At 40.6% G+C, this 142,099-nt stretch overlaps 14 protein-coding genes, 3 long non-coding RNA genes and 1 pseudogene across 23 annotated transcripts in view; 7 read left to right on the forward strand and 11 right to left on the reverse strand.

Moving 5' to 3' along the window:
* Positions 1-493: 493 nt before the first annotated feature.
* Edg84A (Ecdysone-dependent gene 84A) lies at positions 494-1,334 on the forward strand. Its single transcript, XM_036819211.3, has 2 exons — positions 494-718; positions 783-1,334. Exons 1-2 carry the CDS (start codon positions 707-709, stop codon positions 1,332-1,334), a joined length of 564 nt encoding a protein of 187 aa, XP_036675106.3. The 5' UTR covers positions 494-706.
* Positions 1,335-2,474: 1,140 nt separating this feature from the next.
* Positions 2,475-3,416, forward strand: Ccp84Ag. The gene is made up of 2 exons (XM_036819055.3): positions 2,475-2,600; positions 2,774-3,416. The coding sequence occupies exons 1-2, from the start codon at positions 2,589-2,591 to the stop codon at positions 3,335-3,337; spliced, it is 576 nt and encodes a 191-aa protein (XP_036674950.1). The 5' UTR covers positions 2,475-2,588; the 3' UTR covers positions 3,338-3,416.
* A 2,113-nt stretch (positions 3,417-5,529) lies between these two features.
* Ccp84Af lies at positions 5,530-6,199 on the reverse strand. Its single transcript, XM_036819152.3, has 2 exons — positions 6,093-6,199; positions 5,530-6,027 (listed from the first exon to the last, which is right to left on the reverse strand). Exons 1-2 carry the CDS (start codon positions 6,102-6,104, stop codon positions 5,590-5,592), a joined length of 450 nt encoding a protein of 149 aa, XP_036675047.3. The 5' UTR covers positions 6,105-6,199; the 3' UTR covers positions 5,530-5,589.
* A 2,098-nt stretch (positions 6,200-8,297) lies between these two features.
* Positions 8,298-9,235, reverse strand: Ccp84Ae. The gene is made up of 2 exons (XM_017080272.4): positions 9,094-9,235; positions 8,298-8,945 (listed from the first exon to the last, which is right to left on the reverse strand). Exons 1-2 carry the CDS (start codon positions 9,103-9,105, stop codon positions 8,340-8,342), a joined length of 618 nt encoding a protein of 205 aa, XP_016935761.3. The 5' UTR covers positions 9,106-9,235; the 3' UTR covers positions 8,298-8,339.
* A 1,628-nt stretch (positions 9,236-10,863) lies between these two features.
* Positions 10,864-11,816, forward strand: Ccp84Ad. The gene is made up of 2 exons (XM_017080282.4): positions 10,864-11,016; positions 11,082-11,816. Exons 1-2 carry the CDS (start codon positions 11,005-11,007, stop codon positions 11,739-11,741), a joined length of 672 nt encoding a protein of 223 aa, XP_016935771.4. The 5' UTR covers positions 10,864-11,004; the 3' UTR covers positions 11,742-11,816.
* A 2,155-nt stretch (positions 11,817-13,971) lies between these two features.
* On the reverse strand, positions 13,972-23,621 carry LOC108014242 (uncharacterized). Its single transcript, XM_070995517.1, has 4 exons — positions 23,463-23,621; positions 22,710-23,396; positions 14,797-14,910; positions 13,972-14,730 (listed from the first exon to the last, which is right to left on the reverse strand). The coding sequence occupies exons 1-4, from the start codon at positions 23,472-23,474 to the stop codon at positions 14,068-14,070; spliced, it is 1,476 nt and encodes a 491-aa protein (XP_070851618.1). The 5' UTR covers positions 23,475-23,621; the 3' UTR covers positions 13,972-14,067.
* Positions 20,750-21,644, reverse strand: LOC108014247 (uncharacterized). The gene is made up of 2 exons (XR_001767648.4): positions 21,375-21,644; positions 20,750-21,115 (listed from the first exon to the last, which is right to left on the reverse strand). It is a non-coding gene; the product is annotated as an uncharacterized lncRNA (long non-coding RNA).
* Positions 23,622-24,924: 1,303 nt separating the features above from the next.
* On the forward strand, positions 24,925-25,804 carry LOC108014243 (larval cuticle protein A2B). The gene is made up of 2 exons (XM_036819213.3): positions 24,925-25,027; positions 25,084-25,804. The coding sequence occupies exons 1-2, from the start codon at positions 25,016-25,018 to the stop codon at positions 25,717-25,719; spliced, it is 648 nt and encodes a 215-aa protein (XP_036675108.1). The 5' UTR covers positions 24,925-25,015; the 3' UTR covers positions 25,720-25,804.
* A 1,724-nt stretch (positions 25,805-27,528) lies between these two features.
* Positions 27,529-66,418, reverse strand: pb (homeobox proposcipedia). Of its 3 annotated transcripts, none has more exons than XM_065865531.2 (9): positions 65,497-66,418; positions 63,163-63,783; positions 51,950-51,964; positions 31,791-31,948; positions 31,517-31,607; positions 30,737-30,868; positions 30,510-30,682; positions 29,246-30,000; positions 27,529-28,620 (listed from the first exon to the last, which is right to left on the reverse strand). In XM_065865531.2, the coding sequence occupies exons 2-9, from the start codon at positions 63,701-63,703 to the stop codon at positions 28,152-28,154; spliced, it is 2,334 nt and encodes a 777-aa protein (XP_065721603.2). In that variant the 5' UTR covers positions 63,704-63,783; positions 65,497-66,418; the 3' UTR covers positions 27,529-28,151. The 3 variants fall into 3 exon arrangements, with proteins under 3 accessions (XP_065721603.2, XP_036675139.3, XP_036675140.3); XM_036819244.3 differs by having other exon boundaries at positions 27,530-28,620; positions 31,493-31,607; XM_036819245.3 differs by having other exon boundaries at positions 27,530-28,620; positions 31,493-31,607; positions 31,791-31,933; positions 65,497-66,417.
* LOC139353233 (uncharacterized) lies at positions 34,657-35,551 on the reverse strand. The gene is made up of 2 exons (XR_011604402.1): positions 35,070-35,551; positions 34,657-34,773 (listed from the first exon to the last, which is right to left on the reverse strand). It is a non-coding gene; the product is annotated as an uncharacterized lncRNA (long non-coding RNA).
* LOC118877163 (uncharacterized) lies at positions 42,356-43,190 on the forward strand. The gene is made up of 2 exons (XR_011604508.1): positions 42,356-42,777; positions 43,074-43,190. It is a non-coding gene; the product is annotated as an uncharacterized lncRNA (long non-coding RNA).
* Positions 66,419-67,479: 1,061 nt separating the features above from the next.
* zen2 (zerknullt-related) lies at positions 67,480-68,259 on the reverse strand. The gene has a single exon (XM_017076130.4). The coding sequence runs from the start codon at positions 68,257-68,259 to the stop codon at positions 67,537-67,539; it is 723 nt and encodes a 240-aa protein (XP_016931619.3). The 3' UTR covers positions 67,480-67,536.
* A 2,856-nt stretch (positions 68,260-71,115) lies between these two features.
* Positions 71,116-72,678, reverse strand: LOC108014248 (tetratricopeptide repeat protein 12). Its single transcript, XM_017080285.4, has 4 exons — positions 72,475-72,678; positions 72,138-72,410; positions 71,966-72,088; positions 71,116-71,900 (listed from the first exon to the last, which is right to left on the reverse strand). The coding sequence occupies exons 1-4, from the start codon at positions 72,576-72,578 to the stop codon at positions 71,693-71,695; spliced, it is 708 nt and encodes a 235-aa protein (XP_016935774.4). The 5' UTR covers positions 72,579-72,678; the 3' UTR covers positions 71,116-71,692.
* Positions 72,679-78,039: 5,361 nt separating this feature from the next.
* Positions 78,040-80,217, reverse strand: zen (zerknullt). Its single transcript, XM_017080284.4, has 2 exons — positions 79,282-80,217; positions 78,040-79,218 (listed from the first exon to the last, which is right to left on the reverse strand). The coding sequence occupies exons 1-2, from the start codon at positions 79,366-79,368 to the stop codon at positions 78,232-78,234; spliced, it is 1,074 nt and encodes a 357-aa protein (XP_016935773.4). The 5' UTR covers positions 79,369-80,217; the 3' UTR covers positions 78,040-78,231.
* Positions 80,218-81,372: 1,155 nt separating this feature from the next.
* Positions 81,373-85,211, reverse strand: bcd (bicoid). Of its 4 annotated transcripts, none has more exons than XM_017076140.4 (4): positions 84,865-85,211; positions 84,135-84,210; positions 83,142-84,079; positions 81,373-82,467 (listed from the first exon to the last, which is right to left on the reverse strand). In XM_017076140.4, exons 1-4 carry the CDS (start codon positions 85,015-85,017, stop codon positions 82,180-82,182), a joined length of 1,455 nt encoding a protein of 484 aa, XP_016931629.3. In that variant the 5' UTR covers positions 85,018-85,211; the 3' UTR covers positions 81,373-82,179. The 4 variants fall into 4 exon arrangements, with proteins under 4 accessions (XP_016931629.3, XP_016931628.3, XP_036675072.3 ...); XM_017076139.4 differs by having other exon boundaries at positions 83,142-84,094; XM_036819177.3 differs by having other exon boundaries at positions 83,142-84,094; positions 84,135-84,232; positions 84,865-85,006.
* A 917-nt stretch (positions 85,212-86,128) lies between these two features.
* On the reverse strand, positions 86,129-88,922 carry LOC108011068 (uncharacterized; annotated as a pseudogene).
* A 4,691-nt stretch (positions 88,923-93,613) lies between these two features.
* On the forward strand, positions 93,614-95,567 carry Ama (Amalgam). 2 transcript variants are annotated; one of them, XM_017080281.4, is made up of 2 exons: positions 93,614-93,769; positions 94,285-95,567. In XM_017080281.4, exon 2 carries the CDS (start codon positions 94,292-94,294, stop codon positions 95,291-95,293), a length of 1,002 nt encoding a protein of 333 aa, XP_016935770.1. In that variant the 5' UTR covers positions 93,614-93,769; positions 94,285-94,291; the 3' UTR covers positions 95,294-95,567. The 2 variants fall into 2 exon arrangements, with proteins under 2 accessions (XP_016935770.1, XP_065721607.1); XM_065865535.2 differs by lacking the exon at positions 93,614-93,769 and adding an exon at positions 93,835-93,851.
* A 34,963-nt stretch (positions 95,568-130,530) lies between these two features.
* Positions 130,531-142,099, forward strand: part of Dfd (homeotic protein deformed) — a 14,695-nt gene continuing 3,126 nt past the window's right edge. Inside the window, exons 1-3 of the mRNA XM_036818984.3 lie at positions 130,531-131,842; positions 132,919-133,019; positions 133,085-133,262. Coding sequence (XP_036674879.3) covers positions 131,053-131,842; positions 132,919-133,019; positions 133,085-133,262 — 1,069 coding nt within the window. The 5' untranslated portion in view covers positions 130,531-131,052. The remainder of the gene's footprint in view (positions 131,843-132,918; positions 133,020-133,084; positions 133,263-142,099) is intronic.

Genomic DNA, 142,099 nt, shown 5'->3' on the forward strand with positions numbered 1-142,099 from the left:
TATCATTTTGTTTTTTTTAAACAGAGAGTATCGTCCATTTGAAATTTTAAAAATGTTCGACATCCCTACTATAAAGCATGTAATGCGAATTGACTGTATAAAAGAGGTTTGGGGTGACATCAATAAAATTATCATCTTCACTGATAGAGCTGCTCTGCGTTGTTATTACTCATTTATTTTATTTAAAATTACTTTTGATGTGTACACTTTAAAACCTCATATTGATATTGCATTGCAACTGCTTTCTATTTTTTTAAATAAAAAAAAACTCCCAATTTTTTTTAGGTCTAAAAATAATCCTTTTATTAAAATTAAAGGCAAAGTGATTTTTTTATTGGGAAATAAATTACAAACTCAATGTATTTTAGTTCGAAAGACAGCGCAACATTAAGGAAGGAGCCAATACCCCAAATGTAAGTAAAAAACGTTTTGAAAACCTGTCGATTGCCTGATAAACTTGTTGGGGCATCGGCATCTCAGCGCCAATTAGGCGGTCTAGAAAGAGACTGGACTGGAGGTCCCCGCGATGACCTTGTCAACATCCAGATGCAGAAGGAGAAGCAGATGCAGGGCACTGTGGCATTGGGTCAACGAGCAGTCAGTCGCCTATAAAAGCCGATGGCCAGGCCGAAGTAAACTTGTGTAAAATCAGCTACCGACAGGAGCAAACCTCAACCTTCTACCGGATTCTGAAACTTCAATCATCATGTTCAATCAAGTAAGCTTCAATGTGCTCTACCTCTTGAGATAAATCTGATCGTATACCCTTCGACCACCCGCAGATTGTGATATTTGTGGCTCTTATAAGCCTGGCTCAAGCTGGTTTACTGCCCGTAAAATCGTCCGGAAGCGACGCCACCTTTGATCCCCATCCGCACTACTCCTTCAACTATGATGTTCAGGATGCAGAGACCGGAGATGTAAAGTCCCAATCGGAGTCTCGGGATGGAGACGTGGTCCATGGGCATTACTCCGTTAATGATGCCGATGGCTACAGACGCACTGTGGAATACACCGCCGATGATGTCCGTGGTTTCAATGCGGTGGTGCGCCGTGAACCACTTTCGAGTGCCGCGGTGGTTCTGAAGCCAAAGGTGCCAGTTGTGGCTCCCAAAGTTCAGTACCAGCCTCTGAAAAAGTTACCACCACTTAAGCCTCTTTCTCAGGCATCGGCCGTGGTGCACCGATCCTATGCACCAGTGATCCACCATGCGCCAGTGACCCATGTGGTGCACCACGCAGCTCCTGCTCATTCATACGTTTCCCACGTCCCCCTGCTGAAGACCTCCCTGCATCACGCTCATCACCCCCATGCCATTTCCTATGTGTTCTAGGTTGGATCTTTTCATTACGTTAAACTATGCCTGATTAAAACACTTTTAGATAAATGTCGTATCTATTCTTTTTTTCAAAAGTCAGGAAGACGCCAAAACCTAATAACATTGAAAAGGAAATTATTTTGAATATATATCATTAATAGAAACATACATTGAAGTCAAGTTTAGAACGTTAAAAAAGGTGTCCAGACAGGTGTTTATGTAATCGATAAAATTTTAAATGTCTAATCTTAAAAAAACCATGGTTAGTTTTAATTACTTTTAAAATCGATTTCAACTGTTATATTTTCTGTTCGTAATTTCAATTCAACAACTTATTTGTTTCACAACAAATAATGTCTTGCATTTCAAAAACACAGCACAACAAATGCTGTCTTTCTATTAGCAATAAGCAAAGTAATCCCAGGAAAACATGAACATAAGAACATAAGTTGTGTCATGCCCATTCCACCGATCCATTTTCAATAAGAATACCTTCAAAACGTCCGCAATCACAGCTCGTTTTTTGGGTGGCATTCGGAAGTGAGGTGTCGCACTAAAGTTAAGCTTGAAATCCAATTAGCGTTCAACTGGAGCGACAGCCACCGAAAATAACCGTTTAAGGTCGTCGGTGGGGGTGGGGTTACCCACTGGCCAAACTCAAAGTTTCTGGCCAGGAGGGGATTGGAATGGGAATCGGAAATCAGAAATCGGTATGGGTGAGCTTGCAAGTGCAGAGTCAATTTGAAAAACCGTTGTTATGCATTTGCGCATGCGCTGCATACGATATGGCTGCCATTAGCGAGCGAGTATTTTTCGAAAGCGCAAACAAATGCCAGCCGATCATCATTATTGCTGGATCGATTTGGGGATGGGGGTTTTCTGGGGCAGGGGTACCCGAAGTGCACGTATTCGGGTATGCGACTTCTGAGGCCAATATTAATTCGGCCGGGCTGCCCGCTCAAGTCCAATTCAATCAAGAAGGCATTATGCTCGCCGAGGCTTTGTCACCGCTCAGCCTTGGCAGCGTGCCGCCCACCGCCGTCCTACCTCAAGTCCCGCCCCCTGCCGCCCCAGCAACGACCGCTTCTAGTCTTGAGCGTCTCGCATTTTGATATGGTCGACGTTGCCTTGTGACGCAAGTGCACGCCGCTGACATCGAAGCCGGGCAGAGTGCCATCGAGGCGGTATAAAAGCCCCAGTTGGACGCTGTTCAAATCAGTTCATCACCAATTTCGGTATCTAGAGCAACCCAACCCAACCCAAGCAAAAATGGCATTCAAAGTAAGGACCAAGTTCTAAAGTGTGGAGAAAGTGATACATGAGTGATAATAAGCAGAGAAAAATGAGCACAGTGGTTTCTCTTTTCCTAAAATGTAGTAAAAGTGCACTGTAAACTTAAGACATCGGACTAAAATTGTTAAACTAATCACACAAACTCTTCTGGACAATTGCAGTTCACCATTCTTTTCGCCGCCTGCATCGCCGTGGCCAGCGCTGGCATCATTCCCGCCGCCGCTCCCCTGGCCGCCGTGGCCCAGGTGGAGGAGTACGACCCCCATCCCCAGTACACATACGGCTACGACGTCAAGGACGCCATCTCCGGGGACTCGAAGACCCAGGTGGAGACCCGCGAGGGCGACGTTGTCCAGGGCCAGTACTCGCTGAACGACGCCGACGGCTACCGCCGCATTGTGGACTACACCGCCGACCCCATCAACGGATTCAACGCCGTTGTCCGCCGTGAGCCCCTGGTGGCCGCCGTCGCCGCCGCTCCCGCCGCCGTCGTGGCTGCCCCGGCACCAGTTGTCCGTGCCGCCGTCGCCGCCCCAGTGGTCCGTGCCGCTCCCCTGACCGCCGCCTACGCCGCAGCCCCCGCACACCTGGCCTACGCCGCCGCCCCCGCTCCCCTCGCCTACGCCGCCCCTGCGCCCATCGTCAAGGCCGCTCCCCTGGTCGCCGCTGGACCCGCCATCGTCAAGACCCAGTTCGCTTCGCCTCTTATCTCGTACGCCTATTAAAGAGCTGAATAGGCCACCACGACCCGATAATTGCCGTTAGTTGTTATTGAATAAAAGGATGTGATCTAATTGAATGGAACTCAAGTTGGTTTCTATGGTTTGGCGGGGTCTTAACTGTATTAAGTGTTGGGAAACAGATATATTCCAGAATAGAGTGTTAATAATACTTGTATCAGACGAAAAATATTTTAGGGTGATATATTAATTATATCTATAGAAGATCTCAATTCAATACTTAAATGGATATTTCAAAAAATATTTATCAATAAATATTTTATGCCCCTTGGCTTTAGGTCATAGTGTGCTTTCAAACCCCGATACAAGCTAAGTCATCTTAGCAAGAAATACGAATAGTTTTCTTACCCGCATGTTAAACTCAATTTTTTTATAAATTTGTAAAGCTGTACCTTTTTTGAAAGTGCAGAAGAACATTTTGATTTGATTTGACCGCAGCTAAGGTATTTAACAGTTTTAATGGAATAACAATTATATCGTACTATACAGAAACACTTTAGCTATAAATTCGGGTTGAATTAATATGTTCTAGATTTAGGACTAAACAATTGATGGCGCAACACTAATGTGGGCAAAAATTAAGGTTAAATTGTTTGTAAAATGAGAAATATTTATTTATTCTTCTAACTTAGTTTCATCCCCTTTAACGTAATACCCGACCGTAATCCAGTCCTCGAAACATGCCAAATGCCAAACGACGCATAATGGTCAAGTAATATTCCTTTTTAAAATACTGGCCGGGTGGAAGAAATTCAAAGTGCACATCACCACGAATATCTAAAAAAACCCAATTACAAAAATAACTTGTTTCCCAAGGTAGTATGTTTTTCAATCCTGTAAGTAATATATTACTTCTTTCTTTCATATAAACACCCAACCCTTGTAATTGTGTTTCTTAAATTTATATTCAGGCTGCCATTCCAGGAAGCATTTTAGATACACTTTTAAAAAATTATAAGCTGATCAAAATCCTCGTTTACTAACTTCTGGTTGGTTGAAACCGAAAGTGCCGGTCACTTTCACTCTCCCACGACCGTGTTCAAGGCCGGCTCAAAAGAAAGAACGCATGTTAAAGCGACTGCTACTGACAAAGTAGCACTTACTGTCACAAAAAGCCAACAATGAAGTAATGTCGCATAATTGGACAGCGAAACCGCAGTCCAACACGTCCAAGAACGCACAAAATGCGCGACAAAAGAGCGAAGGCAATGCCAGAAGCGTTTACACCGGGCCAATGTAAGGTCCATAAAACAGTTCCAGCGAATATAAATTTAAAGAGGGAAGCCCCAAAGCCAAAAGCCGTTTACTCATTCATGGAGCCGGTGTAAACTGGGCCTTAAGTCTGGTCTGGTTTTCAATGCGACACGAGCATGGTTGTAATTCGCCTGGTTAACTTTATGGGCCTCGCCGCGAGTTGCGCATGCGCATTGGCATTAAAATCTGAACTGCTGGCGTGGATCTCTTAGCCGGTGTACTTACATGCTAAACATGGGAATGGAAATGGAAATGGGCAGCCAAGTCCGTTCGCTCCAACGGTAATTAACAATGCCAACTGACTTTGACCTTAACCCTCGCCGTCCGTTGTCCGCTGTCCGCTGTCCAATGTCCCCTTTAAAGTACCTTGGCATATTTGCACTTGTCCGCGTTGGAAAGGCGGTCGGTCAGATAAGGAAAAAGACGCGGGGCCCAATAATGTCGCGTAAATCATTCTCAAGCAGGCCCGAAAAAATCGAAAGACTTGGCGAAAGGTTTCTGGCCACGCCAAAGCTGCAACGTAAGTGACCTTAACTGGTTTCCAAGAGCGGACAGCATTACATGCATTAAATTCAATAAGCCTTCGACGCAGATGGTTTTATTGAAATGTTCCGATCGATGCGTTTTCGTTCCGATCGGATGTCTACCCCAATTTTCGTTGATTGGTGCAAAATGGGTCGGACGCGAACGCCTGATCAATTTGGGGCCCTTAATGACTTATTACCGCCAGAAAGTTGATTACAAAGTGCATATGGTTGAGAGGGCTTTGGGAAGAGCCAAGGTAATGCGAAATAGGCACTTCCATTGACGTTTATGGGGTGGGATTAGGGATACACCCCCTGTTGCTAATAACCTTTTAAAAACATTACTCTAAAACCCAACCCCTTAACGTTTAGAAAAATGCAATATGTTTTTCTTGAGCTTACAAATATTCAACAATTTATTGATCTACACCACGTTCCACAAACCAGTTAGATAGATCCTTAGTGGTGCTGGTGGTAGGCCACTGGGATTGGGGCAGCAGCAACGGGTGCCACGGTCTTCACCACGGTCTTCACGTGATCCAGGGGCACGCGGTTGACGACGGCGTTGAATCCGTTGACCGGGTCGGAGGTGTACTGCACAATGCGCTTGAAACCATCGGAATCGATCAGGGAGTACTCTCCGCGGACCACGTCGCCATCACGCTCCTCCACCTGGCTCTTGGAGTCGCCGGAGAGGGCGTCCTGCACATCGTACGCGAACTTGTACTGGGGATGGGGGTCGTACTCCTCGGCGGCCTTGGTCAGAACCGGCTGGGCGTGGGCCACGGCAACAGGGGAATGGGCGTAGGTGGCCACGGCGGGGGCGGCATGGTACACCTGCTGGACGGGAAGGACTCCGGCACTGACAGCCGAAACGAGGGCGAGAACAGCGAAGAACTGAAAACCGAGCAAAAAAGGGTTAGTTTCAAGAGGGATCAGATTGTCCTTTCAGGATCGCTCACCTTGAAGGCCATGGCTCTGAGTTTGAAAGTGGGCTTGGTGGCTATCCGTAACTGCTGCGAAGACAGAGAAGATGTGGAATGATTTACTGGACCACGAGCACTGCTTTTTATACCCACTGAAAAAGCGCAAAAAGCAAAATGCGAGTAACGAATTGAAATTGATTAATTCGCTGCTGGGCAAATCATTTTTGTCACTTTTCATTTTTTCTCATTCGTTTCTGTATTATTGCTATGCTATTTACCTCATTAATTTATCGACTGGAAAGGGCGCAATTACAACTGCCCACGCCGTGGGCCACAGATACATTTATGCAATCCGCAGAGACATGCAAATGTGGTGCGGCTTAGTGTCATAGGAGAGACCCTCGGACTGCTTTAGGTATTTGGAATAAGTCTGACCCTCTGCAGGCTATTCGCGAATCAGCCGCTTTCACTATTCTGCCTTGAGTGGTATATCATGTTACCAGCACTGGGAGACCAAAAAGCTTAAGATAACAGAGAGCGTGGAACTGACCTACACAGATGACTTGTTAGAAAAAGTAATATTATCTATTAAGAAGGAGAGTATAAATATAAGAGCGAATAATATTCTGCTTGGCACGGTCTTGGGCAAGAAAATACCTGAATATTTAGCAGAACACAGTTTTGAAAAAGACTCAAAGTTCAAGAATGCACTGACCTAGACAACACATTCCAACACACACTTATAATTTCGGGAATGCGCCAAGTTGTAAAGATTGTCTTGTTACAATATTAACAAGGTTGCCTATTCGTTTAGAAAATTATTTAGCAACATTTTTTTATAAGTTGCCTATATTAGAATAGTTTTATATATTTATATAGTTATATATTTATATATATATTTTGTATTCTTTACACATCCGTGTAAAGTACACTCAGGGAAAAACACCGTGCTAAAAACAAGTACAAACAGCCTTGATTTAAGAAAATTGCGTTCGTGCTCAAAAAATCCTCATATTGAGCACTTTTTGGAATTTTAATGTCTGCCAACTCTAATAATTCCCAACTGTTTATTCTGAAAGTACTCGGTATATAAGGCGCATAAATTAGACAGAGTTAATGTCCGTGAGCGGACATTATATTTATATATAAATATCTCGTTAATTTCGTTTCAGTTTCCAATACACCTATTCCTAGCGTTGCGTCGGGAATACGTTCCAAAAAAATACGACGCCAATTGAAACGACGCAAAGTGAATTAGGATTTTCTATAGCAAACCATGTAAAGTTCGAAGATGGGTTCCAGGGTTACAAAAATACTACTTTTTAAAAAGAAAATTGAGCAAAGTGATCATTAAAAAAATACCAAAACAACATTTTATTTTATTACATATACATATAAAAACAAAAAGAAACTAATTCATTTAAAACAAAATAAATTAGAAAAAAAAATTAGAATTAATCACCCTCTGACGAGTCTTTAGTACCTGTTGTCGTAGGCCGGCTTTCTTTAAAAAAAATTGGTCCAATGTTTGCTGAACATTTTTTTTTTTAATTATATTAACGCTTCATCCCAAAGCAACGCAACATCGAAAATCTAACGACGCACAATTAGTTCTAATTAAGAATCGACACAACTTCGAAAAAACGCAAAACGAAACGACGCAAAGCGAGGGATAGGTGTACCTATTTCTCTTACTAGCATAAAATAAAAACTCATTTTAATTTCATAATATTTATTTATTGATTTAAGAACTATTCGTCCTTAAATCATGCCTGCAACTTTCTTACTTTATATTAAATCCTTACTGTTTTTAGTCCAAATATGACTTGATTTAAGATTTATTCATACTTGATTGAATACCGAAAGGTTCTTAAATCTAGTATTTCGGTCTCGAAAATTCGTGCTTGAAAGTAGTATTTTGTTCTCGGGCTCTGTATTTTCCATGCTTGGAGAAGTTTCGACACCGAAAAGCTTGATTCAAACACGAAATACTGCATTTTTTTCTGAGTGTAGTTCATGCAAATTTAAAAATTTAGCTCATTGCTGATCAGTAAAAAAAAATTATTCCTCCTAAATATAAGAAATAAACAACAGATATAAAGGTAAGCCACATCTATTAAGGATTTTTAAGGGTTTGGTTAGCAAAGTGCCTTGTGCCGAACATAATTTAATTAGAATTCTAAGCCAAAACAAAAAACAGTTAAAATTAATATAACAAATCACATTTTATTATCATAGAAACAAATCAACAGACTGGATAAACAACGCTCGCATCGCGGGTAACTACAAGTTGGCGATGGTGTATGTGGGGGCGGTGTAGCGCAGGGGCGTGGCATAGGCAGCGGTACGCAGGACAGGGGCGGGAGCAGCCACCGCCAGGGGGGCAGAGCGGACGAAGGGCGTGGCAACTGCCAGAGGAGCGGACTTGATCAGGGGAGCAGAGACGGCCACAGGAGCGGATCGGACAATGGGAGCAGGTGCGGCCAGGGCGACGGGGGCGACAGCCTTAACCAGCGGAGCAGGAGCAGCGACATTCACCACCGGCTCGGCGGCCACGACGGCGGCGAGGGGTTCACGGCGGACGACGGCGTTGAATCCGTTGATGGAATCGGCGGTGTAGGTCACGGTGCGCTTGAAGCCGTCGGCGTCGATCAGGGAGTACTCTCCGCGGACAATGTCTCCGTCACGCTCCTCCACGTGGCCCTTGTTGTCGCCGGAAAGAGTGTCCTGCACGTCGTAACTGTAGGAGTACTGGGGATGAGGGTCCACCTCCTCCAGCTCGACGGTCTTGGCCAGAACGGGAACCGGAGCAGCAGCCACTGCCACAGGAGCAGCAGTCCTCAGGACGGCACCATGGGCCACGGCGAACAGGGCCAAAGCGATAACAATCTGTGGGATACATTTAAATCTTTTTATAGATCTATTCTATATTTTGTTCTATAAGGATACTATCATCCAGAATTTATGTTTTTTTTTAATTTTTAGTAATGCACTGGTAATCCTCTGGAACGTTTATCCTCCGACAAGTAATACGAACCTTAGCTGCCATTGTTGGTTGGTTGGTTTTGATTAACTTCTGCTGTCTTGGGCTAAAGCCGAACACTGAATGTCTGACCCAGTGTGGGCCATTGGATTTTATACGCCACTTTGTGACATTGATGACACCTAATTGGAATTCATTTTTGGCGCATCACCTCGAACGTCGATGGTGGCTTGAAAAAATTGTCACGCGCCTTCTTCAGTTCTGCCAATTTGAAAGTGTCCGATTGAAATAACCAGCTGCACTTAATTGATTACGCCAGGCTAATTATACCCGTTACTCGTAGAGTAAAAGGGTATACTATATTCGTCGGAAAGTATGTAACAGGCAGAAGGAAGCGTTTCCGACCCCATAAAGTATATATATTCTTGATCAGGATCACTAGCCGAGCCGATCTAGCCATGTCCGTCTGTCCGTCTGTCCGTCTGACCGTCTGTCCGTCTGACCGTCTGACCGTCTGTCCGTCTGTCCGTCTGTCTGTCCGGATGAACGCTGAGATCTCGGAAACTATGAGAGGCTATTAGAATTAAAATTTGGCGTACAGATTCCTGAGCTTCTTACGCAGCGCAAGTTTGTTTCAGTAGACTGCCACGCCCACTCTAACGCCCACAAACCGCCCAAAACTGTAACTCCTACAGTTTTGATGCTAGACAGAAAATTTTAACTGAAATGTATTGTTCTCATCAATACCTATCGATTGACCTAAAAAAAAGTTTGCCACGTCCACTTAAACGCCCACAAACCGCGAAAACCTGTGACGCCCACCATTTGCATGCTAGATAAAAAATTTTAACTGAAATGTATTGGTGTCGTCAATACCTATCGATTGATCCAAAAATAAATTTGCCACGCGCACTCTAACGCCCATAACGCTTAAATCTGTCTACCGCCGGTAGGTGGCGCATTTTAATCTCGCTTTGCTGCTTGCATATCTCCATTTCCCTTTGAGTAACGGGTATCTGATAGTCGAGGTACACGACTATAGCGTTCTTCCTTGTTTTAATTACAATTTTCCAAGACGTTTTAAATATTTAATGAAACGTATTTACTACAAGTATTAAGCTTCAGTTATTGTAATAACAAGAATTACAGGTACTATACCTCAAAATAATTTGTAAGATATCAAAAAAGAATGTAAAGGAAGCACAATATGATTATTTGAAAGGAGTACTGCATAATAAATATTTTGAGTGCCAAGGGCATAAATAGTCAAACACGACAACGATACAGTTGCTGCGATGGTTACCTAGTAATAATTAATAATAAATAAATTTAAACTGAAAACAAAATAGAATAAAACTATTTGAGGATTTAACTAATCTTAAATCCAAGTAAATTCTTTTGGATTGCAATTATAATTAGTCACTACCCACCAAGTAACTTTTAAAATTAAGACAATTTCATTATCTTAAAATCTTGGACTCGAAAAAATAAAAAATATTAGTATACAGCCTTTTTTGGAAATACTATAACCACATCTTAAAGTCATCTCGGTTTCTAAGCATCTTTAAATTAATTTCTTTTTAAATGTCTTATTTACTAGTTCATTAACTGCTCCGTGAATATAGTGGTTTTTGCCAATGGTAGTGTCAATGCGCACGCTTTTCGTATCTCTTGGATAAATTGACTTATTTTGATGACAAAACACAAAGATACAAAGATTGAGCACGGTTTCAATGCTACACTTTTCCCCTCTCCACACACGTTTAGCATAAATGAATTGCACTAATTACGCCAAGAGCGTGGTCAGCGGCCAAAGCAAATTCGGCGATTCAACGGCAGCAGCAGCAGCTCAAGAAATGGCTCAATCTTTGTATATAAGCGGAGTGCTGGCCCAGTAGCCCTCACAGTTCACTTCGCCTTCCAGCAACCAACAGCAGCAGCAGCTAGCCAACCAAACCTCTAAACATGGCATTCAAGGTTGGCCCCGAGGATATAGCCCCACCAAAGACCCCAGATCCTAATCTGTCCCATCCCTTTTGCAGTTCGTCGCCCTCTTCGCCCTGATCGCCGTCGCCAGCGCCGGAGTTCTTCCCGTCCAGCAGGTGTACCACGCCGCCCCCGCCGTGGCCACATACGCCCATGCCCCTGTTGCCGTGGCCCACGCCCAGCCCGTGCTGGCCAAGGCCGCCGAGGAGTACGACCCCCATCCCCAGTACAAGTACGCCTACGATGTCCAGGATTCCCTCTCCGGAGACTCCAAGAGCCAGGTGGAGGAGCGCGACGGTGACGTGGTCCGCGGAGAGTACTCCCTGATCGACGCCGATGGCTACAAGAGGACCGTCCAGTACACCGCCGACCCCATCAACGGATTCAACGCCGTCGTGAACCGTGAGCCCCTTGTCAAGTCCGTCGCCGTTGCCCCGGTCGTCAAGACCGTTGCCGCTCCCGTCGCCCACTACGCCGCCCCCGCTGCCTATGCCTCCTACGCCGCCCCCTCTGTGGCTCACTACGCCGCCCCTGCCGTTGTGAAGACTGTGGCCCCAGTTGCCCACTACGCCGCCCCTGCTGTGGTCAAGACCGTTGCCCCAGTGGCTCACTACGCTGCTCCTGCCGTGGTCAAGACCGTTGCCCCAGTGGCTCACTATGCCGCCCCCGCTACCTACACCTCCTACGCCGCCCCCGCTGTTGCCTACCACCACTAAGAACTGATCCCACTGCCAATTTTTATTATAGTTTTACGAACGCCTTCTACAAATACACACATATTATTCATTAAATTTATTTGTTTTTGGTTGTCTTCAAAACGGGATGGAGAGTCACAAAGTTAATTAGAACTTAAAGTCTTAATATGAAATCAAGTTAATTTATTTAATTTAAACCTCGACTTTTATAAGCAGACCTGCAAAACATAATTTTATCTATCTTGCAGTGGGTGTGTCAAATGACTCAGTCCAATTGAGAGATTAATTTGCTTGTAATGGAAACGTTCATCAGCGTGCTTGCCTAGTTGCCAAAAGCATTACAGATTATAACATTCTCCTCCTTTAATTGCTTTTAAATTACTTTTAAAATATACGTTTTTTAAAATAAATTTTTTTTGGGAAAATGAAATATAATTACAGCTGCACCAATGGCATCCTTTAAATATAATTAACTTATGAACCTTTGGGAATATATTATTTAATAACTTGTCAGAGAAGCGAATCAGTATACTTCTCATTTCGTTTTTGGCCATGATTGAGCACTTATTTGTGCAATAAAAATGTCTGTAAGGCTAAAGAGGAAATCGTCTACCGGCTAACAAAATTAGCTATTATGGTTTATATAACTTTATTGGATAAATTACCAAAAAAAATTACATGGTGTGGTTTAAACAGAAATTTAACGTATGTCAGGTCAAGAGTACCTGACTAAAACAAGTTGCTCGCTTAAGTCTTTCGTTTTTTTGCAACAATTTTCACTCAGCGTGTGATGAATAGATGTTTTTTTTATTTTTTTAGTTAACAAATTAAGTTTTATGAAAAAAATAATATCAAGTTTAATAGCGTAAAGGAAAAATATAATAAACAGATAAGCCGTATACGAATTTTCGGAAACAAGGATTTAACGAGCTCTGTTTAAAAATGTATTAAAAATAATCTTTAAAATTGTTGTAAAAGTTCTCCCTGCGATGCTTTCAAGTGTTATCGGCATGCACTTAATTAAGTTACAGTTTTCCATTGAATGTAGAAAGCAATTCTGCGGCATTTTTGAAAAGATATCAAATTTAGTGATTTCAATGTGATCCAAGGTGGGCATTGGCCAGTGCCGAGGCTGTCGATTATTATCCCCCCCAGTGCCAGCACTCAACCTCAACCGTTGCCAAAGCCAAGCCCCAGCCGAGCAACCCAGCTGGCCAACAAAGAGGAGCGAAAGGCCAAGAGGTCTGGCTAATGTGGTTGCGATAGACCTTTGTGTGGGAAATGTGGAGCAAATTATTTCTTGCCGGCAATTGGACACACATATTTCGGGCCCGAGTCAGCGCCAGAGCCTTTACATATATAGTTGCCGGACTTGATAGCAGCAGATATGTCCCAAGTAATTTGAGATTCAATTTGTGTGCGACATTAAAATTGCAAAAAGTGCGATTGTTGCTACCGGATATTTTGGCAAGCCCGAAAACCGGTCTCGATTTACCCCTCTCCACTGAAGTGCGAAAATCGAGCACGGGCAAGTATTCGCATTAAATTGCTCACGCTAATCATGACCAATCGGGAAATACTAGCCAATTGCTTAAATGTAAATCTCACACTTCATAAAATTAATGCCAATTGTTCTCTTTGCACGCACTTTTTATTCATTTTGGAATTGCGAAATAAGCTTGCTTAAGATGGATGTTGGAGAATGTAATCTCAAGAGAACACGAGGCGATATGAATACATTCCTAATCAGGTTAGCTTAGGGGCCTTTGATATGGAATAATGCGAATCATTAATTGGAGTATTTGAATCTTTTATAAGGCGTTGCCTTGGCCTTGGCATTCCACAGGCTAAGCCTCGAAGGCGGTTGGTAAAACTGTATTTCAATGCTGAAGGAAAATAAATTAATCCAGCTTTGTATTTTGAACTGAGGTTTAATTTAAAATTAAAAATAAATTTTACTCTCAAATATATTTATTTTCCCAAACTAAGAATGTAATTTGTTTATAGAAAAAACCTGGAGATATTTAATTTCAGTAAACAAAAAAATAACTTTCCAATACATTCCTTTTTTGTATTTTATGCAGATCCTTGCTTATATAGACTTTGTGGTTCCGTTTAAAATATTTTTTCAAGGAACTGATTCTGTATCTGAATTGAAAAGAAAATATCCGTTAAGGGGTCATTAAAATCTCATGTTTATATACATTTTTCAAAATTTTATTAAAAAATATTTACATTCGTACAAACTAAGCAACACAACTAGGTTAATGAGCTAAATGAGTTCTCCTAATGGGATGGGTGCGGGATAATACTTTTGCCTGTCGGGTGATCTGTGGTTGGAAGCCCCTTACTGGTGGTGGTAGTACTCATGACCTTCGTGGGCGGCCTGGGAGTGGGCGGGGGACTCGTAGCTGGCGTAGTGGTGCTGCTGGTGATCCTGCTCCTGGGGCTGCTCAGCCTGGTGGGCGGAGTAGGCGGGGGCGGTGTAAGCAGGGGCGGCGTAGGTGGGGGCGGCGTAAGTGGGGGCTACATAGGCTGGGGGAGGGGCGGAATAGCTCTTGATCACGGCAGCGGGGGCGGCAGGGGCGTGGTGATATTGGACGGGAGCAGCAGCAACCACCTTGTGCACATGGGCCAGGGGTTCGCGGTGCACCACAGCATTGAATCCGTTGACGGAGTCAGCGGTGTACTTCACCGTGCGGCGGAAGCCATCGGCGTCGTCCAGGGAGTACTCGCCCTGCACCACATCCCCGTCCCTGGACTCCACCTGGCTCTTCGAGTCCCCGGAGAGGGCATCCTGCACATCGTAGGCGAAGTTGTACTTGGGATGGGGGTCGTCGGGGTAAACCTCGTGGCCGTGGGGATGGATCTCGTGCTGCTTCTGGTAGATCACATGCTGCGGCTGGTGGGCCTGATGGGCCTGGTACAGCTGGGGCTGCTGTTCGTGCTGCTCCACCTGGATGAGTCCCGCGGATACGGCTGCCAGGCAGCAGGAGACCAGAGCAATCAGCTGGAATGGTAACGAAACATATTATAGCCTGTTGCCAAGGTGGGAATTACATCAGCCTCGGTTTACCTTGAAAGCCATTTGGCGAGCGTTTGAGGTTGATGGGCAAATTGCAGAGCGAAAGAAGCGAGACTTTGTCCTCCTTCTGTGGAGTGCGTGGCTTGAATAATAATCGAACCGCCGCTGCATTTGTATTTATAGACGAAATTTTCGTTGGCCCCACATCTTCGGCCCATTGTCTCTCCGCCGGCCTTTCTTTCACTTTTCAACTCGGTGGCTTACAGAAATCACTTCGATCGTAATTCATTTGCATGCCTTCCTCCCCGCCGATCGCTAGATTTACCCAAAAAGATTTGCACCCACGAGTCACACCCATTTCGCTATTGTTATGAATGGGAGACGGACGGCGAATAAGCGGACAAAGCAGCCAGAGCCGTTACAAACAAAAGACTTAAGCGAGCAACTCGCCACGGATCAGTCTTTTGGGGGACACTCAAGTCGTGTAAGTAACCCAATAAATCGCCGCTTGATCGATGAACAGCATTGCACTTGACACAAGCTCACACACTCAGTAAAAATAGAGAAATACGGATGGAGCCACACCTCCTCCCCCAACCCCCCCATTGGTAAATGACCCAAAAAAGATGCCTGATCACCGCACATGGAAAAATGGACAAGTAACGTTTGAGCTTTCAGGTCGAAGCTTTTTGCTCTCAGCCTTACAGCTATAATTGTGGCATTGGTAAGTGCTCAATCATGGCCGAAGTCGAAACGGGCAGGAAAGTGACTTAACCGGCGGCCAAGTGATGTAATAAAATATTGAGCGGGGGCTGGCACCGAAAGAATTTCATTTGAAGGTCGTCGTCAAAGAAGTGAAAGCAGTAAAATGATCTAAACAAATACTTAAAAGAGGGTGTGTTTCAGATCCAAATGTTTTAATTGGATCGTTCATTGATTTCTGATATGTATTATGACATGAGAATCAAAACATGAGTTAATAGCCGGTCAAGGTAAATTCAAAGTAACAATGCTAAGGTCTCAAGCTAATTAAATCAGGTAAATGTCAGTACCTTATATTGAAAAGTAAACAAAAGGGTTACATTAATTGGTCTAGAAACTTCTTAATCGCGATCGTAAAGTGGCCCTTATCTTGATATGTTATATCTTTAATAGAAGCTAACCCTAAGCTAAATTGAACAAATCTAATAGTGTGTTAAAAACACACAGGAATCAATGACCGCTTAAGGCCGATTTAATGCTCCACTCATTTTCAATTTCAATTCACATCAATTAATTTAGTTTATTTTCATTTCACTTTCAAGCCAACGTTTTAATTAACTAATTTGTTACCCCCATTGTTGTGCAAAAGATCCGAGATCATTACCCGACAATCAAACAATGAGACTAGAGATTATAAGAACGATTCATATCTCGTCTGAAGTACGTCTGGCCGCAAGTCAAACCAGTTCCTGTTCACTTCTATTTCACCCAGTCATCGTAGGAATACGAATCGAAATAGGTGCTGAAATTGGAAGGGGAAAAGCCGGTAACTTAGATCCGTTAGATACAAACTGAAACACCAACCGGAAGCCAATTGCCCACGCAACATACTTTTAACTAACCGCTACAATTTCCAATTGATCATTTTTTTATTAACAAAAAATCAATCATAAACAGCTCTTAACGAGGTAAGGGGTCGTGATGAACGCACCTTCAATATACAAAAGTTCTAATTTTAAGTTTAATGACGAAAAATGCTTGTAAATTCGATTAAATAAATACACTTTCTAAAATCTTTTTATTCTGCCCGCTTTAGCAAAATATTTTAACATCTCGCATACTAACATAAAATAAAGCGTGCTGAATAAGAACATTATAGAATTGGTTTTTATTTAGTCGAAGCTACATTTTTCTTCGCAAAATGTGAGTTCTATTAACTTTTGCTGTAACTCTCATATGAGATTTTATACCCTTATTGATAATAATATGAAACAAATTATAGCTTCGATGTTTTTTAACATATAACCTCATACGCTTGGAAATAACATTATTTAATTAGTTTTGAATTTCGAATTTAACTTTATTAAAATCGGACGACTATTTCACATAGCTGCCATAGGAACGATCGGAAAATTGGTGGGAAAATAATATAAAAAAACAAGGGAGAACGCTATAGTCGAGTACCTCGACTATCAGATACCCGGTACTCAGCTAAATGGAGATATGCAAGCAGCAAAGCGAGATTAAAATGCGCCACCTACCGGCGGTATACAGATTTAAGCGTTATGGGCGTTAGAGTGGGCGTGGCAAACTTTTTTTTGGGTCAATCGATAGGTATTGATGAGAACATTACATTTCAGTTAAAATTTTCTATCTAGCATCAAAACTGTAGGAGCCACAGTTTTGGGCGGTTTGTGGGCGTTAGAGTGGGCGTGGCAGTCTACTGAAACAAACTTGCGCTGCGTAGGAAGCTCAGGAATCTGCACGCCAAATCTCAATAGCCTAGCTCCCATAGTTTCCGAGATCTCAGCGTTCATCCGGACAGACGGACAGACGGACAGACGGACATGGCTAGATCGACTCGGCTAGTGATCCTGATCAAGAATATATATACTTTATGGGGTCGGAAACGCTTCCTTCTGCCTGTTACATACTTTCCGACGAATCTAGTATACCCTTTTACTCTACGAGTAACGGGTATAATTATAGCTTCGGTGTTTTTCGACATATTATCCTATACTATTGGAAATATCATTTTATTGTATTTTTAAATTTAAGAATTATAACTGCAAGGGTATACAAACTTCGGATGGCTTAAGTTAACTTTCTTTCTTGTTATAATAGCATTTAAATAAATATATATATATTTTCGTTGGCAAAGCCAATTTAACTTGGTTCTTGTATCCCGTTCTTAATTACGGAAACATTGTTCAATCATTGTTAGGAATCTGAAATTGAATCTTCAACTTTTTTAAGTTTTTGGAGTTTTTACATTAGTTGTATACAAAAAATGTTTAGGTTTAGTTATTAATAATAAGACTCTAATTGTTTTCCTTTTTTTTTTAAAAATATCTCTTAAAAATGATTTATCATTAAATTAATGTTGCCTAGTTTTCGGCAAATTAAGTAAGCATGACAGGTTTTTCGTACTTAACTTGCTCAATAACTTTCAAACGGTAATTTTTATAACAAAATCAAAAGTTGAGGGTTCTCAAGGGCTATATAGTTAAAATTTGAAACGAAATCGTTCGAACCAATGTTGAGAAAATAGAAACAAAATGAATTTAAATCAGCATTTTGAATTTCCTTTTCAGCGACATATAGTGCGTTATGTAGCTTTAGTTGTTTAGAAACTATAAGCCTTGAAAATCTGCGTTTTTTTTGGATGTCCCGCTAATATAGCGAGATTTTCCAAAAGCCTTAAATAAAAAGTTTTCTATCTCGGGATTCCTAATACACCAATAAAGTCCCGAAGACATAAAACGAAAGAGAGATTCAAACCAACTTTCAAAACAAAGGGGCAAACATTTTAATTTTAAAAAGTCCCCCGAAATCTTGGTTTTGGAATAACTTTTAAACGGTGCAGCGGATTTCAACAAATGAGGACAAAATAAGAACTAATAACCTCGGACATATATCACCACCAGACCCAACAGCTCCAATTCTTAAGTTATACTTTTTATCCCAAGTCAATTAAAATTATAAAGGTCTTGGTGTACAATCCTTTAAGTTTTAGCGATACCATTCGATTAAAGCATCTCTCCTTATGCTTGGACCATCACTGCATATTTCAATTCTGCGGCTGTATATAGAATTCGCACACTCTCCTGGTGCGCTTCACCACTACGTGAACTTCCGTTCACAGAGATAAAACTTATGATTTCTTTATTTTATTTTGCACTTTGTGCTGTGTAAAAACAGTTAGTCGGACGGCATTATCCTGTCCCTTTGGGGCGTTTATCATATGTTTTAATGTGTTGGCTTGACAAGATCCAACTTGTTCAATAGAAAAAGATAATTAAATATATATTCTTAAATAGGAAAAATAGTATAAGCCGGTAATATATAGATAGCCGGTAATATATATATAGATATAGATTAGTGAAAGCCGAATAATAATAGATCTAGGTAACAAAGATCCCAATTCGGATTGTTTTTAAATATCTAAATATTTATTAAACATTTTGATGAGGATTTTAAGGATCTTCGGAGAGTGATAAGGCTTGGTTCCGTATACAAATATGTTTATATGCATTGCAATGATTTAATTTATAGTTTAGAAAACCAGAAATACCAATTGTGTACTTTTGCGTTGGCGACAACCTATGCACGCATGATTACAATATTTTCGGGACCGCATAATACATCTAAAACTGGATTTCGCGGGCATAGTGTAATCAAATAAAACAAAACATCTTCGGTAATATTTAAATATATATATGTTATATAGAAAACTATACGAAAATTGAATAAAAGTATATTTGAAAACAAGAGGCACATCAGATCTTCACCATTAAAGTATTTTAATGTCAACCGAGAACATATTTTATTTTATTAGGAAAAGTGCCGCCATTCATGGTTCATTTGAGGAGTCTTTCGGGTGCAGGCAGACGGCATTTTCGCAGCTTTCCCCAGAGAAAACTCATTCGCCTCGGCCTCATTCGTCAACCAGCATTTTGGGTTTTGCCTGTCAACGTTTTAAGGTATTTGGGAGAGAGGTGCTGGACCAGGACAACTAAGCCACATGATGCCAATGTCGTCCCATGTCGTCGACTACGCACATTTCTGACAGAAGCGGTGAAAATTTAAGATTGATCACCGGGCCGAGTGTTTGCTGGAAATTGGTTGAGCTGTTTGGGTGTCCGGGTGTCGATGTCGAGTGCCGGCTAAAACCCAAATAATGTTGGAAAATGTCCGCCCGCAGCAGGATCCGTATCCCCCGAAGGATAGGCCAGACCGAGTGAAGGGGGAGTAGCCGTCAAGTTGGATTAATTTAATTAGCAGACACCACTCCACCTGGCGAAACACCCCTGATCAGGCACGACTGCAACTGTGAGGTCAATGCTGCGTTGGTTTAAAAATTAAAAAATTCCAACGGAACGAATTTGTATTGAAAATAATAAAAGTAATCACTTCAGTAGCCCGCTGACCGTCAACGGCCGGCTAACTCGAAGACATTGTCTCATTGGACAACTGTTGAAAAAACGTCTGTTAATTACAATTTAGTTTGCTTAATTTCTGAGGGGAACACTCGAGCACTCGAGCACCGACATTTGTTTGGCTTAATAATCGGCGAGCAATTTACCAAGGGTTAAGCTGGAAATAGTTTATGGGGATTACAGTGCGAAGTAAACGCTGTCCAGCCGGCGACTCGAATAATGCCAATTAAACTTGCACAGAAACCAGTTCACTTACCATTTTCTTTATGTCTCATTTTTGGCAGTAGCCACCGCACCATCAGCAGCAGCACCTGTGCGTCCACCTTTGAAATCTGCTGACTGTTTGCTGGATATCTGGTGGCAATCGGCTCACATATAGTTTATAGGCTTTGCTGTCGGGCCTGACCTTGATACACATAAATTATTGTTCGCACTGCGGCCTTTCTGGTAGGAGAACAATGAAATATTTGGGTACATTCGCTGTACTATTTTTTAGATCTCTCTGCAAAGTAAAAGTCAAGGGGGGTTACGAACGAACTATCAACTGAGGGATTGTCGAGGATTGGTTTTAAAATACCCAACAGTTATGATACTCACAGAATTCAATTATGGCATACAAGAAGCCACAAAATGGCGTTAAAGAATTATCAAAGTTACCAGGCAAGCACCTTATAGGTAGACAAAATACTTTGTAGTAACACAACTTCCAGAAGCTTTTACGATCTAATCCCCCAGTTCAATAAACTGTTGGCACTTGTACAAGCTTGTGGAAATGTTCTTGTCCATCGTCTCCACAATCGAACCAATTACGGATAAGTCGATATCAACCTGAAGATAGGAACCCAAGAAATATACACACTTGGTTGGATTTTTCGCTTTTTTTGGTAGCCTATTGTTGTTTTTCGTTTATTGTTTACACCTAAACTTAAACTCAAATGTAAATTTTGTCCAAAGGGCCGAGACGACGTTTGGTGGGTGATGGATGGATGGGTGGTGGATGGCTGATGGCGGTGTTGTGCGGCCTTCCAACGATTCAATGTTCCGTGATGAGTGCCAATAGGTGTTCTGGCCAGGTGCAAGCCCTGATTGAGCCCTAGTTGCGGTTTCTTGGACGGATCCGGGCTGTCATCATTAACAACTGGGTGTTGATTTGGAAGGTGGAAACAAAATCCTGATCATTTTTGGTTATTATTCAGAGCAGCGGCAAGGCCGATACAGAAAAGAAAAATCTGCAAGAAATGGTTAGTATTAGAGAAAATGTGGATTTAGTATAGAGATGTATGTTTAAAAAATTAATTATAATGATAATATTACAGAATTTATATACAAAAATATTTTACAATATTTTAAAAAATTATTCTAAAGAAATTAACAAATTGGTTTTGACATTCATTGTAAGAACAATAATTTTTTTTAAATATATTAAAATTTTTAACGTTTGATAAGAATATGAAAGCACGATTTTTCTCTTATATTCTACATAGTTACCTCTACATATCTGCCATTTGGGGGTCTGCAAGCAAGCTGAATCCTAAAGAAAAGTATCCAAAGGTGGGTATTTGATGGTTTTTTGGTCTGAATGACCCCAAGGCGCGATCGCAAGCTGCTCCTGGTCCCGAACCTCTCGGACTCAACACAAAACACTGAATGAGCCAGCCAGGAGCCCCTGCCCTCTATTTATACGAAAGCCCGGGATCGAAAGCCTGTTTACCCCTGTTGAGGTTCGACGATCCTTTAACTCACTTCATCGGGCTTGTTTCTGGATTTTTTCCCTGTTCCCTTTGTTTTCCCTGGGCTTGTGTTCTGTTTTTGTCCGGTTGCATTGTCAGTTTGCATTGTTGTTCGCTGCTCTCTGGATGATAATGACGATGGTGAAGTTGAGAAGGGTTTTGGCTGCGTATCGACGTCGAGGAGCACCCGAAATCAGAAATCTTCCACTTGATTAGTCGTACTTTGGCTTCGAAAAAGGGTGATGTCGAAGGAAGCAGTTGGCTAGCTGAGATTGCACTCAGAGTCTGACCTTGAAGGGCCCCTCCAGAACCCTCGGTTCAGAATCCAGAATTGTTCTTTAGAAAAAACAACAGGTGCGAGTGTCTAGCTCCCCCTAAAGATCCTATGAAAGCTGTGGGAAAATACAGCCCCGAACTAGAGACACACTGAAACAGCTCCCCCGATGAGTTGTAAGACCATTTATCACCCGGCAAGTAAAGTCATGACCCCATAATTTCCGTTTTATATTACAAACATCAACAACAAAGGGATTCTCTTCGCCTTGCGGTAGACAAGGACGAGTCCTTCCATTCAAATAGAAATGACCGACACAAAGCCCAGAAATTTGTCTGCCCCTTCAGACAGACAGAGGGGATCAGGATCCGTTTGGGTATCGGAATCATAATCATCAAGCAGGCCAACGCAGTTCGTTGCCCTCGCAGCCTCCTTAAAGGATCGCCGCACAAAAAACCAGACTGCACCACCAAAAGCACCGCATGAATTGCATTGCTCTAAGACTGCAGCAAGGACTCGGGCAAGGATTGCTCCTATGATGTCTGTGAACTTTTTCGCACATAAAAAAAGCCAGAACTCGTTGTGAAAACAAGCACATAAATAATGCGAGCTCGAACAGGACGATGTGAACGACCTCTGAGAGTCCTTTGCCAGGAATTCACATCTGATTAAGTTTCCCAAAACACTCTTCTTGTTGTTTTCGTGATATATGTCTACATACTTGTATGCATTTTTTATTGGTGCTGTCAATAAATAAATGTACAGTAATAATAAAGCCAACAATTCTATGTACAAAGTCGATTTCGGCCAGGATTCTTAGTGGTGGTAGGCGACCGAGGGAGCCGAGTACGAGGTGTAGGCGGCAGCAGGGGCGGCGTAGTGGGAGGGGGCAGCGTAGGTGGCATAGGCAGCTGGGGCGGCATAGTGGGCCACTGGAGCGGGAGCAGCATAGTGAGCCACTGGGGCAACGGTCTTGACCACAGCAGGGGCGGCGTAGTGAGCCACTGGAGCCACGGTCTTCACGACGGCAGGGGCGGAGTAGTGGGCCACAGAGGGAGCGGCGTAGGAGGCATAGGCAGCGGGGGCGGCGTAGTGGGCGACGGGAGCGGCAACGGTCTTGACGACTGGGGCAACGGCGACGGCCTTGACAAGGGGCTCACGGTTCACCACGGCGTTGAATCCGTTGATGGGGTCGGCGGTGTACTGAACGGTCCTCTTGTAGCCATCGGCGTCGATCAGGGAGTACTCTCCGCGGACCACGTCACCGTCGCGCTCCTCCACCTGGCCCTTGTTGTCGCCGGTCAGCTTGTCATCGACTCCGTAGGAGAAGCGGTACTGGGGATGGGGATCGTACTCCTCGGCGGCCTTGACCACGACCTTCTGGGCCACGGCAACGGGGGCATGGGCGTAGGTGGCAACCGCGGGGGCGGCATGGTACACCTGGGGAGCGGCAATGGGGGCGTAACCGGCGCTGGCCACGGCGACGAAAGCGAGGGCGAAGACGAACTGGGGGGTATAATCGTTAGATCTCCATCCAAAACTAATAATCCCGGATTCCCTCGGGTTACTCACCTTGAATGCCATTTTGCTGGGAGTGCTGATTGGTTGTTCTTTACAGAAGTGAACTGGATCTGCGAATGATACTTTTCTGGGACCGATCGACAACTTTTATAGTAAATCAAGCTGCCAGCTCTGCTCTGCTTTGGCCCAATCCGCCGACAGCGAGCGTTATTTTCGCGGTGACAGCGAAGCATATTTAATGTTTCTCGACTGCGATTGTTGTCGGGCAATAACTTGTACTTCCTGTTCGTGGCGCTAAGCTCTGTGGGTGTGCAAATGCTTTTGGCCACAGATTCTAAAACCGTCAGCACCAAAAGAGTGAAAGATCTCCGGCGAAAGGTTGGCTTGGAAACAGAGGGCTTGGCACGGCCTAATCTGTGGCTAATTACTTAACTAAATTACTAGGCATAAAATTGTATGAATGAGATTTACTGAATTTGTTCATCTTTTTTACAAAAATGTTTCATTCATATATTTTCATTCATATTTCTTTACCATTCCCTTGTTTCCATATTCTGATCGTAGGCTCTTTTTCTAAGCTTCTTAAGAAATAATACTCTTGAGATAAAATTATTGTTGAAACGGTTTCGTAATCTCTTATGAGTTATGTAACTTTGAAAAGGTGCCGGTTATTTGGATAGAAGGTTTAGTGACCTTTTGCTCAGCATTCTTTTTGACAAGTCAGCTAGATAAAAATGGAATCAGAAACAAGGACCAGCAAGCCTTAGTAAAGGTGCCATATTAGGATTATCTCTATTACATTTTATTTGACTTGTCATGAGAGATATTTAATCTTTAAAGGATGGGGTTTTTATTGAAAAAATAGTTGAAAACAATATAAAGATCCCTATTTATAACTTGTATCTTGCTCATTTTTTTTCCTGATAAATACTAAATCCATTTTCCAACTGCTATCGCGGCAGATACTAATTTCGAAGATGGTATATTATTTAGATGGTTTGTGCATTGATATGAACAACATTGTTTAAAATATGTTACGTAATACATTATCCCTGAAGGAGGCAACCGCAATCCAATTTTGTTAATTTCCCTTTTCGAGTCGAATATAGAGAATCGCTGCTTCATTCCCAAATTATCAGACACTTTTCGCCCCTTACGCAATCTGCAAGAATCAAGGCCACCCAGCATCAAGACACATCCCAAATCCCATCCTTTAAAGATCTGCGATTAATCGGAACGCTATTAGCAGATGCAATCATTTCACAACGACCACTTTGTACGTGGGCACCTGGCAGAAGGGAAATCCCGCCGAATCCGCCGAATCCTTTCTAAATAATTGGACTGCACTTCGCATTCGCCAATCTCCTCTCTTGGCCCTCTGCCGTCGACTCTGCCGACTGCGCCGTTGACTTCGCAGAGCGGTGACTTCGCGCTAATTTGGAGCATGATATTCAGAAGGCCAAGCGTAAGCAGTTCGCCTCACATGAGCAGAAAGTGCAAGCGCGGGCTATAAAACCACTGGCCGGGCCAGAAGCCACATCATTCAGCCCTCAGCACCGTTTCTGCAAAGAACCAGCCCTCAAATCCAAAACAAAACCTTTAAAATGGCATTCAAGGTGGGTCCTATTTAAGATATCCTCCTCCGATTATATATAACGTCTATACTCAACAGTTTGTCTTCGCCCTCGCCTTCGTCGCCGTCGCCAGCGCCGGCTACGCCCCCATTGCCGCCCCCCAGGTGTACCACGCCGCACCCCAGGTGTACCACGCCGCCCCCGCGGTTGCCACCTACGCCCATGCCCCCGTGGCTGTGGCCCAGAAGGTCGTGGTCAAGGCCGCCGAGGAGTACGACCCCCACCCCCAGTACCGCTTCTCCTACGGAGTCGATGACAAGCTGACCGGCGACAACAAGGGCCAGGTGGAGGAGCGCGATGGCGACGTTGTCCGTGGAGAGTACTCCCTGATCGACGCCGATGGCTACAAGAGGACCGTCCAGTACACCGCCGACCCCATCAACGGATTCAACGCCGTGGTGAACCGTGAGCCCCTTGTCAAGGCCGTCGCCGTTGCCCCGGTCGTCAAGACCGTTGCCGCTCCCGTCGCCCACTACGCCGCCCCCGCTGCCTATGCCTCCTACGCCGCCCCCTCTGTGGCCCACTACGCCGCCCCTGCTGTCGTGAAGACCGTGGCTCCAGTGGCTCACTACGCCGCCCCTGCTGTGGTCAAGACCGTGGCTCCAGTGGCTCACTATGCCGCCCCCGCTACCTACACCTCCTACGCCGCCCCTGCTGTCGCCTACCACCACTAAGAACTGCCATCCCACATTCCACATCCCTTTATTGTTATAGTTTTACAAACGACCACTAAAAATAAACCTATGTTTGTCACTTAAATCGCCAATTTCACTCTATAACTGTATCCGGCTCTAAGGATACGTTTGGCCTGGGGCTGAATTCAATTTAACATTCAAACACAATTTAATTATTTCTGCATCATTAGGGCTCAATTCGAATGGCTGTGTGGCCAATTAATTGAACTGGGCTGCGACATTGAAATTCCAAAGTTTGGGTTTTAAAGTTTAATTGGATTTTTTCTTTCAATCGTTCCATTCCATTCAGAGATCCATTTGCTACACCCGCTACGATTCGATTCAGCTCTGAAAATTGACCAACCCTATCAGCGAATAATAAATCATAATCTGATAGATGTAAAGTATGTATGCTTATATAAGTATGTCACGGATTTAACTATAACAACATGGGATTCTGTGGTGTAGCACGTGGTCATTTGGCTTCCGCAGGGTGTTTCGGTTATTCCCGTTTATGTGCAAAACGGACCTCAGTAGCCGGCTTTTTCCATTCCAATTATAGCAACTATTCTTATTCATATTCGTATCATGACGCGTATGACGTAGAAAAGAGGGCATTATAAACTATTTTGTTTTGGAGCCAGACAGACTTTTTTGTTCTTGTCCTAGACAATTTCCATTAAAGCCGACACTCTTTGGTCAAATAGACCAAATTAAGTTAAATGGGCCCATCAAACTGGTGATTTGACCCATGAAATAGTCTCTTAATATTTTAAGTTAAGTTAAGTTATAAATCATACTATGTAAGAATTCTAAATCTGAAATCATAAGTCTCTAGCTCCTAGTTTCCGAAATCCCTGCTTTTACACTGACAAACAGACGGACATGGCTAAATCGACTCGTCTAGTGAGCTTAATCAAGAACCAATATACTCTATAGTGTCAGAAACGCTCCCTTCTACCTGGTACATACTTTACCCTGAATACAATATACAATATACAAATAATTTATAAAAGGGGGTAAGCTATAGTCGAGGACCTTATATATCCCCCGACTATTAGCCACCCAGCCTAACTTATTAATTATTAGTCCGATTTAAACGATGGGGCGTGGTGGGCGTTAGATTGTGCATGGCACTCGGCTGAAGCAAACCTTGTTCCTTTGGACAGAACAATAAAATCGATTGTAATTCTTCTGAAGAATTTGCGATTTAATTATTGTTCATCCTTGATGTCATTCAATCAATTTTTATAAAAGGAGAAAGAGATCATCCACTTCTAAAGAATTCGCGGATCCTTTGTGCGAAAAATGATAGCAAATCTTCAAAAATATTTTAATAGACACAGTCCGCAGGTTAATCGTTGTATGTAAAATATTTTTAGTGGAGTTGTTTTTTTTCAATACCTATAAAGTGTATTGTTGTATTGAAAAAGATATGTTTTTGGTAGCAATACTTTTTTAATGATAACTGAAAATTAATGGTAATGCCTATAGGCACAACTCAACTTTTAATACTAAGTTCGTTAAGTGTTGAGTGTTTTTATACTTACATTTTGTACTGCCCTGCCCTGCCCTGTGTGTATTTAAGGCACAACGCTTATTAAATGTAAGCTTTCAGATCTGATTTTATGAAGCAAAAACATAAATAAATATTTTTGAAGACCCTCTTTTGTCGTTTCCGAGATCTGGACGTTCATAAGGACTAACGGACTTGTCGAGTTGGCTGTTTTTAAAAACCTAAATAACGTTCCTTATTTACTAGATAGTTTTAAGATATTTTTATTTTGAAAGTTTTGTATCTTAACTATTTTTTATTCTTTCGCCTTACAAAGATATCTATGTCGATATTTATAGTCATATTTATAATATATATTTGTTTACTATTATGGAAAATGTAGAGCAACATACAAACATTACAAACATTGAAATAATTGAGAGTGCTTTAAGATTCCAAATCAAAGTTTGTATCTTGAACCGGGAGCGATTCAAATAGTTACTTCTAGTTTTTAGATTCAATGACAGTTTGTCCTTAATTTTTGATTTAAGCTACTTCGGATATTTACAAAACACAGTAAATCAAAGATCATTAAGTAATTTATATTCATTGATTAAGACTTGTGTGAAAGTTTTTGAATTTTTCTAACTATATACAATTTCGATTCCTCTTTCATTTCTAAATGGAATTTTCAAGATAGAGATTCGTTTTGACTTGGAGCCAAAACGAAATCAAGACATTTTCGATTTGTTTAGCCTAAAAAGTGGAACAGCGCTCCTGTTTAGATCTATATCTTTTACTTAATATTTACAGATATGTGCTACGGACAAAGAGCTTAAGAGGCTACGACACTGAATAGAATTACAAGACTCACGCCCAGGCGGCGAATTAGGCTAAGACGTATTTACACTGGCTTCGGGCTCGCTTCCTACATGAACTAACTGAGTTGGTAGTACTCCGGCGCAAAGTCGTTGGCCAGGTTGCTGAGGAAGTTGAAGTCCGAGCTGTTTGAGTTCTCCAGTCCACTGATCGCAGCCGCCCCAGCCGCAGTGCTCCCGCTGTTTCCGAATCCCTGGCCCTGACCCGTTGGGCCCCCATTGAGGGCGAATCCGTGGATGTGCGATGGCGGTGGTCCAACTCCAACTCCGACTCCCACTCCCACTCCGCCGGGAATTGCCGCGGAATTGTGGTGGGCATGGATGTGGGCATGCGCCTGCGCCGGCACCTGCACGTGGTGATGGGGGTGGTGTCCGTGGCCGTGGGTGGCTGGACCTGGCGGCTGCTGACCCGCCTCGTAGTACCCACCACCACTCCCGGCGCTGCCAAAGTTGTTGTAGCCCTCGCAGTTCTCCATCTGCAATCCTAGAGCACTGTATGTCTCCCCAGGGCCCAGGTGATGCATGTGCCTGTGCGGGGACAAATAGTTTAAAGATGAGAGCTCGTATTCAGGTCAGCAGAGCTAAAGGTTACTTATCACATTTATTTCTTATGTGATTTAAAGTATAGGAATATTTTCTCTAACCATTCTGTCAGTTTTATGCTTTTGGTTTAAATAAGTCTATTGTTTATCCTAATTTGAATAAAAGTTTACCTTTCAGTTAATTTCTGTGTTTTTCAAAAATTATTTAAAACGGTATTATGTTTTTAGCCATATACCACCAATTAATGTATAAATAATGATTTTATAAAAGAGCCAGAGTAATGATTTGATAATTAAATAAAAAATTGTCATCGATACGTTATTTTGAAAAAAAAACGGCAGCACTTCTAAAGTGTTTGTTGCTCACTAATTTGAGCTAGCGCCACCTGTGCGGCCAGCTAATGTATTCATGATATGTAATGGATCGGGTATCGGATAAGTACCACCCAAGTCAAGAGCCAGCGGTGTTGGAAAGTGCTGGACCTTGTGGATAGCTAAGACAGAAACCATGTAAAATGCACGTAAATACTGTTTCCATTGTTAACTAATTTAACTATTCCAATACAAATACACTATTTATGCAATTTTATTGCACTTTCTTGGCTACTCACTGGTGATTGATCGCTGCTTGCTGGTGTGGCTGCTGCTGCTGTTGAAAGACCACAGATTGGTGTTGGTGGGCCTGCGCCTGTTGTTGAAAACTCATGTTGTCGTAATAGGCACCGTTGTTGAAGTTACTGGGGCCGTTGACGGGCGCCTCAAAGTCGGCTACGTGGCTTTGGTGGTGCTGCTGTTGTGGGTGGTGCTGCTGGTGGTGCTGCTGCTGGTGGTTCAAGTACGCGCTGCCGTTGGTGTCGTTGTAGTTGTAGTAGAACTGGTCGCCCTGCTGCTGCTGCTGACCACTTTGGTGGAAGTTGGCCGCGTTTGGTTTGGGACTCAGATACTCGCCGTGCAGCGCCTGCTGCTTGTTGTGGGGATTGTGGTGCGGCGAGGCGGCGAATTCGATGTCGTACTTGCCGTAGTAGTCCTGCGGCTGCTGCTGTTGTTGCGGGTGCATCTGCTGCTGCTGCATTTGCTGCTGCTGCTTGGGACTAGGATAATAGCCTGGAAAGTAGCCGCCAGCTGGGCCAGCGCCACCCCCGTTTCCGTTTCCACTTCCACTATTGCTGTCAGATAGAGGCGTGGGCGTGGCAATGGCATTGGCGGCACTCTGAAAGCGCTTCTTGCCGCCCGCCTTGCTGGCGGGTGCATTTCCGACGGCGGCGGCATCTGAGTCCCGTCGAAAACTGACCAGACTGGGTGTGGAGTTCTCGTAGCCAAAAGGCGAGGCCTTCGACGAGGTGGACACCGCCTCCTTTTTGATGACCTGCAGTGCAGCAATAAAAAGCATACAATATTGTTATCAAATTGCCCCATTTACTTCGTTTACTTATGAATGTAGTGTATGTTTCCCACGCCCTAATGTTTTTTAAGCCCTAAAAGGTTTTGTTTTAAAACAATCTGCGTTTTGCTCATTTTATAAGGCACGCCTATTGTAAATATGCATATGAAAGAAATCGTTAAGGACGTAGTCTTAATATAAAAGTTACATATTCAGCGAAAATAACATCAAGATGTTTAGTTTCTGAGTTTTATAAAATGAAAGATAACAATATTATTTGAATTTTTAAACTGAAACGTATAGTTCTTTGGTTATAGGTCAAATTGTTGGATATTAGTGGTTCGTTAATGCTTTGAAGGTCTCTCTCTCTATTTAATGGTTCTTCACACTATGCAAAATAATACAACGCTTAAACGCTTTGATTACATTTCGTATTATTTTACAGATCTAAGGAACATCTTATTTTTCCTCAATGGCCTAGGTAGCTTACTTACCTGTCCCTCGTCTTTCTTTTTCACCTTGATGGGGCTGCTCTCCTCGATGTCCTCGTCCAGGCTGACACTAGATGCCACACTGGAGTCGGCGCTGATCACATTCGAGGCGGATACGGTGGTGCTGCCCATCAGGTTCGAGGATATGCCCGTTTCCAGGGACGAGTTGGGTGTTACTAAAGATTTGGAAACGTTATAAACATGTTTCAAATTTCTCTTTTTAAGCTTACGGCTTCCAGCACTCGGGTTGTTGTTGGTGGCGCTCGGCGTGTTGTTGTTGTGACCCCGGGAATTGGACGTGGAATCGGGTATATCATCGGAGGGCAGTTCGCAGCCTTGACACGATTTCTTCGAATTGGAGTCTGCATTTCACGGGAAGGTAAGATAAAAGCAAATCAGTAGGTATATGGCCACGAATATTGATGATTTGTTTTCGTAAGTGGTGGACGGAGACGAGAACCAAAGTCGGAACTCTCACGCGAAAGGGGTTAGCACTTCGAGGGCCGCCCTGCCTAAAGTCGTTCCGTCCCATCCCAACCTCTGACAATGATTGATAAGCTACACCATCTCTTACTTCTGCGTAAAAGCCTCAAAAACGAAACCATGCAAGACCGAAAAAGTAAAAGTGGAACAACTTGTTGGTAAACTCTTGGTACAGTTTTCTTTGGTATCTCAATCCTTTTAGAGCACACGAAAAAATACATCATTATTTTAAGTCATTTGATGATACTAAATATTAATTGAAAGTTTGGAATTCTTATTGTTCAATGGGTTTTGACGGATAAAAAATACCTTAAGATTAATAGCAGTATTTGTGTGCAATATAACATAATGCTACTTTTTGTGAAAATAGTTCAATGTAATGCCAAAGAATGCTTGACTTTAGACTTTCGTTAATATTCCGGTTAATAAATGAGTCATTTTCGGCATTTCCCATCCACTTCTTAGCCTAATGGTACAATTAATGGAATTTGTGCTTTACTTACTACTATCGGACTGATCATCGTCACCTTTGAGGCTGTCCTTGTTGTCCTCGTCGTCCGTCTTCGAGAGCGTTTGCCTCTTGTGCTTCATGCGGCGGTTTTGGAACCAAACTTTTACCTGCAACCGAGATGCGATTAGTTCGACTTCCGTCAAGGTGTGTGCAATTAAAAGTGGGAAAATCGAGGGGAGATAACTGCGTTCGCCAAGAACTGCTGCCAGGGAGCAATTTGTCAGCGGCATAATGGAATCCTCCTGCCATGTGCGAATGCAGCGGAATAAATTGCATTGCGGAGCACTCACCTGTCGCTCCGTAAGGTCCAGGCTGGCTGCTATTTCGATCCTCCTTGGGCGGCATAAATATTTATTGAAATGGAATTCCTTCTCCAGCTCCAGCAGCTGGGTATTGGTGTACGCGGTGCGGAGGCGTCGGGGCAGGCCGTTTTCTGGAACGAATTCAGCTGCAATTGAGAAATTGCATTTTGTTCGTTTGAGAGACTTGCAGAGTGAATGTGAATTTTTTCGATTTTTCTGTATTTGTTCGTCAAGGGGGCTTCCCTGCAACATGTCCCCGTGTGGGCGTGGCCATGGTACATTCGTCAACATATTGCATTCGCAGTGAGAGCCGGGCTTCAAGGATTCTACCTTTCTATCTCCGCCCGTAATCAATCTATCAGCTCGTCAGGGGGCATAACTAATTCAGCGAAACTCGCCCAACTAGATAAGAAAACTTTCAGGATTCTCCAGCATATCTGCCAAAAAGTGCAGCTGATGCCGCGTGGTAAGTTCCTCGTCTCGAGCGTTTTTCCATCGCCGCTGAGACGCGACACTCGCAGCTCGAGCGTTAAGTAATTAACAAAAATCTAATCAATCAATCAGTGAGGGAAAGACGGGCCCACAGCAGGGCGCTCGAGTAGTTCGGTTTCCAAACAGAAGCCTCAGCCAGCAGCTTCGCTGGGAAATAGCTTCCAGGGGGAGCGGAAAAACTTAATTTGAATAACAAACAAAAATTATTTCAATTTTTGGACAAAAAAAGCTGTTAATTAAATGGGAAACGGGGTTTCTTCCTAATTTTGCTAAGGCGGGTATAATCTATATTAGAGTACTTGTAGCAGTAATAAAAAGTTCCAGTACCACTACTAAGAGTAGTAAGTAATAACACATTTTTAGATTCATAATTTTAGTACTAATATACTAATATTCAGTTCTAAAATTGTGTTCGTACAAATAAATATGTAGTTCCTTTTTTACACGAAAACCCATTGTCATTTCCGTACATAAGCCATAAGTCAAATTAATTCTTAAGAATTCTTATATTTAGCTAAAAAAACAAAAAATGCCTACTTTTTGAATTAAACAAATAGATTTAAGGAACATTATTGTTATAATTATTTTGACTTAAATATATCAAAATTCGTATAGAAAGAAACTTAGGTCAAATATTTGATGCTTCAAAAAATCAAGAGGTTGCAAACTTTGATTGAATAATATCCAACTATCAACCTCCAAATGATAACCTTGGAACGAACCACTCTGTTTTTAAATTTGGTGTCCGTAGAGTACAAAACTTAAGAAGTGGCATTATTTGATTAAATAAACTTGTTAACACCGTTGTTACGAATTTGTCTGTACTTTTTTATTTTTGTTCGTTATGTTCGTTCCAAAAACTAAAACTTAAATCACCTTTGATGATTTTGCCAAACCTGAATTCTAATGATAGAGATCAGAAAAGTTGTTTCTGCTCCAACGGCCTGGGACATAAACTCAACGAAAATAAATTTCCCCAAATAAAAATCGCATTGGGTAGTAAAGAAATGCGCATATCATTTTAGGAAACTGAACACTTCGCTACCTTTTTGCCCGCCGTCGAACTTCTGCCACCTTATTTGCATTGATGCGATTGCAAAATATTTTTGTATTTTTTCGCCACTTTGCCTTTTGGCAACAAGCACGGCATTTCCAGCTGAACGAGCTGCGTAAACAGAGTCTCAATAGCGGCAAATGGCGAAAGGAAGAGGATCCTGGCAGGAGCAGGAGCAGGAGGAGGACGAGGGCAGGACGAGGAGCCAGACATAGACACTGATTGAATTACAGATGCGAGCCCGAGCCCGAGTTCCTTCATCAATACTCGCAGAGCGGATGCCATAAACACCACCTGGTGGGGCACACACACCGCACAGAGAGAAAATTCCAGGAGGAGGGTCGTTTCCCATTCCCCATCTCCACTTTCCCAGACCCAAGTCGCATGTACTTGTGCGAAAAGTGCCCAGATACAGATACGGAATGAAAGCATAAATTTCGCACAAAAGTTGCACCCGAAAACTGTTTACGAGCAGCCAACGGCAGCCAACGAAAACTGAAAAGTAAAGTGCACAAAAGCAGAAAATATGATTTCCTTTTTGGCGACGACGAGCAAAAAGATAATTTTCTAAACCCGAATCGGAGGGCGGAGGCGGAGGCAGAGGGCGTGGCAGTGCCAGAGGGGCGGTGGGCGGAAGGCAGCCAAGTTGAGTGCAGTTTCTGCAGCCCGGTCAAAATGGAATCCAGCCATCCAACCATCCAGCCAACCAACCATCCGCCCAACTCCCCAAATGACAGCTGGCTGGTTTTGGCCCTTTCTAGGTGGCTTGGAAATTACAAAATGAATTTTGTTTTGTCACGGCCAGAGGGGAGACTGGGGAGACATTGGAAATGTCATCAGCATGGATGAAATGCCGGAAAAGTCAGAATGGAAACTTATCAGCAAACTACGGCCGAAGGATACTTTGCAGCTGCCTTTGGATTAGGTTGTACTACACAGAGAGAATTATTCAAGTAATTTGGACTCAAATTGAGTATTTTTGTACTCAAAAATTCAGCATGAACAAAAATTCTCACACTGAGTGCAAAATACTCACTTTCAGTACAAATTTCTCAAAAAATCTGTACTTAAATTGAGTACATTTGTGCTCTTTTTTGAACATTTTTCCTCAACATGAGTACAAACTGCACTCATTTTAAGAAATAATTTAGCTTGAATTTTAGAAACGAGTATCCCCTTTTCTCATACTGAGAAATTTCCAGCGCTCAAAATGAGAAACAAGTTCTTGATAGTGTTCTTCTAAATTCTCAAATTAAGAACTTTTGCACTTAAACCCGGGTCCACCCATTTCCAGAAAAAAAGGTAAAATATTTTTTTTATATTTTATTTTGTAATACAGTTACTTATATATGTATATACATGTTCCATGTTCTAGGCTATGGTATTTTTTCCCTTAGCTGTCTGGTCTAGCGAAGAGCAAAGAGGCTGAAAAAGAAAACTTTATTGTTAGCAAATATTGTAAATATATAGCATATATACATAAGCATGAAATATAAAAATTAGAATGTTATTAGATGTACATTTAAAAAGCATTTAACAAATTATATGTATGTATGTATGTACAATGTACGTAGAAACTAACAAAACTAGACTGCTTCACGCCACTTACAATCACACATACATACATATTAATGTACACGCTTTAACAATATTTTTGCAGTGTTTGTTTATTTTATCATTATTTAGAACATTATAAGTACAGTTTAAATTAAAAAACTTACCCTCGAGGTACGGAAGGGTCGCACATATGTCCAATTCACTGAAATAGTTTTTCACCTTTGTGTCTTGCGCACGTCTTCACTTTGCTAAATCACACGGCAAATGACAGTCACACAAATGCGGCGCGCACCACTTTACACACCCATTAGTGAGAGAGAGACAACCACATACGCAACGAACTTAAGGCCGCTCTTGTCTCGTCTCGTTCGCAGTACGGAATTCTCTAGAAATTCTTATGAGAATTCGCTACTCATTTTTGAGTTTATCGGTTACTCATAATGAGAATATTAATTCTCAAGTTGGAAATTGAAGAACACATTTCCTCAAACTTAGAATTTTGCGATCATTTCAAGTCCTTTTACTTAAAATGAGTGAAGCTTTTCTCAACATTAGTATTTTCCACAAATTTTGTACTTAAATTGAGTACATCCTCAAATTGAGAATACAAATACTCAATTTCAGAACGTCATAATTTTCTCTGTGTAGAAATGACATTCGACGTTGGGAGCAGGAGTGGGTGGGAAAGAAAGCCTTAAGTTTAATACACGCAATCATCACTTGGTTATTATTTGCTCGTAAATCTCCGCTTCGGTCTGCAAATAAAATTAATTTCTATGGCCATGCAGACGTAAAGGAAACGCTCCTGGTGATTTACAGCCCCTGGCATACACTTATTAACTGCTTCAACAGCATCATTTACATGTTAACACTTAAACGCACTCGTTGTCCACCAACAGGACCTTTCGCCACCTCTCCTGCTGAAGGACAGGATTTATGTTTATATTTGGGGCTGAACTTAGCCCACAAAAAACACAAGGAGCCAGGGCAGAAAAGAGTTTGGTCAGAAGCGGAACATTTAACGCATTTGCCGCTCCTTTGGGCTGAAATTAAAATGAGCGTACATTTTGCAACAATTGCACAAATGGTCAAAGGTGGCCAGGACTCTCTTGTTTTTTGCTTAAAACGCATATTATAATCAGTGCACGCAGAGAAATAAGTCATTGATATATCCAATTCAGCTATCAGATAAGAGCTTCCATATTTAATGTGAACAAAAATGCAAATTTCCTACTTTTCAAGTGCCAAGAATAAAGTTATTACGAATACCTATGTCTCAAAAAGATTCAAAATTAGTATTATTCCGTAGATTTTTATTTAAAACTTAAGGACATTACCAATTTTTAAGGTTACATTACAGGTTCTTAAGAAGAATTAAATATGATTACCTGATGTACCAAAGTTGGCCCCTTTAACTAATTATATTCGTAAGCAACTCCATTTATAACTGCTGTACTGAGTTTTACTGTTAAAGTCCGCCTTGTGGGTAATGTTTCCTTTCAGTGTACTCGTACCCACCTCACCATCTAAATCATCCGCTCCCCACTCACATGCCAGGGAATTTCCAGAATGAATTGTACACTCGTGGCTGTTTGCCTAGCGCTAACTACTCGTGAATACTTACGTAAGTAGTTGGGGATGGGCGGCATTTTTTGGGCTCGACCATCTCGACCACTTGCACATGACCGCAGTCCATAAGGATGCACATTAAGGACATTTGTGGCCGGTCAACAAGGTGGACCCGGACCAGAGCCCAAGCCCAAGCCCCAAAACAACCCGAACTCGAACCCGGACTGACCAAAGGTGGCCACTGGCAAAAAATGACCTCAATTTATCTTGTAGGTTTCGGTCGGTCTAGCCGGGTATGGGGAACTTTGCCTTGACTTGGCCTTAAATTACGTGAGCACTCTGCGGTTGAGCGACAACGAGTTGGCTGAAACTTTAAAGGCCAGGCGACGAGCTCAAGTATCTGCAAGTACCGAGGCGAATTCAATCGAAAATGGGGAGCCACAATAAAAACTGGGAGACAATGGCGAGGCGGCTCAGTAGCTGAAAACGCCAAATGCTGATGCGCGATGCAGTAGAAATTCTCATTCAGCGGCACAAAAAGATACAGATACGGTCGGAGCAACAAATGCTGGATGTGGATGTGGATGTCTTTTTGTTGCCCCTGGTGTGGGCCGACGAATGCGCAAAGAGCAGAACCATTAATCATTCCGGCCAAAGGAAGACAACAGCCAACAGACATCTGACGACGACGTCGTCTTTGGAGCAATGGAAAAAGTCAATTTCTCATGAAAACATTTTGTATCTGCATCCACTTGATATGCATCCAAACTAAACCAGCTCAACTCAGCCCAGGCCAACTAAAAACCAAGCTCCGCATGGCCATATATATTTTATTGCTCAAGGATCAGCTGAAATGTTTAAGGGAAGTAAAGACCAAGTTCAGTGTCTTCAATCATTTAATTGTGGGACTGATTGACAGTTATGCGAAAAGTATAACAACACCCTGAATGGCTGGGTCCTTTCCTCGGGATTAGTTTTAATTAGCAGGCGGGAAAAGGGTTGAAGGGTGGGTGGTCGTGGTCGGAGATCAGACCTCAGAGGTCCCAAGCCAAACCGAGCATTGGTGGCCAGACAAACATTTCCGCTTTCTTTTCACTTTGCCCAACTTTACTTTAATGCCATTACCACCACCGAGCGAAGCTGCCACAGTCGAAAGATAAATTAGAGAAATATATTTAATGACTTTTCATGACCAGCAAATGTCAACAATACGAAACATTTACACAAACAGGGAAAACAAATTCAACGAAACTAAACCCTCAGGATTGTTGATCAGGACAGGAGAAGAATGGAGAGGTCGGTGTTTTGCCCTGCTGGAGGTGTGAAAATTTTTGATTAATGTTCCAATATTTTAGGAAAATATTTATACCAAATAGGAGCAGGATAGGTCGGGTTCAAACCATTCAAAACGTTTACTCGTTGTAAGACGTTTAAATATATTTGGAATACATTTAGTTCCTTAAATAACATTATCCAAATTAATTGAAGGTTCATACTTCAAAATTCCAATTTAAAAGCTTTTGTAATTGTAAATATGATATGATGATAATGAAATATATATATACATTTTTTGTTAATTTTACACAAGAATATTTTAAGAACGACTATTTGTAAACTTGTTTATTTAAATTCATAAGACATAATTACGACACCCATCTGTTAAATTTCCTTATGTAAATGCTTCATTCATGCTTAATCTCTACCAGAACATTTTAAACACGATGTTTTGTAATATAGTCGATTTAAGTTAAAATGATTTAATTTCGAAACTCAAATATTAAATTTCTTTATGTATATAGGAACCTTAAACTTATTTTGCATTTTACTAAAGCGTGTTTTTTTTTCTCTCTTTTTACTCTTATCAAAAAGTCATTAGGCTTGAAAGTCAGAAAATTGAAATTGAAAACAATGATGAAAATTGTTGGTCTTTTTAAAAATGTTTCATTTTCGTTTGGCTTTTTTCTTCAATGATTTATCCAGATTTTCTCGCCATTTATACATTTCAAAATGAATTGACATAGATGAAAGAAGGCACCCTGGGAAAACGGAGTTAGCTAAATACTTTAAAGCGGTTCAAATTGAAAAACTTTCAACATGGCCCAGCAGTTTGTAAATATTTACGATATTTGTATTATATATTGTGGTCTTTGAATACAAAAGCCCATGTGTTGGCTGGGGATGGACGAGGAGCAGGGTGAGCTGGAGCTGAAAAAATGAAAAGATATTTCCCGGTTGCCATGGAAAAATGAAAGCTGTTTGGTAAAAACTTTGCCCAACGCTTAAGCCAGGTTTCCACTCCCGCTGGCTGTCATTTTGGCCTGGTGCGTTGCTCTACTCCTGCTCCTGCTCCTTCTGTCACATCGTCCTGCGGGCTCAAAATATGAAATCCATCAGGGATGCTAAGAGCTGTCAATCAAAATCAGCGAGGGAAACTTTTTCCAGCTCTCCTTCTCCCTCACTCATGGGGTAAATTTACATTTCCGTGGGCTGGAGGGTGCTGCGGGTGGGGTGGATTATGTTTTTGCATATCTGCCAGATTGAAAGCGAATTAAAAATGGGAGCGGAAAAAAAACTGCTTAAAGCCTCATCGCAGTCAATGGAAAATTAATGTCGATTTAAGAGGTCGCTTCGTCGGAAATTGATTTTCGTAAATACCAAAACTAAACCAAGGCTCGACTCGAATGCGATTACACTGGAAGCCACCTCTTCAGGTGCTGACAATACTTAGTTCCAGCCGATCCGATGTGGGATCCCCGAACAGAAGTCCGCACAATGGCCCATGGAAAGCTCTCCGGTATTCGCAAACAATGGACAAGAAAGCGTGCCGCCTGCGAGCCGTAGAAACGAGAATGATTAGTCCCCTCGGTCTCAGTTGCATGAAAAATTATTTAACGAGTAAATTGTAAGACCCCTCTACACACTCCCCTGCGGAGCGGACAAAGACAAATACCGGAGCTGAAGGCCAAAAATCAGCTTACGATCGTTTGAGGTCTGACATCTCCTGGAGCCAACTGCCAACCCAGATTCACTTCGCCATGAATGACGTTAGAGATGGGTGAGTGATTATACGTTTTCTAAGCGCTTTTGAGGGGCTCACGCACCATGAATGGGTGAATGAAATACACAGAAAATGGAGTTACTGGATGGAAGCATGGAAATTCCGGAAAGGTGTTGTATTGGAAGATCCTACTTTACGTTCCTTGAAGTTAGGTTATAACAATTTGGGTTCGAATCATCAAATTTTCTTGCATGTTTAGATGACGAATAATTTATTTTGTAGGCACCTCTTTCACCGAAGACTAATCAGAATTTATCTTTTGGAACAAGTATTTTAAAGTAACTTTTTTTATCAAGATCATTGGCAATGCTTTATAATGCCAGCCATATTCTTATTTGTACGTTCATGCTTTGATAATAATTTATTAAAATTGTTTACATAATGGAAGTGTCACTTTTAATGCCATTTTAGGTATCTAAAAGAATGCTTCAGTATTCTTAAAGCGAAGAAAAAACGAATATCCTTTTTCACAGCACACTTTTAGACACCTGAAGATATATTTATAATGACTTTAAAAAGCTAGTGATTTGTGTAGTGTTATTTATTTCATCATTAAGAATGCAAACGATTCAATAAGTATTCCCAACATAGAGCTTGAAGATAGATTTTATTTACAAGTTGGCTAGGCATGGGGATCTACATTCTTATAAGGGGTTTTAAATATACCCGACACGCTGTCACCTCTAACGACAATTGCAGAGCAAGAGGTAGCAGAAGCCCCTTTAGCAATGGCCGACTTCTCGACGAAATATTCCCTGGTTTCCTTATGATTAATCAATATTTTGTTTGAGTTGCAACAAAAGCGTCGCGTTGCCAAGAGCCAAGTGGCAGTACCGACGGCTGAGACAGGGGCTGCATGGCTGAATGACTGAGTGGCTGAATATCTGAGCGGCTGAAAGACTGAAAGACTGACTGACGATGTCGCTGGCATTTCTTTTCGGCTGCCGCGTTTGACAGATCAACGTGTGCTGACAGCTTTTGTGTACGATCTTCTTCCACTTTTGTGGCTGTATTTGCTGTTAAGCAACGACTGAGCATAATTAATGATGCGCGGCTTTGGGCGCTTTTGAATTTGGCGCTGGCAATGGGGATCCATTGTTCGATCGCATTGGCTTCACGCCACTCGGACCATCGGATTATTTGGGAATACAGTGTGAACGTGTGTTCGATCGCGATCTCAGCTCAACCGGACGAAGTTCTGGCCTTTGATTGATCTGGCTACTGTTCATTTTCACGGTTTATTGCTGATGAGTTATTGAAAATCGAAACCAAAACAAAATTCACAGTAGTCGGGTAATAATTGGCTTTACTCGAGGGTGATGATCTTCGAAAGAAAGGGATAACATGAAAGTTGGTGATGTATACTGATTCAGGAATCGATTTTAGTTTGTAAAAATTCAAAATATATTTTCAAATATATTTACTTAAAGCGTAACCATTTTCGACAACACATATTAGGCCTATTAAATTTTAACAGGTTTCATTATGAGGATGTACTATGTAATATAAATATTTAATGTATACAGATAACTACAAGAAGGACAATAACTGTGTGTTCCAACTGAGAAAGCGCAGCATTAACAAATATTTTCATTCACCGTAAACATTTTAATCTTTACAGCCAGGAGAAGTATTCTTTGATTTCTTTTCCGCTCGATTTGAGTCACATTTAAATGCAAGTAATTCCGGCTCCTGGGCACCACCTCCTCCTCGAATCCGATTCCCAAGCGGGCGGATAAGGAAACCGCCAACTCACGGCTGGTCAGCCACCAGAAAACCGGAGACGCTGGAGGAAATTGCCGCGTCCCTGGCAGGAAAACCCGACCTGTGGTCAGGCCGACTCAGCGCCTCGGGGCGCAAATGGAAAACTTGCGGATTCAAATAAATAATATAAATACGGATTGGGGGAGTGCGAGTGACTGGAAAAAGCGCAAGAGCCCGAGATGAAACTCCGCTTGAAACAACGAAATAATGCCTCATTTTTCCTTATCGCCGCAATAAAGCTGAATAAACGCTTCATTTCCATTTGTCTCGCAAGTGAATCGCCCTTAGCCAACTTCAGAGTGGCCGCGTCACTTCGAGGGAAGGGGGATTCATCTGGGAGGGACTGGGGATTGGGGTTCCGAGATCTGCGGGCTTCTGGCCACCCAGTCGGCTGGCCACAAGGTACATTGTACTGGGGAGCTGCAGGAAAAACATTTCTGAAAAAAACAAAATAAAATAAAAACCGTTTACACGCCAAGCTCAACTTGCTTTTTTTGCGATTTTCCTGTTCTTGGTTCTCTCCTCCATCATCGTCGCTTCTTTTTCCACTTCTTGAAGCGGCATTTTTATCGCTTCGCAAGTTCTGCTTATTTTAAACACGAACAGCAACAACAGCTCTGAGGGTAACAACAACAACCGGCGGCAAAAAATTATATTCATTGTGAAAAAAAATTGGAAAAAGAGAAAAAGCAAAAGTCACTTCCGGCATGCCAGAGGAAAACGCGAAAAGTCTGCGAGTGTAGTGGAAAAGAGGAATGGAGACCGAGAATAAGATGGACAACCTTATAGCGGAGTTGGGGGTAATAGCTGGTGGCCACAACTTGAGGAATTTCCTTCATCCAATTAGATTGAAAGTACGAAAAAACGCGATATGATATTATGTCTTGGGAACCTTATTCCAAGAACATAATATCCAGATTGAACTAGGCATTTCGAATTATATCAATAACATTACAGATATCTCTGATAGTTTTTAACTCATTGCAACATATATGTATTACACAGAGAAAATTATGACGTTCTGAAATTGAGTATTTGTATTCTCAATTTGAGGATGTACTCAATTTAAGTACAAAATTTGTGGAAAATACTAATGTTGAGAAAAGCTTCACTCATTTTAAGTAAAAGGACTTGAAATGATCGCAAAATTCTAAGTTTGAGGAAATGTGTTCTTCAATTTCCAACTTGAGAATTAATATTCTCATTATGAGTAACCGATAAACTCAAAAATGAGTAGCGAATTCTCATAAGAATTTCTAGAGAATTCCGTACTGCGAACGAGACGAGACAAGAGCGGCCTTAAGTTCGTTGCGTATGTGGTTGTCTCTCTCTCACTAATGGGTGTGTAAAGTGGTGCGCGCCGCATTTGTGTGACTGTCATTTGCCGTGTGATTTAGCAAAGTGAAGACGTGCGCAAGACACAAAGGTGAAAAACTATTTCAGTGAATTGGACATATGTGCGACCCTTCCGTACCTCGAGGGTAAGTTTTTTAATTTAAACTGTACTTATAATGTTCTAAATAATGATAAAATAAACAAACACTGCAAAAATATTGTTAAAGCGTGTACATTAATATGTATGTATGTGTGATTGTAAGTGGCGTGAAGCAGTCTAGTTTTGTTAGTTTCTACGTACATTGTACATACATACATACATATAATTTGTTAAATGCTTTTTAAATGTACATCTAATAACATTCTAATTTTTATATTTCATGCTTATGTATATATGCTATATATTTACAATATTTGCTAACAATAAAGTTTTCTTTTTCAGCCTCTTTGCTCTTCGCTAGACCAGACAGCTAAGGGAAAAAATACCATAGCCTAGAACATGGAACATGTATATACATATATAAGTAACTGTATTACAAAATAAAATATAAAAAAAATATTTTACCTTTTTTTCTGGAAATGGGTGGACCCGGGTTTAAGTGCAAAAGTTCTTAATTTGAGAATTTAGAAGAACACTATCAAGAACTTGTTTCTCATTTTGAGCGCTGGAAATTTCTCAGTATGAGAAAAGGGGATACTCGTTTCTAAAATTCAAGCTAAATTATTTCTTAAAATGAGTGCAGTTTGTACTCATGTTGAGGAAAAATGTTCAAAAAAGAGCACAAATGTACTCAATTTAAGTACAGATTTTTTGAGAAATTTGTACTGAAAGTGAGTATTTTGCACTCAGTGTGAGAATTTTTGTTCATGCTGAATTTTTGAGTACAAAAATACTCAATTTGAGTCCAAATTACTTGAATAATTCTCTCTGTGTACGTTTATACATTTTTTGATCAATAAGTACGTATAATTCAAAGCTAATATTATTTTTAATTGACCAAAAGAAAAAAATATATATTATTTCCCTTTTCACTAGAAATACCTTTATAAGGCCGAGTAATAAAATGTAGCTGAGTTACATCGAATGAGACTATGAGAAAGGCAAGGTTCAAAAGATATATCAATAATTTATTTTTTGACTTCAATTTACCTAAACTACTTCTCATAATACACGTCTAGACGATCTTGATATAACAGCTTCAAGATTTACTAAATACTTCCTAGTTTTACAGTTCTTACTCCCATTCTCGTTTTAATGGATTCTCACCAATTTACTTTGTGTATTTACATTTTGCAACTTTCAAAGCTTTCAACACAGACCACTTAATGCATAGAAAAAACAACCACAGAAAACTATTTAAAAATGCTATAAATCTTTGCTCGATAAAATGGCCGAGCAACTTTGTTGCCGGCTAACACAAATTGGCTAATTGGCAATGGCCGAGCAACTTATACCCTTACGGCTTCAGAGCATATTTCACTTTTAATTACTCGTCATATACTTTGAATAGGTATTTAGAATAATGATACACTTGTGGAAATGCTATAACTTCATTGAGTGTGCTTTATTTTTTGTAATATACAAAATTATCTAATAAAATACAAATTTTAGAGTAAGTTATTCGGCACCGCTAAGCCTGCTTTCTTTAGTTTTAACCTGTCGTGTTGGCCAATCAACAAGTTTAAGTTTCTGTTCAGCATAGCTGGTGCCACTGAACGCACAGGCTTTCTGGCCTGTCGCAAATGCAAATTAATTAACGGCTCCGACGGCAGTGGCTTTAATTGCCGGTCCGCACCATGTCGGCCCCGACAACATGGCGTATGCGTGATGCCACTGCTGATAATTGAATTTCAACGGTGTTCGCATGCGTTCAACTTCAACTCGTCGAGTTGCAGCTGCGGATTGGAGCCGGGGTTTCTGGTGGGGCTGCTGGTGGTGTAGCCTTCAATTTGCCACAAGCGCCGCCTTTTCGAAATGAGTTATGGGCAGTGAGCAAGTTGGATCCCAGTGCCAGTAAAAATACGCACATTTTTCTCCTAGGACACTTAAAATAATTGTCGAAGAAAACTAAAAAAACAACCGACTTAAGTTCCCTCAAGTCAGAACCATTTCCTATTATTCTCAAGAATCCCTGAGGATTAAATCTTTAATAATATGATCGAAAAATAAAATTATGTGTATCAAAGATAAATACTATTAATAGCAATCCCTTACACTCGTAAAAATACTGAAAAATACATATAAATTATAAAAAGTCGAATAAATCTCTGCATTTTCGTTCCCGTTGGCAAACGCCTTCCTAGCAAATGGATGATTTTGTTTTAAGTGCTCTGAGTGAGTTTGTCCCCTAAAATATGTTTTTCTTGTGGATGTTCCCGCTGTTGTTCAGGTTGTTCTTGTGGATGTTGCTGCTGCTGTTCGGTTGGCTTGCTCTTGCTGTTTCCCCCGCCGATATTAACCCTCGAGTCAAAGTCTCGGGACATAAATCATTTAAATCACTAAAACATGCAACTGCCTGCCATTCGCCTCCTTGAACCGCTCGAGGTCCTTGTTCTATGGCAAAGACATTAAATAAATCGCCTGCTGCCAAATGTTTCACATACGAATTTGCCTAAGCAACTCGCTTTTTGCCAAAGTTTTGCATTTTGTCTTGCCACCCGTCAAAGTTTTCCGCCCCCTGCGTTTCGGGGGTTTTCCGACCCCCCATTCCAGGTCTTACGTGGGTCGTGTCAGATGCATGTGTAGCTCGGCCGGGGCATTCCACACAGGTGGCGACATATGCTAAATGTCACATAGTTCCTCGGGCCACACATAAACGTATGTACTTACGCATGCATGATATACGGACACATTTATTTGGCTTATTTATGCATGGCCTGGACACAGAAACATATATCGTTCGGCGGGGTGTAAGTCAATTGAGCCGGGCCATATTTCATGCAGTTGCTGCGAATTGATGAAACGATTATGGGCTGATTGGAAACGATTATCTGGTTTTCCTCTGGGGCAATGCAAGTGGACAGATTGTATCACTTCTCATTAGGGCCTTCCAGTAATTTTTATAGGTTTATTGTTTAATCGTTGGGAGGGCTTAGCTTTAAAATGAACCTATTCAATTAAACCTTTAATTTTCAATAAATTTATTTCAGAAATTTTTTGAAGAAGTTTAACAAGTGAACACATCTCATAAATTAATATATAAATCCGAAACATATATGCTTATGCTGTTTAAAAAAAAATCAAGTAAGTTGGTCTAACTTAATGGAAATTTTAAAGGGCCTTATTCGAGAGTGGCTAAAATATTTTTATTTTTAATATTTTGGTTCTAATAATAATGTACAATAATAAAATAAGCATGGCAGGTGAATTTCGAACCCAGGAAGTATAGGTACTCATTTGCTAGCATTTTGCGGATCAAATGGTTCCCAACAGAATTACCAAAATCATTTCAAACGCAGGGAAAATCCGCTCATCTGAAACATGTGTCTGTCAATGCCATCGATTCCATCCTCAGGGTAGAGATATGGAACAAAAGGTGGAAAAAAGCGGATCCGAAAATGTTAGCCTGCTCAGTGCAGTGGATGCGAAGGATGCGCATTGCCTTAATTGAAACCGTTTAAATTGCAATTAATCACCCGGCGGCGAGGATGGCACGAATGTTGCACAGTTGTTGCCGAGTGGCGCAGCGAATCCCCGCGGGGGTGGGGCGGGGATAAGCCCCGCTGAGGGGGTTAGAGGGTTGGGAGGGGATGTGGGGCCTTCGCCTGAATTACTGTCACCGCAGTGACTAATTTTTATCCTTTTTGCCCGCCAGAAGCTGATTCTTTGTTTTAATTTCCAGCGAATTAAGAAGCCACTGGAGTAGAAGTTGCGGTAACTGTTTAATCGCTTTCGATATGCAGATTTAAGTTTGCGGTGGGTGGCAAATGGGGTGGTGTTTTGATAAGTGAAAATATGGGCGACAACCGCCGCTGCGATGTCGGGCGGATGAGGATATGGCCGCACTCACAGAAATAATGTTGCTAAGGTGTTTGTTATACTAGAATTATTTGAGTTATTTTAAATAAGTATCAATCTGGTGCTCATTTAAAATGGAAATACAACTGAAAACCACAAATTTTAAGAGTATTACATATCAAAAAGACCATTAAATAGTGACATACTAAAATTTATCTAATGTGTTGACAGCCTTTGTATGTATGACAGTATTTATTAAAATACTGTAGTAAATTTATAAAAAAAATATATATATATATATCTGTTCGGGAAAAAACAGTTCGCAGTTCGTTCTATTTATTGAACTGTTATTTCAGAAATAACAGATAAGATTACTTTAGTTTAGAAATATAGTGCAGTTAACAGTTCTTTTCTTTGTTCGGAAATAATAAACCTTTATTTTCATACAAACATATATTTAGTTAAATAACATTATTTTTTTTAGTGCACGGAAGAAAGAAAACGGGCGGCTGATTACACCAACCCCAAACCCGGCAAACTCCGCCGGACGCACGCACCGGATACGGGCTGCGGATGAAGGTGTGGGCGGGTCCGGAGCCCGGACTTCGGGGTGTGGAGGGGCTCCTTTTTAAGTGGAAAAGTGGAAATAAATTAAAAATGGGTGGCATCGTCGTGGCTTCGAGTCTCGACCGCGTCTGCCACACGACGACAACGCCGCTGCCGGCTTTGGCTTTCGGCTTTTTCGGAAGGTAAAACTTTTGGATAAAACAGTTGAACTTCAAAATGTGAATTTGATTAGGATATTTGCATAAAATTCTGTTTCTGCGCCAAGTACACACTCCGCTTCACATTCTCCCCGCCCCAAAAGGCGGCCATAAAAAATCCCTCGAACACAAGCGGCGGTTTGGCTGGGGATCCGACCTGAGTTGGAGCGTATGTTCGCTGCCGGAAACGGAAGTATATAAGTCAACCTAGATTTGGTTTAGTAGCAGCTCTGCTGATACCAAGGACAAATGGCCTTTCAGTCAGAAACTTGCCTAAAGCCGGGGTAAAAGTGCTTTAAGGAGTGCATTACTTAAATTTGTAAAAAAAGTGGTTGGTTAAGAGAACAAGGTTCCTATGCAAAGTATAGGGAAATTAAGATGGCGAAGAAATAGGAAGGTGAGAAAAAGTAAAGTATTTTTAAAGAGTGCTATGTAATTTTGAAAGTACGGTTTTATAGCCTTGAGTAATTTTTTCGCCACAGTTATTGATATTTTTAAGAACGCAGACATCATGCTTCACGGTTTGACCATATTATCCTTTAAACCTCATTATTGAGCGTAGTCCTTATGCAATCCTTACGAAACTCTTCCGCTATTAACGTCCCTTTATCTCTAGCTTATCCCGCCCTATGAACGCACCCTCCCCGGAGCGTCACAATTAGTCTTGCCCATAACAGCAGCTAATAGTTTCGTAAATAGTTTTGGCCAATATTTACATGAGTTGCCTTCTGCCTCGGCTGCCTGTTGGTTTTGTTCCTTTTGTCTTTTGCTGCCATTGTGAAAATATTTGTCTTCAAATGGCTCATTGTCTCTGCCTGCTCTCCCGTCTCTCGCCACACGGCGGCTACACTGTACAAAATATTTGTAATAATTTTTGAACCTTTAAAATTAAATATCTTATAAAGTGTCTAAATCAGAATCTAGTTTTGAAATTAAATAAAATTTGAATTTTTTAAAAGACATTCCAGTAAGGATTATATAGAAACCATAACAAGAAAATGTAAAAAAGATAAAATAGCTTTTTAAGACTCAAATTGCTTATTAAATTGATCTTTTCTAAAATGTTAGCTAATAAAAGCTTCCTTTAAAAACGGAATTCCTAGGACTTATTTCCGGAATCCTGAAACCCCTTATAAGTAGAAACATTTTCTGGACTGGTTTTCTGGTCTTGTTTAGTTTTTAAAATTTTTATAAAATGCTGAAGTCTATAAATAATATCTCTGAGTGCACACGCATCCGCAGTGGACGTCGTCCATCGCTGACGTGCGTCTGTCTCAAGCTCGTCGTCTTCGTCTTCCATCCGCTTTCTGGCCATATCTTTCGGTCTGCGTCTGCGTTCGTATCTGACTCGATGTATCTGAGTATCTGTGTCTGCAAATGTATCTGTGTCTCCGCGTTTTTCTCGCTGTCTGCCTTACAAAACGTGTTCATTACAATCCGCTTGCCGTTGCTTCTGCTGCAGCCGCTGCCGCTGCCGCCGATCGGCCAAATGTGTCAGAGCTGAAACGTCATGATTAATGATGCAAACATGTGGGCCCGTCTCTGTCTCTGCCTCTACGATTCCCAATCCGGCTGCGAGTCCGACTACCTCTGCCTCTACGGCTCGAATGCGTTCAGGGGGCAGAGACAAAAACAGCCCGGGGACAGGGCTGGGCCTGGGAACGGGAACGGGAATGGGAATGGTTACGTTTTATCAAGGTAAATTAGAAGTCGAGACACCCGAAATGTAAACATCGAACTGGGCAGCACTTGGACATTAGGCGAAATTAGAAATTAATCCTGCCACTGCACCACAGATGGAAATACTTCCAAGGGGGATGGTGTGGGAAGATCCCAGCTCGAAGGTCTGAGCGTGGGGAGAGTCTTTTTTTTCGTCTACTTCTTTTGGGGGCGGAACTTTAGAGGTCAGGCAAAATTAATGGGAAATCCTCATGACTGACAAGTCGGAGTAATAGCTTATACACATATCATAGATGATCTATCGAAAGAGGCACTGGAGTAAGAGCAATCGAGGAAGTCCCAAATTATATTGCGAGAAGGACTAGTTATATTGCAAGAAGGATAATGGTATTATGTTAAGGAAATAGCCAAGTGAGAATGGTAAGTATCAAAGGGAAAGTAACCTGGTATCTTAAGAGCCAGAGTCGATCAATATAAGTTTCAGACATAACTCCCTTTTGTAGTTTCTATGGAATGCTAAGTTTTGGGATATTAAATCAACGTAATATTATATTTGGGATAAGACAACGTTCTTTTAACTTATTTATTATGACATAAGGCAAAAAAATATATTAAGTTTATAAAAAAATAAATTAAGTAAGTAATGTTCTCTGCGGATTATCAACACAAAGATAGGTAAACAGAAGAACATTTTAGAAATATATGATAAGCCCTCTGTACTTGGAACCCGATTTCGCTGGATGTATGAGACCTATGTGACACATGGTGTTCTTCCAGCGTGGGTGTTGGTTATGTCCTGTGAAATAACCAACCCACAGCCAGCCAATTACAACACGACAATGCGCTGACCTCAACTCGGCTCCTGGCACACACACAACCAACCTCACAGAGTGGTTACCGTTTTGCGGCCCAGCAGGAGTTTCAAGGGGTAAGTTGGTGGTAGGGCTGAGGGGTAGTAGGGTGGGCAGAGCCGGCGATACAATAATTGCCCTGGGCCAGGGCCTTCTACCGTCGCCAGTCGTCAGTCGACATTGTTGCGGCTTAGCGTGAATTACATACACTTCAAGAAATGATAGAAATCGTTTTAAGGTTTAGGAAAGCTTCAAAAGAACAAAGCCGAGTTCAGCCATATATTTTACAGTTTCATTTACTATCATTTATTGCCGTTATATTAGAATCTCTACTTAAAAATGTTGGTGTATATTTTTTCTAAAAATGATTCCCGCCCAATATATAATTTTTAATGTATTTTACATTTCCTCCAAACCTTTAAGACTTTAAAGAACTTATACATAACTATAAATTGAAACAAATTAAGCATGATAATCCGATCTATTCAGGTGGGTTTATAGAACATGTAAATATAAACTGTACAAGAAAAATAAAAAAATCGAGCACATGGTTAGAATTTCCGTTAAATACAAATATCAAATTTCACTCTTTTTTAAAATGCGTTAGTTAAAGATTTTCTTGATCATCATAAAAAACTACAACCTACTAAAAAATATCTGTCTGAACGAAAATAAAGATGGTTTTGGATGGTGAGATGCCAAGAACATGGTACTAAAATCTTAAACAGAAATAAAAACAAATCAAACAAATGGTTATACTAGCCATGTTATTTGCGCCACAAAGAAACATCTAACTTTTAGAAATATCTGCCTGAATGAATATAAAGATTCTAAGCTTCTCAAACCCTCATTGATATTTTAGTATCAATACCTTTCAGTAAACAACAAATTAATGAAATATGTTAGCAGTCCCCGAATTCTTTATAAAACACGGTCATTTTAAGACTTGAATCTAAGCGTGTTTCGTGTACAACATTGATATAATTTTTTTAAAGTGCTGTGCTTAGGTAAAAAGCCGACCAGCAAGAACCACTACCACTCGCTATAAAAAGCGGCATGGCGGTCATTCATTCATACAGAACCCAAGGCGTGCAATGGCCAGGTCGGGAACCTGACATGTTCTTTTCGATCAGACAACGACCACCACCGAAAGCAAAAAACTTGGAACTTGGATGGGGAAGGGGGAAGGGGGAAGGGCCGGTGCTTGTCATTGTGGGTATTCGGGCAAGTGTGTGTGGAGTACCTCAATCATGTAATTATTTCCTCCGCAACAAAGCCAGAAAAAGAGAGTGAGAGAGACTTTCGGAGTGTGGTGGTGTGTGTAGTGCCTTGTGGTGTGGGCCAAACTTAAACTGGTAGCGTGTTCGTGGCTCTCTCCCTTTTCAGCAAACAACAAAAACACGAACAAGATTGGTCTACATATATTTCTTAAATTATATACCCACACACACAGAGAGAGGAATAAAAAACATTCGTGTTTTGTTACTCAATTTAATTCAGGTAAAATATGTATTTTCCGTCTGCGTTTTTTGTTTTCAGCCGAGTTTGCGTTGTTGTCTTCCCGTCCCCCAAAAAAGTAAACCTAAACTTTGGTCACGAACACGAAAAAGCGACGTTTCCGTTGAACCGTCTCCAAAATGGTCGCCGCTTGATTGGCTCTTTTTTCTCGGTTTTATGGTTGATTTTGGGCTTACTCTAGATGATTTCGATACACAAAATGGTCGTCACAACTTTGAAAGATCTTTCCGCAGAAATTATATAATTATTTGGCTAAGCAAATTTTCAAGGGAAATTGCTATACAATAATTATTGAAATTCGCATTTTTCGCTTTGCGGTTTTTGCACACATCCCTGTAGGCTGGACCGAAATTGGTATAATAGGATTTAATCAGGCTACTGCGGTCTGGGCCCTCAAATTACGGGTTCGCCTTGAGGAATCTCTCACAACGAATGCAAAATGTTGTCGGCTTTTGTAGTTTTAGGCCAATTGGAGAATCTTATGGTTTGTGGTTTAAAGTATTGCGCAATGGGTGAGAAATAGTTTGTTTAGCAGGTAAGTACTTACTTATGGAGTTATCACCTGAAACGGGAAAAGATAGAGTTTTAATTAGGAAGGTATTTTAATGGAATGTATTTTACGATGTAATTTCAATATTTTGTTAAAAAAATTATGTAGCTTTATCGTATCTAAAGTTTTTCACATTATTTTAGATCTTCTACAATAATTAAAGTCTTTCTTCTCTAAATAAATTTGAATCGTTAAAATAAAAATGTATTAAAATCTAAAGATTTCAAAAAGTTGATATTTAAAAAATGTCACATCCATAAACACCCTGGAGCTTTAAAAGTACCAAGAATTTTTGTATTTTTCTCGTCATTGCAACATAAAATGCTTACTCTGAAATTTAATAGGGGGTTAAACAAAAACATGAGCATACATCCAGATGCACGAAAAAATCGTTAAATGCTTATTGAGGTGTGTAAATATTTTAAGACTCCATTCACCTGCAAAGTAGCATACTTGACTGCTTCAAAGTAGAGGAGCTCAGTTTAAAATATTGAGAGCCCATATTTGTTTATCTTTTTTGGTGACAAAGTTGTACCGAGCTGCCAACTATATATAACTTTATAATATTGGCTAAGGAACTTTCTTCCCGAAGTTGGCTTGTATCAAGAGTGGAAAATAATTAACCTCAAAGTTCGGCAAGCGGAAGTTTCCCAGCCGGTTTGACATGGTCAACACATGCAGCACGTAACGAGCGGTCAAGTGGTGGGACATCCTATCCCCACTTTGCCCAGTTCGTTCCTGGAACCCAACTTCGTAATTGAGAAGTTTCGATGGCAAAAAATAAGGAGGAAATCCCAGCCAGGAAAGTCTCAAGGAAGCGCAGAACTTCTCTCAGAAGTCTATTATTCGAAGAAGGGAGATGGAGTCCCAAGTAAGGGGTTGGATTTCGATGATGATGATGATGGGCAAAGGCAAATAAAATCATGCTGTCGGAAATAATAGCGTCTAGCCTGGAACTTAATTCCTACTGGGTTGGGTTTCGGATCCAGTCTGTCCTCCTCACCCCTTCCCTTCGAACTGCTACCAAGTTTATGCAGTTTCATAAGCAATATTTGATATTTTTCGTGCAGCGGCAGCAGCTGCGTGATTAGCAAATATTTTCGTTTGATAATCAGCGAACATTCCCATTTCTATATGCAGCTGATGCGAAGCTCATGAATATGACTGGGCACTTTGTGTAGTTATTTCGGATATTTCCGTTTAAGATGGAACTGGCTTTAATGGCTGGAGCTGCAGTTACGTCCGGTTCAAGCTCATGGGGCTTTTCTGTTTGATTTATGGAATAAATATTGCTTTTTATTCGTAAAGTATCTGTTATTTTAATATTTGACGGAAATAAATAAGAAAACTTTGGAAATAATGGTATTGAAACCATATCTAAATTTTTTTGTATGGGTGCCATATTTATTTCGTGCCCTTTAAACTTTTCTTGTTCCCACAAGAGACTTTCCCCTTGGTCCCACCTTAAAGTACCCAGTAGACACTTTCTAATCATACTCAAAGACCATTACCTAATTGAAAAGAATGTTGTGAGCTATCTATCCATCTGCGAGTATTGTTTCTGTCCGTGAATATTTTGCAGTCTAAAGTTTCTTTTTTGCCCGATTCCCGATCCCAGGTCGGATTCAAGGCAACTGCTTGGGGAACTTGGCATTGCCTTTTCCATCTGGGGGCTGCTCAGGGGCGAATTCGGGCCTGACTGACAGCGAGTAGGTGTGACCAGGCTACTCATTCATTCTGACAGTTTTCCCACCCACTCTCGCACACGAAACGCAATTTGTTGGATTGTGGGCAGTGCCCCTCGAGCAGAAAAACACTCTGAAAAATACGAATCTTTGGAGTTACCAATTAAAGAGAAACGTACCCCTTAAAGGGAAAGAAAGTCAAAAGAATATTTTAAATTTAAATATTGTTCCCGCAACATTAAAGGCTTTTTATAAGAGGGTTTTAAGACCTTTTTTTACAATAAGGCCGTAAAAGGTACGTGTGACAAAATTGTTATTAAACCAGGGTCGACCATAATGTTTAAGAAAACTCACAATGCCTGCATTTAAATATCTGTTTCTAGTACTCAAAAGGTAGAACCGTAAAACGGATGAATAAATAATATAATTATTTTAAATGCTATTTAATATTTATTTTTTATATTAAAAATTATTTAGTTCCTTTTTCTAATAGAGCGGTTTTCGATGTTCGAAAAAAATTATTTACTTAAATCTTTCCAAAAATCAATTTAACTTAGTAATTTTCCAAAATATACTCAAGTATTAAGTCGGTGGGTATTTCTTAACTAAGTACCTCAACTTCGTTATTTCTTGGAGTGTAAAAATACAACCACTTTTAAATAAGAAAAAAGAGAGAGACAGGTTTGCTTGTGGCGCCAAAAAGCATTTCTCGCAGGTCGCAAGTCGCGTGTCTCTGGGCTTTCATTTCATTTCTCTCCCAGTCTTTCTTTTTTGTTTTTCGGCTCTTGCAACTAGTTTTCATTTCCAACAGAGTGCACCTTTCGCCAGCCGTCGAGGGGAGGAGGTGGGGTCGGGTGGAAATCTTATTAAAAAGTGAACAGAGTGCGATAAAATTGAATTTGCATTCAAAAGCCATTAACCGCAGCAGTCACTCGGCCTGCTATCCCCTTTGCACTTTCTAAGAATTTAAAAAATAACCGAAGAAAATAGAGCTGGCGAAAGTCCTTGAACTCGGCTTTAATGCGAGGTATACATTTATTTTTTCAAATATTGTCCAGCCAAAGGAAATCATTATTTCGCGCACATTTTGTTGACAGCTGTTGGCTATAAAAATCTATACGTGATATAGAGATATCAATAATTATTTTATATGACTGCGCGGCAATAATCATGAGTGTTTTTATTCGGCTGGAAAAATATTATTTTAATTGCATATCAATTTCACGCTCTTTAGCCCCATACCACACCATTCCGCAGTAGAGACCCGCATTCAATCAGCAGCGAAGCAACAAATTGTTCGAAAAGCCATTTGGCCAATGATGTGAACGATGCGTTTATAATAATCACCACCCACCGCTCACCTGCCGCGAACTCCCCTTGTTTTTGGCCCACCTTCAGCCACCCATTTCGAGTTAAAGCTAAACGATTCGGGGCCATTATAAAGCCCAGGGAACCATGTTGTCCGACTCCCATTCCCTATGATTTCCATCTGCCCCAACCTTTGTGTGTTCGCCTCTATTGGTTCATAATTGTCCCACTTATTGTTATTTTTATGGCATATTACATCTAGCACGTTCGGCCCGTTCTGTTCCATTTATGTGACCTGTGTACGAATTTCAATTAATAACTCGAAAAGAGTTGTAACCACCAAAAATAATCTGCATTTGTGTACATTCATGTTTCGGGTGCTCAATAATTCCAGTTTATTCTGCACGTCGAATCAGCCGCAAAAAAGATAAAAATATTTTGGAAATATGTGTAAAATGCCGACTTTTTGTTCCAATCCTATTTCAAACATTTGTAGTATAGATAGGAAGATGAAAGATAGATGATCCCAGCAAATCCGTTGGTTAATTGTATGTTTAAGTAAAGTGATGCCCCCACCTCTTAAAAATACGCTTAAAAAATCAATCCTCATCCAATTTAAGTAGAATCCATCGATCACCAGCCGACCAGATTGACATAATTATTGGTCTGTTGTATTGCTGCGCTCATCGCATGTCAATTAAAATCACAATTTTCAATGCAAATCAATCAGGGGCTTGTGGATCTGGACTTAACTGCGTTCAGGAGTTAAGTCAACCACCGAACAACAATTGATGTATTGCCCAACGGACTTTGCCAGACATGAGATGATCAAAAGGTGGAGAGTGGATGAGATTTACTTTTTTGGCAAACATGTCAGACCGTTTACAGATGACAAATTCATTTTTAACACGACACAAAAGTGAAAACCAACTGGGAAAATATGTTTTATACACCGAGATGTGTGTGGAGAAAAGTTAGCAATGGGACATTGCAAGGCAGATTTCCCATAGAGTCGCTTATGCGGTCTGTCTGACATTTGACTGTTGCCGCCCTCTCGGACAATCTTTGTGTCCTTCGGATGTAACATGTGCACCTCGCCTGTATCTCACTCTGCCATAGATGGCAAATGCAAAATTAAAGATTCGCCTTTAGTCTGCGTTAAACGGAAGCTTAGCCCGAAAAAAGGTCAAGTCCAAAATGATGGATGATGCTGTGACACTCACTCACTCTCGCAGATTCCCAAACCTTTGTAGATACATATATAGAAAGCATCCCCAAGTGACATCTTTCGCTCTCTCCGCCCTGCGTTGCCTTTTAGGGTTGCAAGTGCTCTGTGGTTCTCAGATACTTGCAGCCTTATCACAGGTAGCTAACTTAATATCCGCTTTAAAAATATCCCATAACTTTCGTTATCTCGTCGCTCATCGCATAAATAATAACTGTTAACAGGGCCCAACAAGCCACAAATTAAAAACTACAAGCAGCACTAAAAGGATGGGAAGTTCTTGAAAATTTACGAGCACCGGAATCACGTGTCAACCACGCGCGTTCTCGGTCTCAGTTTCAGTTTCAGTTCTATCCAACCCCAACTCCAGACCCAAGCCGAACCCAACCCAATCGAGTCCTATCCCGAGGACGAACCCCTCCCAACTCAGGGGTTTCCGCAGCTGTAGATATGATGCATGACTCGACGGAAAGCGGTGTCGTTGTCGCTGTTCCTGCCAGTCGTCCTTAAGGATTCACGTTCACGTGCTAAGCGTATGCGAATTTAAATCTGTTTGCCGCTGCCGCCGAATTTGAATATATCCTCGAGCAGGAGCAGGAACGGAAGAAATCCTTCGGCCCTGCGGTTCGCCGTTTGAATATAAAACACAGGGGAAGTCAACAGCCGATGACAAACAGAAAATCCATTTTCACACAAACATTAGTTTTATTTAAATCGCACTCACATCCAGGGGTTACAGGGGTTAACCGGAGTCGGGCTATCATGTGAGTGTGTGGATGTGATTCTCCCTGCGTCCTTGTTGACTTTTCACGCTCCTTTAAATGCCGTTAAATGTGAAAGCCTGGTCGGGCTTCGGTAACATTAATCAAAAAATTTAAACATGTAGGTGGATTTTGAAATAAATTATTATCCTTGATATTAATTTTGAGTGTTGACAGCAATGATCTAACCATTAGCAGATTAGGAAAACAGAAGCAACAGGAAATTATTTTAGGCATGTGAAATCTTTATTTTAATTGCAATGTTATGAAAAATAAATTAAAAATAGTTTTTAAATTAAAAATCTAAGCCAATACATTTGATGTAGAATAACAAATAAATATATTGAGTACTTTTTAAATATATTTTAATTTTTATGGATTACGTAAGTATACACATATCTATTGATTCGGAGTTATGTAAATAGCCAGCTTTGGACTGCGCATAAAGATCTAATGGTGCACTAATACATGTCTTTAAAGCATTTAGAAAAACTGAGAAGATACTGGGCCTGCATTGTTTATGCAACTCACCGGAGCGCAACTCAGAAGTCGGAATCAGTAGCCGGCAATCGGTCCGTGCGTGATGATAATTTATGACATTTTTACTGTCTGGCTGGGCTTAGTTTTACATTTTTACAGTCATTTGTCTTTGGCAACACCCTCGACTGAACCTGGCTAGTAATTACTGCAGTTGGCCTGGCTCATTGATAAGTAAAACTGTGTTTTATGCAAAAACTCCGTAATTTATTAATTTATTATAGTTGTTAGGGTGCAACCCCCGCCTCGGTGGCCAATCGACCCCCCAGCGACTTCAGTGAAGTGGAATGCATGGCGATTAACTCCGGGTTGAGTTACGGAAATAAATAGGTGTACTTCGCCTATTTATGATAGCACTAATGCCCACAACTTAGCCCGGTCTGTGAGATAAAGTCGCAAACAAGCAATTTTTATGGCCGAAAATCCAATTCAAATGTTTACAAATCGTTTAAACTGGGATCTCGGCTGATGAGAAGGAGGGCTCTCTAAAAAAAGACATAAAAATAAATCGCGTACAAATTGAAAATAATTTCGGATCTGATTTTCTCCTGGTAAGTGGGAAACCGGACAGAGATGTCTCCAGCGAAATTGCGGACAGGCGGGTCAACCACCACGGGTGGTGGGTGGTGTCCCCTTCCATCCATTCCATTCCACTAAGTACACAAGAATGGAGCGTAAAAAATTTTTATCGTCGCGGTTTTTACGGAATGTGATCCGCGGCGATTAAGTGCGCGGCTTTTGTGTCATTGTCATGCCGTCGTCCTGGCTAAAAAAAAGGGGCGGGGAGCTGGGGTTTCTGAAGGGGGCGGCTCCGGCAGTCTATTTGCAGGGAGTCCTAGTCCTCTGCCCAAAACCCTCTGTAATGTATTCAAATTTTTCCAAGGCGAGGCCAGAGTGTCAGTGCATTCATTTCATAAAATGCTTTTCTCTCCTTCACTTTCCCCCATTTCCCACTTTTTTCCTTTTCCAGCTTTTTTTAATTTAATCGCGGGCAAATATTTTCATTTTTACTGAAACGCTTTTAGCTAAATGAGTGGAAATAAAATTAAATCGATATTGTTTAACGTCAAAGTTTTAAGGGGAAACCTCAAATGACCAATTTGGGGTGCAAATTAAAGGAAACGCGCTGTGAGTTGGGAGCCGTCCTAATGCAGGAAATTGATTCGCTAAAATGACTATTTGGTCCATAATCCAGTGTTAAGATACAAAAGAACTGCAAATTTTTATGACTATAAATGATATTTCATATTTACTAATTTAGTTTGTTCTAGCTGTTGGGGATGTAGATAGATTTCTGAAATTTTCGTATTAAAGATAAGATCAAGAACAAATGGCCAGTTTAATTTCCCTTTTACCTTATTTAGATGCCAAAAACCCCTGAACATTAGGGCTTATAATTCCCTGATAAATTTGCGGGCCTTTCGCCTTTAAAAATAATGACAAATCAGTTTGCAGATAAAACCGCCGAAAAAAGCACCCAAAATTGTGGTAGAAAATAATAATCTTAAAATTTACTTCGGCCAGCCGCCGGCTCAAGCTTAACTAATTGTAACAGATTTTTTCACAGTCACGTTGGAAAGGGAAAGGCCTGAAAAGGCGAAAGAAAAATATGGAAAAACCCTCTGGGGCGTAAACGTCTGCCTGGCATTATCCTGGCTGCGGCTGGCCAATTAGAACCCTTTGTTTGTCTTGGCCAAGACGCCGTGCACTTATCTCCATAATAAAGTCGTAACAATTAATTGAGCTGCCCGAAAACGGGCCACCTTACCCAAAAGCTTCAAGTCCTTGAAAGGAGCCTTTTCCTTGGCCCTGGAATTTTTCATCGTTTGACGCGTAATTAGTGCTTAAAAATTATTTGACGAGCGCCAATTAATTTAATGCTCGGCGACATGATTCTGAAGTTTACCTTTTTAGAAGCACTTATCTACGGGGAGTTTTCTGGTTAAATGGACTTTAATTCTGGCTTGGGCGGGATGGGTTCAAAAGAAGATGATTTCGGTTCTTTGTTTTTTGCTAGTAAATCGAATAGTTGGCTTAAAAACTGATATGTTCCCATACAACTTTGACCATATATTGCAAAACAACATCATATTACCACTTCAAAAATTAAATTGGTTGGAAATAAGTTTATACTATTACTTATCTCCCTCGAAGACTTCACTAGTCTATTAATGTCAACCACATAATCAAGGGATTTCATTAACAGAATAAATCTTCCTGAAAATACAACCATGGGATGTGACTTGGAATATTTTCGATTTTCCTACAGCAATCTGCATATCCCGAACACAACTGCAGAGGAATATTTTTCCTTCCCCTCTTATTTCGCACTCGCGCTGAATTCGTTTTGAATGAATTCAACTGTAAAGGTTAAAATTATAAATGTGCAAATGACTCATCATAAATAAAATTAATAAAAGGCACCGCGAACCTGGCCCCGTCCTCCGCTTTTTTCTGACCCTGGCAGACTTTGAGACCTTCATTGAGAAAAAGTACAACGCATCAACATAAATATTATGATAAATGGTTTGTTATAATCGTAATCCTCGGGGGGTAAGTTTCGAGTCGTGCCGCACGCATTTTTTATGCTCTTCCGCCCCCACCTCCGCCCACTGAATCGTCCAGGAGCAGGATGAACTGCTTCAGTTCTCAATGGAGCAACATATGGTCGCGGGGTGGATGGTGCAGATGGCGCTTCGAATGGATTGCCGCCTCTCAATAGCCGGGGCCAACGAAGTCAAATTGTTTTTTATTGGTTTACCCCCAAAAAGGCTCCATTCAGTGAAAGTATCTCACTCTCCTGGCGAGATCCGTTCGCATATCTCGCAGATACTTGAGGAGCGCGCGAACATGTTGCTCGACAATTACAAACTTTTCTTGCAGTTCATTACGCCTAATTAACACTTGATGCTGAGCGGAAATTTTATTGCTTCCACTTTGTGTGCATGTAAACAGGCTAACAACAAACAATTTCTGTGGAGAAATTCGCTTTGTAAACCCATACAACCCATCCTGCAAAGGGACTTCACCCGAAATACGCGCCACACATTAAAATTCAGGATGCGTTGCAAACAATTTGCGGCAAACAATGGGAGTTTGCGAGGAAAGGATACAAATGGTTATTTAAGCCAGGAAGAGGAATTTCGAAACAAAGTCTTAAATGATCTGGCTTAATAGGCCTCATCTAATTGGGAGCTATTCAATTTATTAGAAGAGTAACATTAACTTAAATGTACCAATTACAATATTTTAAAATCATATCTGAAATTTGTAATAACAAATGGGACCAACCATTGGTGTATAAGAATGTTAATTATTATTCCAAATTGATATTAAGTTTTGTTGAGGTCTATGTGTTTATCCTTAAAAACAAATTTTTTTGGTAATTGGAACAAAAATAATAATATAGATGAGTATTCTCATAAGATATTTAAATAAATGCGGCGATACTAAAGCTTGATTAAACGTTTTTTTCACAAAATAAGATCATGAAAAATAACATTTATACCTCTTAGCAGGCAGTAATCTTAAATGTTCACTACCCCCAAATGCGATCTTCAGCTAACCTGTTATACATTTTCCATTCACAGATCCGCCGACCTGAGAATCATTTAGATCGGTTACCACTTGACAAGGAATTAATTTGACAACGTTAACAAATTAAACTGTTAAACCCACACAAACACACTAGCCCTGTTCGCACACTGAGATAAACAAATGGTCGACGGACGGACATTTACAACATCATTTGTAATCCATATCGCTCAGCACGTCGTCCCTTCGTCTTTCGACCAGAGAGTATATATATATATATGCAGTGTGTTTGGGAGTGGGAAAAGATGTATTGACCCTTCAACGGCGCTTCGGAATGCTTCACGCTATTTATTGGCTCACTTTCACTCCGGGAAACCAGAGGCAAGTCGAGACCCGGACGCGGAGAAAGATTTCTCCCCTCTGGGGAATCCCTTGACGGTTCCATTTGCCACTCTGCACCGGCCACGTGTTGGGATTTGGCGGTTAAACACACTCTTACACACACTTTCCAGGGGATTAGTCCTGCTCATTTGTCAACAGGATGTGTGGTTCCTGAGTGTGGTCAATATTAATTGACAATGTATTAGTTTAAGTCAGAGCACACTTTGCCACAAACATTTGCGGGTCTCTTAATAATGGCTTATTTATATTCCGGAATCTGAACTAAAACCTTGAATCTTAATTGAAACATGTAAATGTCAACCTTTTAGTGGATTTTTTTCTTTATTCTTTGAAAAAACCAATGCAATTTTTGGTTGGAATGGATAGGACCAACTTTTAGGGGCGTCTTTATAACCTTGACATTGCTAATTAAAATCTATAATATTATTCACAATTTATTAAAAAATATTATTAAATAATTTTTAATAATAATACTATAACTTGCTCTGAATCTTAATGCTTGTCTTATAGAAGATAAACTTTTCCAACTTGCCCCAGCCGTTGCTCCACTTGTGTCCGATATAAATGATAAATTGAAACTCTCTTCTCCAATGTTGCAGTATTTTTTCCCTACGATCCAGTCGGCTTTACGTGTCCCTCGGCAAGTGAATGGGGAAATGGCGAATGGGAGGCAGTGGTTTAAAATGGTGCAGCAGCAGACACGAAATTCGTATTTTCTGTGCTGCAACATCGCCAGAGGCCTAAAGGCCTGCAATTGCAACGAGCAACGTGCAACACGGCATTGCCTCGGCATCCACTGCCCCCTCGATCGAAGGCAAAAAAAAGGGGGACAGGAAAAAATATTTTGACAAATGAACCCAAATAACAGGTTGCAATCGCTCTGAGGAAAGGGGCTCGGGTTTTGGGCAAGTCGTACAGGAAAACGTATGGTCGGACAACCTTGATACCTCATTTATTTTAAATGCGGCTGCCTCGATCCCTGGCCCAGCTGTAGTTTTCTTTATTTTCTGTATTTTTTACTCTCCGCGTCGCCTTTTCGTATTTCTTGCGCAAATGAAATCGACACATTCGACTCGAGTCGAAGCGAAGGGAAATAAATGAAACATTTCCAGCGATGTCCGCTCTGCTCTCGAAAATTGTTACAAATGATCGCAAATAACAGATCTTTGCCGGCACAGAGCGAGCTGTCCATCAAAGGAGCCGCACCCTCTCGGTGCGTGATCGAGTGGCAGAGGCAAAGGGATCGGGATTGGGATTGGGATCGGGACCGGGCGGTACGGACCTAGAGCTCTGCGTTCTGGGCTCTGGCTTTCTGGACGGGAAGTGGCGAAGGCGCCGCCATGCTGCGCCTCATTTGATGCAAGGTAAATTGCATTGATTTCTTGATTAATGACAGTTTCGCATTTCACTGGCTGCACGGCGAGAAATGTGTTCGGGTTGCGTTTTAGCGAGTAAACCGCAATTCGATAAAGTCACTAGCCTCTAAAGGAAATATAAACTAATATCAATTTAATTTTATTATAGAAAAAAGGCTTTCTGATTATTATCTCACTTAGAACCCAACTTTAAAAAGCTGATAGAATCTAAAAAAAGTATCTGCACAATACTGAGATTCTGCTTTGCTACAAATATATCTTACTCAAGATATAAGAATCTCAAAGTTCTCTCAAAGACTTTGTTCTTGAAAATTTGAATTTTCTGTTTGTTTTTCAAATGGAAACCTTATTTTTCCCCAGTGTAATGTGTTTCTGGACTCACCCTGATTGTTGTTGTTGCTGCTCTTGCGGGATGTCTTCTTCTCCTTCATCCAGGGATACTCCGGCACCGAGTCCATTCCATCCGGCGTTTGAGGGACAACGCCAACCGGATATCCGACTCCGACCCCGACATTGACATTAACGTTGACGCCCACTCCTCCGATGGCGCCGGATCCAACAGGTGTTCCGATTTTGGGACTCTCCGGACTCAGGTGGTTGAGGAACTCGGCCATCGACGGCTGCGAGTTGATGAATCCGCCCTCGGAGGCTGCCATCCAATAGGCCGTGTCCGCGGTCCGCTTATCACAGTTCGGGGCCATCTTGTTGACCATCAGTACCGCCGGCACCGGTGGCGCCCCCTGCTGGCCGATACCGGCCTGTCCGACACCCACTCCAACACCACCCACCACGCCCGCACCACCGCAACCACCCACTGGCAGTGACGTCTGGCCAGTTTGCACCTGCAGCGGATTCAACGGCGATTCCGATTTAATTTGCGTTCCCATCGGGGTGGTATCAAGGGTGCTGCAGACCTCTTGCATGGCTTGGGTTTATCTTTTCTAGATTTAGTTATTCTCTCTTGCAATTCCTGAGTGGCTTAAGTATACCTCAGCTTGGGGACCTGCAACAACAATCACATTATTAATATTTTAAACCGAAAAGTGGTTCAATTTCGTTATCAAATAGTAAACGAGTTTACAATCTCGAAGTCTGATTAAGTGGTAAAGGATTATTTAAAGACTGGTCATATTTTTCTTGGAATTCAAGTTCAGTTTGTACAGCCAAATACATATGTTATGATTAAACCGAATTATTCGAAATGGTGCTCTGCATTAAGAGCAATAAATATGTTTGATACTTATTAAAAACATGTCTTTTAAACTTAAATTGGAAATTAATTTTAACCAAAAAGGTTAGAACCGATAGAGAACGTTGTAGTCGAGATCCTTGACTATCAGACACCCGCCAGCTAACCATCATTTAGAAGATGGTATATACTTTTTACTTTTTACATTTACACTTTTTACTTTCATCTACTGGCTGTGACGTCATTGACGATGGACTAATGGTCCGATTTTAGAAATTAAATTTTAATCGGCCACAGGTTTTGACGGTTTGTGTTAGATTGTAGAATCTGTACAATCTGTCGCTTAATCGCGACATTGTAGCCTTTAAAGTTTCCGGTATCACAGCGTTCATACGGACACACGGACATGGCTAGATCAACTAGGCTTGAGATCCTAATCAAGAATATATATACATTAAGGGGTCGAAAACGCTTCCTTCTACCAATTACTTTCTTTCCGACGAATCTAGTATTACCTTTTACTATACGAGTTAAGAGTATAAAAAGCTTTAAAAGAAGTTAAATTAGTCCATTTTATTAATTCGAAGTAGACATCGAAATCAAAAAAAGCGTATTTAAGTGATTATAGACTTTGTCATATATATTTCTACATTTGTCAGCGTATTTTAATTCTTCCGAAAATATTTTTATAATTTCAAAATTTGTATTTTTTTCATAAAATGTTTGGTTTTTTATCATATTTTGCTTGTTTAACTAACTAAAAACAATAAATGTGTATAATAAAAAGGTGTAATAGGTCGCCGATTTTATTATTTTTTACGCGCACATATAAACAGGAATTGTTGGGGTTTATTCTTTGTTTTAATTATTTAAACTAAATTAATTCTGATTCAAACAGATTTGAAAAGTAACATTAAGACGATGCCTTGAATACAATTTCAACTAAATCAGCTTTTAAAACCTTTTTTATAGGAACTACAATATTATAGCTTAAACATAAATATTTTAATAAATTGAAAATACATGCCATTGGCCGTACCGACTAAAAATATATTTAAGTTCACCCAAAACTTTTATCAAATAACTGACATTGATTCCAACTAGAAACATATACCATATTCCATTTAAACTTCTGATTTTCGATCTTAAATGCTTTAAATGATTTAAATATTTCCGTCAGCATATTAAATATATTCATCTACAGTCCAGTGCCGTGTTTCTAATTGTCAAGCTTTTTGTCTTAATCCAGAGTTTACCTTCCAAAACGAACAAATTTGTATTTGTTTTTCTTTGCTTATCTTTTAATGTTGACCGAAACTATAATACACTATTTAAAATACTTTAATTTTAACCGAATGTATTGAACTTTGTGTATATTTCTGACTATAAAAACATTTAGAAGAGTTCTTTTTGTTTAAACCGAACGTATTAGGTTTATTTTCTATAGTAAATTATAGATTGTCACTTCCTCTTATCACTACTTTTTGGACTTCACAAAAACAAATGAAAGTACAAACCAGATCGTACCATATTAAATTGATCGCCTACTGATCACTGTACTCCATATTTATCTTCGAGTTTTGGGTTGGCATATGCGTTCTTTGTCGAAATTTCACCAATATCACTTAGGTCACGGTTTTCACTATTGTCTGCACTTCTTCGCGGTAACTGCTGTGGCTTAGCCCTTTGTTTTTGTTTTTAACTTTTTTTTTTAACCGGCACAACTTTTGCGATGCGGGTTTTGCGTAGAACTTTAGTGTGTCAGGGCTTATCTGTGGGCCGCGAGAAGAGGCGACAACCGCGACGACAACGAGGGAACCCAGATCTTAGTATAAATATGGCCACCGTTGTGTTTGCTCAACCGTCAAGTGCTGTTTGGGGTTTGTTTTTCGCTTTTCAGGTCGACACACACCTTTTGGCAGCCATGGCGACGCGAAAAGGCCAACACAACCGACGAAACTACGGCGATAACGACGATAGTGCAAGTACGCGCTGTACCGCGGTGCGTATGCGTAATGTGCGGACTTTGGAGAGTTTGTAGAGTCGCTGCGATCGCTGCAATGGCCACACACAATCACACAAACACGCTCAATTGTTGCAATTTGTCTGAGATGGTTTTCTCCACTTCGCACTCACACACAAGTAGGCACTAGCTGTCCCTGTCTGGCTTTCGAAGGTGCGCAGAACCGGTTTTTCAGGGGTTCCCAAGTGGTTCTTATCCGAATGCACTAGTTAATGGTCAAACTTGCTGTTTCATCTCAATCAAATATTATTATTTTTAGTTTTTTAATTTTAAGAATTTATTTTATTTAATATTATTATTATCCCTTGGCTACCGAACCGATTCAGGGCGAGGGCGAGACAGAGCGCTTCTGGGGAGCTTCGTGCGGTTCCCGAGCTAGAGAGCAGCCAACAACCATTCCATCCAATAGCACCGAACGCACTGAACTGGGATTTTGGGAGCACCATCAAGGAGTGGCCTAAGCGACAGCCACCGCATCCATCACGCTTTTCCTGGCCGGCACATGCGCGGTGTCACATGGAAACTGGTTCCCAATGCCCGCAGTGCAGGGGGTGGAGTTCGCGCACAAGTCTCCGGCCCTCCGATTGGCCAGTGCCTCACTTCGGTTTGTATCTGTATATAGCCTGTGTACCCCCGTATCTTGGCCCGTCATTTCCGCAGCGGTTTCTTGCCTCACTCGCTTTTTTCCACTTCCAACGCGAACGTGTTGCTTGTGACGGAATTTATTTGCTTTTTTGTTGCCTACACATTCCGCAGCAGCGAAAAAATGAGCTGAAAAAGCCACAGAAGCGAGTTTCTTCTCGCTCTCCGGCTTTTTTGGCTTTCGGGTATTTTTGACATTTCGCTTTGCTCATCGCTCTTTTTGTTTTGGGCGCCTCTTCTCTTGTCCAACCATCACGTTGTCAATCTTGTGGCATTGCTTTTTGCCTTTCGCCCGCGTTTCGCTCTCTTTTTGCCACATTCTCCGATTCCAATCCACTCCGTGCAGTCGGCGGCAAAAGTTCGTAATTATATGCGGATTTTAATGCACACGAGTGTCACTACAGGTGTAAAAATATTGCCACATTTGCCACTGCACGAGGGGAGTTTCGGTTGGGAAATTCTGGGATGCAGGGCTGAAAAAGCGGGCCACAATTCTAAAACATTTGAAATTTAATGAAATTTAACATGCTTGATGTATTTGTAGCAATAAACATTTAAAAGTGGAGTCAGTGTGTACTGTTTTTATAAACAGACCACTATATAAATACATAAATATTTTAAATACTGTTAAATTTTAAATTTAAATGTTAAATATTTAGATATATGGATATTCATCTCAACCAATTTGGTATATATTTAAATATAAATTCACACGTAGCTTGCATAAAAATTTTCTTATTATCGATTTTAAAACAAATTTAGAAATAATTTTTACGAAATATGTTGAATTCTTACAAAAATAAGTACGTAATTTTTACATGTCTTTAAAATAATATATTACAATTCAGTTATATTTATGTTGGTATATGTACAGACTCGCTAGTAGACATTCAGTGTTACTTTTAAGAGTCCAATAAATTTTGTATTAAGTCATAGTCCACATCCAGAATATCTTTCGATGATGTGGAACCTGAAGCAGAACTATTAGAGTCCCAGCAGAAATTCGCCACCATGGGTTGATTCGGGGTGTAAGTATAACTACTTGAATTTGGCTCTATAACGTTTCCTGTGGGAGGAACTGTGTCTTCAAGACCCAACCAATTACTATCCCAATTGGAATCGAGTTCATTAAAAGACATCTGGGGAAGATCCATTGGAGCAGGATAGAACTCATGGAGGTAATCGTAGGCTTGATATGGTGGTGTGATATTGCCCTCTTTGATAAAGGGAGCATTCTGCGGCTGGTGAACAGCTTCCATATTTGTGCTAGCATATTGAAGGAGGCGCTCTACAATCTGTTCGTTCTCCAGAAGATCTTCTCTTGATTGGGAAGTGGTAGAATTACATGTGGTCAGAGGCTCATTAATGGCTTTCTTATTGGCCAACTTCTTGAGTTTCATCCGACGATTTTGGAACCAGATCTTAACCTGTCTTTCAGTAAGTCCCAAACGTTGAGAAATCTCGAATCGCCTCGACCGAGCCAAATATTTATTAAGATGGAACTCCCTTTCCAGATCAATAAGCTGATGGCTGGTATATGCAGTGCGGGATCTCTTACATTTCTCAAAGGACTTTGTTCCAGCTAAGGGAACAGCATCCAGGTTTAAGTCAAGGCAAGGAGGCATCTAAAAATAAAATTAAAATGTAGAGAGTTGGTTAGTTTTAGTAAAAATACAACATGATATTTTTTAACCCACCTCGAAGTCACTGACTGAACAGTTGTCCACAAAATAATTTTCGGTATCAATTTTGAACATATTTCTTGGAGAGCGTTTATCGTTTTTGCTTCTGTTCGCTTTGAGCTGCCTTTTTTAACTAGATGCAAGGAAGTAGACTTATTTGCTTATATACCTCAGACACCTTAGGTAACGGATCGGATTGGTTCCTACCTGTCCCGCCTGCGACACTTCTCGGTTGGCAGACGGCTGGTCTGGTCTCGTAGGTGTCGCGTCTTTTTGAGCCTGGCTCCGAATCAAGGTAAAATCCAGGCTCCAGAGTATGCGACACTTTTCCTGGCACCGTCGCAGGGCAGCGTGAGTCCTGGCTCCGTCTCGCTTAAAGATGGCCTAAAATATCAAGTAGTCTAAAGGACTGTATTGCATAGATGGAAATAACTATACCACGGTTCGGAGGCAATCCAATTATTCATTGTACTTCTGTGTTAAAATTATTGAACAAATTACAATGCCTTCAATTGGTATTGAAAAAAATTATAATTTATTATACCTGTCATAACATTTTATTTCCGTTATAATTTTATTTTTATAAATTATATAGAAAATATCTTATATTATGTTGAATAGGTAGTATATTTCAAGTTAAACAGGCACGTAACCATTCCTACAGTTCTGCCCAGCTTTAGCGCAAGGCAAAGGACCCCAATCCCCCGATCAGGTAGTTATTGGCCATGAACGGGAAAGATATTGGTTTTCCCCGGGGTTTTCCACACCAGTTATGAATATCTACGGGTTGAGTTGCCTGCTTAGCCAAGGAAGAGCGATCCGATCCAATCCTGATCCTCGGTCGTAAAAAGAGTGTCACTTCAAGCTAATCCAATAACCCGCTATAAAATCCCCTACATCCCCCGGGCTACGTGGTACATAGCACAGATTTACGATCGTCCAGGCTTATGTAAACTAAAACCAGATTTGCTCTTGGAGGGAAAATCATAGGTGCGACTAAAAACAAATCTCTTAAACGAGATCGCGGTGTCGATAATCCAAAAAAGGTTTGGCCATAATACTTGTCCTTTGTAACAAAACATTTTTAAAAACGTAAAAATATCTAAATATTTAATATCATTTTAATACAATATAAGGTTTAAGCTATTTGTATAATGTTGCCAAGGGTATTACAATTTTTTAATTCTTTAAATATATTATAGCCGGCATAAAAATATTCCGGATATAATAACAACAAGGTATACTTTTATTGATATTGACAGAATCTCAGCTTTTCTGCAGTATAATTATTTTTACTAATTCAAAATTACGGCTTTCATTTTGTAATTTATTTAATCAAATTTAAATAACATAAATTGATATTTTGGAAATACTTTTTCTGATTTTATATACAAATTTGTCTATGCAATTATTATAAAAACAACAAGTGAGGGCCTTTTTCATTTACTTAAAACCTTTCTTTTGCATGGCTCAGATATGAAGCCAACATGCAAGCCATTTGGTCGAACAATTTTGTGGTCTCAACGGCAGGCTCCTCTTTCTCCTTAGTGAGCTCAGATAAATTGGTGTCATCACATCATAAAGTGATTTCCAGCATATTGAAATTTTCTCCAGCTTTTCCATCTCGGCCAGCGTGTTGTGTCACATGGAAAGGAGATGAGGACACTGGGATCATATTAGATTTGCCATGTTTTGTGAACAATATTTCATCGTCAGCTGTCACATAGTCGTGTCTTTTTATTAGTTATTTGATTATGCCAATAATAGAAACTTGTAGAATTTCATTATCGATAAAGTTTTGCTATTACAGGAGTATGTGGAAAAATTGTATAAGCAAATTGGGTAACAAATGAATAAAGTTGAAGATGTGAAATGAATATAAACGATGGCCTTCAACTATTATTTGATACATATAAATATATTTATTTTCGGATGCGTTGCCATGACCGTAATAGGCAATTATTACGATCTTATCCTGATCAACTCTTGCTTAATGTATTTCTAATTGAAATATTTTCACTCTATTGGTTGACATAAAACGCCGATAAAGAGCTGTAAAAACATTTCGTGAATTGCGGAAAACAATTGATTGATGCGCATTATGTTCAGATATATTTAGCCTTTTCCTATTGTTCAGATGTAATAAAACGGAGACATAACTGCCAGATAATTGCGGTAAATGGAAGGGATTAATGAGTGGATAAGAATTTTGTGCCTACTCAGTGGGGCGATTCATTTGGAGTTCCCTATGGCACCACACACTCTGCCCCTTGTCCCACCCACACCCACCCAAGAACAAGATGCAACTACCGCAACAACCGTGACAAGTACAACATTTGTGTCGCCTGCCTCGGCTTCAATCTGTCGCCCTCCGCCTGTGCCACGCAACCTTTGACACGCATAAATGGAACAGTCAACCCCCGGTTCATGCTCCACCCCCTGGTATCCCCCTGCTTCCGGATCTGCACTGAGAAAATGCAAGTCAATTCAGAAGTACTACAATTCGTATGTTTTTATTTATAAGGAAAGTATTATATTTTAAAATTCCAGTTCCCTTCCAGTTAGTAGGAACAAATTGGTTTTTCCCTGCTTCTGGGAAGCTGATTATAATTTTGACTTATTAAAAATATTCTTAATCGGAAAAGTGATAAATTATGATGTTAATTAGAACTAGTGATTTCATTATTATATTTTTGTAAGCCATAAATATCGGTAAAACGAGAAATTCAACTATTTTCATAAATATATATTTTTTATTTTTAATAAATTCCTCAATGCAATATTTTGTTGAGTGTTCAGACATGCCAATGCCGAGTGTCAGCTCCTCGCAGTACGGTCTCCGGATGGCTGTCCTGGCCCGAAACCCGGACCCGGCACAAACAAAGATCGCAATTTGACTCTACACCACGGAGCTGTCAGCTGGCAGAGAGTGAAGGAAGATTGATTACCGCCATCGAATTGTTTGCCTTCATCCAGGGTGGTTGCAGCGGCGGATGGGGAGCCAGAGGATGTGCCCTGTGTGCCTGACTTCGATTGAATGGCATCGGAATGGAATCGAAAGAGTTGAGCCACCAAACACGATACTCCTGCTGTCATATGTAAACAACACTTGAAGTCTTTGCGGGATGCGGATAGGGTTGCGTTTTAAAACGCAGACGAGGGTGCTCACGACTAAAGCTTAATGTAAGCTGTGTAATCAGGTTGGGATAATAATTTTGTCAGAAACAAGATGGGCATTTTAAGAATCAAGACTGCTTTTGAAACACTACATGAATTACTGTTCAAACATAGTTATATGTACTATTTTCTCTTCAAGACAAACTGGTTTTTTAATACTTCCAGAAACCCCAAATTATTAATCACCAATCCCCAAATTTTATTTTAGTTTTTCCAGGAAATCATCAATGAACTCCATCTGCTTCGAATTGAATTTGCGCGCATATTTTACACAGTTCTCAAAATTGGACTCATCGTTGAGGCCTTTGTAGGCCATGGCGCGATACATCCACGCCCTCAGATTCTTCTCATCCAACTTGTTCAGAACGAAATCGCAATCGACTATGCCTCGTTTGAATTTGCCCGACCTGCGGGGATAGAAGAGGAACCGTCAGGAGGAATATCTAAAGGAATTTATATTTCGTCTGCTCACTTGATGAAGCAGAGAGCGCGATTTATGTAGAGGATATGACTGTCTCGGATATTTTCAATGGCTTCGGTGTACATCTGCATTGCGGACTCATAGTTACCCTTTCGATACTCAGCGTTACCCAATCTAAATAGAAAGAAGTGTATATTAAGATAAACTACTTTAAATCACTCACTTTCGAAAGTTTTGGGCCACTCGTTCTCTTTCTAACCGGGCTTTAGAGCGTTGATCGAGATCCATTTCGACCTGACGCATAAACGGAAATCGATCTTTACTTCGATCTAGACGGCTGCAAGTTCTAGGCTTTGATTTATCTCTGGAAGCAGTATCTTTAGTTGCTGAAATAACAGGGGGAGCATTTGTCCGGGCAGTGATTATAAAGTTTTCTTCGGTTACAATCGACGGTTTAGTATCCTTTTCAACATTATCTTGCTCGTCGTCCTCGTCACTATAAACAAATGAATAGGATTTATTTCACTAGGATATGCTGCTTATTTGGATATGTTATTTACTCCTTCGGCACTTGAAGGTTTTCAAGCAACTTGACCACTTCTTCAACTGTTGATTCCGAATCTAAAAAGCGCTCATCGATTTGCGGGTGTTGCAAGGAATACATGTTCCCAAATATTAAATAATGACCGCCGGATTCAAATAAATATTTGTTTTTGATTTGACCCTTGTGGACTTTTGTTTACACTGAATGTTTGCCAGCTGGGCAAACGAATCGCGTGGCAACTTGGGGTTGTATTATTTACTGCCCATAACCAACTGGTTGCCTAGCAATATAGTCAAATCAAAAAGTATTTACAGGCATTGGAACAACTATCGATAAGATCGGGTTTCAAAGGTTCTTAAGAACTCGGAAACATTGTTATTATTTATTTAATTGTTTTATTTTAATATTTCGACAGCTTAATTTAGTCTAAGGATAAGCCACCATTTCGACCACTAACCGTGATTTTAAATTATTTGATCAAATATTTATTTTCTTTTCAAACTGCAACTAAAACGAGTTAGATTTTTTATGATTTTGCCAGTCATTTGCGTTAAATCGTTTACATGATTATGGGTGTAGAGAAACACACACCTGCATACCCTGTTACTAGCACTCTGGCTGATAGTCATATTCATACTCACGCTCACATTACTTTTCATTTAATCTCATACAATTTGTAAGATAAAGAAATGCACAAATGCATGTTCAGCTCAGCTTGGCTCAAAGGATCAATTATAGACTATAAAACATAATGGCATCTAATAATAGTAGAGCCGCAATCTCAACGCAACTGAACCTAGCCCCTCTAACTTCCCTTCACCGTACAAAAGCACTACACTCATCAAAATGCAGTATAAATGAATTATTTTTTTAGTTATTTAAAATAACAATGTAACCAATAAACAATGTTATATTGTACAAATGTTCCAATTTAAAATACCTAATGTCTTGCAGTTTCCGTTACATCATTTAATAAAACAGTAAATACAACTATCATTTATAACATTAATAAACAAATCGTAATACCCAAGTGCTATTCCTAAAAAAAACTTCCCAAATATTCTGAAAAAAATACAGCCATAATTTATTTTCTTGTTAATCATTATTCATTAAACCTTATCAATTTTAAAAATGTACTTAAAACTATAAAATATTTATGATAGTTACTATCAGCATTTTCGACAGTAACAAACAGTTGCATTTATTATTGTACTGATCTAAATATTTGATCTTCCTAAAATTATGTACTGACCTAAATATTTATTCTTCCTGAAATTATGTTTTACGGTGGAAAACAATATTTGAAAAAATGTATTTTTGTTCTTAACAATGCTAACATTAATACATTATATGGTGAATTTTGGCCATTTTGAGTAGTTTTTTCGAGTGCTCTCCTGCCTTCCCACTCGCTCCTTTGGATCACCTGGAAGTGCATGTCGCTGGCACATTACCTGCAATGGTGCACTTTGGGGCAGGGTGGAGGAAAAGGATCCTGGCGAGTGAGAGCTGGGTGGCGGATATGTGTCTGTGTCGTGTGGGCCAGGCATTTAGGAGCCGGCTCACTCACACACTTCCACACACACTCGGCCAGGCAACCGGACATGGACATGCTTAAGCGCCGGGCTCTCTTGGCCACGTTAGCAGGGAAGGAAAAGGAAAGGGGCGGAAGCACAGTGCACGGGGATAAATAATTGCAGTGCGGCAAAAGGAGCCTGAACTGGTTGTAGCACCATTTCGCTGCTGCCAGCAAACCGGCAAACCAGCAAATGGACAAACGACAACGACACCAAATTGCTCACATGACGCACCGCATTTTTTATTCCGCACGAATTTCGTTGTTGGTTAGCAAAAGTCGGTAACGCTCCTTGCGGCAACCACTCGCCGCCTGGCGGCATCATCAGCATAGATTGCCATTTCGACGTAATTGTTATAAATGAATTCCACGTAATTTAATTATGGGTTTTAGACCGATGAAAAATATACCGGCCAACGGGCCATAAATACGGCCCAACCCCACAGATGGGAGGTCACATGCTGCATATGCTGCGTATGCGTATCAGCTGTTGGAGAGGGTTGAGGAAATGCCCCATCGAATTGTCCATGAAGTGGGAACAGTTAAATGGTAATGGGACTGTGAAATCAACCTGAATTACGAATGGATGGAAGGAGGATCGCAATCGAAACCGTCTGATTGTTTAGAAACCAATCTGTCACACTCTCTAATCGACGTCACTTAAATTATTATAAGAAAATGTTTAATACCAAAATGATAACATATTCAAACTCACCTTACTAAAAATAAAGTATTTTTGAATATTTACATTTATAAATACAATCATATTAACCACTAATCACTATGTATACATCAACCATCAACACCATTCCAAACTTTTAATGATTTTAAAGTAAGCCAATGATAGCTTAAACCCATTTATGGTTACTTAAATAGTTGAGCGGGTTCCTTAACTGGGTTTTAAATTTGCATTCACAACTATAGAGCCCTCTATAAGGGTGAAATGAATTCCGCAACAGATGCTTGCAACAACATCACGACTCACGACCCAAGTGACTCTTCTGCGGGTTGGCACAACAAAAATTCTATTGAAAGCCCGAGAATTCCATTTTGGGGTCCCGGATGCTCCACTACCCTCGACCCATGCCCAAGCAATTGGCATTCAAATTTTGAAGTGATTTTTTTCACGCATTCACAATCTTCCGTGGAATACGAAATAAGAAGAGTTTCCTGTGCCTGCTGTTCACTATATATGCATATTTTTGTGGGCCAAAACAGTACAGCCCCATCATATGTGGAACGGACCGAAAGTTTTTCTGGCCCAGCACGATTTGTTTATACGACAGGTGTTGGCCATATCGGTGGCGTTGAGGGACTAACACGTCTGTGAAATGTCATAACGTTTAAACGTGCCAAAAATATCCAAATTGAGCCCACAACAGTTGGGCAAAAAAAGCTAAAAAGGATGAGTGAAATACGGCCAAAAAGGATTTCGGTAGAGAGTTTTCTATTTTATAAATGATGGTGCACTAATGCCCACTTCCTCATAACGGAAAAGAGGGTTTTCAAATACGACAATGTAACTTCTTCTTCTTATTTAATATGCAAATGCAGAGTATTCAAGCTTACGAGTCTGAAAGAAACATACATTTTAAGTACATCATTTTGATTAGGGTTTTTTGCTTTGAAAAGACATTTGTTATCTCAGTTACTTTTTTTCCATGACGATTTTATTGCTTGTTTATTTTCTAAAACAAACTTTCCATTTCTTGAGAATAAGATATGTATACTCTATTCCTCCGATTTCCAAATAACCCTCTTAATTAACTTTCACAGATTCCCGGCCAAAACTAAGCGTATATCTCAGCGAAGCCATTTCATTTGCACACAAAATACATTCCGCTCGGCTGTCGCAAGGATCCAAGCACTTGGCTTTGGAGTCCTGGCCGCGAATTCAAAATTCATTGCCAAAGGAGTGGGGTGAGCTTCGGTTGAAAGCCAAAAGCTTCCGAAAGGCGATTAGCCATAAAAATTATAGATTCTATCTAATTACAAAGCGCTGCGGCTGGGCCTTGTGGAGTGGGCGTGCGACTCCCAAGTGAATATTTAATTTAATTAACAAGAAACAATTTGAAATGTTTTTCGCCCAGCCTCCGCTGCGGCTGCGGAATTTATTGTTATGACCAGGCCAAGACTGCGGCGTTGTCATTGTCATCAAGGCCTCGGATTCCCGCCCCCGGTGCCCCAACTTCCATCTCTCGATTCCGGCTAATAAAACCGCAATGTTGCCACCGAGCGAATGATTGAGCTTAGGAATTGGCTAACTGGAGCAATGGGAACAATCTGTGCGCTGTTGGACATGTTTATTACATTGGCATTTCGCGTAATTGAAGCTGGCCCGCGGAGAGTTGTTTACTTGTTCCTGCTGTTTGCTTTTTATGCGAGTTTGATTAGCTGCCTCTGATTGCCGGGCGATTAGCCACGCCCACGCTCCTCGAATCCGGCATCTATATTCATTATGGCAGCCCCGAAACATGTGCAGGACATGCTCCCGGCGAAAGCAGCCGAGCCAAACCAGAACCGAGGCGAACCGGACCACATGTCAGGAAATGTCAACAATGCGCATGAAAATTCCAAGGATCCACCCCCTGCGCAAGGTCCTCCCCTTTGACCCGTGACATCCACATGGGCACACTCTGAAAAAATTACCCCTTACAATGAAATAACTATGAGTTATATAAAAAAAGATGTACCCTGTTGTAATTTCAGGAGAACATTACATTTAAGATGACACTTCACTAAATTCTTTAATCTAGAATTTAATATACTACTTTAATCATACGCGTAGCCATGGTTGGGGATCGGCCTCACAGGCTGAAAGTGAAAATAAATTTGATATTCAAAAAGTAATGAATAAACAATTTTTGAAACCATACCCCTTACCTTAAAACAATTCATAGATTATCCACAGAATTAAATTATTACTTTTAAATTGCTTGAAACATTTGTTTTCTTTTAAGTAGTTGTGGATCAAACTAATTATTTTTTCAGAGTGCATGAAGTATTTCAATTGAGTTATTGAATTTTTAAATAATTTTTTTTAATATTTTGACACAATGTAGATCATTTAGAAACATTTCCGAAATTCGGACAAGGTTTCTATGATTTTAAAAATCTTCCAAGATAATTATTTTTTCACAGTGCAGCCCTTTTGACTACTTTGGCCGTGGCAAGTGCGAGCGACAATTTCCTCCCAGGGGAAGCAATTTGCCACACACACAGCACTCCATTCCACGCCGCACCATACCACACCTAAGGGCCCAAGGACCAAAGGGATGGATGGGCTCGAATGGAAGGACTGGTGGAAATTCCTTGGAGCTGAAGCTGAGTGCCGCATTTCCGCGCTGCAAGACGCTGGCCAGCCACCGCAGCCAGTAGCAAGTAATGTGTGCGGTTAAATGTCCATAAATCAAATCCTAACACTCCACGTCCGCCGCTCAAGATGACCAACGGAACCAACCGCTGTAACTGAAACAGAACCTGGATCCGGATACGGATTGGGATGGGAACGGGGCTGGACCTGTCCGAGTTAATGCGGTTGACACTTTTCTGGGCCCTAATAGATGGGCGATGCAATGGAAATTCCTCGACTTGACCTCAAGTCGCCCGCAATGGGACATTAAATGCAAAAGTGAAACCGAAGACAACTGGGACACGGGCTAAATGCTAAAAATTACCCCTTATTCTCTCTTTCTCTCCATTTTTTGTTTGCCCCTTCCAGGGGCCAAGTGCCCTCTTAGGAGTGGGGTGGGCTGAAGGATATTTAAAGGATTGATGAGGAAAAACTGTTACCAAGCCAAAGTTTTGTGAAAGTATCTTACAGCTTACAGCTGATGTATATCATTTTCCAGTGCACTGTTGGATGTTTTTAAAACAATTGAAACTAGATCGTTCGGCTGTAGCGTACAGTTAGCATTAAAATGTCGAAGGATAATTGGTTTTCCAGCTATTTATTTTTGAAAATAATACCATTATTAATTTACATAAATTGAAAAACGCACATAGGCTTTAGTTGTCTTAATAATAATAATAATATTCTTATGGATAGGATAAAAAAATGCTTAAGCTATACGCTTAACTTATAGTATATATGGCTTTTGTCACTGAGTTGGGTTAGAATTTTGCGTCCAATTGCCAGAGACGATTGCTTAGCTCTATAAAAAATAAACATTTATGTTCTTAGGGAGGATATCATCAAAATCAATTGGGATAATTGAAGCTGGTGACGCAGGGATTTATGTGGGTAATGCTCAGCTTTCTAGACTTGGCAGCAGGTTCGCCCCACGACAGATTCATAGAGGGAGTGGCGTGCACGCTCGTGGGGATTTGACTTTGGCAGACCGGATGCCACGACTGAGTGGCTAGAAGCGGTGTGGACTTTGACTTGGACCAGGCTTGGGCAGCCGCCTCCAAATCCTGCTTAATGCTCTGCAGGACCAAGTCCACATTGTAGGAGTAGTGTCCCGACGAGGAGCTGGAACTCGAGTTGGCGGTGACTCCAGGATGGGAAATGCTTGTGGCTGAAGCAGGCGTAGTTTGAGCCAGGTGCTCCAAGATCTCGCTGAGATCGGAGCTGGAGCACATGTTGTTGTTGCTGTGGCTGATCGTGTTGCTGGTGGTTACTTCGGTCTTGATTTTGACTTGACTGTAGTCCGGCTGGGCATTCACCGGGGCTACTGCCACCACAGGGCGCTTCTCTGCTGCCGCGGATGACTCCCTGGGATCTTGGGAGTAGGACATCAGGCGCTGCACTATCCCACGATGGGCACTCTGCTCCGCCTGGGGCTGAGCCAACTTGGCGCTGGCCTTGGACTCGCGGTTGCCCTGGATGTCCTTCTTGAACTTCATGCGGCGGTTCTGGAACCAGATCTTCACCTGGCGTTCGCAGAGAGACAACCGCTGGGCAATCTCGATCCTGCGCGTCCGGTACAGATACATGTTGCTCTTGAACTCGTTCTCCAGCTCCACCAGCTGGACACTGGTGAAGGCGGTGCGGGATCGCTTAAGCTTCACCCTCTGTGAGTCCTGACTGGGCTGCGATGGCAGGTTCTCATCCGAGGACACCTGCTGCTGGTGGAGCTGCTGCGGGGAGCAGTGGTCGTTGAGGGTGGTGGGGTTGGAGTTCATCTGGCTGTAGTTGGCAGGCAGGCTAAGAGGGTTCACAGACTGATGATGACCGTAGATCAACTAAAAATGGCGAAATAAATAATCAGTTTGTGTTTAATTTTTATTTTATTGGGCGGTACTCACATCACTGTATTTCACCTCCGAGGGAGTTGCTGTGTAAGGGGCCACCTTGGCCTGGTGCACTGGATAGTAATGCATGACGGATGACATATTCTGCTGATACTGCCGACTGAGCTGTCAAAAGTGGAATGATCTGCCGTCCTAAGCAAACATCAGCCTTATATACGGATCCGTTTAGGTAGAGGACAAAGGGCAGGTCAACGCCGCCGACGCGTCGTTGCGAAAAAATTTGCCTAAGCCCGCGAGTCGTAAATCCCTTCGTCGCTGGGCTGGCGGACTGGCACCTCGGAGACTAGCCAAGTCCGGCGACTCCCGGCCTTTGGCAATGGGCAATCTAGAGGCTTGTTTTGATCGAAATCCTGCCAGGATTTGGCGTTGCGTGAGACACAGTTCCAGGGGTCCCAAGTCTCGCCAGGTAGACGGCTGATGATGATCGGCGATCCGGACGATTGTTGTCCAACTTCTAGCACCTGTTGAAAGAGCCTCCGCTGGCGGCGCTGAAAGTGAAACCGAGGCTGTTGTCGCGGCTTTCGGTCGCTCGCCGTCCGCATTTATCCTCATAATGCAATGAAAGCGACGCTGCGAGAAAGGATGCTTCTCCGGGTTTTATGCTCGATTTAGACAGTTTATGGCTTCGTTTGTTGCCAGGAGGATGTGCCCGAGAAACCGAAGTCTCCGGCGCGGCGAATGCAAAACCCGTCGCGGTCCTCCTGTCCCTTTGGCTTTCCATCCTCAGTCCTCGAACCCGGGAATGGTTCGCAAATTTTATTACTGGCGCTATCGGATTTGCTCCTTCTGGGAATTCGCTAAAAATACGCTGGAACAAAGGAAAAGTCATGGCAGGACAACCATGTGGAAATGTGGCCACGTAGGTGGTACAGTTGAGGTGCTCTTAACTTAAAATAAATACGGATCTGATAGATTTAGCCCCAAAGTACAGAGAATTTTAAAATATTTTAATCAAAATAAACAGAGAATTTCAAAATATTTTAATTAAAATATAGCTACACTGTCAAATTTTGAAGACAATTAAATGTATACACTTACAGTAAAAAATACGGTTCTGATAAATTTAATTTAAAAGTATTTATGTTTTTTCTACAAATATTAGTCTGGATAATTAAAAAAAAAATTTTAATTACAATTTTTGAAGACAACTACTTTACTATATTTTATGTACGGCTTATTGACTAACTTAGCTCAATATCGTATGTTTTAATACAAAATAAGGATTTATCCAATTTGTTAATATTTTGGAAATAACTTTTAATATAATTAACTTTATACATGTTGATTTGTTTGAATTACTTATTTTTCAGAAAACATCAGGAAACAGACTTTATCTGAGCAGGCAGAAACGTAAAATAGTTAAAAATATAAAGCAATTGTAAATACTTGATAACTTTCGATTTTCTATAAGCTAAATTATATTTGATTCTTTATAATTAAGAAAAATTAATATTAACATGATAATTTATTATACTTATAATTCACTATTTACAAGACTTAAAAGCTATTTATTTTTTTATTAAGTAAAATCAGAAAAAAGCAACCTAAGCAAACATTGGGTGATGAAAAGTAAGAATGAGTTTTTGGATAGGTTTTTCCAGCACGTCAATAATCACCCTTCTAAAACGCGCCCATTTAAACGCGCCAAGGAGCAAGATCAATAAAAATTACAGAACTGGGAGAAACCCGATCAACATTCGTTCATGTAGATCTCGCTTTGGATTTCTGGGTTTTCCAAAATTTATATCAAAGAAAATAGGGGCAACAAGTTGCCTGACGGCGCCTGTACAGTGCCTACCTACATAGTGATACCGGGCGAAGATCGGTCAGGAAAGGTTGCGGACCAGGTAGCTATATAAACACAGGCAGCTGGTGCACAAGCTTTATGATCCGCGGGTGTTCGCGGAAAATCGCGAATCACATTTTATGGCAGGCATGTGTGAGTGTGTGCCATAAAATGTATTTTTAAATTCATAAGATTTTCGGGAAAACCAGATACTGTTTTCGTTCATCCTAGAAAGAGACGGAGAGAGGACCTACATGTCCTTCGACATTCGTAAATATGTGTAGTTAGACACAGCGTACTCTAGTAGAGTAGTTCTTATATTTATCCACATTGATATAGACAAAACTTTAAAATAAAACATCAAAGGTGCGCCGTTCTAAAATTATTTAGAGGCCTAACAGATTTCAATGCGACTTGTAGTGATAAAAATAAAATAGATCGATAGGGTATTCATTCCGTGGACATCAAATAAATCACTCAAACTAAAACAAGTGGTCTGCATTAGTTGATAAAACAATTTGCTGGCGATTCTTGGTGAAAGAATGTGCGATTGCTTGATTATGTCAGACACTTTGGCATAGCATAGAAATTGAAAATATCACATCGAATATTATTGTTTAAATGTTCGATCTTAAAGAGGTAATCTCTAATTTTGATTACCCCCAAGATAAACATTTTTCATTTCGAATAGTACAGTTTTTAGCTATGCCAAATTGTTTCAGAAAGGATTTTTTGATAGCTCGGAAAGAACGGAATGGGGCGGTAACTTTCCCTGGAATACGTTCAAGCCCATTAGGCCTCAAATGGATCTAGCTGGATGTTCCTGGGCTTTATTGGAACGGCCCGCCAGAAGCCATCGAAGCAAAGAGCATATTGCAGGGAAAGTTTGAACTTAAATAGAGGATCACTACAAGAGGGAATGAAATCTGTATCGCCACTGACTAGGCTAGTACATTAAACTTCTCTAAAAACAATTTACACAGATCTTAAGTCTAGGCCTAACTTACTACGCGTATATATCTACAATCACTTGGTATTTGTACAATCAGGAACAACAGTTGTTAACCTAAAGCTATTATAACTCTCTGGGACGCCGCTTGTCCAGGCTAATTGAAGCAGTAGGCGAACTGCGAGTTGCCTGCGGCGTTACGATGGGGATTATACGCTTGCATTATCGTATCCATCGTGCATTGATATTGGCTCGCCTCGGATATGGTCACGCCCAGTCCCATTCCGAGGGGCTGCTGGGATCCTTGAGGGGACGAAAGTTTGCCAAACTTGGCAAAGGCTGTGCCACGATTTCCGGATCCTGTCAAAGCTCTTAGACCGGTGCTCATGTCGTCGCTGCTGCCATCGTCGCAGCTCTTGTCCAGACCCTTCAAAGGCTCCAAGATCTATTGAGAAAACAATCATAATAAAGTTAATTTGGATCATATAACTTATTGATCAGCAGTACATTTTCTTCGCAAAAACAAAGCTCTTATCGGAACGATCTGCTTAAGCTTGAGCAATTAAGCTGATTTTAATGAAAACGCTATTAACATGAAACTTTGTTCAGGCTAAAGCTCTTGCCGACCTGCTGACTTTCATATGAGCAATCGGTTTAGATATGCCACGTGTTCTGGTTTTTGAAGAAATTTTGGCAGCTTAAAAACATCAACATATCAATTAATCGTAAAGTCTACATTGTTATTACAACTTCGGCTGGCAGATGTTACCAATCGTTCTCGTTGTTAATAGTAGCACAACTTAAGGGTACTATTTTGAAGTTGAAAATAATATCCATGCTTTTAAGAGTTTAATTACAGTATTATTTGACATTGCCGTGGCTAATCTTTTCTTGTAAAACAAAAAAAAAATATGTATGTATTTAAAAAAATTTTACATAAAATGATGTTTTTTAGAAACATAAATAAAAAAAAACATTATTTATGTGAAACGATTAGAGCAACGACAACGTCATATAGCTGTCGTAGCGATTATCGAAGATGATCAGAAACTGAATTTGCTATATAAAGGTATTTTTCTGTGTAAATGAGAAAGGTGGGGAGGTGGACTCTTGGCTAACCTGAAGCGTCGTCTTCTTCCTTGTTCCGTCGTCCATATCTTCGGCCTCCGTCTCGCCAACGGCGGTGGCGCAGGGTCCGCCAATGCCGATGCCGCACAGACTGGGACTCTCGTCGTTCTTAGGTGTTAATGGCTCGTAGACCTCGGAGCCCGGCGAGGCAGCGCCGCGGGCCATAGCCGACGCGGATGCAGTGGCGCCAGACATAGCCGGTCGCATGTAGTACGAGCCGTTAAAGTTGTAGTCTGCCTCTGGCTCGTCCTTGACCAGGACACGGGACGCGCTAGGTTGCTTTTGCTGGAAGTCAAAGTGGTGGTACTGCTGCTGCTGCGCTGGCTGCTGCTGCTGCTGTAGCATTTGGGGCGGCACATGGTTGCTCTGGTGGTGCAGCTGCTGCTGGTGGTGATGGACATGCCCCTGCTGTTGCTGGAAGAACTGGCCGCCAGTGGCAGATCCTGAAGCTCCTCCGGTGGGGTACTGCACATGCGCGTGTCGATTGGTCAGGCCATGGTTGTGGCCTCCATTGTAGTTGTAATAGGCGTTGAAGGACTCGCCGTAGTGCTCCACCATGTGGGCTGTAGGAGTCGAAGGTGTGGGCGATGGCGTTAAGGCGTTGGGCGTGGCTCCTCCGCCCAAGCTAAGGGTCTGCAGACTGGGAGGGTCGCCTTCACTCTGTTTTAGACCCGGCGAGAGGGGCATGCCCTCGTACGACTGATCCTTGTGCTGGTCCGATTGGATTTTGTGACGACGCCGACGATTCTTGAACCAGATCTTTACCTGGGCAGTGCCCAGGCCCAGTTTTGCCGACAAATCCGCCAATCTGGGGGCCGTGAGGTATCGTCCCTGCAGAAAGTGCTGCTCCAACTCGGCGATCTGGGAGCTAGTGAAGGTGGTGCGAGTGCGTCGCGGTCGTCGCATCACCAGGGAGTCGGGCAGCTCCTCTGGGGGGTACATTTCTGATAAGACGATGGTGGACAATGTTTACCTCAAACTCACCTGGCTTGGGCATCTGGTTCGGCAGATACGGCCGTATGTAGTTGTAGTTTATCGCACCCGTTCGCTCATCAAAAAGCTTGAAAGAATCAATGAGTACACTATCTTTATATAAAAACATGAAAAGATGGGTTGCTTCGGTAGCCGAAGCTTAAGATCAGTTATTTTAAACAACTTTCAGCTTCAAAGGGATAATCACTTTTCAGTTATATTCAGTAATTTGTTATATGAAAGATGTGAGATAATTTTAGTAAGAGTATACATATATGTATGCAATGCTAAAAATATTTGTATCAATGGTACTGATGATAAGAAGGTAAGCCTCAGAACTTATAGCTGTATTATAATATCAGTTAAACATCCATAACACAGGATCACTTTGTTCGAGATCTTGATATAAGGTTTTTATACTGAACAAAAATAGCATATCGGTGTCGTTTTTATACTTTGTCAAAAAAAATAAGATCGATTTTTTTACATGCCAAATGGAAGTTTTAGTTATGGTTGCTCTACTGTAATATTTTTAAGGTCGCATGGTTAATGTTATATATAGATCAGCTATGGCATCAATATGTTTAGATTGCTTTTTTAAAGAAAAATTTACAGTGATTAGCAATCACACATGGGATTTGGAGGTTCATTTTACGGAGGCTGCACTGTAGTCATACTTTACTGGGCGAACTCTCATCTTACGGGCATGGGAGTAATGCTATCCTATAGCCATTCCACTCACCAGATCGAAGGGATTCCGGAATTGTGGCGGCAACTGGAGTTGCGGATGTTGATGATGTGGGTGCGGATGGGAATGCGGATGCGAGTGCGGATGTGTGTGCGTGTGGGGCAGCGGATGATGGTAAAAGTTTTGATCTGGCGGCGGTTGCGCCATTTTCCCCAAACACTCCGCCGCGCTATTTTAAGGGATTTTCCCGCGCCGCGTTAATAAATTGCAAATGGAATGTGGACAATTTCGTTTATTGTGGGTAACCGGTTACGTTCGAGACGTTCGCGAACTTATTTCGCCAACATTTTGCGATTTTGCGATCCACTTGCTTCGCATCTGCAAAGTACCGTTACATAGGGATGGGGGGAAGGAAGCTAGAGATGGAATGAGCCCGTCCGGATCCCGGATCGATCACAGGATAAAATGTTAAAGAAAACATGATGCATCTTTAATAAATTATTCAATTAATATTTTCACTAATTAAATGTTTATTTTTGAATGTCTGCATGACACTCCCAAGTTCTTATCGGAGCAGTCCGGCAACGCCGTAGAATGTGTGAGTACGCAAAATTTTCGCCAGAGGGCGGCGCCTCATAAGAGAGAAGAGAGCCAGCGGAATTTGTGGTGCAACTATTGCTCACTGACAAAATCTGAATGACCTGGAACTAGGCGGATTATTTGAAATTAGTTTTGCTAATGGATTGGATAAAATGCTGTAGACCCAGTTGTTTAAGTTACCCTTAACTTCCGTAAGCTTTGACTAAAATGAGTATTTCCCTTTGTTATTAGCATGTCCCTGCTCACTGTTATCTTAGTAGAATTATTAATGAGTATAGGCAATGCGAAATAAGAAGCAAAGACCTAAACCTTAACTCGACGGACAGAAAAGAAAACAAATCGCGTAAGCGCTTCTTTTGAATAGCTTTTTAGCCTGAACAATGTTCATTAAACATAAAAAAACGTTTGTTAAATTTATAATAATATTACAAATATAATTATTACTATTTTTATAGAAATTAGATCATTTAAAAATATTATATTTTCCAAGGTAGGTATGAAGCAAAGAGCTTAAATATTTTAAATTCTAGAAAACAGAAGATAAGAAAAGAGCAGTTTTAGCAACAGTTACAGAAAGAGTCAAAATCGAAACAATTAAAATGTTAATATTAAAAACTTGAAATAAATATATTTATTGCACACGAAAAAAGGGTGAGTATATTTACCTCTATCCGAAAATTGATTGTTTACGAAAAGAAATTTAAAGGTAATGCGTTAAAGAAAGCCAAGCAATTTTTAATTAAAATTAAAAATGTTGAACTCCAGAATTCTTCTGTGGAATCGTTTGAAATAATTCATTTTGCAAATGCAGTACTTCTTGTCGGTTTTGTCGTCGACACAAGTGGAAACCTCTTCATAACTGTCGAGCCGACTGATGGAGGGCACCTCCACTTCCACAGACCCCGTGAAATTGTTGAAGAGAATGGTGGCTCGAAAATCGGCAGAGTTCTGATTCACTTTGAACATGGTGCGATAGGTGGCCACATCTGTATAAGGCACTTCATCATTGAAATTCCGGTCTAGGTCGATTTTGATCTCAGTATGGTGGATGTACTTTAAAGTTAGTTCCGAGCAAAGGCCACTGAGATTCCTGGCGGCCAGGTATTCGTTGATTCGCCTTATCACCTGGGAAGCAATCCGCCTGGCCCAATGGGCCTGAAGTCTTTTGAATGGCACGCAGGTGCAGTAGTGCTCCGGTATTCCGGCGTCCTCACAAGTCCTCGACTCATCGATGGGCAGGAATACGGACTGGCACTTTGGACAGTCGGCTGCTTTGGTGAGTTTCTGGCCACCTGGAGTGCCCCCCAGTTCGATGATGTGCTTCAGGGTGTTGTGCAGATCGTAGTTGGAGGTCAGGCGGTTTTGGTTCACCCGGAGAGCGCGCACATACTCCGGATATTGGTCCCGTAACCATGGCGGCAAGTATATAAACATTGAGGGCAGACGCTCCTCCAGGAACCCACTGGGCAGGTACATAATTTTCCCATAACGAGCTCCATGGTCCGAGAGGAATATCATAATGCTCTGCTCGAACACTCCATCCGCCTGGAAATCCAGAAGATATTGCAGGACATAGTCATCCATTTTCGAAGGCATCTGAAAGCTGTCGTGGCTGAAGATGTTCGACCAGAAAAGGCCCCAAATGGGACGCTCGTGCAGGAAACGCCTGGCGAAATTCCTGGCCATGTCATAGGCGTAGCTACTGGTGATCCTTCGGCCAATGCAGTACCTCATAGAGCAGTCGTGGCACTTCCAGGACTTCAGGCCCCACTCGAAGGCCTGTTGGAAGGACCTGAGGTATTAGTCGGTGGGTTGCTCCAGAAAACCGCGTACCATCAGTCAGATAGCTGGCGCTACGGAAGTGCTTCCATATGAAGGGAATCTGGTCCAGGCAGCATTTTTGCGCCAGACGCACACCTTTTCCAAGACCGAGTCTGGATGATAGCCAGCCAAAATGGACAGAAGGTTGGGGAAGGTGTTGTCGCCTATCTGAAATTGTGATTAATATAAGAGTATTTAATCATTATTTCTTCACCCACCTTGTTGTATCCCTGCAGCTCAAACCATCCGCTGCCCTTTAGGAAGTTAAAGATCTTTGGCATCGTTCGACGCAAATTTATCCGCGACAGGCTGTCTATGCCGAACATAAGTACACTTGGCTTCTTTTAGCCGGTTCCATCGAAAGTCCTTTGGGAGGTGGGGTGTGTTGGATGAGGCTGTAGGCATCGCTCTGCAGAATGTCAGACTCGTTGCCAAGACGATGACCGGCCAAAATGAGTCCCTGAACATCGAGAGGTACTTTGAAGTTCTAAGTGAAGTACTTCCGTTTTGCCCTATAACAGAAAATATGATCATATCTTTGATATTTATTCTTTTCGAACACGTAGGCGGAGTATCTATTTAAGAATTAGATGATTAGTGTAGGACCTATTAAACTACGGATCAATATAAAATATATTTTGATGCTATTCACTTTTTTATATGAATATGCATATTTAAAACGTGTAAATATAAAATGGTAAGACCACATACTTTTTATACCCGTTACTCGTAGAGTAAAAGGGTATACTAGATTCGTCGGAAAGTATGTAACAGGCAGAAGGAAGCGTTTCCGACCCCATAAAGTATATATATTCTTGATCAGGATCACTAGCCGAGTCGATCTAGCCATGTCCGTCTGTCTGTCTGTCCGTCTGTCCGTCTGTCTGTCCGGATGAACGCTGAGATCTCGGAAACTATGAGAGCTAGGCTATTGAGATTTGGCGTACAGATTCCTGAGCTTCTTACGCAGCGTAAGTTTGTTTCAGTAGACTGAAACGCCCACTCTAACGCCCACAAACCGCCCAAAACTGTAACTCCTACAGTTTTGATGCTAGATAGAAAATTTTAACTGAAATGTATTGTTCTCATCAATACCTATCGATTGACTTAAAAAAAAGTTTGCCACGCCCACTAAAACGCCCACAAACCGCGAAAACCTGTGACGCCCACCATTTGCATGCTAGATAAGAAGAAGATTTTAACTGAAATGTATTGGTGTCGTCAATACCTATCGATTGATCCAAAAATAAATTTTCCACGCCCACTCTAACGCCCATAACGCTTAAATCTGTCTACCGCCGGTAGGTGGCGCATTTTAATCTCGCTTTGCTGCTTGCATATCTCCATTTCCCTTTGAGTAACGGGTATCTGATAGTCGAGGTACTCGACTATAGCGTTCTTCCTTGTTATAACTGTCGTGCCCCCGACTGCGGGTTATCTTCTGATAGTAACAGCTGTACTTCTCCTTTTTAGATTTCAGAATAATAGAGGCTAGTGTTTCGATGATGAACAACACATATCGCTTTCGGCTGACGTCATAGATAGGGGTAACCAAAGCACTTTCGTTGGAGCAGGACTCGAAGTGCTCGGGATGGAACACTGCCATGGCATTCGGCTCGAAAGGATCCACATACGGAATCTTGCACTTGGCGGTATTCACAAAGAAATGGGGCGGCCCTGCATCCTTCTCTTTCGGAGTTTCTGTCTCAGAAAGGTAACCTGATTCTGCCTCTAAAAGCTCCGAAGTTCTAAATTCCCTTTTTAATTTTTCCAGCCTGAGCATTTGCTTGGCTTGTAAGATTGGAAATCACAATGAAGGACATGAAGCAGATGCATTGCCATTGCAGAATCGAATGGATAATGTTCATCATGACTGGCGTTATCAGCTCCTTATGACGCTTATCAAAGCCAAGTTCATACATCCGTTGGCAAAGATGAGTAATACTAGATAGTTCTGGTTCATTAAACAATTAAATTTGACTTACTAAATAATATCTTATAATGATAACTGCATCAAAGTTTTTGGTAATTTTATCAAACAAGAAACTGACAACAGTTTGAACGAGTGGTTCGATCTGCACTCAAAGCGTTATCGTTGATATGGTTATATTTGTTACTGTTACTTGTTAAGTAACGGGTATATTGAAGTCGATAGAAATTGCAGAAGGGTCGTTTTTTTTCTGTCTGCCACGCATATTTAAAGTGTAACGTTCAAATGATTTCATTTGTCAAAACAAATATATGCAAAAAATCGTGCCAGTCGCACTATGAGTTTAAAATTCATGAGTAACTAAGTTTAAAGGCTTCGCAGGGACCGCTAGGTGGCGCTGCCGCCATTTTTTTGTGCCGCGCCAGTATAATTGTCCTGGCGCCATCTGCATAGTTTTGGAACCTGTACAAGGCATTTCCATTGGAGTACATAATTTGACATTGATCAGTAGTAGAGTAGTCAGTAACTGATAAACGAGCAGCTTTTTTGAAATTTGTTATATTTCTATAAGATTTTTGTCTATATATGCTCACTGAAATTAAATGAATAGCTTAATGTTAAAGCGGTTAGTTTTCATTGCGTTTTGATATACACGAAGCTTGGGCTTACTAAAAGGAACTTGTTTAATGTTTTAAAGAAATGCCATGTTGGTAAATAATAATAATTAACAACCGACAAGTTTGTTCTTAAAATTAATTTGGCCAGTCAGTCTTGACCTTTAAGCAAGTGTCAGAAGGCCTTAAGTGAAAGATTTTTAAATGACATTTACCGAATAATTGTCGTGTTTGCTTTTTGGATCTGGCATGAGCTTGTTACTGTTGGCTTGGCTTTTGTTGCTTCTGCCGCTGCCAACTGGCAACAAAAGTCAATTCACAGACACTCCAGGCGACGGCGGAGTCGGAGTGCAGCCAAAAGGCAAACAAAATACGCGCACATAGTCAAAGCCAAAGGATACACACAAAAGTACAGTGGTTGATTAGAAATGGAAATTGAAGTTTCCAAAATAAGAGCACTTAAACAATCTTACTAAACTTAGATGATCAACAAATTGTTATACTTGTAAGCCCCGTATTTTGGTGATTTGGCTATGGAATAACTTCATCTAACCAATGGTGTCTTTCAAAAAAGAGATTCCAATATACATAGGAATAAATAAAATTGTAGTTAAAGCTTATACATCAAATTTAACATATTTATTTTTACAATTAAAATTTATAGGAAATTTAAGGAAATACGTTACCCAGTCAGTTCATCTTTAAGTGTTGTAACCAATAATGTATCCCGATATATTTAACACATTTAACAGCCGGTTCTTATAAATGTTTTGCTTTGAGACCTATCAAACAATAACGCCACAGAATAACAAGAAGAGTTGTACGTTTATTTTTTTATTCCCCGAAAAATGCCTTATAAATTAAATACTAACTAGTAATTATCCCAAGATCATTATGGTCCTCCAAAAAAGTATGTGCGAGGAACCACTGTGCGGAACTGGGCCACAAATTCACACGCAGTGTGTGACAAAGGACTATTCCCTTCCCGCTCGGCAGCCCGGCTGCTGAATGCCCTCCGTGTGTGCCGCTGCCGAAGCGAAACACCCAAAGAGTCACTGACAGAAACAGGATTCGGGTAATAAATTACAAAATTTGACATTTTCTGTTTTGGATCCGCTTGCGCCTGAATGCGAGCGGCAGCCCTCTCTTTCGCACGCCATCCAGCCGTCTCTTTCGCTCGGTTTCGGTGTGTGTCCAGTTCGGTCGAGCCCAGTCGACCGTTGCACAAAGCAGCCAGGACCTGCCAGGACCTGGACCTGGACCTGGATCCAAAAAGGCATCGACGCAATGGTCATAATGACGCTGCCGGAATGCAACTGAGACCAAGGATAACCCGCAACCGTGAGGGGACAAGAGAGGGAATAGAAGCGCCCTATGCGGTCCACAGATAGTTAACTGGAAATTTATTATTTTACACAATTTACAATTATCAGATTCGAATGTGCACTCAGAGACGGCAGTCCTGGGATGGGGGTACGGCTAGAAGTCCGAGTTTGGGCGACAGATGCAGCTGCCCTCCCATGGGAACGGCCTCATTTCAGCAGAAGTCACCGAAACGATTTAAGATGTGATTTAATTTTCCAGAAACTGTGGGTATAGTTATCGTCGCTCTTAAGGGGAATTTCTTGGCCAGTCAGACAGCGTCGTCATCAATCATTTCCCATAGTTAAGCCGGGTTAACCTCGACGGGTCTTAGGGGGGAACTTGGCCAGCGGCCGATCAGAGGTCGGTCCGGAAAATATGGAAATTAAATGCAATTGGGAAGGCAGTGTCCGCGGCAAGCGAAGTTAAACTTTCTGAAATATTAAAAATAATAATACTTTTAACAAATCTTAAGAAATATGAATGCTAAATGTCGTATAAGCTTTAAAAGATATTAGTATTTTTAACAGAAGTTTGTAACGCAGAATGACAGAGTCTTCTCCGACCTTTAATAGCAGAAGAAGTTTTACGGACTTGTCTATTATTCGTCTATTTATTTTTAAACTTCACACTATTACATATGTTCAAAGTAAATCTTTTTTTAAATATCTTTAATATAATTTAATAATTTTAGAATTTACATATTTTTACCTTAGTCACCACATAAGGTCCAAGATTGGATTTTAATCGAAATTAGTTTTCTATTAAAAAGACTACAAATCAATTTTAAAGATCACATATGTACTATCTAACTAAAATAAACTTAATCTATACGATTAAAAAAATGTAAATTATTGTTTTCAATTTAAGAATACATTTTACCATTCCCGTTTTTTGGAAATACCAAACCACCAATTTACTTAAACTTTGCGTTTAGAACTTCTCTTCTTTAAATCCCCAACGACTTACAAATTCCCTTAATATTATTTAAGTATCGAATTTTTCTGAAGATATCGAAAATACGTTGTTAGGAAATAGTTATTTTTAATAAGATTACTTAAAAAAACTCACATAAAATTTAATTGATTATTTTCTTCCCGCAGGTCAGTTAAAAGTTCTTAAATTTCCCTGATGCTGGTCTTTAAATTTCCCGGCATGGCTGAACAAGGACTCTTAATAAATCCCACCCAACGCTCCGTGTTCCACCCCCTTTTGTTGTTACTTTTCGCGCATGCGCCCCTGCTCCGGCGCAGAAAGAGAGAGCACTATTCGGCGCTGGGATCGCTGGCATTTCCAGCGCGGCCAGGATATTCCAGCGACCGCTCGCCATGGCTGTTGCTTTTGTTCGCCGACAGCGGAAAGTGCGCGCCATGCCATAAATCACAAATGGCTCGCATTCCAACTTTCCCACCCCACTCCGCCCGTCCCTTTCTATTCCTTCCACGAATCCCTGAACGTTTACGGCCAAATGGCGGCACAAATTTGAATTTGCATTTGAATTTCGCACGCCGTCTTTCAGTTCGTCCGCGGCCGCTTTCACTGGCGCTTTGTTTTTGCAACGGACCGCTTATCTTGGGGATGGGAGCAGGGGGTGTCCAGGGGGCGGGACTGAGGGGAAAGGGGCCACAACAGCAACGACCAGCAAAACAAATCAATTAAGGCGAGAAGGAGAGTGCATTGATAACTGAGCCCGAAGTCAAACTCACGCACAAGTAAACAATTGTAATACGAGCTGAAACGCAAACACAGATACAAAGAAGAGATACAGATGCAGAAGCAAACACAGATACAGATACAATCAAGGCGTCAAAGTAAATAACCGAGGGGCGATAAGATCCAAAACGTCGATGACTTCTTCTTCGGCAAATGCACTGCGAGAAAAAAGAGGTGCATTATTTAAGAAGTTAAAAACCTATTAAATAACCGTTAAATTAGGTTTAAAAACTAATTTAAAATATTAAATAATTCCTATAATATGCCATGGATTTTTTGAAAATAACTTATCTCATTATGGTTATAAATAATTCATTTAGATTTGTATGTATTTCTATGACCAATTTACACAAACACACGAGAGGAAGTAGCGCTTAACACGACTAAATCAAATGTTATAAAATTTATTTGGGATGGTTTTAAACTTAATCAGTTTAAATTTCATTTTATTTATGACATTATTAAATTCCTAAAGGAAAAACAAGCTAATGTAAAGTTAAGAAGATCAGTCTTTTCTCTTGCGCAACACAAGGTGATTTCAAAATAAATACTTCGATATACATATACGGAAAAAGCGATCTGAATTTCTCTGAGTGTGCTCATTAAGTCGCAACGTAGTCTAGACAAGGCAATCGATCATAGCGATGTCGCTCTGCCTCATTCTCGCGGTGTACAATTTTCGGGACTCTTCTTGAGTTCGAGGAGATAACGAGCGCTCGACGTCGGCGCGTCAGGAACAATACGAAGAACCCAATTCCGAGATAGAGATAAGCAGAACGTCAGCAGAGATACGGTCTTCTGAGCCGAGCTCAGTCGCCTCTGCCGATTCAGTCGAGCCCCGAACGCGAAGTGAAGCGCATTGAACCCACAAGAACCGAGATAATCAAGCCGAGAGAGAAAAAATCATCAGTAACATCCTGTAATTACAAAAAATATATTACACCCGAAACAAATTATTTAACAGTGATAAAAACCTTTTAAAAGAACTATAATACTAACAAGTAAATTCTTGAACTCAATTTTTGAGTAAAATTATAAATATTATTTAAACTGTCAAAAGCACTGAAATGTGGAATCTATGAAAGAAAAATTTAGCAACATCTTTGTGATAACATTATATTATTTTTTATTATATTTTAATTCGATGTGATATTTGTGGTCTTCGAGCTTATTGTTAAACTTTTTTGAATACAAACTTTTTGTTTTTTGGTCTTGAAACAATGTTTTGTGGTCCAGTTTTTAATATTCAAAAGATATTCCAGAAGTGAAATTCTTCAAGTCTTTAAAGCTTATAAGACATTTGGAATTAGTATAATATTAGAGTTGATAAAATGAACAAGTTATTAGGAATATCATGGTTTTTCTGTCTTCGATCTTTAATACCCATATTTATATGAAATTACTAAATCGAATTACGAATATTTTTTCTTGCAGATCAGCCATGGCGAGTCTGCGGCTATACATCGGACTATTCCTAGGGCTAGCTATCGCCTTGGAGTCGGTCCTTGGAACCCCAGTGATCACTCACATCAGCAAGGACGTGGTGGCCAGTGTGAACGACACCGTGGAGTTCACCTGCACCGTGGAAGAGGTGGGCCAGCTGTCGGTCAGTTGGGCCAAGCGACCCAGCGAGTCGGACACCAACTCGGTGGTGCTCTCCATGCGGAACATCCTCAGTCTGCCCGACCAGCGCTACAATGTCACGGTCACCGAAGGACCCAAGGCCGGAAGTGCCACCTACACCTTCCGCATCCAGAAGATCGAGGTCAGCGACATGGGTCCCTACGAGTGCCAGGTGCTCGTCTCGGCCACGGAGAAGGTGACCAAGAAGCTGAGCCTGCAGATCAAGACGCCGCCGGTGATCGCGGAGAACACCCCGAAGAGCACCGTGGTGACGGAGGGCCAGAATCTGGAGCTGACCTGCCACGCCAACGGCTTCCCCAAGCCCACGATCTCCTGGGCCCGCGAACACAACGCCGTGATGCCGGCCGGAGGTCATCTGCTGGCCGAACCCACTCTGCGGATTCGCACAGTGCATCGGATGGATCGCGGAGGCTACTACTGCATCGCCCAGAACGGAGAGGGTCAGCCGGACAAGAGGTTGATAAGGGTGGAGGTGGAGTTCCGGCCGCAGATTGCCGTCCAGAGGCCCAAGGTCGCCCAGATGGTGTCCCACTCCGCGGAGCTGGAGTGCTCTGTGCAGGGCTACCCGGCACCCACCGTGGTCTGGCACCGAAACGGAGGACCCGTGCAGTCCAGTCGGCACCACGAGGTGGCCAACACGGCCTCCTCCTCGGGAACCACCACCTCTGTGCTGCGGATCGAGAGCGTGGCGGAAGAGGACTTCGGGGACTACTACTGCAACGCCACCAACAAGCTGGGCCACGCCGATGCCCGACTGCATCTCTTCCAGACCGTCATCCCAGTGCCCTCCTTGTCGTAGGCTCCCCCACATCGCAGTCTCCATTCCCACGCATAAGACTGGATCCCCACTTTCGCATCTCGTCTCGCTTTTTGGGCAATTCGCCAGTCCGGATGCGGCCTGTGTTTATATTATTAATGATTCATTCAATTAGCTCCCATTCAGACTTCATTATTTTCGGACACACTCGAGATCGAGCCACCGCCTGTGCCTTATGAATTTTGCTCTGCATCCGTCGTTCTATGTAAATCACATTTATATGCTTAAGTAAATAACGTTCTCTGATAAAGTTTAATCGGTCTTTTACTATGTGGTGGGGTTGGATGAGGATAGGGGATAAGTGAACTATATGAGAGTGAGATATACCCATCATAACAGCTAGTCAGCATCATCTTTTAATGAATTAATAACATAGCAGTGCAGAACGAGTACTTCTTAACAAGGAGAGAAAAGGATGGTAAACGATAACATATTTAGGGATGCAAATAGGAGTTCAAGGACTACTTTTAAATATTAAAGGATTTTCTGTTTAGATCTAAACTAAATATACCCACTCTAAGTTACTTTTTTAGGCAAGGGTTATCAATATAATCAGTAGATTTAAATCAATTCAAGGGATTTTCTAGATGTGAGTGTAAAATGTATTTATAGATTTGGGTAGGTCTGTCTGATTAATCATCGAACAATCAATATACTTTGTATTTTCCTTAAATAAATAGATGAACAACTTTTCCTATTACCTAAACAAAAGATCTCCCAATAAAAGCCTTCTTAAACGGCTTTAAATCTCCCATCTGAGTCCCCGAGGTCCCACCTTGACACCGAAAACAGCGTGTAGCCTCCATTCAAGGCGCGTATTCAAACAGTTCATACTGCCGAAAGTCATTTGCCAAAAAGTTAACTGGGCCCGCTCAAAGTGCCACAACATTTAACTCTTCAATCATGGTTAAAAAATGGCAGTCAGTTCACCTCTTGACGTAAACACTCACATGGCTGTGTGGCCAAGGGGGTTTTTGCCCAAAAGTGAACCCGAAAGTAAGTTGTTCATTGTAATTGAGAAAAATGCGAGGCATTTGTAAGGCGGCCCAACGAGTTGGGTCTGCCACTGGCACAACAACTATTCAGGGGGTTGCGGGGGAGTCCCAGTCCCCGAAGGACTCCATTATGGCCCGAGCACATTAGTTTAACTAAATCCCCAGCCCGGCTCATCGCTCACTAAAATCAACACTTGCTAATGACTTAATTGTTTCCATTAGAAACCCGTTGCTGGAATACATTTGGCAAATTTTTCATCCTCGCTCTCAGTGTCCTTTTTTTTGCACATGTCCTGTTGGCCGTCCTGCACCCCGTTCCAAATGAATCCTGGCTAAATGTCTGTCTTTATTGTAATTGGTATTGTTGCTGCTACTCGCACGCATTCGAGCCAGAAGTCCAGGGACAACACGTGCGTCCTCGTCTGAAACTCCCAGCCTCGAACCCGACCGCCCATACCATCCCATCCGTACATCCCATCCTTTCGTCCTTTGGCTAGAACATCATTTCATTGTCTGCCGTAGTCGGAGGCTGAGGCTTCGGCGGCAGGAGCAGCCCAACATGGACGTCGACGTGACTTTTATTGATTTTCGGGCCGAAACCTCCCCTGAGAGAGAGTCGCAAAAGTCGATTGGAACGCAAGCTGTGCGGCTCTGCGGCTCGGTGAGTTTAGGGGTGGAAATCGCGCTGCTCAAACAGGGTTTTCCCTTCACGACGACACCCTGCCGCAGAAAATGGCAACAGTAAGGCCTGGCTAAGGAGCCCGAACGAAGGCCTCAAGGAGAGCTCACTTTCAGTTCCTCCTCCACTTTCCAGGAGGTTGCAGGAGGATTTTAAACAGGAGTTGACGCCTGCGCACTGGCTTTTAATGGTTACCTTGGGACCAGAGATGACAATCTAGACACTCTCTATCCAAGTCGAAATATGGTCAAATCAAAAAAAATACAGAAGTTAGTATCGGAGTGCTAGAATGTAAGTGACTGGAACGTGATTTGAAAACTTATTTTGTACACATATATTTATATAACCTGCTGATAATCAGTTAATGTAACATAATATGTTAACTGCCCTTACTGGAAATCTAATTAATCTTTTTGTATTCATTCACATACAATGCATCCTTAATTCAGCTATAATTATTTATTAAAAACTTTCCCGATCTTCAAGCTAAAGATTATATTGCTATCTTAATGTGCAAATCACAAAACTAAGCCATATTATAAAAAGAGATCAACGAATTGTTTAAACACTCCTAATCTGCTGATCAATAATTGTTAAAATATGCTTGATCTTTTGCTTATGGTATGACAATTTTTTAAATGTGATTTAAAAATATTACATGGGTGTACTTATTTGGGAACCATCTAATATTCTATCCTTCTGATCAATTTATAGCTAGACAAAAACATTTCAGCACTGCTTCCGACTTGCACTTTTATTGGATGCTGTTGCTGGAACCTGGAAACCGAATCCGCCGACAATCTCTGGCTTCCAAAACGTGCCGCCTCCACAGGCGGACGCTCATTCGACTGGGATCTTTTGGCCAGGATGCAGTGGCCCAGATTCCGCGGGTCCAGCACCCAATTTCCCACTATTTCCACAGCCTTAACGGCGAACGCGGTTGTAAACAAAGGCCGTGGTGTTGGTTTTACGAGTTGATGATGGCTGATGATGATGCTCAGTTCTGCGACTCTATATGCACTGCCAAGGAGCTGTCATCACAATAAAACGCGGGCAGCGGCACGTGAAATTCGATTGGGTGAGTATCTCGTTGAAGATTTGACAAAAGCCCCCAAATGGTGTGCCGAAGTGAAATAGGAATTTGGTGATTTTATGAGTTTTCTTATGCCGTGTGTGTGGCGCGGAGTGTTTTTAAAATCAATCGCTTATTATGATTTAAGTAATCGCGCCTTGACTTTTTACATCTTATATCTTAAATAACTATAAATAGTTATACTTACTCTCAAGACTTGAAACGATTGCAGTTTTTAAAGTAATAACAGCGCTAGTTTAAAAATGTTGTTAATTTAATATATATGGTAAAAGTGTTGTCCTTTTAAAAATATGGCAATCTTACATCTAAATAAATTTAATTACGAAGAAGTTTTTACGAGTAAATATTGACTATACGTAAAGTACAGGTTTCTTGGCAACTGAATTTTTGGACTGTGGCCAGAAAAGTAAACCTAAAGTTGGTATCTTGCCAAAACGAATTATGTGATCACCTCTGTTTTTCATTCAGATTGAATTTTTGAATTAAAGTTGATGGCCGTTGAAGTCCATACTGCAAATAAATCTGATAGAACAATATATAACCAACCCATAGGAGTTACAAAAAGATTTTTTTAAATAAAAAAACTCTATAGTTGAAATAAGTAAGTTTATTGGTTAATGTTTATCGAAATGAATGGAATTCAAAAATGTTCATCCTTAAAAACTGGAATGTCACAGACTTTATGAATTTGCTACATGAGAAGGGGCTTTACTACATTTTATAACGCAAGTTTGGTAGCTGCAGATTTTATGGGTCTCTAGATCTACATTTTTAAAAGAATGTCTGTACAAAGACTCATTTATACACTTTATAACTGACTTCTTTAAAAATTCTGTATACCTTGGAATTTAATGGCTTGCATATACAATTTTGAGGATCACAGATCCATTTTGAATTTATAATTTTTACTTAGTTCAATTATTATATTGTGTTTAAAATTAAAAATGTATAATGGTTTTAATGTATATATTTCTGTATCTTTCATCCTAAAAACTCAGTTAATATCTTCGTTTTAATTAAAAGTAATAATTTGACTAATTTCTGTCATAGCTAGAATAGTGACAACCACACAATTTTTGAGCTAATGATCCATGTGTGTTAAAGTTGTATCCTATCTTCAATACAAAGAGCGTAATAAATGTAGGAGTTTAATCGCTGAAAGACTTTAAATGTGTTTATCTTGAAATGCAACATTTTGAGATGTATCACTCTTATAATAACTGCATTTATTTGCCTATGGGAAATTTTAAAAGCAAAATTGAAGTGAAAACGTTACTTTCGCACATTCGTACATATATGTTTGTATAAATAAATCCCTCAAAAGCTCCCGCAAAGTTTAAACTTGATCAAATTTATTGTTGTCTTAAGATAATTACTGCATAATTATACGGATTCGATTGGGGCGCCAAACAGAGGCAGTAAGGCGGGTGGTGCAGATGCAAATGAATGAGTGCCACGCCTCCAATCAGATAATTATGAGCATGTTCGCCGTACGCGCCCATAAGTAATTGCAATGTAATTAATGCTGGCACGCCGCTCTCTGTTTGCAAAAGATAAATTAGTAGATGAATTATCGCTGGCAATAGTGGGGCATTAATTGAAGTCTCGCGCGCTTGATTTATGAGTCCTGCGCAATTTATGGACGAATGCATAACCATTTTCCCCAATATCCGTTAACATGCGGCGAGCGACAGAGATGCACGAGTGGAAAAATGGAAAACGGCAAATGCAAATGGGAAAAACTCCGCCATAAATAATAATTTAAATATTTCATGGTCCGGGCATAAAAACGAATTAGCCTCGCGGTGCCAGTTAAAGCCAAATATTTACAATGCCGTCGAAGTGGGAGAGTTCGTACGCAGAGAATAGACCATGAGTGTTACAATAGGAGTTTCGTTTTCGAGTCAGTTTTAGACCTGATATAGAAAGTAGTTTCTGGTCATCAGATACTATAAGTATCTGCTAATCAGATTTTCTAGGTATCTATAGATGCCTATTACATCTGATTACCAGATATTACTTAAAGAACTGATATTTAAGGTAATATCGGATCAGATATTACTTTAAGAACTGATATTTAAGGTAATATCTGGTAGTCAGATATAACAGGTATTTGGTAAACAGGTATATTTATCTAATTTTATTGATAATTATAAAGTGTTTATTGAAATCATTACTCTTGGGTAGAATTTATTTTCGTATATACGAGAAAAGAAATCTTTATAAGTAACACCTAGTATTTCGAAAAGGTCACTGTTGAAACGCCTCCTATCCTTTACATTTCAATATTTATCCTACACGATGAATAACCATTTCTTCACTTACACAAAATAGTTGATATCAAAAAACATGTCAGGACCACGTAATGGTAGAGCCCTTAATAAATGACCCAATTTGGGTTATATTTTTCGCAGTGCAGCGAATGTGAGTGACAAGATTGCATGCGCATGCATCGGTCGATGGGGAAAAGGAAGGGGTCCTGCTGGTGGGGATTTCGGTTTGCTTGTTTGTTGCCTGTCATTAATCCTTTCATGCGGAGACAAATGCCAACTGCTTTGTTGCCGCCCCCGCCCGGCCACGCCCCCTGGGGTCCTGCTGCTGCGGTTGCGGTGCGTGCTCAAATAATAAATTTAACTAATTGCCCGAGCGATTGGCCAAACAAACCAAGCCAAGCGCACAAAAGGAGCAAGCCGAAATTACGATTTGCATTGCCAAAGAGTCTGCATCTCTTTCCGACTTTGGCAGCCTTTAATCTCCTTGCTGGGAAAACTTGGTTCGAAAACTTTCGAAGAGGGGCGTGGTCAGTGTCAAAGCCAGCCGGGAGTTCGGAATGGATTGGTCGAGCTCCTCGAACGGCTTAACTCGGGGGATTATTGAGTCCACATTTAATGATTTATTGGGATTCGAATTTTGAATTTAATCGGGATGGCTTAGAATCATGCCATTATTGATCTAAGAAGGCTGAAAACTTTTCATTTAAATGATTTAGGTAAACGTATAATACATTGCGTATTTTATTTATAAACAGTTTCCTTTTCATGCTGATATGGCATTATTTGACAATAAAAACGGGTTTTTAAAATATTTTTTTCATATAAAGGGTATTTTAAAAACAAATCTCTTCGCAAGATTATAAATTTTGATGCATAACACCTGAACTGGGATTAAATAAAGGGTTTAAGTACCTATTGACAAGAGTTTTTGTTAGGAGCGCAACCCAAGTCAAATTAATTTTAAATGTCAAATTAGGTGTCTAAAAGTATGCAGTGAATAAAAGGTAGTCAAATGTATGAATGAAATCATTAAATTTAAATCTAAAATGTTGTTGCATACTTTTAGGCAAAAAGATTTCAAAAGCCGATTGATTTTTGCGATTTGCTTTCTAGTTCAGAATGTATATTCAAAGATATCTCAAATACTTGCAGTCTCATAGATAAAATTAACAACTGTTTATTCAGGCCGCGCAATTGTTTAACTTGCCGTTTAAAGAGCCATGCCCAGCTGTACCTCTCCCTTAACCAAATTACGTGTGGCATTCAACATTTTTGAGGCTTTTTCGGTGGTTTGAGGTGAGGATTTGGGGACCAGGATGGCGCACCACTGCAGAAGGGCTTAAATGGATCCCCTTTTTTACGGATATGCATGCTGGCCTTGCGCCAAAAATGTGTAACGCATTTCGAGGCTCGCATTCGAATTCGCTGGAATGTTTTTTGTGTCCCACGTTGGGTCGCATCTGGCGGATACGTTTTTGGGGCCACGCCCGCAAAAAAAGGAATCTCTCCCGATGCGTCGTTTTAATATTTCGACCAATTTAGATAACTGTTTCCATTTGCAATTAAAATGCAAAATGCAGATACAGATACGGGCGAAACTCACGGATGCAGATGCAAACGGGGCGCGTCTGGCCGTTAAAAATTTCTGTGCCCAAAACTGAAATTAAAACTTTTCCTTGACGGCCGCGATGGGCGTGGCAGGGGGCGAAGAAGGAGGAGGGGCGGAGGGAGGCGTGGTCGTGCGGCAGATAACTGTCTGCACTTATCTCAGCCAACTTCGATATCACGTTCGCTTCTGGTCGCCCCTCTTTTGTTGAAAATTAAAAACGAAATAAAATTAAAAATAAAAGGGACAGCCGGGGAAAAAAGGAGGAGGGAAGCAACGCATTTGCATGTTAAAAGTTTTCGCACTGCTGGCACTTTGTTCGCCACCCAGTGATACTGCTGATGTGTTCCGTGGTTTGGTGGTTCCTTTTCTTTTGGCACTTTCTGGCGGAAGTACTGGGCCACCGCCATTTCGGGCAGAAATTCCGAACGGGCCAACAGGATGGGGCTTTTGGCCAGGAAAGGGAAGCTCTGCAGACGGTTTTTGGGTCTCGGTGTGTGTGCCGGCGAAAATATTTATGTTTTTGACATTTAATTTATGTTTCTGCTGCAGCTCACTTAAGTGCTCGATGACAAAATGAGCTGGAAAAGAGTAAGGGCTCTTTGATTGGGCACTAATTCTTGGAGGTCAAAGGCGAACCTAATTTATTGTGGGTCAGCGGACTCGAAAGCAAACAAAAATGTTGTCTACAAATATATTTTTTTCTGAGCGCCAATAGATTTATTTTACCGAAAGCAATTATCGCAACACATTGTTGGCTTCATTTAGAATACAAGGTTCTGTAAGAAAATTTGGTATAGTGACAATACTATAGTCCCTTAATTTTAATTTTCACTTTTAATTTTATTGTTTTATAATTTAATCATATCAGTGCTCACAGCAATATTAAATCTTTGTTTAATGTTTAAGCTTTATGTTCTCTTCAAGCAAAATGACCTACAACATTTTTCAAAATCATCGCTTAGAAGTAAAAAAGATTCACATTTCATTTGAATAATGTATTCTCCTTGAACACATTTGCTGTTTTAAATTCCACAATCAAAATAAAATTGTTTTAATAAAAGCATTTACGGCTATAATTCGCCAATAACGTTCATTATAAATTCACGTTTGTCTTGAATGGAATGCCATTCATATTCATTTATATTTTCCGCCAACTATGTACTCCCATTCAAAATCTGCCGCAAAGCTTGAAGGACATTCTGCAGCATTTTTGATGGTGAAATCCGTCTGTTGTTTGTTGCCAGAAAGCCAAAATCCGATGCGAAATGATGAGCAATTTATCTGCGCGGAATCTTGGAGAATCTGCTGTGTAATGAATGTCCCAGAAAGCTTGGTCCCCCGACTCCTCCTCAGGATTTCCCCGGACTTTCCCGTATATCAACTAGATGGGAGGGGGGTGGGACCCTCAAAGTGGGCGACTGGGCGCACATTATTTGGTTTAAGGGGTTTTCATTATAACATGCATCGCACGCCGCGCTCGTCTTTATCGCTATCGCTTGGCAACATCGAGCTGCTGGAACCCGTGTATCTATATCTATCAGCAAAAAACACACACTGTGGCAAGGACACACCCACTCTCACACCGCCCAACGCCCCCTATACCAGCAGCCACGCCCACCCGGAGATGAGACTCATGGTTTGGGTCTGGAGAAGGCGAACATCATGGGCTACATTAAAATGTTGCCATCCAGGCAAGCGACTCCGCCGACAAACATCAGCATCTCCTGCTGATGGTCCTCCCCGAAACCCCCCACCCCCATGTGGACGCCCCTGACTTTTACCAGGGGGTATAAATAAACTGCCGCAATCGCCAGCATCATCGTCGCATCTGCAATTGCGTATTTGCGAGCAGGGGCGGAGCGGTCGGAATTTAGTGCCTGAATTGGGCCCAGCCGCTCCTTCTAGCTCTGCAGTTGATGCCGCCCATAACTTTTACTCTGCAGGACTCCCAGCCAGGACCTGGGTCCTTGGACCCGCACTCAGCCTGTTTCTGGAACACGAATTGGCATCTGCTTCAGGTTTTCGCATATTTTCCTATGTATCTCTGTGCACCGGAAATTAGTCGAGACTCGAAACTATTGCCTTTCCTTACTGGCACTAAATATTCATATTCCCGGGCCTCACAGAACTGCATCCCTCTTTTATTGGCTTTTCAATGGAAAACTTATGTGTCTAATCTATGGCTGGGTATTTATGGTTTTATGAATATTAATTGCTTGCTGCATCCCATGAGGGTTTTTTGTTTTTGTCCCATAAAATAATCTATATATGTTACTGTTTATTTGTATGGAATTTCTGAATGACCGTTCAATAAAAAATTTTGGAAAATTTATTTGTTTATTTATTATATTTGTTTAAATTCAAACTCAAGATTTTTACGTATATTTAGTTGACTTTCTGTGAAACCAATTATTTAGATAGCCATTGATTTGTTTTTGAAATCAAATAGTGTTAATTTGTGATATACGAGTTCTTAACTTATTATGTTTATATTCTATATACTTTTGTTGAATCTGAGATTTTACTCCACTCAACAGTCTTATAAACACCACAACTTTCGAAATGTAAAATAATAATACCTTTATAAAATATTTGTTTTTGAAAGAGCTTCGAAAAAGATTCGGTTAACCCAAAGGAATTAGCAAAAATAGTAACTACAAAAGATAGCAAGTTGCGAAACTAAAATACAAAAGAAAGTGAAATGGAGAGTCGGGATCTGAAATTCCTACCTCTGTTTCATTGTCTTTATTCTACCGCTGAATTGGACTTTACTCTACTGCAATTTTTTAGATTCCCGCCCACACTTTTTCCTGTCTTTGTATTTACGTATTTATGTATCAAGATACGATGCCGAGGGAGAGGTGTGTCTGGACTTTCCACTTTTGATGCTTTCCTGCGCCACTTTCTCCCCTTCTGCCGCTTTCTCCCTTTCCCGGTTTCGGTCTGACTTTGGTCTATCCCGAGGCTAGTCGCATAAAATTTGCATATAATTTCATTCATTTTTTGTATCCTTTTGGCTGTTTCTATTTTATTTGCTGTTGGCGCATTTCTATTTTATGTGCTCAGCTTGTTTTGGAAATCCAAGCGGAACGGAATGGGGCGTGACCCCTCGAACATTGTAAATATTTGCTGATAGATGGTAATGTTGGGAACCTGTATACCGTAGACTTAATAAAGCAGTTTTGGAGTTCAAGAATAAATGGAAGCCATAACGTTAAACGACTGAAAATGTAAGATACTTTAAAAAATAAATTACGATCCATTTGGGTTTCATATGTATTATTGAAATTGAAATAATTTATTTACCATGTCTATGTAAACTTTCATAATGCCCTCATTCGCTTTTTCTCAATTATCAGAAATTAATCGTTAATCTGAAATTGTTTTTTCGGATACGCTGCCAGCGAAAAAGTATACTACGTTTTAAGTATTGCCAGCGCAATCTTATCAGTCCGCAAACCGTTTAATTAAAGTATCTTTTACATGCAGCAATTACAAATCCCCAATTCCCCCGACTAATTAATTGTTTAATGCACTCCGGCCCATGTTCCACTCCATCGGATCCATTCGTTTTGGACTTTTGCAGTGCGTTTTCCAAAATGGCCGTTTGCATAAATTCCGCACACATACGCACAGCATAATGGCTAATGGGGGTCGCTTTTGGCTAAAGGGGCAGGCAGGGGTTAAGGTTTCGGGGCGGGGTCGGTTGAGGGGGAAAGGCGAGTTGGAGATTTTAATTACCTTTTGAATTTATGCTAATTCATATTTGAGTATGTAGCCGGCGCATCTGGCAAATGTGGGCTCTGCGCCAGTACGTATCTGCATCTGCCTATCTGCAGAATGTATCTTTATCTGCGCGAGTGCCACGCGAAATGTCCACTTACAATGTGCATCGCCAAGTGGCACCATCAAATCGGGCATGCAATTATGCTTGTTTAATTTTAACCAAATTTATGCGCGAATTCTCGTTACAAGTTTGCACCAGCCAGGCAAACTTTTGGCCATGCAACACGCAGCGCGACCTTAAACATTTCACTCGCATAAAAGCTTCAGATGGGTGCTTTCGAGGGGTTTTCTGGGGGAGATTTTCCCGGAGAACTCTTGAGCTCACGCTGCTGCTGAAATTACTTTTGCATCCGGTGCATTTTCGGTGCGAAATGCCCCACAAGGTCCGTTTGCAAACCTCAAAAGCGTGAGTTTCATGGCGAATTTTTACAGTCTCCTTCCGATGAAGCCATTTTCCTCTCGGTCCCGGAAAATCCCATTCCCTCGTTGAAGTCTTGGCTAAGTGAAAATGTGAGCTAGCGGAAGCACAGCGGGATGCTGGAAAAGCAAACATCAAATGCGAGTGCTCAGTGCAGCGCACAAATTGAAAACAAATGGCACAGGCCCTGCACAGAATTATTTTCCCTCGTTTTCGTGCGCTTTTTATGCCTCTCACATTCCGTTTGCGAATTTAAACGAGTTTTCTTGGCTAGGTTTTCATTAAGTACTTTTTTTGGCACGTTTCCACTCTCTGCTTTTTATAGAAAGTTAAACGGAAAATATTCGAGAGCTAAATTCTTGAATGTGTGTGTGGCGTTAGTTTGGCAAAATATCTTGAAACTTGCAAAAACTTTAAATCAAAAATTGAGATAAATTTATCCATCATTAAAGGATAATTTCTCAAAACTTTGTTAAATTTCAAGTTTGTTATTTGTCAGAAAAAATGAATTAATTGATTGTTCATTTAACGAACGATAAATATTTACCAAGAGTGTTATCAGACGATTCAGCGCTAAATTCGGTGTGACAAACCTGTAGAAAGGCAAACATTTTGTTTTTAGTTTAGTTTCAAATAAATATTTCATCTAGTTAAGAAATTTCAGTCAGATAAAAGCAAAACAAAAGTTAAAATAACATTGAGGAATCGACCCTAAGTTAGAAAATCGCTCACTTTTGCAGTATTAGTAAAGCAAAAAAATATTAAAAGTCAGTTTCACTTTCTTCCAAATATTTTGAATAATGTAACTTCTTTGCATTACACCCGAGTGGATCATTTTTTCCGTCCCTGTTTAGACTTTGTTCATATTGTGGCCTTTTTTGGTTGACTCAAAATGCGCCCATTAGAGAGGTACGTGGCCCGAACCACTTGGCCCATAACTCACAGCGAATGACCTTCTGCTGCAGTCGAAAAAAGGCGGAAAAAGGAAAAAAGGACGAGGGAGCGGGCCGAAAAGGAATGTGCATAAGGAATGGGCACTGGCAGACCTTTTAATTCCTGTACAAGGCTGCAACACCACCGAAAAAACCAGAGAACGATGGAAAGAAATATGAGGGCAGGGAAAAAGTGGGCTGGCTCCTGCGCCCGTTAAGGATTCCGAGCTCGTTGGGCATTTTAAGCGATTGCCAGGCCATGATAAATCGTGGAACTAATTTAATTAAACTTTACGGCTACTCTGAGTCCCTGACTTCTTGGCTGCAAATGCACGCTGCAGTTGCAGATACATTGCCCGATAAAGGGATTCAATTAAGAAAATACACATTTTATGCAGTTGCTTCCTTCGAGAAGGGCTAATAAAATGGCAAATCGCAAGGCTAAGAAAGGAATTTCCTTTAGAAATGGAAGAACAGGAAATAAAGTCATTTAATATGTTTCATTTGAGTGAGATTTTTGTTATCTTGCGAAAGATACAGGGATTTTCGATTACAATATTTTGATTTAATTAAATTTAGTATTTTCCATCTAGATTTTGGCTAAACTCTTTGGAGAACTGCAAACAATTCCAACACCCCCAAAGAAGAATTTTGATTAAAATGTTTTGCTTAAACTCCAACTGCACACAAGGCAGAAAATGGAATCTCACAGGAGATATCATAAAGTTTATGCCTTTCAGCTGGCTGTGATTTATGCTCCGAGGTTGCAATTAATGAAACTAACTATCGTGTACGTTGTAATTACGAATCTGAAAACAATTTTGCCAGGACATTCCATTGTTCAGCCATTAATTTATGGTGTTGCGACGGACACATGTGAGCAAACCGCTTTTTGCTGCCAGCTTTTAATGCAGCGGCCAAAGGGACATAATTAACGCAAATACATATGTTTTTATGAGGAATATGCATCAGATAGTGGGTTATGTGTACTCGGACTTCTGTTATTGTTATGGTGTGCGCGGCCAAAGCGCATTATGCACATTTCGCCTGGCGTCATAAATAAACGCAATTTTGCTGTAAATTACAGATTAAAATGCTAGCTAAAATGGAGCAGGGCGTGGCAGGCGGAAGTTTTGGGCCCTCGCCCTGGATCCGAAGACATAAATAACAAGTTCATTTTCATTTAATTGCACATTTGCGCACACGAAATCGTAAATTGCCGGGCCAACGAAGATACGAATTCGAAATTATGATATCTGCTTATAAAGTTTATGTAAACCTTAACTCGTTTCAGGACGCACAGTGCCCGTCCCACAGTTTCCTGGCTCGGGTTAGGAATGCAAACAAATTTAAATATTAAATGCGGGGCGACCAGTGGACAAAAGGTAAGTACTTGGGGATGTAACTCGCTGCTCGGGAGTGGGCTTGGGTTTGTTTTGTGTCCTTCCAGGGCGACAGGACATCTGCCCGACTGTCCACGTCCAGAACCGCACAGAAGTAACTGAAACGGCCAACGAACAACTTTTGGCTCAAGTACACTTGGCTGTCTACCATTTTGTTGCGAAGTTTGTCGTGTTTTTCGAAATTGTTATTTTACTTTTTCTGCAAATTTCTCAACGCCCCGAAGGCAGATATGCTGCCAAAAGTTTTCTTCTCCACCATATTTATGGCAGTTCTTCTTGTTCGCCCCGTTTACTGCGGAATGGCTGCTTCCGGCTATCTCGCCCGCCGGACGGGATCTCCAATTGTAACGCTCCCGTGACCTACCCTGTAGTTCCGGGCTTTTGTTTAAATGGCGTTCGATGCATTGTCGGATTGCTGGCTCGATTATCAGAAGCTCGTCTCTACAGGTATCTCACAGGGTAGAAAGAAACAACATGGGAAGTGAACTGAACTTAATAATACTTCCTTAAAGTGCATCCTTCACGCGTTTCTTAGCTTATATATACCATAAAATAAGGCAAAGATTGATTTCTTGAACAAAAATCAGAGGTACATAACCACTATCAGGAAACCGAAAGAATATAAGTTGTCTAATGAAATCTATTTATAATATTTAATTCTAAGTCTTAAAAATGTAAAAAATTAAACCATTACAAATGTTACTATTAAAATTAGTTTTTTTTGATCAAAAATATATATCCGTTCCTTTGTGTTTATGAATTTAAGAATTCTTAAAAGATTTGTTGCTTTTCCAGTTTGGTGTTTTAAAAATCTTGTTTCAAGATTAATTGTCCATGCTTTAATGAAGATTTGGTGTACAATTTTATGTTGAGCAAATTTCAAGTCTAAGCAGAAGAGTACAACTTTAGTATTCATTTCATGTCTATTAAACCTCCTATTAACAGTTTATAGATTTTTTGTACCCCAGAGAAAACTTGTCCCCATTTTTGGCAGGCGCTCGACATTAGCTTTCGGCATCTCTGGTTTCCCTTTTAATGCCGCAGAAATAAAGATCCGCAGAGAATGAAAGGAAAGGCAAAGGAAAACACATCAAACCCCAAAGCAAATACCAGACATAAACAAGGCAAACACCATGCGGCGTATACTTAATATCAGCAGCAGAAGCAGGAGCAGGTCCTCTGCCAGGACCCACCTATAAACGTCATCATAACCTAGCAAAGAACGGGGACACGGAAATGGGGAAAAAGAACAACGTCAGGCCCATCGAAATCATTATTTATGTAGGAAAACGTGGTGAGCTGGGCACCTCCTTTTGGAATTCTCTCTCTTTTCCTGCCAGCATCTGCAGACAATGGCCTGTGTGTACGGGTGAGTTTTCCACTTCCTCTGCGTGTCGTGTTGTGATTTTCGCCTCTGATTTTCCACGATTTTCCAGCACTTCTTCGCACTTCACGGGGAGTTTGGCTAAGTGAAGCGCAACTTTTACGTGGGCCTGAATTATTAATAAACGTTAAAAGGCAAAGACGATTGCTGAGCCAGCCCTCAGACACCAGTAGCACTTTCCCCTCCGATTTCCACAGGTATTTGCAGGTGTTTTCCCACCTTCCCCGTTTCCCGCGTCATAGTTGAGTTGATGTTCTATGTGCTAAGTAGTTGGTAAGTCACCTGCGACAAGTTGGCTGAAAGCTTATTGCTTTCCTGGCTCTTCTTCCATCTCATCAGGTTTTTGTTACCACCTTCGTTGTCCCCCATACTTCGGCTTTCGGCAGACAGCTTTGATATCATTTGTCATCGCTTTGTTGGCCGAAAGGACGTCTTAGCACACCAACGAGTTTTACTTGTCGCTGTTAATGTCTGCACTTTGGCCATCAGATTCAGATCCGAATCCCAAATAAATTGGCTCTTGCAATTGCTAAGGAAAATAAAAAGATCCGTGTAAGTTTCTTTTTAGCATCAACATTTTCATAGTTCTTAAGTTCTTAAATTCAAGCTTAAAACTTTATATTTTTAAATTTTCGGAATCTGAACACTTAAGTATTGCTATCGAAGTGTTGAGTAGCTAGCGTTATTAATGCTGATGGTGGGGCCCTAACAAAGTTTACATGTTTCTCAGGATGTATTAGCAAGTAAATATCTTATGCTTATATGATTGTTTGATGACGATAATGGCGACAGTGTAGATCGTAGAATTAGCCCAACTACTTACCTTGAATTTTTCAAATCATGCAATTAATCACTGTGGACGGCATCCACGTGGTGACGAAGCGCACCAGGAAAGTGTGCGAAGGCAGCGACTTGTAACAGGGTTTTTCATAAGAGCGCTATAAAAGGTTATTATTTTAGATAAAACAAGAATGGCTTCGGATATTAATTAAATTCTTTATTTCTGCGAGAGTACATTCTGTGCTAATTTGTAAGAAAGTTGATATCTTTTGCATGGCCACTACGGGCACGCTTGTAGAAGTCCAGGTTTTCAAGTCAAGTAAATCGCACTATACTGCTGCAATTTCACGTTCGATATTTGAAAGAAGTTCATCAACCATCGCGGCTTTAGTTCTTGAGTCAATCTGATCTTGTAAGGATTAAGGCCAAGATATTTTCGCAAAATTTGCCACAACGACGTCACAGAGATGCTCAACGCTTGAGAACGACAATGCCTTTGAGTTTCGGAAGTAAATTTAAATAGGTTCGACTCGTTGGATCGTACATCTTTCCATGATGACATGCCAAACTTTATTAAATACAAATGTCAAAAGAGCGGGAAAAAATATGGCGTCGTTTGCTGCCCCTATCGGTTTTTTTTTTGTAGCGTCCGTATTGAAAAACCTTCTATATAGTCCGATCACCACAAGAACATAGCAATCGAAGAGTATCGTAAATATTAAAATAATTGCATACAAAGACTTTACGAAAATTAATTGATTTGAGAGGAAGACTAGTGAAAGTGTAAAACAATAATTTGGCAAGTTAAAAGAGTTGGGGCCGTTGATGGTTGATCCAGATTTAAAACATCTATGGTTGTTTTACGACGACAGCTACATTGATGTTGTGTATACCGTTGAAAATGTAGTTCAAAAGCTAATCAAGCTGTCTTAACAAAAATTTTTCAACATTGCAATAGTTTTTTAAATATAGCAAAAAATCGAGTGGATAAAACTTTTATTTTTTGCTTATGCTTGTAACATTTTGGAATGCCCTTAAATTGAAATCGAGCAGAAGGATCACAGACTTACAATTTATCGATGACAAATGATTCTCCTTACAGACTTACAATTTATCGATGATAAATGATAGACGGTATATAGCCGCTCCAAAAGTCAATGGCCAGTTACTCTACTTTTATACCCACTACTCGTATAGTAAAAGGGTATACAAAGAAGAATGCGTTTCCGACCCCATAAAATATATATATTCTTGATCAGGATCAGTAGCCAAGTCGGTCTAGCCATGTCCGTCTGTCCGTATGAACGCTAAGATCTCAGTACCTATAAAAGCGTTGGGATTTGGCAGATTCTCGCGCAGCGCAAGGATGCGCAAGGATGAATATCAATACCCATCTACGTGCTAAAAAGTGTATAATAATAAGCAATTAAGTGTGCAATCCCCATTTTCTGCATGCATGTCTTTACCTCTACGGGTATCTAATAGTGGAATTCATCGAATAAAGCGTTATTTTTTATTTATTCTTGACACAAACAATTCTGAAATAATAAAATAAATGAGGAAATTGCAAGGAACAGATATTATATCGGATTTGAAAGGAAGAATCCCAAGTGGATTTTATTGACTTCTCAGACGAGTGACCAGTTTTCAAATTTTTCGGAATTAAGAAATGTAATACTTTACTTTTCATTCCAAGTAAACGTCCAAAATTATTATAACTTTAATATGCTTCATGCTTTAATTTTAAAGTAGATAATAACGATAGCTATTTTCGACAGGAACTTTGGCATGTTTAGGTATATGCGATCGTCCTAGTATTTTACCTCGCCATAAATTCGAATTTCGGTTTATTGATGGCTTCTGTTCGGGTTGCTTTAAAGCTCAAACTTAAATCGAATCTACTTGGCCAAACGCCAGAGACAAAACGATATAAAACTGCCTCACGTTTCATCAAGGATGCCAGGGACGAAGTTGGTTTTATGGCAGCTGTTGTCCTTGGGGAGGGATGCCAGAGCTCGAGTGCTGGCAAAATAACGAAAATGAAAGAATGCGATTTATTTTCGCATTGACAATCGTTTGATTTTCACTGCGTTTTTCCTTTTTACGATCTGGGTGCGGGTGTGGGTGGGTTGAAAAATGCGGATGGTCTCTGTTTTTTTCCAGCTCTTGTTGCTTTTATTGAGTTGGCTATTTCTTTGTCATTTGAACTGTTGTTGTACGCTTGTTGTCATTCGTTGTTTTACCCGCTTTGCGATGTCCTTTGTTTTTTCGCCTTTGTTGAGTTTTCCGCTGCAGCTCTCAGCACATTGTCGTTGGGGGAAAAGGGGAAAAGTGGGTGGAAAAGTGGTAGCCTCGTAAAGTGATTCGCACATATAATTGCTTTTGTTGTGGCACTCCTCACGTTCCCATGTACCCCCTTTTCCCCGCCCCTGCCCCCACAACACCCACAGCCATTTTACCAGCGCGTTGAAATCATTCGTCAGGATTTATGCGAATGAGCGACAGTTTTTGCCATTTGTTTGCAATGCCAGGAGGGGAGGGAAAACAGCAGGGCAGCCGGGAAATTCAGATGGGTAAAGGGGGCGTGGAGGGGGACTCAAAGGGGCGGGGCAGCGAACATAAGCGATGAATGATGGTGTATCCGTATCTTGCCGCTGAAGTATCTCTGTATCTTTGCGACAAACAATTGCTGAATATATTTTACGCGTTTAGTTTCCTTCCCAGCTTTCCATACACAGAAAACAAATTTTTAGTTCCTAAACTATGGTTATCAAAAGATGACAACAAAGATGTCCTATTTATTGTGTGTAAACACTTAATAATATGTATCATTATTTTACTTCTGCTGTTAAATACGTAATTGTTCCAAAAATAATGATGATTAAGCACAATTATGGGATTCCTCTCGCATGTTATATATTAATATTTTTATGGGTAAGTCGTTTGGTACTCGGATTTTAAATTTACATAAAATAAATATGTATTTTCTTGTGTATAAATCCTGCGACTCCTCCACTTCTCCCAAAGGTTGCCTTTTCCTTCTTGCTCTGCTTCCACGCTGTCTATTTTATTAATTCGTTTTATTTTGCTTGCCGTGACAAGTTGACATAAATGGACAAATTGAGCTTTTAAATTTGTCCCAGGATGGACCAGACACAGCAACAATAAGAAAGAAGGGATCTGCGACTGAGGAGCACCACCATCCAGGACGATAGCCAGTGAAATAAATACAAATTGTTTTGCAAATAAAATTGATTACCCGCAGCAGCATGAGCGGGATCGAAAATATTTATTGGATTAACATAAACTGAATGGCTGGATTTATGACTAAAAAATCGGCTTCAGTTTGAAATTCGGTCGCATCTGATTATGTTTCTCACTGGGAGCCCTAATGAAACCTAAGTTGTGGGCTCTGTAAAAATGAAAAATAATAAATCAAAGTTTTTGAATAACATAAATATCATACTATTGTTTTCAGATTTGGACGAAGGAGATAAACCATGTTTTATTTGAAAATATACCCAAAGACAAGGAAGAGCGCTGTGGTCGAGTGCCTCGACTATCAGATACCCGTTACTCAACTAATAAAAGCACCAGGGAGATGGAGATACGAAAGCAGCAAAACGACTTTTTCTGAGATTGAATGGTGCCACCTAGCGGGGATTACAATATTCGATCATGTGGGCAACAGACAGATTTTAGCATTATGGGAGTTTGTAGGCGTGGCCTTCGGCTGAAGCAAACATGGGGTTCACATGCACTAGTAGACTATACCAAATATTTTTAGTCTCTAGCCATAAAATGTGGTCGCCAGAGCACCAGATTTTATCATTAGCAAGAGAAAACGCTATAGTCGATGACCTCGGTTGTAAGATACCTGTTACTCAGCTAAGGGGAGTGATAGAGGGATGGAAATACGCTATAGGCAAAGCATCGTGCTATTGAGAACTGCCGACTTGCTGCATGTGTTAGTTTTATTTTCATTATTATTATTCATTTAACGAATGATTTGAATAATTTTTGCATGTAGATTGGTATTGATAATAAGAACAAAATCGCAATTAAATTTTTACAAAATATTGAAATTTTATTATTGTGGGCGCTAGACGAGTTTAAGCCGTATTGGCGTTTGTGGGCGTGGCATATTCGCGTAACAAACTTGCGCTGCGCTCAAGGCTACGGAGTCTAAGACTGAAATCCCAATTCTCTATCTTTTAACGATTTTTTGAAGATTGTGGGCGGTTTGTGGGCGTTAACGTGGGCTTGGCAAACGTTTTTTTGATCAATCGAAAGGTATTGATGAGAACAATACAGTTCAGTTAAAGTTTTTATTCTAGCGTCAAAACTGTAGGAGACACAGTTTTGGGCGGCTTGTGGGCGTTCGAGTGGGCGTATCACGCTTTTGGCATTTGACTGGAGTCAACTGTTGAAAGGAAAATTGTGGAATGTCGAGCCTAGTACTCACATCGACGAAAACCGCTAGCTAACCATAGGAGTAAGCGAGATTCAAATACGCGGCTAACGCTTTTCGTCAAGTCTGTTTTTCAGCGCGGTACTCAGATGAGCTAAGGAAATACCAAAAAAAATACCAGATTTAGCGAGTGAATTTCGATGAATGCCGTTAGCCGCGGACCAAAGAATAAGAAATTTAATATTTTGCGATGTTCGTGCAAAAGCGGTGTGGAAACTAAAAATTAACAAGGAAGAACGCTATAGTCGAGTACCTCGACTATCAGATACCCGTTACTCAGCTAAAGGGACCAAAGGGAAATGGAGATATGCAAGCAGCAAAGCGAGATTAAAATGCGCCACCTACCGTCGGTAGACAGATTTAAGCGTTATGGACGTAAGAGTGGGCGTGGCCAATTTTTTTTTTTTTGGATCAATCAATAGGTATTGACGAGACCAATACATTTCAGTTAAAATTTTTTATCTAGCATGAAAACTGTGGGCGTCACAGGTTTGGGCGGTTTGTGGGCGTTAGAGTGGGCGTGGCAACTTGTTTTTTGGGTCAATCGTATGTATTGATGAGAACAATACATTTCAGTTAAAATTTTTATTTTAGCATCAAAACTGTAGGAGCCACAGTTTTGGGCGGTTTGTGGGCGTCATAGTGGGCGTGGCACTCTGCTGAAACAAACTTGCGCTGCGTAAGAAGCTCAGGAATCTTCACGCCAAATCTCAATATCCTAGCTCTTATAGTTTCCGTGATCTCAGCGTTCATCCGGGCGGACATGGCTAGGTCGACTCGGCTAGTGATCCTGATCAAGAATATATATACTTTATGGGGTCGGAAACGCTTCCTTCTGCCTATTACATACTTTCCGACGAATCTTGTATACCCTTTTACTCTACGAGTAAAGGGTATAAAAACGGAAGGAAAACCGACTGCAGGAGGTCAGTGCAGATGAAAAACGACGCCTGTTCCACGCTGTTGCATGTTGAAGTGCTTGAGGAGATCTACTAGAGAATTTCAGTGGGAAGGCACATGCCGAGTGAAACTTCGCTCCCTACATGGACATCTTGCCGGGCGTGTCCTCGCAAGGAAAGTAAGTTCTGGCTAAAAAAATTTGGTTACGTTGTACAAATAGAATTATCTTTTTAGCAGAACCACAAAAACGATGACGAGCTCTACTTTGGGGAACCAGATGACTCCGCCTCCACCAGCTATTTGGCAGCTAAAGCCGTGATGAAGGACGCGCTGTCTTCTATAAAAGGAGGAAGGCGCCCGCTAAGGGACAGCTGGAGAAGCAGGATGAACAACACCGTTCCCAATTCGGGACCCACTTCCTCAAGGTCCACTATGCCTGTTGGGATTGGAAGCTGGACTTCAGATGGCGAAGCATCCTTGGGACGAGAAGGAAACTTTAAACTACTAATTTAATATTCGTTAAACATTCCATTTATTTTTATTTAAATTTCTTTATGCACCAGCAGACTCTTCTTTTTTAAATTGCTGCAATTGATTGGTTTTCCGATTGGCAACAGACCCAGCTGCTTGACAGTAAGACCATGCTACATGCATTGCGAGTGAAGTTTGAAAACTTCGGTCACACTGCAAGGAATACGATTTATCGACTAGTGAAACTCTTAGAACAACTCTGAAACAACTTATTTGCATGTCGATCAGGTAAGCTTTTTCAGAGTTCAAATTGTCTTTACTTGAGCCCTATAGACGAAAATTGTCCGTTGATCTTTTTAAAATCTTTTGCGACCTTCTCCCCCTTCTCTTTTCCTATTTTTTCTATTACCCACTCTCGACCTTCTCTGCTCTGTCACTTTTATAAAGCTAAAGAAAATTCAACATTTTTGAATCAAGGCGCCATGTGTTTTTCCTCTGCCAAGAAATGTTAGGATGAACGTTTTCTAACAGAAATGTTTAGATTTTCTTAACATTTCTGTTAGAATTTAGTACATCTTAACAGCGCTTAAAAATCAACCGGTGCTGCCAGACGGTTGTTTTTATAAATTTTAGCAAGGACTAGCACCATTGTTTTACTAACTGAATTTTACATGTAACATCAATGTGACTTCCTACATTGTACACTTTACAGGCGAATTCGAACAAGACGGAGCGAATACGGAACACAGCTTCGCTCGAAATACAACAGATGGCGTTATTCCTTTTTTGATTTTGGCGTTAAAAATAGTTCAAAAGATATATAAAAGAGTTGAAAGTTATGTTTTCCAGCGCGTTTGTCCAAACACAAAACAGTTCAATCTTGTTTTGGTCAAAACCACGCCTTGGAAAACGATGGACCCTAACTCAAAAAATGTTTTAACTACTATTTTTCTTCAAATTTGTTTTTTTAGTTCTAGTTTAATTTAAGATACACTAACAGAAAAAATGTACGTTCTAATTTTCTGAAAATCTCTAATAATGATTTTCATAGAAAGTATGCATATTTTTTTAAGTGTCAGTAAAAATGGTCTTAGCAGAAAAAAAAGGAACATTTTTGAATACTTTTTAACTTTCTAAGAAAACATGCAACTTAAATGTACCAAATCAAATATGAGGTTTTCGAAACGGTTGGGTGTTCCTAACGCATAAAGATAGATATTAATTTATTATTCAAATCCATTACAATATCCACTTCTTTACTTATTTTTAATATACAAATCTTGAAAAATGGAAAAAAGCTTAAGTACGGCTGAATCTCCCATATCTTTGAATTTAAAAAACAATCTTATAGATTAATGACAATTAAATAACCAATTATTTAATAATGTTGATGACTAACATGTGCATTCCCAACATATACATTTTGGATCATCCAGAATAAGGATGTATATGCGAATACTTAATAAGCATGATTTATTTAGAAAAAAAAAAGAAAAATAAAATATTACATAATAATACCTTAATTTATATAATATTACAAAACATTACCTTACTCTATTTAAGATTCACATGTTAATATATGTTTTCAGCCTTTATTAAACCAAATGCCTAGTTTTAATCTTAGGTATTGAACGTTTAAAAGAACTAACAGCCATTGATAAAGACAGCTTTCGTTCATGGGCCACTTTAAGTAAACTTCTTGCCCCCCTTATCATTCCTTAAATGGAGTTGGCAGCGAAACCATTTGGTTGGGTAGTGCGAACATCTTGAAAACCTGTCAGTCACATTTGATGAAGGTTTCTACGCAGCTCGCTTTTTAAATGTTTCTGTTCTTCCCCTTCTGGACCTATTTCGTTATGCTGGTGCCATCGCTGCCCACGCTGTCCGCTGCTTTGGGCCATCCTCCTGCGCTTCACGGGCCCGAAAAAGAGAATTTTAAAACTGCCGGTAGGTAGAGAAAGGGAATTCCGAGTCGAGTCATTTTTCTAGTTTTAAGACGCTAAACTCGACACTTTAAACACCGAGATCCGCCCCTGAAAATAAGCTAATGGCTGGCCGAAGAGGACCTGCACTCAAACAAAAAAGAAGTTATATGAATCTAAAGTATCAACGGACTAACTTAGCCCTAACTATAGTTAGTTATAGTTCGTTTTCTGGATGTACAAGATATTCACTCGAGTTATTTATTCTCTTAAGTTGCTTAATAATCATATTTTTTGTCTTTAAAATTAAATGGAAATGGATATTACTTAAAGAAGGAAGAATCGTTTTTTTATGGTAAAAAGTATTTGAACTTGTTCATGCTTACAATGTGCATGGGATTTTGTGACATTTTCAGAGCAATGGCCACTGTCCACAGTCTGCAGAAGTTTGTGGAATGCCAAACTGATTTACTAAAGTGAGACTCCCTCTCTATAGTGGGCATGTGTCACGTCGGAAACCATCCCCAAACTTGACTCTTATAAAATCCCCCTATGAAAAGCTCTCAACAGCTGCCTAAGCTGCTAATAACGAATGGACAGTGGCCAGAAATTGGGTGTCCTTTTTCCAAGTCCCTTTTAATTACTTGGAATATCAACACTTTGTCAAAGTGTCTTATTCATTAAGGTGTCCGTGGGTGGGTGGCCTTTCGAATGTGATGACCATTAGCCCACACCCTTCCAGCAGACCGATTCCATCTTCCCTTTTTTAATTGTCACTATACTGGGCGTCAGGATTCAATGTGACTATAGTCACTCAGGGTGGGTGGCTCACACGTGTGAAATGGCCGATGATAATTACTTTCCTCCTCATGTTTTATTCACGAGCAGCACTTAGCTACAATTTGTTTCAGTTTGATGGTCTTTTCTTTGAGAAGTCTGAAAGTTAAGGGGCTGAATGACCTAAATTTGGATTCCTAATGTCCGCGGGAAATTAAGAATCAAAAACTTATTGAACTTGTAATTTAACATCAGTAATACAATTATAATAAAGGACGTTACCAACAAAAAATTCCAATTATTAATTTAAAATAACATTTTCAGTACAGGAGGGTTTTAAAACCTTTTTATTTTAATTAATGTAAAATTAAACCGGAGTTTGATTTTAAAAAATCCAATTTAAACTGGTTTTGTAATGTTTGAAATCTGTAATACTATTGTCTATCATGCTATACATGGATCAACCTCTTTCGCTCATAAATACGACATTTAAAACTTGGTGAAGCATTATTTCCTCTTGAAAACTCACTTTACGCAAAACTGGACTAGCAGCCGTGTCTTCACCCCCGACCACGAAAACTCCTGCTGCCTGCCGCAAAAATAGAATGGAAGCGATGAAGACGAGGCGGATTATGTGCCCAAGTGTAACTAAAGAGAATAAGGGCGAAAATCAACGAATCATTAATCAATCCTTTCATGATGTGACGCGGTGCGTGTCCTTTTATGTGTCAAAAAAAAGAAAAAACAACGAGTGAGAAAAAGAAATAAAATTCAGAAAAAAGTGGGGGAAACGAAAGCCGGCAGAGAAAGCGAAACGAGACCGAGCCAGAGGGAGAAAGAAAAGAAAAGTATCTTTTTGCACGGCTTTGACTGACAGCTACGCAGGCAGCGAGGTCCAAGTGGATGAGCAGGATATAAGGGATCAGGGTTGGGTAAGAGGAAACCCGAAAAAAGAAAGTATCAAGAAAATGGCGACTGTTTGCTCAGAGCCGGGCCCTCGGCAATGGTTTCGGGCTTATTTACATTTTGAGGTCGCGTTGATTAGCTGAGTGCGGGCGGGACGGTCCCCCATAAAAATGTCACCCGCCACCCACACCGCCTTGCAGGCCCAGCCACAATCTAGCGATAAGAAATGAAATTAAAATGATTAAAGAAAAGGAAGGAACATTAAATGGGCAAATAACGAATTAAAGTTGCCCTTACAAAATATAGAATTTGTTAATACGAAAACGGAAATTATAAACTTAAGATTTAAACCATTGAGTTACTTAAAATGTACATTTGTTTACATTAAGTTATGATATGGTGCATCCATTTGCTTTGAAACAAAAATTTGAACATTGAGTAAAGATGTTATATTAATTTCCTTAGAATCTTATTTTAAATTAAATACTTAGATCTAAACTATAATTTTTATTTGAAGTTTCACCCTTCATCCTTCCTGCAAAAGTTTGTAAAAATGCATTTAGTTCCTTGAGCATCCTCAACTTTTCCTAATCTCTTTCAGAGCCAAGATAGCGCTTAAAAAGTTACAAAGGGCGAGACGGAAACCTCCAAAGTAAGCTTCACCTGTCTGTCAACTTGGTGTCTTACATTTCGGGCGGAGAAATGGAAATGCGAGAGTCTTTGGCTTTGGTGGGGCGGATGAGTGATGGTCTGGGGAGCGGGCTTCTCCAGTTTCCAGACAGATAAAAGATATGCCAGGCATCTGCTCAGATGCAGTCGCCAGCAGATGCATCTGGGAAATGGAAATGAAAACGGAATCGGAACCTTGATCTTCAGGGTGCGGGGAAAGTCTTTCTCTCACGTGTCTCTGACGTACGCACGTCACGTTTGTCGCCGGAGAACAGATACGGATACAGAAAAGTGACAGTTTGCCAGGAGCTGAAAAAGAAAGATGGTGAAATCCAAAATCAAACAGACGATGGACATGCAGGCGGTCCAAGTTTTTAGGGAGGGAGACTGGGACCTACACCAATGCGTGAATATGGAGCACATCATTAATTATGCCCCTGGGCCTGTGTTTGCCGCTGAGCCGATTTATCTGACATTTTTTGGTATTGAAAAGTTCTTCGTTCCTCGGCCGCTCTTCCTGTGGATTTCTTCCCAACAAAAATAAAAGAATTTCACCCGCTTGGGTTCCTCTTGCGAGTCGAGATCATTTGTTTCCCTGGCGACACATGCCTGGACCTTTGGACAAGCACTTACAAAAGTTACTCCTCCCGGGATGGGAAATACAGAGTGCATTTGGCCGAGGGAGATCAATTGGATTTGGTGCTAGGACTTTATTAAGGAACTGCCGAGCATTTTCGGTAAATTGAGCTGTTTTCAATGGCATCTCTTGAAGTCATTACAGAGAAAGCACTAACTGATATTACCATTGTCCACATGTTAAACTAAAAGTGGGTTTTAAACTCTACACTCCCACACGTTTACTAAAAAGTTGAAATCACTTTAACTACAAGAAACTACAAAAAAATATTTAGAAAATCTTTGTATACAAATTTATACATGAACTAACAAGTAAATAATATTATATTTTACTTTAAAATTGCAATGAAAGAAATATAATCTTCCCTAATGGATATGTCTAATGGAATAATCTTGTGTTTTTTGCCTAATTATAATCGTGTCCTGTGTAAAGATATTTAGTCTTTACCTTATATAAAACGTTTTGAATTTAGGTATTATTTGATTACGTACACACAGGGAAAAACACCGTGCTTAAATCAATTACAAACAGCCTTGATTTATGAACGAATTCATGCTTACCATTTAAGAACGTGCGTGCTGTAAAAGTTCTCACATTGAGCACATTTTGGATTTAAATATCTAATAATTCCCAACTTTCTATTCTGAAAGTGCTCGGTATATAAGGAGCATACACGTTCGTGCTGTAAAAGTTCTCACATTGAGCGGCAAGTCGTAAGAAAACTTAAAATTTTAATATTATTTAGATATATCTCGTTTATTTCAGTTTCAAATACTTATTTCTCTTACTTGCATATAATTAAAGGCCAATTTAAAATTACAAGATATGTACGTTGATTTAGGAATTATTCGTTCTTAAATCATGTCTGCAACTTTCTTACTTTATTATTATATAATTCTTGATTTTAGTACAAATATGACTAGATTTAAAAATGATTCATTCTTGATTGAAGACCGAAGGGTTCTAAATCCTAGTATTTTCGGTTTTGAAAATTTGGCATGAAAGCTGCATTTTGTGCTTGGCGAAGTTTTGACACTGAAAATACTTGATTCAAGCACAAAATGTTCGATTTTCTTCTGAGTGTATTCAAATAAACATTACTTTGATGATTTTAAAGGATTGTACAAAAGTGTCGCAGTTCTGATAAACTGTCTCTCAATATTTTAGTATTCCACAGAGGGCACTTTTCAAAAGTATGGAAGCCGGGAAAAACGTTCGGTTGCGTGACTCGAAAAAGCGAATCGAAAAAGTGCAACCTGAGCATCCGACAATTAGGCTTTGTTCATTAATTAAGGCGAGCTGCGAATTGCAGTTGCAAGTGATGTTGCGGGCCTCTAATCTGCACATTACAGACAAGTACTTATCGCTATGACGAGCCAAATGAATTGCTCAATTGCGAGGCGCGATGATAATTACGAGTGCTTGAACCGAGCCTGAACTTGATCGGATTTCTAGGGACGGCGGTGCGAGAGTCGAGTCGTGAACATATGCAGTCAATTAAATAAACATTTATTAACCGAGCCACTGCACAAAAGCTGTTAACAAAGCCATTTGGCCATTTCAGAAAATGAAAACGTTCTCAAAAGGTGTTCGTAAGTTGGGCTAGGTGCTCGGGATGTAGGGGTATCGGGGTATCGGGGATCGAGGGGCCAGCAGCGGCGACCGAGAGTGTCTCTGTGTCTCTGGGTCCGGAAAAAAGCGGTAATTGATGGTCTTGGCCAGGACGGCGGTGCAGTTGTTGCTTTCGACCAGCATGGAGCCCACATGCATTTGCAGTCGCCCTCTCTCTTTCTGGGCGTATCGCCGTCCCACTCCTGGCTGGATTTCACGCATGGAACTCGGTCGGCGTCCCGTCTGGTTTGCTTTACACTCAGAAAAAGGGTCAAGTGTTTACTCTGTTTCTAAATCTAGCATAATTCGAGATTTAGACCATAAAGACGAATTTAAATAAATAAGTAATTCTTAAAATATTTTGGAAAAGGATAGGTTGCTAAAAATATCCATATACAAGTTAATGTTGTAAATATCCCAAGAAATGATGTACGTATTTTTAAATAAATATAAAACGATTAAGTTAAAATTATCATCAGAAAATAAAACAAATCAAGTGTTTACTCCGTTTCTATAACTAGAATACATTTAAATTTTTTAAGCCATTAAAACGAATTTAAATAAATAAACAATTCTCAAAATATTTTGGAAAAGGAAAGGTTGTTAAAAATATATGTACAAGTTAATGTTGTAAATATACCAGAAATTTATATACATATGTATATATTATTAAATCAATCGAGATGTTTTCAATTCAACTTTGATGGACACTTTACTTGTTCGTCACAGCAATCCATTTGATGTCTAAAAAAGTTTGCATGTTTTATAATTTACGGAATTCTAATAGTACATTTTATAGGTACTATGCTTCTCGGCTAAAACGAGGACTTCACTTCGCTCTTATTCTTCGAGTGTGGGTTCGGTTTTTTCGGCGAGTTCCAGGTTCCAAACCCTCCCGGGCCAAATACATAGTAAATTCGAATTGAATTTTGGCGGCCCGTTCATTAATCATTATTTCAATCATGAAACAAATGTGCTCGCTTGGTGCTGATGCTTGTTGTTGTTCCCCTTGCGTTGTATCTTGTGAAATTTCGTTGCTGTTCTGCCAGTCCCGCATCCAAAACCCCATCCCCCGGCCCCTCCCTTTCGCTGGCCATCTTCGATGCGCTTCAAAGATTGATAATCCCTGGGATATCTTTAAATTTAATTAGTCACATTCATAACAGACCGCCAGCCAGCGAGCCGTACCAAATTACATGTTACAACAAACCGAGCCTCGCTTTTAGCCATGTTTATGCTCCTCCCCTTTTTCCCTCGGATTTTACTAGACGCTCCCGATCCACGGGGAGATACGTGTGAGAAACTGAATGCTCCGGTCTCCGGTTTCTTCTCCGGAGCTGGAGCTGCCGTTCGATATTTCCCTGGCCCTTTAATGAAAAATCGCCGTTGTTACTAATTATGATTGACACAGACGTAATTGGAAATTTGAGCAGAGCTTTTCGGCCCTACCGCTTCCATCTCATCCACTTCTGGCATTTCGGCTTCCACATCGGCAGTCTTCAAAAAGTTTCACTAAATTAAAGGTTTTTGGCTCAAACTAGCCGAAAAGAAAAACTTTCTTTGATGGATAAGCGCAAGTTTTGAGGGGATATCTAAAACTTGGTGTGAAAAATATTTAAAGAAAGTTTAGTAACTTCCTGGACCATGGTATTTGGGTCAATCAATGGAAATCTCTACTAGATAAAACTTAACAGGCGATTTTCCTATCTAGTGGTTGAAACTTTGTAGTTTGTTTTAAATTTGCAATCGATAGTTATAGATAGGGTTTTAACAAAAAGCCGACCAATGCCAAAACTCAAAGAAAAAATATTTATCTAAAACTATGTTTTATTATCCACAAGATATTCAAGCTACATTTTAGTTTGTACATGTTTAATTAATGCAAATACTTAAAACGGTTGAAGGCGCTCCAAAAAATAATAAATCATCTTCGCCATAATACCCGTGAATAAAATAATACTGTCTACCTATTTTACATATAAATCATAGAAACAATCTCATAAGGCAAATAGTTCTGCAAACCACATTTTTTACCCAAATAAAAGTTGTAAAAATTCTTACCGTATTTTTGTTCATTTTCATTTTGCCTACTCATCATTTAATTGCTATTTATTAAAAACTTGATAAACAATATTGTTTCCAACCTACCGAATGCTTCAATTAATTCTATTCAATTTCCTCAATCAATTCTATCATTAGATGAGTTTCATTTTGTTTCTGTTAAAATTTCATTACAGTCATTTACAAAATTATGGATAATTGCTGGGAGCTTATGAAAGATGAGGTTCTTAGAAGCAATTATCCTTTTATTGTTGCTAATTTGATGACTTAATTACGACATTGGAAATGACAAATATATAGTGATATGTGAATATTTTAATGGCGCCTTTAGATGATGGGTTCGATAAGGCGTCTTCCCAAACCCCACAGATCTTCTCACTTTCTTGCAAGAACTCAAAGACACGGTTTTACCAAAAATCGTAAACAGCTAGCATCATTAAGCATAATTTCGAGGAGATTTCTTAAGTTTTCGGAGCTAATGTGAGGCAATTAGGGTTTCATCTTTTCCAACCAATTGGCGGCAAAAGGCGATCGATGGTCTGCTTTTGGCCCGAAGCTTTGGTCTGGTCCACATGCAGCAGATATCGCTGAGATATTCCGAGTCCCCATCGGAGGCTTCATTATGGTGAGTTGTGCAGCAAAATTAAATCAATCAGAGATAATCTGTCATGGTAATGGGTGCCTGTCCAGTTCCAGTCTCCGCTTTTTTCGTATAGCCCCAAAGCGATCGGCTTCGACTCATTTAAGTGATTCGTGTAATTATTTTAAACAGCCGCAGTGTAAATTTCGTTAAACATTCATCTCCGCTCGGGACTTGGAGTTCATCTAGGCCCGATTTGGGCATAATATGACAGGTAAACAGTTGAGGCCGGTGATAAATGGCCAGAGATATTTTGAACCACATTTAATTGTTTCAGGTCTCTGGGGAAGTGAGAAGGTAAATGCAAACTTTCGATTGGTATTGTAAATATGACTTTAATGACTATAAAAGTCAAAACTGGCTTTAATTCTGAGAGCCACACACTTGAGGGGCGTTCAGTAAGCTAGTCAGTCAATCATTAATCACTCAATCAATCATTTGGCAAACGATTCCTGGCAGCCTTCATTGTCCTGTTGTTTTCGCTGGAAGAACCTCCAGCTTTCCACTTGGGTCTCGAGCTAATCAACATCCCTGATTCTCCCATTCCCGTTCCTTATCCCCAGAGTTCCCCTGGTTAGGCGGAGTCTACGTCGACTTGTCAACATGTCGTTAACACAATTTCCATACCAGATTGATTGGAATTCCAGTCCCTAACTGAAGGCTGTCTATGTGGTGGAAGTGGGTGGTTGGGGAGTGGCGCAAAAATAAGGGATTTGAGATTCTTTTCAATATTAAAATTATCGTAAGAAAATATTTATCCTGCTTATCGTTATATATAAGGAAAACGTGGTCAATCCAAACACTACGTTTTGTTAGAAAATATATTTAACATCTAGAAAAAAGTCCACTAACTATTTTGATAATGTGCTGAAGAAAGTTCCAGACACAAAATCAGACCAAGACATCTTTTAAGATCAAATTAATAATGTTAACACTATTGAACTGCAAATATAATTATCATTGACTGAATAAAATATGATGGGTAAAATTGGTAGTGATTTAACTATAAATGATATTTTACTAATATTAAGAAAAGTAGTAGGTATTTATTTGGCATTTGCTTGAGTGACTTTTTAATAGTACACCTACTAAATATTATAGCGTGGGTTGTTGTGAGAGTAGCTATTTCATTAAGCAAAATGGAATTTCCATGTGTTGGATCCACATAATTATTACATCGGAAAATTTGTTCAGAGGTTACTTTTGTGTGCAGCTCAAGTAACAAATTGATGTCAAAGAAAGTGCCACATTTCTTAGTTTGAAAGCTACAAGAAAAGAAAACATGAAATTTCAATAGAAGATTCGAGAAAAGTTTACCTAAATCAGCATAAGTTTGCCAAAGTAGAAAAATGTCTGGGATATCACAAAAAAGTTTTGCGTGCCCATTCCCATGAGTAGCATATTCCTAATTGCTAGTATTAGCAGCTAATCAGTGGCTGTGGATACCACCCCTTTTGCATAATATTATTCGATCACACACTCTCGGGCTTCTTAATTTTATATCACAAACTTTTGATGGCTGGGTTAAAGAAGCGAGCTGAAAACAAAGAAAATCCCATACTCAAGGCATGGTGGTTCTCAATATATACATATATTCGCATTGGTGGTCGTAATGTGCCTCGGTGGATGTGGATGCGACATCATTAATCACGTTTCTGTGTTGCCTCGTGCAGCAAGTGAACTTCCTTCTGCCGCCGCCTGACAGTCGCAACTGATTGCTGGATCTGAATTGGGATTTCGGACTCAAATGCCCCGGACAAAGAGCAGGCAATAGCAACAAACACACATTCCCCTTCGGAGTCGTCCTTTTTGTACCACATAGCATCCCCCGCTGACGAAAAGCTCTCAGCGAGCCCTCATTCCTCCGAGTCCGGGGGGTAACCCAACCACCCACCTCGAGTTTCCATCCATCTAAGGAGCTGTGTCAGAGCTGAGAAAATTCAATGTAGCAGCCACTAATGCGAGTGAGCTCAGAAGTTCCTCGGCCAACGTTTAAGGAAGAATATAATATGCTAAAGATGCAATGAAAAATATTCAAGAAAAGGCTTTAGTTCAAAATAGGGATAAAGAAAATTAATAAACAAACAATATTTCGATAAAAACTGTATTTTCTGATAAGTAATTTAAGGAGAAAGACTCTTAGATACTTAATAATTTATTATTATCTTAAATATAGAAAAAAATACTTTCTTTTTTTAAGAAAACAATTCTAAAATAGAGAAAAGATTTACAAAACTGCAGAAAATTTTACCACAGAACGGCATTTCCTAGAAATGTTGTTCTTAGGTATAGTAAGCGCACTTTTTTTTTCTTAAATATACGGTTTCTTTATCCATTTTGCCTTTTTTTATTTAAAGGAGAAAACAAAAGTCTTTTTACATTGTCGCAATATATACTTAAGGTTTTGAATTGTCTAATCACAAAGCAGTAGCAAGAAGTTTTAAAATTCTACTTTTTAGGGTACATAATTCCCCATTTCTAAATACAATTTTATTTAAAATATATTAAACTTCAAAACATTTTTAGCACATGTATGGTTATTATTGTGGTTATTAAAATAATTATTTAACTTTAAGTTTCGCAAGTTTATTTTATTATTTTGTAAACAAAAGAGCGTAATGAACCACACAATACTATTAGTTAACATGCAACTCTCATTTGTTAGCATTCGCTAGTCAATTAATTCGAACCCTTTAACGTGGAGTAAATACCTAAACCAACATGTACACCCATGAGCTGGCCGACGAACCGCAGACTAAATTTAAGTTTTATACACTTAACTGGCCTAATGACGTTTTGATGGTGACCATCAAAATCGAATCAGTTGGAAGTCGATTAATTAGTGGCCCTACCTCCTTTATCGCCTTCCTCCCGTTAACATATGGAATTGACGCGGAGGTGGCACAGCACGTGGACTCATTTGTGAGGGGGTTAAGATATTTTTGGTGAGTCTATGGGCGGTTCAATTATTCGGCAATTAGCCGAAGTCACATCCAGAACACACTTCAGAAGTGTGACACGAATTCATGTTACTGTTTTTATGTGAAAAGAGTAAAAGCGTACCCCTTTTGTAAAATGAATCACTTTATCTAAAATACATTCTTAAAAACAGCGGAAATATTTAGAAAGGCCTACTAATCGAACTTAACATGCAATAATATTTACGGAACATTAAAAAATAATAGCGAATGTCCTGTAGCTTGTATAACAACCCCAATGTACAACAAATCAATTCAGTTACAATCCATTTCTAATATTTCAGAGAATACTCCAAAATACAAGCATTTATCACCTTTACTCGACCGTTTCCATCTTAATGCGGCTTATGAGTCAGTCTAAATATTTACTAAAAACAATATTAAAGCGTTAAATGCCCGACCTTCTCGACATGCATTATACAACAATCATTCTATCGATTTTCCATGTTTTGCTTGCTTCATTTGAATAAATGCCCGTCATCGCCATAACAACAGCATCGGAGGGAAAATCACGGTAGTAATGATAACAACAATAACAGTCCTAGCCCCAGCGAGACCACAACAATAACCACATAGGAGAACATTATGCCAAAGTGATATTCGTTGGTTGTTCAATTGAAATTATTGCAAGTCAGCCCAGACTCTCCAACTCGGTAGCTGATTACAGTCGGAGAAATCGGCATCCAATAGTTCCTTTCCCCTCTTCAAGATCAATACTGCTGTTATCCAAGAGTTCGCTGCATCTCCAAGCGTTCCTATAGGAACCCAATACCGAAAGTGGAAAATAAATGGTCTGGTCCATATCCACACTTATGTCTTGTCGGGGATCGATGAAAGCCCTCTGAAAATGGGCGGTGCTTCTTGGACCAGACGACTTTTTCGCCGACTTCAGATTTCGAGCGTGCGCCATGACTGCCGAGCTACCACCACAGTCGCAGCCAAAAAAACGACCAAAATGTTGTATCTGTGAGAGGGTCGTACAGTCGAGGCGGGGTAAATAGGCATTAGTCAGCAATACAGTGGTGGTCGAGACTTGAAGTAAATGCTACGTAATAACAAATAATTAAAAAGAAATTTAAAGGAACATTTTAAAGTAAGTGCTCGATCTAAATTGTGTTTAGTAGGTAGCTCCGAAAATCGTACTAGGTTAAATTAAAAATATTATTATATTAGAAATTCCTTGAAATTTTTTGAAACTTTTATAAATCCAAGTTGCTTGCAAATATTGTTCCAAAGTTTCTTGTTCTTTCCTCAATCATGTATAAACAACCTAAATTCTTAAATAATTTAACAACGTCTTCCCTAGGAAATTTATGAAAATGTAACTAGTCCCATTTAATACACCTATGTTATTAACTAGTTACTCTTCAAACTAAGAACTAAGGTTCCATTAATTTAAACAAAAACTTATGGTATAATAACTTCCCAGATAAGTACCTTGAGTTTCCAAAGTATTTTTCCTTCAACTGGCTCAATATTCGATGCCCTCACTGTGCCGGCTGCTCTGAATGGGTGTGACCAAACCTCCTGCCGTCTCGCTCTCGGACCTGTGCTTCCTCTCCTTCGCACACGAGAGAGAATGCCGTGCGGTGGTGGAAAATGGCGCCCGAGGAGGAGGGTGAGAAAAGAGCGAGCAGCATGGCTGCGATACATGCATGGCTCTCCTTCCATCGCGCTGCGTGTGTGTGTGGGCCGTCCTTCGATTGTTGCTGCAGTGAAAACCCGTTTTGATGGCAATGGCGGTGGGAGAGAGCGAGCGAGAGAGCGAACGGCCGAGCGAAGAGTGGCGAAACAGGTTCGCTCGCGCGGAGAGTTATCGCCAGCGAGCATAACAAAAAATCGGCTCGAATGGAACGGTTCGTGTTCGCAGCGCACTCGTAAAACCGAAGCGTCCGACTTTTCTGCCAGTGTGTGTTTTAAATTCATAAAAATCGTTTTTTTAAAACCGGAAAACAGCGCTATAACAAAGTTTTTCAGAATCACAAGGTTCGAAGGCTTTCGAAAGTGCCAAAAATAAGTGCAACTCAAGCTTAAAAGTTTTTAAAACAATAAAAGTGAACAAGCAGTGATATTGGTTTTAGATAACCAACCGTATTTCCTGAAAAAGTTGTTACAATCTAAGGACAAACGTGTGTTCTGATAAAAAAGCTTTCATTTATAATAATCAACATAATCTTAAGAGTTATCACTACTAATGATAAGTGGGATGCACCACAACCAATAATTACTAAACTAAAAGCAAAAGCTACAGAATATGTGCAAGCCGAGTGAAAGTGTCAAAGAAAGCATCTAAAAATAAAAAGCCCAAATTCCCTCTGGAGCACAAACACCTCCCGATCCTCCGTCATGAGCTCTTTCCTCATGGGTTATCCGCATGCCCCTCATCATGTCCAGAGTCCCATGTCCATGGGCAATAGCTTGGACCCAAAGTTCCCGCCGGTGGCCGATGACTATCATCACTACAACGGCCACTACTCGATGACCGCTTCCACGGGTCACATGAGCGGTGCCGTCGGCGGCGGGGCAGGGACAGGTGTTGGGTCGGTGGGTGGCGGTGGAGCAGGCGGGATGTCGGGACATCCGCACGCCATGCATCCGGCGGACATGGTCAGCGACTATATGGCGCACCACCACAATCCGCACAGCCACTCCCATTCGCACACCCACTCGCTGCCGCACCACCATAGCAATAGTGCGTTATCCGGACACCACCAGCCATCCGCCGGCGGCTATAGCTCCAATTACGCCACTGCCACTCCGCCCTCACATCCGCACTCGCATCCGCACGCACATCCGCACCAGAGCCTCGGCTACTACGTGCACCACGCCCCCGAGTTCATATCCGCGGGGGCGGTGCACTCCGATCCCACGAACGGGTACGGTCCTGCGGTAAACGTCCCAAATTCGAGCAATGGCAGCGGCGCAGGAAGCGGAGGAGTGGTCGGAGGTGGAGCAGTGGGTGGATCGGCCAATGGATATTACGGCGGATACGGCGGGGGCTATGGGGCGGCCAACGGGAGCGTCGGCAGCACCCACTCCCAAGGACACTCGCCGCACTCCCAAATGATGGATCTGCCCCTGCAGTGCAGCTCCACGGAACCACCGACGAACACGGCACTGGGACTGCAGGAATTAGGTGAGTCAACGTTATTAAAATCGTTACTTTTCCTGGTCGCTTAGAGACATATCCCTTTGTTAAAATTGTGGGATCTTTAGAATGCCAGTTTCAAGCAATTAAAGACTTGAAGACGTATTTTGCAAGTATCTCAAAGCGAGGTCCTACGAGCCGGATACTAATTACGTTGGTAGAATGTGATGAACAGATTTCATGACTGTTTTATCACGTAATTATCCTAAATTCTATTGAACGATAATTTTTTGGAAGAGGTTCCATTAAACTATACCCAAATCCAACAAAAAACACGTTTTCAAAACAGTTTTCACAATCTCAAAAAGAATCATTCTCAAATCCTTAAAATCAATATGAAGTTTTATCTGCTTCCGAGACGAAATCGCAACTCTTTTGATCTTAAGTAAACACTCGATTTTGGCTTTTATCCGTTCTCAATTATTACTATAAATACCGTAATGAAAAATGTATTAAAAAACAGATATGAATGTGGTTACTAAGCTGCCTAAGCATAATTTAAATTATTGGGTAAATGACTTGGGTTAAATCCAGGGACCGAAGTATCCATTATTTTATTATTTTTGGTGGAAAAAATCACAATCTCAGGAGCACTCAAGGATTTTGAGAAACAAATTATAAAACCAATTTATTGCGGCCTATTCATTTTGCCAATGACCTAAATAACATAACCCTTTTGACATTGTTAAAAAAACATTCTACCTTTATGTCCCTAAAAAAATCTAAACTCTCAACTTCGGGTACCCACCTCAGAATACTATTTATTTTAATATTTTTTTGAAGACGCAGTTTTAAGCTTACGTTTGATTTTTATTGGCTGTGTAAATTGTGTAACTTTAAAGTGTACTACTTAAGTATAGTACTCAAAGGCTGCTAAATCTCAAGTCCCAACAGTAAGGTAATAAATAGCAAACCTAACATTTTCCTTGCGCTAAGTCGCAACTTTATAACAATAATTTATTGACTATGTAATATATACCACTCAATTTGTAATTTTAACTATTTTTCATCCTTCTAAAAAGATATCTTGTGTACCAAAATAAAACAATATCCGTTCCCTGCAGGCTTAAAACTAGAGAAACGCATTGAAGAAGCTGTACCTGCTGGACAACAACTGCAAGAGCTGGGGATGCGATTGCGCTGTGATGATATGGGATCCGAAAATGTAAATACCCTGAAAAGATATTCCATAAGAGAACGCATAATCGAAGGTTTGATTGACTTGTTTAGGACGACATGTCGGAGGAGGATCGGCTCATGCTGGATCGGTCTCCAGACGAACTGGGCTCCAACGACAACGACGATGATCTCGGGGACTCAGACAGCGAAGATGATCTGATGGCGGAGACGACCGATGGTGAACGGATCATCTACCCCTGGATGAAGAAGATCCATGTGGCGGGAGTGGGTAAGTTGAAAGTTTCTCTTTTCCCTCCTCCGTCCCCTCTGTGTTGCGCCCCCATGTTGTGGCCCATTTTTCGGGGTATGCTAATTAAATTACTTAGCTGCCAACACCCACTTGATCCACTGACAGGCCCCTGTAATGTTCGTTCTTTGGCGAAAACAGAAATGAAAATAAACAAAATAAAAGCCAAAGACACCAGCCAACCGGGTAACAGAAAAAGAAAACTGCGACTCCAAGCTCATTAATCAAAATCAAGAGTGCCACGCCTTGTGTCGAGGGGCGAACCGTGTTCACCAAATGACGAGTTCCTGTACATACTGCTCCTATATATTATAATGCACATATCGCCGAGTGTGTTCCATTCGCCTGCAATCATCACTTCAAGCGGCTCCTGGTAATAAGGTCTCTTCAGTGGTTCTTTTAGCACTTGAAACGACATAAAGTCAACTTATACTGTTGAATGGTACAGTGCCAATTGAAATGTCTGAATAGAGGAGACAGGGAATTGCCGTCTTGGACTGCATGTATGACCTTATATTGAATTTAATGGAACAGGAAGGGATAAATTTCTGTAATTCCATGTTTTTCCATAAAAACATCTTCTGACAAAATTCGAGTAATATCAATACAAGATTAAAAAAAATATTTTTGAAATTACCAGATTGTTCAAATATTCTTACAAATTAAATTGGTAAATATGTAAATAGAAGAATAGAACATTTTTTTTTTTTTTTAATTGCAAATGCGAAATTTTATTGGCTTTTCGGGCTTTCTAACCATTTACAACACAATTTGCAACCAATCTGACTGACTTACATTCATTCTTTAGGTCCAACAAACAGAGATTTTATGAATATGGTGTCGCATTATTCTTGGTACAAAAACTGAATGCACCTTTGAGTAAACTCGGACGTGGAGAACAGGTTTTTACTGGGTTCCATTCACCAGATCCAGAGACCGACTGAATGGATTCCGTTGAGTTGAGTTGACAGTGTTGGCCTGGCAGAGATAATTACCCTTAATTGTCGCGCCCAACGCAGGAATTCATTCAGCCATATACCGAGTGTGCTACCACAATATCCACTGACCAACTGGCGATTGTCGCCGCTTATTGTTTTAATAATACTGAATTGGGGATGCCTCGGGCAGCAAGTAGGTGACGAATGCATTTACTAGAGGATCGGGAAGAGGTACGAAAAAACTGATAGATTGCTTTTTAATTAGCACAGCGTCGGAGTACTCCAGTTCGACCATAACCTTGACCCAAATGGGTAATTATAACGTTTCGCTTAACGCCACTCTGACTCGCTCATTGTCAAATGCCTCATCGGTTCATCTGTTTCCCAGTACCCACTCCAAGTTTTAGTCTCACTGGGAATTTGTTGTTTCACGGAAAAAAAATTTTGGACTGTTCGCAATCTTAAAATCTTTTAAACAAAGTCGGAAAAAAATTTTTTTGAAAGATATCATATTTTTAACAATTCACTTTGGGTTTGTTGACAATTGCAATTGTATTTGATTTCATTTATCTGCTTAAAAGAAATAACTAATTTTTATTTAAACATGGCCGTAATATATCTTTTCTACACTTTCTATTTTGTGAAAATATTTTTTTGAGTGTCAGCATTAAAAATCAAACATCAAAACAAAGTATCGAAGTAGTGCGGCAGACAGTTGAACAGACAGACAAACGATCGCTCAGGGGCATTTTTGACACAGTCGCATGGTATACTATAGCGACTCCGCTTCGGATTCGGATTCGGATTCCGATACCGCACCCCCCCACACCGTTGAGGTAAAACTCCGACCGAGTGACGGATGGTCCGTGTCATTTGATGTTAATGTTGTGACATTTATCATGAGCGCACGACCACGAGAACAAGACGAAACTTGATTATCGCCAGTGCATCATCTCAGCCAGCGTCTTGGCATCCGTCTCGTTATGCCCCAAAACCCGTGACCCCGGGTCCCCTTCGGTGTCATGTTGTTCCCTTTACAAATGACTTACACTCGCTTAGCACTTGCCCGAAACTAAGGCCCAAACTATGCCTCCGATGTGGCGTGTGGTCTCTTGCTCAATTTATGTTGCTTTTGCCCCGAGGCGGCCTAAAACTTGTTCAAAACTCCGTCGGGGGAAAGAGCGAGGCTAGGTGTGAATCGGATTTGGGGAGCAATTTGTGGATTATTTAATAGTTGCCATTAAAAGTGTTGAAAGGTAATGAAAACTTAATGGAGTCGGTCTTCATTTAATCTCCGAGTTAATAAGTTATGTGCGATTGATAAGATTACGTTCTGAATTATATTCGACTGTTGATTGTTAAAAGAAAGTTAAAGTATTAAATTTCATAAGCAGGTTTCTTGGACCAAGAACAACCAATTTCTTTCGATTTTTAAAAAAAAATTTTCAAAAGTGTGTTTTTTAAGTGTTAGCCATTTTGTATACTGTAGATGTTTATACCCGTTACTCGTAGAGTAAAAGGGTATACTAGATTCGTCGGAAAGTATGTAAAAGGCAGAAGGAAGAGTTTCCGACCCCCTAAAGTATATATATTCTTGATCAGGATCAATAACCGTATGAACGCTGATATCTCGGAAACTATAAGAGCTACAATACTGGTATTAGGCATGCAGATTCCTGAGATTCCTGCGCAGCGCAAGTTTGTTTCAGCAGGGTGCCACGCCCACAAACCGCACAAAACTATGGCTCCCAAAGTTTTGACGCTAGAATAAAAATTTTAACTGAAATGTATTTTTCTCATCAATACCTATCGATTAACCCAAAAAAAGTTTGCCACGCCCATTTTAACGCCCGCAAACCGCCCACAAACTTTAAAAAATCGTAAATATGAACGCGGATATCTCGGAAACTATCAAATATAGAGAATTGGGATCTCAGATTTAGAATCCGTAGCCCCTGTACGCAGCGCAAATTTTGTGCCCGAACTCTAAAGCCCACAAACCTCCTAAGCCAGTGGCGCCCACAATTTTCATGCTAGAAAAAAATTTTAGCTGATATGTATTAGTCTCGTCAATACCTATTAATTGACCCATAACGCATAAATCTGTCTACCGCCCACATAACCATATATTGAGATCGCAGGTAGGTGGCGCATTTCAATCTTGCTTTGCTGCTTGCATATCCCCATTTCCCTTTTGTAACGGGTATCTAATAGTCGAGGTATTCGACTACAGTGTTCTTTCTTGTTTTTATTTGTAAAAACAATTTGCCCAGACTATCCGTTGAACATTGTAATTGGTAAGAGAATTTTACGAAAATTAAGAAGAGAAAACGCTATATTCGATGCCACTGACTATCAAATACCCGTTACTCAGCTAAGAGCAGTGCGATGGAGACGGATATATGCAGCAAAGCTGTTCACAATTGTACACCCCGCGACGGCGCCACCTAACGTCGATTTCATTATTTGCTTATAACCTTTTAATGAATAGTCCGATTTCGACAATTTTTAGCATGAAGATATTGATAATCAAAAAAAAATTTACTCTTTTAGAAAATCTTAAGAAATATGGGCGATAGACAGGTTTCATCATGGGCGTATGGGCGTTTGTGGGTTTCACAGTGGGCGTGGCACTCTGCTGAAATAAACCGGCGTTGTCTCAGATCCTCAAAAATCTGCATCCCAAATCCTTACTTTCTAGCTTTTAAAGTGTTCGGGATCTCAGCGTTTATACGGACGGACAGAGCGACGGGCAGGCGGACATGGCTAGATCGACTACGTTTAGCTCCTGACAACCAAAATATATATAATTTATAGGGTCGGAAACGCTTTCATCTATCTGGTGAATACTTTCCAACGAATCTAGTATACCCTTTTACTCTACGAGTAACAGGTATGATAAGGTAAAGGCTTCTAATGGTGTATCGTTAAATCAACTGAAAAAATTTAAAATTTTCTGAAGATTTAATTAAAAATATTTAATGTTTGCTATTTTATTCGCGTTTTGTCATTTTTTAAACTATTAATAATTCGATTAATCCAAAATGTTTTTATCTTTAATATGTGTAATCAACTTGAAAAAAACGGTGTTCGCCGGTTTTCAAGGCGTAGTTTTGACAAAAAAAACCGATTGCTTTGCGCACCAGGCTCAACGATCTGAGTAATGTAACTTCCAACACCTGTTTCTGCTAAATTATTGGCCCGATTAATCTTAATTAAGGAGAATAATACAGGCAAAATAAAACAAAAAGTGTAATATTTTTGTAATTGGGTTACAAACCATCTCACTAAGATAATATTCCTCTGTTTAACGCAAGATAATTCCTATTTTAGTATCTCTGGCTTAGATCACGTTGCGATGTAAGGAGCTAAAGTACATTTATTTAAATTTTAAGCCTATACTTTTCGAATCAGATCAGTTTATTTACTTTAATATATTTTAATGTACAAGTAAGATTCTTCGAAAGTCAAGAGGTATAGGAAAAATAAATCAATGAAAGAAGCCAGGCCTGAAATCACAACCTTTTCAATGGGTATTCTTCTTCAAATGCTCCTTAAATATTCATACATTACTTTAATGTTTAGCCCTAGAACATTTTGAGAACCATTTGAGCCGCATGCTAATGCTAAAACTGAACGAAATAAATTCTGTGATGGATCTGACTGAATAATATTGATTTCATGCACGACGTTGGCTCGAGATGAGGCGGCTAAAACCCGTACAAGTTTCGTGTTTATACAGGGGGATACACACAGCTACAGATACGGTATAGCCGCTTTCAATGAACAGTGGAACGTGAACAGCCTTGTAACTGAATTTCAATGGCAAGTCCACGATTAAGTTTCCACCATGAGGCAGATTTGCCTGAGAGTCACAGTTACCCGATGACTTGCGGAAAAGCCTTAGAGGCGGGCAAAAAAAGTGCAAGCCGCGGATACAGATACAGATACAGATTCGGATTCAGATACACGAGGCCCAGACACAGATGCTGTAAAAACTCGGGGGGAATTGCGCCTTTGCAAAAGTGCAAATCGATGGGAAAGGGGGTGGTATGGGCGAGGAATCAGGGGAGTAATCACCGGCGGCCCAGGGCATGACAATGATGAAAATGACGCAGTAAAAATTAAGAAGTTCGCCTTTATGACAGATGGGGCACGAACAGCTGAGTCTCAGCTGGATTCTTCACAAAGCATAATTAGCGATCCCTGTGGCTCTCTCTTTCACTCCTTTTACTGCCCTCTCTGTTTTGGTTCGGCAATTTACGCCAATAAAGTTCTCTGGAGCTGTGCAAATTATTGAAATTGGCTTTAATTAGCGGAGCTTTTATTGCTGCTGCCACACTCTGCCCATTGTCCAGCTGGGGTTTTGTACAAGTGTATGATATATGTATAGACGGTGGGGTTTCTGTGGGTTCTTGTCTCGAAAGCAACGATTCTCCAAGGTCGTCTTACGCGTTCTCCATTGTTCGCCGGACTTTTGAGTTTGGGTCGTGAGCTTCTTAGCTCGGGTTGTCTTTCTTCTGGTACTCTGCACTTTGGTGTCTTTCGGTTTCGGTTTCGCTTGATTTTTCGGATCCATTCTATTTCCATTTCGTTAGCACAACAAAACAAAACGATTCCGTCTTGGGACAAGTGCTGAATTTTCGGCTTAGTTGAATAACATGGTTGATGGTCATTCGATTGGCTTCTTTTATTGTTGGGTGCCAGAATCGAAAGTGAAACGAATACTTTTGAAATTGGAAAACGATTGCTTTGAAACTCAATCAAGTTAGCTTTACACGAAATAGAAAGTCATTTCAAAATATTGGTTTTCATATCTTGTTTCAATTAAAATAGAATAATTAGGGTTTTGTGTTTATATTTGTACAAACAATTAAATTTACAAATAGTTCTTAGGTATACAAAAATATTTCTCAAACCGCTTAATCTTTAAAAGTAACAAACTATTTTTTTTGTAACAAATTAAGACGTATTTTATTACTCAACTTAAAAAAAGTCATACAAAATCACAAAACCAAAAATGTAAAAAAAATTGTATGCCTATAATTTTAAGCAGGAAACGGGAAGAATTGTAATTCCCCTTTTGTAATTAGTTTCGCTTAGTATATTCGCAAAATATTCTTTCTGCAACCCTTTCAACTCTACTTAAATTAACATATTTTTCCATTTAGTTGTGCACTTGGCTTAAAGCCATTGAAAAGCGCCCAAAGTATTTGCGTTTAAATTAACAAAATTCGAGTTGGAGAACGATTCTCCCACAGCACGACAACCAGTTCAAGTGCTGCGGGTACTTTACTTGGATACACGGCTCTACACATATGTAAGCTTATATATACGGCGTGGTATATATACAATCGAGGGTTTGGGTGTTCTGCCCGTACATGTGTAAGTAGCATGAGCTCATGTTTATTTTTATTATTTGCCTGCCACAAATTGCAAGTCACTTGACAAGCTGCTGATGCAGCTCCCGCTGTTGTTGAAATGTTGACTTGCCTTTTTTCTTCTTCTCGTTGTTGTTGCCATGAGCTCACACACTTTAATAAAAAAAATCCACAAAAAAAACCGAGCTCCGAGTAAAGTTTTAAACTTAGAACCCAGCTGGATAACGCGGCGTATGCGCAATCTCCGCTCGGGCATTCATTAGTGCAGACCAAAAATTAATTTCTTGCCATTTGTTAGCTGCATTCGAAATGCGATTTTCTCTAATAGGTGAACAGGTTTGTGTCGTTTTTTCCACGCTGGCTATAAATGCTGTTGACTGATGTTTGCATAAATGAATTATGACAGCCGTTAAATATTTTTGGCTGATTTCTTTCTATTTTTCATTACAAATTTTGATGTTTGTTTTCGGGTTGGCACGAGTCAAATTTCTTTTTCGGATTAATCACAGACATTTACACACTCTCAGCTTATCGGGCCGGCAATTAATCATTTATATTCGGGCATCTTCTCGAATCGAATGCAAAATAAAAGAGGTAACGAATCGAAGCCCGGAAGTTGTCTGGTGGCCACCGCGCCTCAAAATCGGGTTGGCTTAAGCCCACAAATGAGGCCGCCAGACAACAGCGGATTATGAAATAATGCCTGACATAGTTTTCATCCGCCTCTCCGCCCTGGCTGCATGAAAATGTAGAGTCACAAACGCATGATAAATCATATGATATTCGGATGGGACAAACATGCCGACAGCCTGACCCAGGCCCCATAACGAAAGTGCGGAATCGAGAGGGACAGCTGCTGCCTACGCACCAATCCACCCGGGGGCGCCAATTCTTTTTCACAGCTCTTTAGCACTTTTCCACCTAACATCCCCTCCGAGGAGCCTCTCCCCCGATGGGATTTCTTGTGCAATCTTGATTTCCTTGGCCTTGTATGATCTGGCATTTTCTTAAATTGGCTGCCATTCTTGCCGGTTTAAATGCAATTGGCACTCTTTCTCGTTTCGTTTTTCGTCTTAAGCCATGACACTGCGGTTTCCTTTGGACTGCCTGGACCGAGTTCTTCCGCTTCGCGGGCCCGGCAGTTTCGTTGAAATGTTGAAATGAAATGATACGCACTTATTAAAAACGAATTAACGCAGCATGCCGCCAACGCCAGCGCCGAGTTTTTTCGAGCAGCTGACATTGAAATCGGTGTGTTGTTCGTTATCTGGTTTATTCCCTGCTCCTTTGGGGTTTTGTAATTGATATTGCAGTTGGCTCGCCTCGGTTTTACTGCCGTCCCTCGCCGGTTCTCTTTTAGTTTTCGATTCATGGTTTGTTTCCCTTGCAGCCCGAATCAATAATTGATGGATTAGTCTAACATGTTAGTCTTAAGCGAAATGTTGTTGATTAAATATAAAGTGTTAAAGGTAAATGTGGTAGACGTTTTCGAAAAATATTTTGATGGCTTTCGCTTTAAGCCTGTGGCTAAACAAATGATGGAAAGATAAAGAATCGCTTTCAACTTTATATTTTTAAGGAATCCCAATCTGAGAAAAAGCTCTCAATGCTCACTTACGACTTTAAGTCACTTTAGCTCTCAATACTCTATTTATTTTTCTAGTTTCACATTTCAGTTCCCATACTTGTAACACATTAAATTGATTTTTATACCCGTTACTCGTAGAGTAAAAGGGTATACTAGATTCGTCGGAAAGTATGTAACAGGAAGAAGGAAGCGTTTTCGACCCCATAAAGTATATATATTCTTGATCAGGATCACTAGCCGAGTCGATCTACCCATGTCCGTCTGTCCGTCTGTCCGTCTGACCGTCTGTCCGTCTGTCTGTCCGGATGAACGCTGAGATCTCGGAAACTATGAGAGCTAGGCTATTGAGATTTGGCGTACAGATTCCTGAGCTTCTTACGCAGCGCAAGTTTGTTTCAGTAGACTGCCACGCCCACTCTAACGCCCACAAACCGCCCAAAACTGTAACTCCTACAGTTTTGATGCTAGACAGAAAATTTTAACTGAAATGTATTGTTCTCATCAATACCTATCGATTGACCTAAAAAAAGTTTGCCACGCCCACTTAAACGCCCACAAACCGCGAAAATCTGTGACGCCCACAATTTGCATGCTAGATACAAAATTTTAACTGAAATGTATTGGTGTCGTCAATACCTATCGATTGATCCAAAAATAAATTTGCCACGCCCACTCTAACGCCCATAACGCTTAAGTCTGTCTACCGCCGGTAGGTGGCGCATTTTAATTTCGCTTTGCTGCTTGCATATCTCCATTTCCCTTTGAGTAACGGGTATCTGATAGTCGAGGTACTCGACTATAGCGTTCTTCCTTGTTTTGTATTGAATGCATACTGTATTTTCTTTTGGATACCTCATTTGTAAATGTTGTATGCCCATATTATTTTATATTTCCTCATCAAGAACAGCTCAT

This window comes from Drosophila suzukii, chromosome 3 (genome assembly GCF_043229965.1).
Source record: "Drosophila suzukii chromosome 3, CBGP_Dsuzu_IsoJpt1.0, whole genome shotgun sequence".
In the NCBI taxonomy this organism is placed as follows: Eukaryota; Metazoa; Arthropoda; class Insecta; order Diptera; family Drosophilidae; genus Drosophila; species Drosophila suzukii.

Coding starts and splice junctions, on each gene's coding strand:
- LOC108014242 (XM_070995517.1), bottom strand. Junction 14,911..22,709: donor CCTCGGTCGCCTACCACCAC/TAAGAATCCTGG, acceptor ATACAAATGCAG/CGGCGGTTCGATTATTATTC. Junction 14,731..14,796: donor CTCGCCAAATGGCTTTCAAG/GTAAACCGAGGC, acceptor TTACCATTCCAG/CTGATTGCTCTGGTCTCCTG.
- zen (XM_017080284.4), bottom strand. CDS start 79,368: ATGTCATCCGTCATGCATTACTATCCAGTGCACCAGGCCAAGGTGGCC. Junction 79,219..79,281: donor CGGAGGTGAAATACAGTGAT/GTGAGTACCGCC, acceptor CGCCATTTTTAG/TTGATCTACGGTCATCATCA.
- LOC108014248 (XM_017080285.4), bottom strand. CDS start 72,578: ATGTATTCCTTGCAACACCCGCAAATCGATGAGCGCTTTTTAGATTCG. Junction 72,411..72,474: donor AACCTTCAAGTGCCGAAGGA/GTAAATAACATA, acceptor ATTTGTTTATAG/TGACGAGGACGACGAGCAAG. Junction 71,901..71,965: donor CGCGCTCTCTGCTTCATCAA/GTGAGCAGACGA, acceptor CTATCCCCGCAG/GTCGGGCAAATTCAAACGAG.
- Ama (XM_017080281.4), top strand. CDS start 94,292: ATGGCGAGTCTGCGGCTATACATCGGACTATTCCTAGGGCTAGCTATC.
- zen2 (XM_017076130.4), bottom strand. CDS start 68,259: ATGCCTCCTTGCCTTGACTTAAACCTGGATGCTGTTCCCTTAGCTGGA.
- pb (XM_036819244.3), bottom strand. CDS start 63,703: ATGCAAGAGGTCTGCAGCACCCTTGATACCACCCCGATGGGAACGCAA. Junction 30,683..30,736: donor CAACCCGAGTGCTGGAAGCC/GTAAGCTTAAAA, acceptor CCAAATCTTTAG/TAACACCCAACTCGTCCCTG. Junction 30,001..30,509: donor AAAAGAAAGACGAGGGACAG/GTAAGTAAGCTA, acceptor GCTGCACTGCAG/GTCATCAAAAAGGAGGCGGT.
- bcd (XM_017076139.4), bottom strand. CDS start 85,017: ATGGCGCAACCGCCGCCAGATCAAAACTTTTACCATCATCCGCTGCCC. Junction 84,211..84,864: donor TCCGGAATCCCTTCGATCTG/GTGAGTGGAATG, acceptor GATTCTTTCAAG/CTTTTTGATGAGCGAACGGG. Junction 82,468..83,141: donor GGAAGAAGACGACGCTTCAG/GTTAGCCAAGAG, acceptor TTTTCTCAATAG/ATCTTGGAGCCTTTGAAGGG.